The sequence below is a fragment of the Globicephala melas genome, chromosome 17 (genome assembly GCF_963455315.2).
Source record: "Globicephala melas chromosome 17, mGloMel1.2, whole genome shotgun sequence".
Taxonomy (NCBI): Eukaryota; Metazoa; Chordata; class Mammalia; order Artiodactyla; family Delphinidae; genus Globicephala; species Globicephala melas.
Window position 1 is genome coordinate 71,819,440 of NC_083330.1, and position 142,262 is coordinate 71,961,701.

A 142,262-nucleotide genomic window follows, 5' to 3' on the forward strand; every position below is an offset into this window, starting at 1 on the left:
ACAAGGGGCCAGCATTTCGATCGTGATTTGGGGGATCTGTTGCAAGTGCGTCTTGCAATCAGACTTCCTAAAAGCGATCCTGGCATTCTCTGGGCTCAGCTTTACTCTTATTACAGAACATTGAGGGACTTTAGCGGGTGAAGCCGGCTTGGAAGGGCTCAGTCGCTGTCAGGGTTCAAAGACTTTGGTTCCAGCCCCCCTCCTGCCCCTACTTTAGTACATGTCCTGACATCACCTGGCATCTCTGAGTTCCCGCTTCCCCTCCCCCATAACATGGGGCAATAATACCGTCCACCTTGTGGTCATGAGCTATCTCTTAGTACAGGGCCTCTACATACCTGGTGCTCATCAAAGGGTCACTGAACCTGGATTAGCACCTAACACTTTGGGTGATTCCTTTAATGACACTTTTCCGCAGTGCTTGCCTCATGGAATTTGTTTTAAGAGCATCAAGTGAGTTCATGAGAAGAAAATGAGGATTGATGTTTACTGGGCAGTTGCTCTGTAACAGATACCCCACTGCCACTTTACATACATGATTTCTACAAATCCCATATATTCATTAGGATTATAGGAGCAAGTTACTCTTAATCTATGGCTTAAGCAATAAGTCATCAAATTAATTCATGCAGTGGGAAGTGTGAAGGTCCAGGTTTAATTCAGTAACACCTTAAGTTCCAAGGACCCAGGTTCTTTCCCTCCTTCTGCTCTACCATTCTCAGCATGTTGGCTTTTCATCCTCCAGCTTGTGCCTTATATGCACAAGATGACTGCTGCAGCTCCAGCCATCAACTTTGAACTCAAGGAAGAAAGAGAATGCATAGAGAAGTTTATTCTCCTCCTGAGGAATGGAGTCCTTTCTAGGAGCCCCCAGCAGAGTCCTCTTTCTGTCTCATTGGCCAGAATTGGGTGAGAGGCCCACCCCTAAGTCAATGAATGGAGAGATCATCAGAGTCACCTCTTATGGGGGTCGTGTCTATGGTCATAATCTCCCTCCACAGGCACAAGTCTGCTACCACCTCCGAGCAGCCACACATGGTTCAGCATCTGCTTGTATATGTTACAGTAAAAGGGAAGAGATGGCGTAATTGTTATGAAAACCACAGGGAAGAGAGTTCCCACTGAGGTCCAGAGATGAGAATTTGCTGGGGTGTGAGAGGAACAGCAAGGAGTCCACCGAGGCCGAGTGTAGTGCAGGGGAGGGAGAATGGAAGCAGAAGAGATGAGGGAGGCTGCTGGCCTGGAGGCCACGCAAGGGCTGGGAATGCCATGCTAAGTCAATGGGCAGGCTTTGGGAGGCTGGAGCCAGGAGACCGCCATCACCTTGGTTCCATTTGCCAAGGATTGTTCTGGTGGCTCTAAGAAGTGTGGACGGTAATGAACCAGTCAGGAGGCTGTGGCTGAGGTCCACGTGGGGATGAGGGGGCTGGACGAGGGCAAACCAGGCTCCAAAGGAGACCCCTCACCAGTGTGGCAAGTGTCCAGCAAGGGGTGAAGGCCAGGCACCCCAACCCACCAGGGGTAACAGGCGCCCAGACATGGGGAGACAGCTCCAGTACCCAAGGGCTTCAGGCTAAAAGCAGGGGCGGGAACGCCTGTAAATTGGAAACCAGAGCTTTAATTTGTAGAGGAGGTGATGATGGTAACCAGGGCCCCAGCCCTGAGCTCATTTGTGAATTCATACCATTTCATGATCAGTGGACTAAAGCCACCCTCCTTTGCTTGCAGCCAGGGAGAGAGGAGCGAAAGATGACAAATGCAAACCAGAAGTAGGAGCAGCCGGGAGGGAATGGAAGGGAGTTGATTTTCTCCACTGGGAGCGCTTTCAAAGCCCGTGCCAGCGCTGGTCCCTGTAACTGTATCTCCACCTCCGCCTGGTACCCTCCCACCGTCTCCCCCGCCCCACCTTTGAGAAACGCCTAGGCAGGATGACCCCAGCTCCTTCTGTGAGAATTTACCGCCCTGATGTGAAATCATAGCCCTGTAACTTTCCCTTTAAGAGCTGTCAGAGCCGGGGAGGCTGGCCAAGCTTGGGCTGGAGGTGGGGACAGAGGGAAGAAAGAAAAAAAAAAAAAGAGAGAGAGCGAGAGGCAGGAAAAGTTTTTTCAGAGGAAAATGCAGGGCTTGTCCTTAACCCTGACGTCAGATCTTGCTTTAATAAAACCCCCTCAGGGCTGCGGGAAGAGGCATATCTGGCACTCCTGATGGGCCAGGTCAGTCTCGGCCCAGCTCCCCCGAGAGGTGGCCGGATCCTCTGGGCTGCTCCGTAGATGCCTTGGCCACTGACCTCCAGGCATGAGGTGGTTCCTGCCGTGGGCGCTGGTGGCAGTGACAGCAGTAGGAGCAGTGGGCAGCACCCCGGCCATGGTGAGTCCTGCCCGGAGGGGCACGGAGAGGGGTCCCAGCTCCCATCTCCACTGGTCCTGCTGCATGGATGGGCAGGATGAGAAGGACTGGAATGTTAGGGGGCAGGGAGGTGTCCACTGAAGAGCAAGGGCGAGGCCCAGGGTGAGGAGTAGGGCTGCTGGGGACAGCTGATCCCGGCAAGGGGAGGAGCAGAGCCAGCACCTGGGGAAACAAAACGAACAGGACTTCCACGCCTTTTATTCCCACCTGAAATGCAGCAGAAAGGGACACTCGAAGGAACAGAGTCAGGGAGCCTGGACTCCAGACGTAGGAATGCCCAGACTGGCTGTGTGACCTTGGGCTAGTCACTCACCCTCTCTGAGCAGCATAAAGTAAGGAAAACTATTGTTAGACTTCTAGTCTTTGAGTTTGGAAAATGAGTTTCCAAGTGTCGGAGATGCTACAAGGCATGGGGTGGGGGGTGGGGGAGTTAGTAAAGGCCAAGAAAAGTTGGAAGGGATAATATCAGCTCTCAACAAAAGCACTAACTTGCACAAACAGTGCTTGTGCTGATTCTCTAACCCAAATGCGGCCGCCTTGGGCTTGCACAGCCCTCTACAGTTTATGAAGCATGTACATTCGGGTCTGCAGAGGAAGCCCGCTGTTTCAGGGGAACCCTAAGGGTTCTCTCTCTCCCACCTCCATCCCAAGGCACACGGAGGGGAAGGGAGGAAGGTCTGCACCTCCGAGAAGCCAGGGAGTAAGACACGTGGCAGCACAGAGCCAGGCGGCTGGCTCGAGGCTTGGAGCAGGCACGGGGCGGGCAGGAGGTGGGCAGCTGTGAAGAGCTTCTGAATCCAAGATCCCACAGCCCGGGCCAGGGCCTGCTGCCAGTAGTAAGGCCAAGAGAACGAGGGAGGATGGCAAGAGGGAGTTTATTACCCATGGACGGCTTTCTTGGGGACTGATGTGCCCTATTCCTAGATGAGGAAGCTGAGGCTTGGGGGTAAGCTACTTGCCAGTGGGCTCAAAGACGCTGGTTCTGAATCAACCAGATCTGAGGCTGAGAGCTGACGGCTGACCACAGGCCAGTTGCTCATAGGCGCTGGGTGACGGATATTCCTCCAAGCACGGTCGTGTGCATTGATGAGATCAGGGAGGGCGTCTGGGTGACTTGCTGTTAAATCCTCCATAACTTGTGCGGCTTCTGAATGAAGTTGGTGCTGAACCATCCTACCAAAAAAAAAAAAAAATAAGAAGAAGGGACTTCCCTGGCCGTCCATTGGTTAAGACTCTGCCCTCCCAATTCAGGGGCATGGGTTCCATCCCTGGTCAGGGAACTTTTAGGGAGTTTGGAGTTTGGGGTTGACATGTGCACACTGCTGTATTTAAAATGGACGACCAACAAGGACCTACTGTATAGCACAGGGAACTCTGCTCAATATTCTGTAACAAGGTAACTGGGAAAAGGATTTGAAAAAGAATAGATACATTATACGTATAACCGAATCACTTTGTTGTACACCTGAAACTGACACAACATTGTTAATCAAGTATGCTCCAATATAAAATAAAAAGTTTTTTAAAAAAGGATATTAATTCCATTTTACAAATGAAAGAAATGGAGACAGGGCGAATCAGGGACTTGCCCAGGGTCTCACAATTAATAAGTGGGAGGGCTCAAACTCAGATCGTTTCCGCCAAATCCCACTCTCTCTTCCATAGCTTTCCTGAAAACTGGAGCACCCAGAAGATGCCACATCAGCCTTTATTTCAGGGTTGCAATGTCTGGGAGGACAGGGGGTGGATGGTGAAGAGGTGAGAGGGGTAGGGTAGTGAGGTCTGAGTGAGGAGAAGGAGAGAAGTATGTGGGGGGTCCAAGTACACGGGAACCCCAGGTACCTCCTCAGAGCAATCTGCACTAGGGAAGAGGGGGTACAGGCCCTCAGGCTCAGCGGAGGGGACGCACAGCACAGGAGCTGGGAGTCCAGACAGACCCAGGCAGCAGGATGCAGGGAAGGTTTCTGGGAGGAGACAAGTTACCTCTCTTTTGTGCCGCTGTCCAGGGACCTTCTGTGGGGACCCATACTTCCCCCCTACAACACTGTTATCTGATTCAGGAGCTCTCCGGATAGAGCCTTAACCCCCCCGTGAGGGCTGGGAGACAAAGGTCAACCTGTACTTTCCTTCAGAGCCAAGTTCCTTCTGTGGTCATCTTCCCCAAACTCATACATAAAGGGAATGTGAGTCCGTTCAAGGTCCCACTGAGGTTTTAATGGGAAAAAGTGATGATAGATGTGTCCATATGGAAGAAAAGGTTCATGAGAATTGCCAAGAAAACTTCTAGGAAGTCGAATTGTGAGGGGGGACTTGCCCTGTCGGATAGTAAAACATTATCGAAAAGTTCCGTAATTGAAGGAGGAAGAGGCCAACCCAGGAAGAGATAAATCCAGGAGTGGGACAGGGCAGTGAGCTCAGAAACGTAGCCAAGTGTACTCAGGAATGTAACATATGATAAAGGTGAGCTACAGACAGACCTTGTTTTTCCATCTCTTTGTTCTTTTCTTCGTTCTACATGTAGTGAGTACCTCCCTTGTGCTAAGAGAGAGGGTCTACATTTGGGGGGGGGGGTTGCCAAGCACTGTGCCAAAGCCTATACATTTATATACGTAAGACCTTCCTCAGTTCATCCACATGACACTTATGATTATTTATTAAGCATCTCCTAAATTCTCATAGCAATACTATTAAGCAGATGTAATCATCTTCCTTTGGAGATAAAAACTAAAGCTCAGAGAGGTTAAGTAATTTGCCCAAGGTCACACAGCTAGTAATCTGTGGAGCTGACCTTTGAACCTAGGTCAGCTCTCAACAATACAGCCTCTTGCCTCCCTGGTCCACGTACGTGTGCAAATATGAGAAGCACAAAGTCCGTGACCCTGCTGAGCTTACAGGCTGGCGAGGCAGGTGACAGCCACTCATACGTTGGAATGAGAGGAGGCAGGGGTGATGTCATCCAGGAAAGAGAGGCCGGGTGCAAGCTCTGCCACTGGCTGAGGCAGCTCCAGCAGGTCCCCTAACCACTCGGACGTTCCCGTCCTCTCTTGTTAATCGGGGCTGACGACCGAGCCCCGTCAATTCCCCGTTGCCGAGGAGTGAACACAGGGCTGCTTGAGGGAAGCCTCTCAGAAGCACATGACCAGGTACATGAACGCTGTGCAGATAAATTCCGGGGCACACATTAGGTCTCTGGTTGTCTGTGTACAGCTGAGACCCATATACCTTCTCCCACAGAAAAGTGTGTTGGTGTGCACAGGGGTAAAAGCATGCATGTGTAAGTGACTGTGGCTTGTCTGAAGGTATAAAGCCCCATGGTGTGTGTGTGTGTGTGTGTGTGTGTGCTTGAGGATACGTGGGCTGAGTGTGAAATGCAAACCCACTTTCAGCCCCTCAGACCAACTACAGAATCGCGTGGCCCCGGGTAAGTGGCACACCCCTTTTAAAAGATTGCAGGAGCATAAGCGACATGGCTTCTTTACACTTCCTGTGTATAGCTGGGATCTGAGCTAGCATTTCAAACCCCACACCCACCAGCTCCCTGCTCAGAGCCTCTTCCGTCAGATTGGACACTCTGCTCCCAGCTCTGGGCCCCTCCCGCCCACTGCTTGTCCAGAATGCTGGCGAGAGCGCGGCTCGGACTGGCATTTTGCACCTGGGCACGGCCCTTGGTGAGGGCTCACCGTCTGGAATGGGCACGGGAACGGTGCTCCTTGGGAGACCCGATCCTGACCTTGGGCTGGGCAGTACGTCCAGGCTGTCAGCGGCATCACCTCCCCAGGCTTCAGGAAAGGCCCCTGCCCCACGCCTGCAAAGCAGCCAAACTCCAGGAGGCTGTCTTTGTACAAACAGAAACCCTGGAATTCCTCCCAGGAAGCTTTGCCATCTCTCTGAGCGGTGGGAAGGGGCTGCTCCACACACTGTAGGTTACATATGGGAGCAGGGAGGTGAGCCAGCAGTGGTCCAGGGTGGGATCGTGGGAGGAGCTGGGAGGGATGCCAACCACAGCCCAGGAAGTAAAGCCGGGTAGGAAGGCCCACAAGAGAACCGTATAACACTGCAGACGTCTGCGGGCGAGGCTTCAGCACACTGTCCATTCATTCAGCAGCTCCCGTGGAGCACACTCTGTCCCAGTAACACGGATGACGATGAGGGCTAACACTGATCCAGCGCTCACCGTGTCCTGGGCACTGTATCCGCGGCATCTGCGTACATCAGCTCCCTTGAAAACCACACACCTACAAGGCAGACTTATTATAGTCCAGACTAGCACTGCCCAACCAGTAGCCACTTGTTACATGAGGCCGCTGGGCAGCTGAGACGTGGCTGTGTCCCAGCTGAGCCGAAAGGCTAAAATACACACTGGATTTCAAAGACTTAGTGTGAATACAAGACCGTGAAATTCTCATGATAATTTTTTTCTGTTGACTCCATGTTGAAATGATAATACTTTCAAGATATTGGGCTAAACAAAATACATCATGAAAATAAATTTCACCTTTACGCTTTAGTGTGGCTGCTAGAAAATGTAAAATTCCATTCAGAACTCACATTATGTTTTACTAGACAGTGTTGTCCTGGAAAGACACAAGTGTACATAGAACGGTCGTAATAGGTGGGGAAGGGAAAATACTGAGCTCCTCTCCTTGCAAGCTGTGCACCCTCAGACAAGTAACCCAGCCTCTCTGAGCCAGTTTCTTCATCTGTAAAATGACATAATGTTAGTACTCACTTCTTGGGTGCTAATCCTCTTGGGAGGCTTAAAGAATAAAGGGTAAAGACCCCAGGCTCAGTACCAGCTGGGCAAGAGGGGGGGGCAGAGTAATTGGTGGGCTGTGCTGGGCTCAGTGCTGAGTTGGTCTTCAGAAGATCTCGAGGTTTCCACATCCTGGCCAGCTTCCCAGAACATGTAGAGGGAGTCAGTGAACGCTTCTGGATTATCACGTAGGAGAAAGAAATACTGATGATGATGATGGTGGTAATGTTGACGATGATGGTGGTGATGGTGATGGTGGTGATGATGATGCTTGAAGGGGAGACTTGTGTCTTACAACCCTGAGTCAGGTTGACAATGACAGTGATTTTCATGCCCATCCACTCACTTGTTCCATGGATGTTAACAGTGCGGCTATGTGCCCAGCCCCTTCCTATTTCTAGAGATGTGGCGATAGATGGTTAACTCAGTCCCTACCGACAAGGACGGCTCACGTGCTGGAGGTAGATTTTTTCCCTAGCACAGACGAATGTGTTGAAAATCTGACAGGGAAGCTTAGAGGGCTTGCAGAAGAAAAAAACCTAACGTTGGGGCCCTGAGCCTGAATTCCTGGGGAGACCTCCCACCCCCACCCCCAGGCACCTGTACATTAACTGGCACCTTGAAGATTCTTACACACACATGGTTTCCAAAACCATCGAATTAGAGAGACTCTGGTATCTCCTCCAGCCGTGACGTCCTGATAATCTACCAGCTCTCCTACCCTTCTTCCTTCCATCATGGCGGGGGCGGGGAGTGGGGAGAAGAGAGACAGAATCAGAGGAGGAGCTGGGCCTCTCAAATGTGGATAATGGGCATTCCAGGGGATGTGATAAAATCTTCCCATCTCATCCCCCTCATCTGGAAGCAAGTCCAGGCTTGGGGCATGGGCCTGGGCTCTGCTCGGCCTTGGTGGTGGTATAAGGGGGAAGACGGAGGAAAGAGCGCCCAGGCCCAAAGGACAGGAAGGGAGGGGTCCTCCCCTGCCCCTCGCATAATCCCGCGTCGAGTCTTAGAGTGGAGAGAAGGGCCATGTGCCCTGAGCCCGCCCAGGGCTGGAAGGGGCAGGAGGAAGGAAGTGGTCTAAGGGCGGAGGAATGTTCTGAGAGAGCTGGGACTCACATCCTGCTCCTGGGGCAGAATAACGTTGCGGAGAGAGCTAGTCATCACCGTGACATCAGACAAGCCACTTGCCTTCATAGCGCTCATCGGTTAATCTTGAAAATGAGGAGGTTGGACTTGACCCCAAACTTGCTTCCAGCTGGAGGCGTGAGCCACTCCTAGGGGCCACAACTCATTCATCAGGTGGGCCAGTCACAGGGCTCGGGTGCCATGATTCTTGTAAGGGAAAGCATACCGCTGCCTCTTCATTAAGAGTATGGTTGGCCTGACACCCCAAAAGCCCATGCTCTGGAATGGTCCTCTAGATATGCTTCCTCCCTTCAAGGTGTCCCCAGATATTCTCCCTTTTTCCCACGTCTCCCATTTCAACTCTCAGAGCGTACCCCTGGTCTCATAAAACTGGAAAGCATACCACCAGCTTCATCTCCAAGGGTCCCGCCATCTCAGTGGTACCCGGTCAGGCCTGGTCCTTAGGATGCCCGGACGCTGCTGCAAAGACCAGTGGCGGCTCCCCTGGGCCTACTGAGCTGGTTGAGCCGCCATCCAGGACTCCAGAGTTTTGATACTTTCGACCACAGTCAATCCTTGAGGCCTCACACGTTCGAGAAGCATCCTTGTAAATACCATTAAGAGCTTAGTCCCACCTGCCCCCCATCTCCGTGAATAATGCCTCCATCTGCCCCGTGAGAAACCTGCGCCACTATCCACCCTTTTCTCCCTACCCAGGGCCTCCAGCTCCCCGCTCGGACCCGGTCACTAAGAGGACTGATCAGCGAGCCATAGCCACGGGCGTGGTTCCTGAGCACAGAGCAAGGAGTCGCAGACCCCATTCTAGGCTAGGCTTTGGTTTCATCTCTGAGCCTGGATTTCTTCATCTGAAAGTGGAGACGAGAAACCCACTCTGCCCGTGCTCTCGGCAGGATGGAGTGGTGGCCGAGGGGAGATGGCGGTATAGCGCCTGGGGCTGAGAGCCAGCCCCCCACCTCCATACAAGGGACCTAAAAGCCCAACTCACAGAGCCCCAGCGACAGAGGCAGAGAATGCAGGTTGGATGCTGAGCGCGCGTCGAGAAGGAGCTTGGGGGCCGCGATGAGAGAGTGATGATCAGGGTGCTCTGGGGTTGGGGTGCTGTCTTCTAGGCTTTTCTGAGAGCTCCTGGACAGCAGAAGCTGGTGGGTGGGTGCTATGGGGACTGGGGACTGCTGCCGTCTACCTGTCCTCCCTACTGCTGCCCTGGGTGTTCAGATCTGCCCCCCATACACACACACACTCACTCCAGCTGTCTCTGGCCCTATACCCCAAGTAGCCACGTCCTGACAACTGCAAACTTCAGCTCTTAAAGGATCAAAAGCATCAACCCTTGCTGGGACCTCGCTGGGGGCTGAGGACCACACGGAGCTCACTGAGTCTCACTGAGTATCACCCCCACTTTACAGGCTTGGACACTGAGGCACATATTTTGATGACCTCCCTGCGATCCACGCTTCAAGAACACACCCAAGCTCCCCACGCAGGGCTGGCAGGACCCCTTCCCAGGGTGTCCAGTGCCCCAGCCTCTTGTCCACGTTCTGCCCTCCCCACCCGAGACAGGGCCCCATCCAGGAGGAGGGAAGGGGGGGCGGTCGGGGTCCAGGCGGTGGATGGAGGGGAGGCCTTGTCGGAGGCCCAGCTCAGTGAGCTGATGGTCAGAGTCAGACAGCGCCAGAGGGATTGCCTCAGCCCACTTGCCCCTGCCCTGTCAGGGGGGCAAGCAACTCGTCCAAGGCCACAGTCTCAGCATCAGGGCTGCAGCCCAGGGCCTCCCACCTACAGGTCCACCCGTAGGGGCTGAAGACCGTTCCCTCTGTCCTACTGGACGGCTGCTAGCTCTTCCCTTGTATGCAGAACAGGCTTAAGCTCAGAGGGCAGTTTCTTCCCCCTGTGTCTGTACTGGCTCTTGCTCCAGGGCTGGTCCCCTCCCTGGTCAGCCATGGCCACCACCACAGCCAAGCCTGGGATGTGGAAGGCTCTCTGCTCCTTTTCGTGAGTTGAATGAACTGGAAATCAGGCAAGAACAGGGTCTCTTAGAGGTTGCTGGGGGAATACGAGACCCAGAGTCAGAACAGAGTGTATAATTGTCTTGCTGTGTCTCTAACCTCCGTGGGCCTCAGTTTTCCCATCTGTCAAATGGGGACCCGCAGCACTGCCCTTACAGGGGTGTTCTGGTCATTGCCTGGCACAATGGGTTGGCTGACTCAGGAGAGATCCCCGTTTTCCCCCCAGCAGGCGCACACGTCCCAGGCATGGCCCTTAGGTCCTCTGGCCATGAGGCCTGCTTGCCTTCCCCGTGTCCTTGAGCCCTAAGCCCCAGCAACGGTGACCACTGGTCATTCCTGCTCCATGCCACTTTGCAGCACCCGCACATACCTGCTCATGCCGTTCCTCAGCTTGGATGTTCTCTTTGCCATTCTGGTCAATTCTCACTCATCCTTTTAAGATGCAGACCAAATGGCTCCTCCTCCAGGAAGCCCTCCCTGCTTCCACGGCCCCATCCCTTCCCTTCTCACCTTGCTCTCATAGCCCCTAGACTCTGCTGAGACACCCCGCCGTGTGGCCCTTGGGTGTGATGCCTTAAGAGACTGATACTGGTTCAGATCCCAACTCTGCCACTTGTGAACGGTCTTGGGCAAATGATCTGACCTTTCTGTGGCTCGGTTTACTTATCTGTAAACTGGGGGAGATGGTTATAAAAGCAGCCTGCCTCTTAGGGTTCTCACAACGACTAGATGACTTAGCGTGGAGACCAATAAAAGAGGCATAAAAGGCAAAACGCAGACAATGTAGACCTCATTTTGATCTTGATTCATAGAAACCATCTGATTTTTTTTTAAAGCTTTGAGATAATCAGTGAAGTCTGAATACGGACTAAGTATTTGCTATAGGGAAGATTACAAAATTGTAACCAGACTAAGTTAATTGGTGTGAAAATTGTTTGTTTGTTTGTAATTCTCCATACTTCAGAGACACTCTCTGCAGAATTTCAGGTACAATCACATGATGTCTGAGATTTGCTTTGAAATCCTCAAGAATGAAAAAGTATGTGTGTAGGCGGGAGAAATGGAGGAGAGGAGATGGACAGAGGTTGGTTGATAATTATTGAAGTGGGAATAGGTATGTGAGATTCATTATATTATTCTCCCAACAGTGTGAATATTTGAACACGCCCCCAAAAAAGAATGAACACATTTTAAGTCTGATTATACGTAACCCTGGTAGAAACGCCCACCACTGGCTATGCACTCCATCAGGGTTAGCTCTTATTAATAGCGCTGTCACTCTATAACAGAAGTTAGCGATCATTTACTAAAAAAAGACCAGAGAGTAAATATTCTAAGCTTTGTGGACTATAGGCTTTCCATGGAATCTTCTTTTTTGTTTTTTTTACAGCCTTTTAAAAGTGAAGAAACCGTTCTAGTCTGTTACAAAAAATGCTGTGGGCGGGATGTCCCTGGGGGCTGGTTTCTGATCCTTGCTCTATAATGCAATTGCCTTTTTCATACTCCTGTCTCCTGGGGAGGCTGGGTGCTCCCTGAGACTTTATACGGGGAACTTTGTAGATGCTTTATATTCAGTTGATGAATGAACAAATTCATGAGGGCTCGTTATTTGGAAAGAAATCTGGCTTCCTGCCCTTTCTACCTTCTCCATATAAAGTCGACTTTTCCAAACAGACGCTCATAAGGCTGCATGTTTGCAAAACTAATTAGCAGAAAAGCTCTACAAACCTTCCACCTCCCAAGACGTGCAGCCTGGCCAGCGCTGGGCCTCACGTCCCTAGAGATCCTGCCATCGGAACCGGAGTGAGCATGGAAGGCTCTGGGCAGTGCTGGGTCCTCCAAACACTCAGGCCAGGTGCCTTGGTGGGGTTTGAGCTAAGAGTTTTCCAAGACGGTGACCCCACCTGCAGGGCATTCCTACCAAGCCCTGGGTACAGACCCCTAGGGGTATCCTCGGAGGTGGAGATGCTCAGAAAACGTGTCCACCAGGTCACATGGTGGCCGCCTGTTAGTTACACCAGAAAAGTGAGAGCAAACGGTCGGAGAGTGCTGACCACAGGGCATCCCCAGCTCTGGACCCAGGTCTGTGTCCACATTCTCCCACTGCCCACCGAGGCCTCTTTTCAGGGAAGGAGCAAACAGAAACTGCTTCCAGACAAGGCAGCCCTTTCCTAAAACCCCCAGGGCCCAGCTGAGGCTGGCTCAGGCAATTCCTGTCTCAACCCTGCCCCCTGGTGGAGCATCTGGGGGTGGCCGCCCAAACGTGGGCAAGCCCAAGCTCTCTACCATCCCTTCCATTCACGAAGCACTAGCCCACGGTGTGCCAGGCTCAGTGTTGAGCACCTAGGAGTCAAGAAAGGGCAATCTGTCCCTGAAAAGCCCCGCGAGAGGCTCCCATCTCCTCTTCCGGGGACCCCTGGAAGCTTGGGCTCAAATGAATTACAATTGTCACCACCCCGTGTTATAATCTTGTGTGTGTGTCCATACTGTGACTGCCTTCGGGTAAGAACCACACGCCTTGTTCATCTGAGCACCAACCGCGCAGGAGATGCTTAGTACATGTGTGTGATGGGAGGATGGAGGAATGAATGTACGGATATGAATGTGAAGGGATGAAGGAGTAGGGCAGCATGGTGATAAGTCCCTCTGGAGGGACACTCTGGGGACACTCAGAGACCCCTTCTCAGCTGCGAGACTGTGAGCAAGTTACTTAAGCTCTCTGAGCTTCAGTTTCCTCATCCGTAAAATGGAGGTAAGACTATAACTGCTCATTAGGGCTGCTGGAGGATGCTGTCATCATTACTATTTTACAAATGAGGAAACTGAAGCTCAGAGAGGGTGAGCACGGCCCCAGGTCACAGAGCCTTGGGAAATGGGTTCCACTCACTGCAGATGCCCTGCCCTTTCCTCCTGGTCCCAGGGCCCTGCTCATCGATGAACCACACACACTCTCAGAGGATGGTGGGGTCTGGCCCCATCATCGATCAGGATGATTCAGGTCTCAGGGTGGCACCCCACCACTGCCAGCTCCTACTCTCTGCTCCCATGCCTACCACCATTTATTGTTGTAAAAATGTTTTCCTTCTTAATTTTCATCTGCTTAAGTTTGTCCAATAAATATGATTAAATAGACTGATTCTCGGCTTTCAACCTGCCGACTGATTACCCTCCCTGCCAGAGGGTTAAGTGGCAGACACGGTCTTAGCCCCTTTGGGCTTCTTTAGGAAAACACACACCGGGTGGCCACAAACAACAAGTTATTGCTTATAGTTCTGGAGGCTGGAAGTCCACAGTCAAGGCCAGCATGGTCACATTCTACATGAGGACCCTTTTCATAACTGGCATCTTCTCATTGTCTCTTCACATGGTGGAAGGAGCCAGGGAGCTCTCTGCAATCCTTTTTATAAGGGTACTAATCCCATCCGTGAGGGCTCCACCCTTATGACCTCATCACCCCCAAAGACCTCACCTCCTAATACCATGACCTTTAGAGAGGTTAGAACGTCAACATATAAATTTGAGGGGACACATTCATTCAGTACCCAGCTGACACTTAGGGGTCTTATCATGGGGAGCTGCTCCTTTTCTATTTCTTTCATTTTTCAGTCTTTCTCACAAAACAGTAAAAGCAAAGTACATCATTTTCAATTAACTACATGAGGCCTGCTTACCGAAAACGGTGTGTGTTCTGCAGTCTGGCCTGGACTGCTTTGTGGAAGGTTGATCAAGCTGCTGACAGGTTAGGCGTGTAAGTGATGTTCTAGAAAAGTCATGTTAAGACAGGAAAATGGCCTAGAATCTCCCCATCGTACCCTCCCCTGGCCCAGTTCTCTAAGACAACGGTTCCCATTCTCACGAGAATCACCAGGGGTGTAGGTCAACATACACATTCTGGGCCCAGCATAGAAGAGCTGAAGCTGAATATTCCAAGTGGGCTTCAGGCATCTGTATCTTAACCAGGTCCTTAGGCAAGTGGACCCTTGTCACCTTCGGCTGCATTCAGTGCCCAGGATTCTTCCCAGACCACTTCAGTCAGGCTGTCTGCGGACAGTGGCCAGGCATCAGTGTTTATCAAAGCTTCTGGGTGGTTCTAACATGCAGCAAAGTTTGGGAGCCACGGTAGGAAGTGACTGCGTGAGGCACTGCCCTGGGGGCTCTGAGGATGGAGGTGGGCAGTGGGCTCAGCCCGGGAGCTGAGGGGCTGAGCGGGCAGAACCAGGCAGGAGCCTGAGCCCTGGGTGCCCAGCCTGGGAAGCATCAGGGCACAGCCCCACCCTCCTGTCTTTCCTGTAAACACAGTGGTGTCCGCGGGGAGTCCGCATGCAGAAGCACATTGTAAAAGAGGCTCTTATGTGAACAGCTGCAATTTGCAAGTATCCAGGGCTCTTCTTGATTCTCTTTGGCTTTTTCTCCAGACGATAGATATTCTCCTTGCTTTCTGACTGCTTTCCTTCCCTTTGCTCACCCTTAGCTTCTGCTGTTATAAAAGATGATGTAGGCCCAGTGAGTTTGCAATAGTCCCTGTACCGTGACCAAGGGCAGGCGGACGTGCAGTGCCGTCTTGGGTATTCAAGGTGGCTGATGCGCGCGTGCGCGCGTGTGTGTGTGTGTGTGTGTGTGTGTGTGTGTGTGTGTGTGCAGTCACTTTCCCTGGGGCGTGGGTGCTGGACAAGGCAGTCGGGATTCAGAGGGTCATGCACCAAAATGAGGAGTCCTCAGGCCCTGGGGTCTGAAGGTCTTCCCACCCCACAGCTCTCACCCAGGACCTTCTAGGGATGGCAGATTTCTACCACTAGATGGCGCCAACAGCAAGGGCTTGGCTCAGCGGACCCGGGGCCCCTCCCTCCACTGCCCCACGGCGCCATCACCTGCTTCCCTCATCCAAGGCGGGGGGCCTTCTCTGCAGCTCCCCTTGAGGAGCTGAGTGCCCTGGGGCTCCCGGCGTGCACTTGGAAAGGAGGCTTCCTTCTGGGGAGGTTTAACTTGGTGTGGAGACAGCAGGATGGATAGTAACCACGTGGAGGTGGTTACTATCCAGATTCCAGACCATCCCAGCTCAGTTCAAAGTGTCCAGACCCCCAAGTCTTGTGCTGGGCTGTGTGGGTGCGAGGCAGGGCGCACAAGCAAGGGAGCGCAAGGGCGAAGTCGTGCTTTCGAGCGTCTGCCCTTTGCCAGGCCTGCATACACAGTGCTTCTGCATACACAATGCCTCCACCCTCCCAGCAGTTCCCGAGGGGGCATTACTGTGGCCATTTCACAGATGGGGATGTTGAGGCTCAGAAAGGTTGTCCAAGGACACAGAGAACCCACTTCTGACTGTCTCGGGTCCCATGCTGTTTTCTTGACCCTCAAACTTAGAGCAGAGAAAAAAGCTTCCAAGATGGTAGACCCTGAAAAATCAAGAGACACCAAAGCCCCTTAGAGTCAACAATTCCCCATCCATCCATTCCACCAGGTGACACTGACACAGCCCTGCTGTGGGCCGTGAGCCGTGTTTCAGGCCCACAGAGAGAAGTAAGGCAGAGGCTCTGTCCTTTACAAGTTCACATTTTAGTGGGGGAGGCAGCACCTCTAATACAACCTGGGAAAGGCATGGAAGGCTTCCCGGAGGAGAGGGTTTTTTTTTTATTTCCTCTGCCAGGAGTAGGTCTTGAGGGTCTAGAGACTGTCAGAGGTGGTCTGGGGGCTTCATAAAGCTCCAGGCCTCCACTGTCACAGACTGACAAGGAAAAGTCTCTCTGCACAGAGTCAGAAAGATGAGGGTGTGTGTGTGTGTGTGTGTGTGTGTGTGTGTGTGTGTGTGTGTGTGTGTGTGTGTGTGTGTGTGTGTGTGTGTGTGAGCGTGTGGTTTCATTGATTTGGGGGTTTGGGGTTTTGTGTGTCACGTTGTACTTTTCGAGGAAAAGCGAACGAGGGAAGGTAACCTAAATGCTTTCCCGATGAACACAGACCAGCCCTGCCAACCTGCAGAGCAGTCTGCTCCCCACCAGCAAACCTGCCTGAAACCAAGCCTAGAGGCGACGAAAGCCTCAAATCAAGGTTTGCAGTTTTGACTTTCAAAGTCCCTTAATGTGTCAAATCAATATTTACTGCACTTGTTATGTGCCGAGCACAGAACCAAGAGCCCAGCTAATCCAGCACTTCAGCCTGGACCATCTCTCCTGGCCTCTGGTTCTCACAGCCAGGCACTCAAGGATGTCCACCACTCACCTCGGCAGAGAGCTTCCTGCCCTGGTAGTCAGAGAGCTCCCGGGGCTGCCCCGGTGCCCAGCACTCACACACGGCCTCCCATTGTGATAAATCACCTCGAATAACTGTCTCTCCTATGAGCTGCGGCGCCACAAGCACAGGACATTTTTAATAACTTCATCTTCAAATGCCTAAAACTTAAGAGAGACGGTGAGCTAGCTCAGCAAACGTTTGTGGAGTGACTGAAAGAGCCCAGAGGGGGCAGAGGTAAAGGTCCCAGAAATGAGAGCTTGGAGAGTCATTTGTGCCTATGCCCTGACATGGCCCGTGTCATCCTGGAGGTGTCCCTCTGCCTTTTGGATCTCGCTTTCCTCCTCAGGAAAAGAAGGAATCTGTCGGAATATCTCAGCATCTATTGTTCAAAGAATGAAGCGCAGATCTGTAAGCCCACAGAGCAGGCTCTGGTTCAAGACGGAGGAGCTGGCCCGTGGGGCAGCCCGCACAAGCCCGGGTTCCACCTCCGCTAACCTCAGAATTCAGGAGCCCCAGACAGGAGGCTCCCCAGCAGGGACCACCGCCTGGGGGTGGGAAAATGCAGCCTCCACTCTCCATCCTCAGGCAATTCCCTTCCTCCCTGGGCCTAGGTTTCCTCCAGTATAGAGTGAGGGGCCAGGAGGGCCGTTCAGGAAGGCAGCCGGAGGGGCCGGGCGGGGGACTGGATCCCTGAGATACAGGCAGTTGGAAGCTCCTAATACTGGCCGGCATCCCACAGCAGCCTCCCGTTCTATCTGCCTGATCTTCAGCGCAGGGGGGGCCCTTTGGGACTTACGTCTCCTTCCCCGCTGGCCTGTTGTCCTGTCCATCATATTTGCCAACATAAAGATGAATATATGGGCTCGGGGATGGGAATGGGGTTCTGGGGAGGAGTGCAGTTTGGGGAAGCGGAGTGGTGGTCCGTTACCCTTAGCGCAAAATAAGACCCCTCTCTGCATGGTTTGCACCAGCAACAAGAGCATGACTCCCTTCCCTACGGAGGCAGAGCAAGCCAGCTGCAGGAGCCACCCATGCAGCCCTTTCCCGGGGCTCAGAGGGGAAATAAGAAGGAGAAGAAAATTCATAAAAATACCTGCCTGAAACCCGACGTTAAATATGCATATCACTTACATGTGGAATCTGAAAATAAAAAAGATACAAATGAACTTATTTACAAAACAGAAGTAGACCTACAGCCATAGAAAACAAATGTGTGGCTACCAAAGGGAAAGGGGGGTAGAGGGATAAATTAGGAGTTTCGGATTAACAGATACACACTACTATATCTAAAATAGGTAACTAACAAGGACCTGCTGTAGAGCACAGGGAACTATACTCAATATCTCCTAATAACCTATAAGGGGATATAATCTGAAAAAGAATGTACATATATGTGCATGTGTCTATGTATGTATGTGTAACTGAATCACTGTGCTGTACACCTGAAACCTCAGTGGAGAGGGTAGATCTTTAGGACGCAGAGAAAAGAGCAACCGGTGGATGGGGTGTGGGCCGTGCCACACGGCGTGACTCATCAGAAGGCATTTCCTCAAAGCTGTAGCTTCCTCACCTTCAATCGAGGCCAACTCAAGGACCTCCCAGGTTTCGGGATGATCAGAAGGGAAGGAAACACCCATGGGGCTCAGAGATCTGACCTAGAGTCTGCCCCCTGCCCCCTGGCCTACCAGCTGGGGAATTTGGGCGACGGGCTTAAGTCTCTGAACTCCGGCTCCTCCTGTGGTTGCACTGAGGAGAAAGGAGACGTCTGGCTAGTAAAAGCATGGTGGAGAAACATAATTTCGCGTAAACCTTTTGAACACCGTGAAGATGGGAAGGTGACTGCAGACCTTTGGCCTCTGAACCCCTTACCTGGCAGCTCCCTTTATGTCTGCCCTTCCCCTGCAGGCCCTCTCTCCAGCTCCCACGGCCACGATCTTCACCCCGGCTCCCCTGGAGGACACCTCTGCACACCCCCAGTTCTGCAAGTGGCCGTGCGAGTGCCCGTCCTCCCCGCCCCGCTGCCCGCTGGGGGTCAGCCTCATCACAGACGGCTGCGAATGCTGCAAGATGTGTGCTCAGCAGCTCGGGGACAACTGCACGGAGGCTGCTGTCTGTGACCCCCACCGGGGCCTCTACTGTGACTACAGTGGGGACAGCCCGAGGTACGCAGTAGGAGTATGTGCACGTAAGTGACACCCCACACACACCATCCGGCCAGCCCCCAGCATCCCCAGCTCTGGCCCAGGGACCCCCACCCATTGCCCTTCCTCTGGCCTGGCTCCAGTTCTGCAGGAAATACCCCCCGCCCCCTACCCCAGGCCGTGATTAGAGGCCAGAGGCTGGGCTCTTCCTGAGGAGGGAGGGATGCTGCATTCCTCTGGCACCCAGAACCTGGCTGTCTTCTCTGTTCTCCATCCATGGATGAGTCCAGGGAAGAGGCATCCACCAGTCAAGACCTAAGCCTGGTTCTGTTTTCTTAGTGGTAGAACCCTTTGCTGGTTGCCCATGACCTCCCAGGGGCACCAGGACCCTGCAGAGCTCCAGATATTTCAGTAATATTGTAAATTAAAATAACATGGCTTTAAAACATTTAGTAGCCTTGAAAGGATAAAACCCAGCAGCCTGAAACCATCCCTTCCTACCACCCACCCATGTTCCTCTGGTTACTACAGTCACTTTTAGCTTCCAGCCCTTTCTTCTGGTAGTTGCAAATCCTCAATACATGTCTTCAGTTATACATTGATCAGCTTTAAATATCAATTGTGGATAATCTATGAATGATCCCTATATGATAGCTAATGTCTGAGTTCCTTACTACCACCTGACGTCTCCCCCATCTTCCAATATCATTGTCATATTTTTGGTTATAAACCACTATTTACAATATTAGGATTATGTAAATGTTTTTCACTGTGACATGAGACAGTGCACTTGTTTGAATTTCCTTTATTATGAAGGCTTTTGTTTTTCCTGGGGTTTCTATTTGCCTTTGCTTTTTCTTTACTCTTTGTCCTTATAATAGCCCCATGCCAGGGGAGAGGCTGTTTGTTGTTTGTTTGCTCTTCACAGGGTTCTACCATTTCCTTTGTTGTTCTCAGAGACCTCCTTTCTGGGACTTTCTGGTCTCCTGCTTCTATCTGGACTGTTATTCACTTAGCTTGAATCATCTAAGCATTTATTCAAGATACCTGATCCAGCATGATGAAAAGACGTCACTAGGCATCATGACACAGCAGCCTAACTTCTGAAAAGTTACTCAAAGCCTCATAAACCCAAGAACTCCCTTCTTCCCTAATGCTGAATCCAGCTTCCCCGTAACTATGATTCTAACACACACCACTGCATATTCACACACAGCAGACTCCCTCACCCTCAGTTAACCCATTATATTCCCTGAAGTGGGTTGTTGACGAGGGTTATGCACAAAATTCCAAGTCAAAACAATCATGGTTAACTTATGAGCACTTTCTGCTCTTTCGACCTCAGTTCATGCCTCAGCTTTCACACCAAGTCATCTGTCTTTCGCGGTCCAAGTAACCACCATTGATTCTGCCATCTTTCCATTTTCTCCCCCCTTTTACTGAAACTCATTATTAGCCCCCACAAAACTCTGTTCAGTGAAAACTTGCAGATTCCATCCGCATAGAATCATCTGATGTGTTGGTTAAAAATGTTATTCCTGAGCCCCACCCCAGACTTACTCATTCCAGTTCTCTGCAAGTGGAGATGGGAATCTACAACTTTAACAAGCTCCTTGGACCACTCCCGTACTCAGGTCTGAGACTGACTGCTGATGTATATAGTCACTCATATACTCTCTCCCCCTACCCAGGTAAGGAAACCAGGCTGAGCCCTCCCGCAGTAGAATCCCCTCCACGTCTCTGAGACCGTCTCATCATTTCTTTCCCCTTTTACAGCTGTTCTTTAAGGTCATTAAAAGGAAATTCATTGTGACTATATGATTCCCTAAAGTTGCAAAGACATCTCACCACGTGCCAGGCACCACAACTTTATAGACATTCTCTCATGGACCCATAGACGGTACAGACCCCGGGACTGCCTATCCTGCCTGCCTTTACCACCAGGGGCCTGGAAAGCCAGCTTCCCAATCTAGCACCAGCCCTCTCTCTTTAAATGTCAGCTCCTGTCTTCACCTGGCTCCCTCTCGTCATGAGTCTCTATTTCCATTCCTTGTATTTGAAAAGAAGACTGGTTTTCAGGAGACTGTAATGAGTACTACACTTGCCAAGGGTTCTCTGGTCATGTAGGTCTACAGACTTCGGAGTAAATAAGGTTCAATAAGTGAAACAGAACTTTTCAGAGGTTTTAAACGTTCACGTCCATTGTCAAATTCCAAAAAGAGAGCTGTCATGAGAGGACTTTTCTTTTTGAACTTCTTTGCACAGTGAACACGTTTTTCCAGGCAGAATTTTACCCAATGACCCACCTACCCCACCACACACACTCAGATACACACACAGCATGCATACATGTGCGCGCACGCACACACACACAATTCACCAGTGTGCTACTGAACATCTTCCCGGAAATGCTGCCATAGTGTCTGAATTCATGAGACCCTAATGCGAGAAAGAAGAGAGTCCAGGGTCTGAGACGCTAGAGAGGAAGAGGCTTTGGGGCGAGAGGGGAAGAGAAAGAAGTGTTCCTCTACACACACCATCTGTCAGCAAATGGCCGACAGCCAATGGACAATCCCCTGGCCAGGCTAAATCTGTCCTCAGAGATGTGCATGTCATTAAGCCAGGACAAGGAAATAAAATGAGCAGTTGCAACACTGGCACCAATAACTCCAAGAGAGGATCACAGGGATTATGGCAAACTAGTGAATGCAAGCTTTGGCCACTGCGGCCAGGTGGAAAAGTGAGCTTGGTCTGATCCCGTCTGCTCCGTTTTCAAGTGAATCCAGAAAGAAATCCAGATTTGTGTATGATTCGTAAATGTTGGCAACACATGGAAAACTTTTTTTAAAAACACCCCACGGGCCAAACTAAACACCTCTGTGGGCAGCGAGTGACCTCTGGATTAAACTGTTTGGCTATTTTCGTGGACAAACATGACTGCATTCAGTGCAGCTGGGTCAGGATTGAGGGCAGTGTGGTTTGCTGGAAGGATCATGAAATTTACAGGCAGACAGACTTGGGTTTTGCCTCCTGGCTCTGCCACTTACTGGCTACGTGACCTTGGGCACGTCACTTAAGGAGCTTGATCCAACCAGCTTCGCGTGGTGGTTGAGGCTGCTCTTGGTGAGTGTCTCATGTGCTTCAACTTTCCTTTGTAGAAGTTCCCTTAGCCTTGTCCACGGTCATCCTCAGAGTGTGGGGACAGGGCTGGTTCCAAGCTCAGACTCTCCCATCTGAAGAGTGAGGGAGTAGAAAACCCATGCATGGGGTTTGGAGCTAGACAACCTGAGTTCGAAGCCCAGCGCCGTAACTAACTAGTACAATGGTCTTAGGAAAGCTGCTTAACCTTTTTAAGTGTCAGTTTCCTCATCAAGGAAAAATGCAATGAATGAATAACGCCTACCTCTCTGGGTGGTTAGGATGTCGAGTGCCTGATACACAGTAGAAGCCCAATACGGAGTAGGTTTCACCCCATCTGACAGCCATCCATCCGTCCACTGATTCATTCACGCGGTGAACACAGGTTAGTGATAATACAGCAATGGGGTTACAAGGCATGGCCCACTGTCCCTGCTCCCAGGCAGGTGACAGTCCAGCAGGGGTGGGGCAGGGGGAGTAGAGGTCCAGACGGCACAGCAAGGTGACTTGAGTTCCTTGAAGTCCGTCAGTAAAATGAAAGCCCACCCGTTCATGCCTGGGCTTGCACATCTGAATGGGGAAGGAAACTCAGCCAGCTTCCCCATCTAGCCAGGAGCTGGTCCTTCAATTAGTCAGGAAGAAATCGAATAAGGAAGGGGCGCCAGAGTCCGCTGACGAGAAAATCCACAGCCATCACACGTACCAGCCATCGCTTGTCCCTACCCCCTAAACCTCCCAGGAGACTGCGAACAACTTCTAGAGGCAACGGCTCCCAAGCCTGGCTGCAAACTGGATTCACCTGGGAGCTACCAAGGGCAAAACAATAACAAATACTGAAACCCAGGTCCACCCTCATATACTGGAGCACGGTGTGGGCATCAAAATTTTAAAGAGCTCCCCCGGTGGTGCTATCGTGCAGCTGGTGTTGAGAACCACTGTGCTAAGGGCTCCCAGCACAGCGCTGCCCTCTCCACCAGAAGTTCCCACACACGGGCAGAGACGGGCTTCAGCACTCCTTTCTCCCCCTCCACCAATACACACGCGCACGCGCACACGCTCCCTGGAGCAAAAGCGCACCGGCAGGGGTGACTCAGAGGCAAAGATCAGTGATTCACCCAGCGCTTCCTCTGCTTTGTTTTGTTTTCCTATTTCCCCTCCTTTACTGGTGTCTGGTGGAAGGAAATGGATGGTGGAGTCAGAGCCCCCAGGCTTTGGGAGCAGCTCCATCAGTCACCTGTTGGGTGACCTCGAGCACTCACCCCACACCCCCAGTTCCCGTCTCTGCCAAAGGAAGAAAACAAAGCTCTCCTAGGGCAGCCCCTGCGAGGACTGCGTGAGATACCAGATGGTGCCTGGCTCCAGATCAGAGGGGCAGTGAGTGTTAGCGCCTTTCCTTTCTGTACCTTCTCCGGCACCATCACCTCCCAAGGAAACCGGCAGTCACCCCAATATTCCCACAGGCTGCCCTCACTGCTCCGCTGAGCCGAGCTCTGTGATCTTAGGTGCGTGATGCAACATCGCCGAGACTCAGGGTTGCTGTAGGTGAAAATGCAGGTGGTGATGTGGTATCGTTTCCTTATGGGATGAAATCAGCAAAGCAAGGAAGCCTAACACAAAGCAGGTCAGGCAACCAAGAACCCTCACTCCTGTTAGATACAGGGATGATGATGACGATGATGATGACGATGATGACGATGGTGATGATAATGATGACAATGATGGTGATGATGATGATAATGATGACAATGATGATGGTGATGATGACGATGATGATAATGATGATGACGATGATGATGATGACGATGACGATGATGATGATGACGATGATGACGATGATGATGATAATGATGACGATGACGATGATGATGATTCACCTTCGGGTGAATCCAGGAGATAAGCTGGAACTCTTGGCAGACCAGCCCTCCTCGGGTGAACGCCCTTGCCACCCTGGGCTCTCTGCTTGCACTTCCAGACACTGTCCTCAGGGTGGGACCCGGCATCAAGGGTGGGAATGCTGGTGGGGGCCCAGCAGCCCCAGATCTCTCCTGGAACTCCAGGCTTGCAGAACAAGCTCCACACGGCCACTCTGATGTCAACCAGGCATCTCGTGTCTAGTGAGGAACTTGAGTCCACCCACCCCAACCTTGCTCCTCTGAGGACAGAGCATCCCTCTCCTTCCAGGGCTCAGGACCTAGAACTAGGAGTCCTTCTTGGTGCTTCTCCTCTCATCCTTGCATCCTATCTGTCAGCGGGTCCTTCCAAATATACCCAGAAGCTGAGCCCTTCTCCTCCTGGCTGTCCCTCACTGGTCCAATCACCACCACCTCTTATCTGGATTCCTAGTGTGGCCTCCTGACACCACCCATACCCATCAGTCTGTTCTCAACTCAGCACCACGAGTGTTTTTGTGAAACATAATTCATATCATTGATTCAACAGTTACTCATTGAGCACCTACTGTGTGCCAGCCTCAGTTCTAAGCTCTAAGAGCTATTTTCTGCTGAGCCTCCAGGGAAGCCCCCTCTCACCTCATCTCCTGCCTCCTGACTTTCTCTCACCCTTCCCTGCCCTCTCCCACATCCCAGGCTGCTCCCACCTCAGGTCTTCCCGCCTACAGCCCCTCCCGGCCTGGAAGGCTCCTCCCACAAGACCTGGGCAGCTCACCTCCTTCCCATCTTTGCTGAATCATCCTCACCACCGTGAGGCTTTGCTGGTCCACCTTGTTTAAATCTGCAAACCACCCCCCACACACACTCCCATCAACTGCTTTACTGGCCCCATCAACATTCTAGATGGTCCATTGTCTTTCCTCTGTCCCCCATACAATGTAATCTTTTCGAGGGCGTGGTTTTTCTCCTTGCTTCACTACTAAACCCCGGCACCTAGACTACTCTATAAATTTGCATTCAATGAACTGAGTCTTTGTTTCAAAGTGTTCGAATTGGCTTTACTGCCGGGCTCAGAACCGTGACCCTGGAGGCAGAAAATTGTCAGGACCAGGTTTTGTGCCACTTGATGGGACAGGACCAGGGGCTAGCCACCTGGCTCCCCGTCCCGGCCTCCCACCCCGCTCCAGGGTGGCACTGCGTATTTCTCCGCGGGTTAAACGAACTGGCGCTGCCTCTGCTCAGGTGCCACCGAACTCCCCCCACGCCGCCGGCTGGGCCCAGTGGCTTCTCACTGCTCTGCCTTCGCCCCTCCCCTACGACGTGAACGTGGGGGGGCGTGGTCCAGCGGGGGCGGCGCTGCCCTGCGGGGGACACCGGAGCCCACCTGCCTGACCCTCGGCGCCTGTGTCCGCAGAGGTGGTCGGCGTGGGCTGCGTGCTGGACGGCGTGCGCTACAACAACGGCCAGTCCTTCCAGCCCAACTGCAAGTACAACTGCACGTGCGTGGGCGGCGCGGTGGGCTGCACGCCGCTCTGCCTCCGCGCGCGCCCCCCGCGCGTCTGGTGCCGCCACGCCCGGCGGGTGAGCGTGCCCGGGCGCTGCTGCGAGCAGTGGGTGTGCGACGACGACGCCAGGAGGCCACGCAAGACCGCGCCGCGCCACACGGGCGCCTTCGGTGGGTGCTGCGCGCGGGGCGCGGGGCGCAGGGCACGGGGGGGAGGGCAGGCCCTGGGGTCCGGGGGTGTGGGGGCGGACACTCCCAAAGCTCTGACTGTCCACCTGTGATTGACAGGAGCCCCCGGCCCCCAGTCCACCACTCAGGAGCGGTGTGACCTTGGGAAAGTCACATTTCCTCCGGGACCCTATTTCTCCACTGGTAAAATGGAAATAAGACCACCTGTCCACCTGTCTTATGGGATCCTTCATGCGTAAAAGGAGGAAGTGCTTTGTAAAGAAGGAAGCAGAGGCCTGCGGTTCCTTATTCTCCTACTAAGGAGTTTAGGAGGGGAGGGGTGGAGGCTGAGGAAGGACCGGTGTGAGGGTACCCCGGGAGGAGAGGCTTGAGCAGCAGGTGGAAGGGCAGAGAGGGAGTGGATGGCTTCCCGCTCACTCTGGGGGATGGGTGGACAGGTGAGACTTCAGCCAGGTAGGCCAGGCCAGAGGAAGCTCCGGAAATAGAGGACAGGGACAGACCTATTTGTTTCACCCCCAGCTTACATGAGCCTAGCCAATGCCAGACACTTAGCTGGTACCAAATCAGTGTTCGTCATATGGATGGATGAATGGATGGAGGGACGCAGGGATGGAGGGATGCAGGGATGGGTATGTGGGCCGAGGAGACCTGAATTGGGGCAGTGGGAGCAGAGGTATCAAGGAAGGGACAGATGCAAGAGGAATTGAACAAGACTGAAGGGCTCGGCGTCAATACAACGGGTGGGGGGAAGGAGAGAGAGGGGTAACAGAGACTCCCGGGGCTCGTCATTACTTAGGACAGAAAGCAGGGAGTACTTCTGGGGAGGAGAGCGCCCTTGCTGGAGACAGGCTGAGGCTGAGGCTGGGTGCCCTGCCCATGAGATCACCCAGAGGAGCATCCTGTGGGGAAAGCACTGGAAGAGGGAGGTGGGGCGGAGAGAGAGCTCCGGAACTCTCCGGCCCAGAGCTGCTGAGGGCCTAGGGGTAATGTATTGGGGGGGCCTGGGGCAGAGGTCTGGGGGGCTGATGTTTGAGGGAGGACAGAAGAGGAGGCCGAGGGGGAGACAGAGAAGGAGAGCCAAGCATGTAATGGGAAAACCAGGAGCGTCTGATGACGTGGGAGACAGCAGATGAGGACACTTCTAGAAGGAAAGTGTCCACCAGGCAAGTGGACATGAGGGAGTGAAGAAATGGCAATGGAGTTTGGGCGTTCTGAGGGTACTGGTTGTTTTTTTAAAGTTATAAGTGCATGAGAGATTGTGCTCAGAGAGAAGTGCTCAGAGAGACTGCGTAGAGCAGGGTTTCTCGACCTCAGTGCTGACCTCATTTTGGACAGGATCATTCTTCAGAGAGGGGACAGCCCTGGGCTTTGTAGGAGGAGGTTTACACCTGGCCCCCACCTACTAGGTGCCAGTAGCACCTTCCAGCCAAGTAGCGACAACCAAAAATACCTCCAGACACTGCTAGTTGTGACCTGGGGGGACAAAATTGCCTCGATGGAGGACGACTGATGTGGCCCTGCGACACCGCCATGTAAGGTGCGAGAGAGAATGAAGCTGAGGAAGACGAATCCAAGAGGCAGGACGGATACAGGAGAAAGAGGGTTTCAGAAGCCAAGTGAGGGAGGATTTCAGAGAAGAACAAACTGGACAGGAGAGGGGAGGAGAAGGGAGGGGAGGGGGGAGTGTAAAGGCCAGAATAGAGACCTGTCCCCAGGCTGCCTGCCCCCAGGGGTCTGACTGGACCAGGAAGGAGAGTGGTACTGCCACCCCTACAGTTCAGGGATGCACAGCCTCTCTGGGTGGGGCCTGGGGTGCCCCATCCGGGGCTGAGCAGCCCCCTGAAGCAGCAATCCCCTGCCCAAGGAGGAGGTGGCCGGGGAAGTTCTGTCCCCAGCAGGCCTCCCAGGGCAGAGCACAGGAGGGTCACGGGGTGAGGGTGCAGGGCAGCGGCTGTCTGCCCATCATGTCATTGTGTGTGGCCCAGTGACCCCGTTCTGACCGTGCACAAGCAGAGCCCCTGCTGAGTGGCTGACCCAGAAACCAAAGCCCTTTCATCCTTCCAAGCAGATCCCTCCCCCCTGCCCCCTCCATCCGTGCTCGCAGCCCCAGCTTATCCCAGCCCGGACCCTCCTCCCTTCTGTCCTCAGAGGCCTCTTTTTCCTTTCTTCTGTCTTGTCCATCCTCTTCTCTTACTCATGTATTCCCGCGTTCATTCACCCGTCTCCCCTGCACGCCTGCTGTCCCTGCCCGTTCCTCTCTCTGGTTGCCATGTGTGTGTGTGCCAGGTTGGACTGGCTTCCTCTTCCAGCCTTTCTCTCGGGTACCTTGTTCCATCTCTCTGTGAGATCTCTCCTTGGTCTTCCTGGCTTTTTACCTGCCTCCATCTCTAGCTCACTCCAGTTACACATGTAACTGGATGCCAGGATACACACGTTGATAGAACCAGCCAAGAGTTGGGGTTCAGTCCACCTTGACTGAGGGCTCACTAAGGGCCAGGGACAGCTTGAGCGCTGTCACGTGTCTGAACCCATCTTTTCTGTCCCCAGCCTGGGACAGGAGGGAGAGAGGTGCTACTGTCAGCCCCTCTTACAGGTGGGGACACGGAGGTGGGAGCTAGTTTATTGGAAGCTATCCAGCTACTAAGTGGTGGTGCTCAGAGCTGAACCCAGGCCATTTGCCTCTGAAGCCTGTGTGTCCCCTTAACCACGATGCCCGCAGCATCGCAAATGCCCACAGCATCGCAGATGAAATGCTGGTACTACAGTGCGGGCGCTTCCCTTTGACCTTCCCCACATAGCATAATCTCTGCAGGGGCAGGAACAGTGTCTTTTAACCTTTTATTCCCAGCCCCTTGCAGATGCCTGATGTGTACTCAGTCAGTATCTGGACCCTTTTATTGCCGTACTAGCCCTGCAGGGCAGATGTTATTATTCTAGTGAAGAGCCTAAGGCCCAGAGGGACACAGCCTCTAGGTGCTCAAGCGGGAATTGAACTTAGGTCCACCTGTCTCTAAAGATGGTCCTCCCTCCGGAGAGGTGTAAGGAGCTCAGAACAGCCCTCCTCTCCCTGGAAAACTGTGCTGGTTAGAAGCCAGCTTGCCCTCTTGTGCTGAGGGACAGCCCACCTCTGTCCTGCCTGAGGTTCAGGGACCCCAGCCCTTAGGGCGGTGGCGACAGGAGTTGGGGGCTGACAGAGACTGGAAACTGACAGGGCATCTGGTTCCCATCCGCAGCAGCCATGGATGAGGTAGAGCCGTGGCACAGGAACTGCATAGCCTACAGCAGCCCCTGGAGCCCCTGCTCCGCCAGCTGCGGCCTGGGCGTCTCCACCCGCATCTCCAACGTCAATGTCCGGTGCTGGCCTGAGCAGGAGAGTCGCCTCTGCAACCTGCGGCCGTGTGACGTGGGCCTCTGGCCACACGTCAAGGTGGGTCCGCCTCCCAGGGTGGGGCAGGTGTCTCGGGCGTAACAGACAAGCCTGGCTTTGAGCCCGGCTCCTGAGCTTGCTTGTGGGGGGCCGTTTGTATAATAATTAAGCCCACGTTGTAGCAGTTTCTTGGGATAACATGTGTCCCTGGGTTGGTGGGTTGTGAATTTCACTCAGTGGAAGTGGTGACCGTGTTATTACAATCAAGGTGACTCTGGAGAGATCCCAGGGTCCCTCAGAAGTGCTCTCCTGTGGTGATTCCAAGGACCCCTCACCGACTGCTCCTGGGCCAGCCCCCACTCACGTGACAGCCACACGGGGCGGTAGGGGACAACGGGACTCAGGACTGCTGGAGTCAAATGCCCATCTGCTGCTGACTCTGTGTGACCATGGCCAATCTCCTTGCATCTCTGAGCCCCAGTCCCCTCATTGGTAAAACACCAGAAATGATCTCGGACATCCCTTCCAGCTTTGAGAGTCAAAGATAATTAAAATAAAGGATCAAGGGTGTAGTGGCCACAGGAGACTAAGACCCAGTCCTTGGAGTTAGAAACGGATCTGATTTGCTTAACCCAGGACCTCCTTGCTAACGCCTTAGGACTGGTCATCTGCCTTGGTGTCATGTGAAAAATATAGAGAAAGAAAAACTCAGCACTGATTCCATTTGGGGAGCACTGCTGTTTTCTTGGGGATGCTGAGGAGAGGGTTGTCCAGCAGACGAGATAGCCTAGCTTCCCACAGTTCCTCTCCTTGTCTCTTTTCCCTCTCTGAATTTCCCCTGCCCTACTAGCCTTTGTATTCTTGGTGCTTGGTACTCAGCAAACATCTCTTAACCAAAAGCATGGGAGGGAAATTTACCAGCCACAGGACAGAGAGTCCTAAGCTGGGTGAATGCACGGTGCGTGCGAGGTAGGGGTGGGCTTACCACCAAACGAATTCACGTCCCGTGCTGTTGCCTCATGCTTTCCACCCAAGTTCATTTCCATAATTCTGTGCCTAAGAGAGCTCTCAGATCAATCATACAAGCCTCAGACCCACCCCACATCGCCTGGATCTGCTCTACCTCCATTTCTGGCATGGTGCCGGTACATAGTAGACCCCGACGACCATTCATTCAGTGAGTTTAGTAAGTGCCTACTATGCACCAGGCACAGAATTAGACTGCAGGGACACAGAAGGAGCCCCATCTCGAGTGGCCCACAGCCCGGTGGAGAGACAGAGCTCCCTTTAGATAATGGCAATCCAGTTGCATGGATTGTGAATGAATACATTGCATGGAAAGGGTGTGTGGGAGAGTCTGTCAGAGGCAGAGGAGGAGGAGAGTTTAGGGTAAAATGCATCCCCCAGTCAGGGAGGCCATGATGGTTCTGCCCCTAACCAGCGAGGGGTACTTGATGGGCTAAAGCGGCCGCAAAGGCATTCCGTGTTAGTGAAACTGACCAGGGACTGGGCATTGGCAAGGCAGGAACACAGGAGAGAAAGGAAATTGCAGCTTGAGAGGTACCACCACCGCAAGGCAGCCCCCTCCTGTGCTCTTGTTTCCTCCCGCGTAATATGACTGGGTCTTGCTGTATTTGGGGTGGTCCTTCCCAGTTGGAAGATGCCGCAAATCTGAAAGGGAGGCGGAGCACGTGGAGAGTGAAAAGGGAAGAATTGAGGGCTTGGAGGGAAGAAAGTGGCTGTTGATCCTCTGAGCATCTCAACTGAAACCTCCTTTCCTGCAGGAAGGGAAGAAGTGTCTGGCCGTGTACCAGCCAGAAGCGCCCGTGAACTTTACACTGGCCGGCTGCACCAGCACACGTTCGTACCGGCCCAAGTACTGTGGGATCTGCACGGACAACAGGTGCTGCATCCCCTACAAGTCCAAAACCATCGACATCTCCTTCCAGTGTCCCGACGGGCCTGGCTTCTCCCGCCAGGCCCTGTGGATTAATGCTTGCTTCTGCAACCTGAGCTGTCGGAATCCCAATGATATTTTTGCCGACTTGGATTCCTACCCTGACTTCTCAGAAATTGCCAATTAGGCAGGCACAAAACACGAGCTCGAGGCCTGGCCCCATGCTTGTAAAGCAGGCAGCCTTCTGAGGCCCACACTGAGCCTTCTTTTGTCCACCTTAACCCTGATCCGGACCCGTGGCCCCCTTTCCTGTCTCCGACCACCCAAAGCACCCATCGTGGTGCCGCTCAAGCCCAGACAATGGGTCCTTTCCTGGACAATTCCACGCACACTCCAAGGAAAGTGCCTGTCTCCAGCCGTTCTGGTCAGTACCCGAGGCTGGTCCGGCCTGTCCAAGTCACTGGACGTCTGACTGGATCTTGCCCAAGTCTCAAGGAACAGAATCAGCTAGGCATTCAGTGTCACTAATTCCTTCTTTAAATACCAAATCGTAAGGCTCTCTGGGTCCATTCAGAAGGATAGATGGGATTTAGAGCTACTCCGATCGACAGTTGTGACCACCGCACACCAAAGTATCTCTCATTCCAAAGATTTGTGCCTCCCGAGGTCACCCAGCATTTGCCAAGTGAGGTGAATTGCTGTTTGGGTTTGGTTTTTTTAATGAACAGTTGTATCCATTATTCTGGGCATTGTTGAGGTCAGGTTTCTCTTCACCCCTGCCCTGTGAGGGGTGTACGTTGGGTTCATCCCAGTCAGAAATGCGAGACGATAAACTTCCTTCTTGTTCCTGGGAGAAGTCCCCAGTCAATACTCCAGGGTCAGAGCAAGGTCCGCCAACTGTCAGAAGGAGCGATTGACTCCAGCACTGAATCTGCTGCTCGTGGACAGGGCAGGGCGCTGGGCAATCGGCCGGGCTCCTCACTTCTGGATCCTCTCCCTGCACGGGGGCTCATGGGAGTTGCTGGAGTCCCCTGGGGTGATGTCTCTGACCCCTGAGAATGGTGCCCTGTGACATTCCTGCGCTCTTAGGGAGGCTTGGGTCCAGCGTGAGTGTGGGTCAAACCAAGAAGTGGTTTCAGAAACCAAGAAGTGAGTCCAGTCTACACCAGCCTAGGGTGGCAAGGGTCCCTGGGCCCAGGACGTGTCTCTTTCTGCCTCAGTGACCCGTTTCACAGACTGGGGGTCTACTGACCCGTAAAACCCGGTTCTGGTACAAAGACAGAGGTTAACCAGTTGTTTCAAAACAGAAGTATATTTAACAGGGATGAAAAGCTGAAAGGGCTTGAAGCTGTTCAACAAAAGGAAGAGAAAGTTGCTATTAATGGACATGAGGCTATTATTTATTTTATTAGTAAAATATAAATATTTACTGCTATAATTCTTTTATATAGTACCTTCTATGTGTCAGACATTGTTCTCAGTGCTGTACGTAACCGTTAACACTAGCTCATGGAAACTTCGAGGCCGTGTTGAAAAGTGCCCGTTACTATTTCTGTTCTTACACATGTGAAACAGAAGCTCAGAAAGGGAAGGGAGCTTGACTGAAGTCACCCAGATGGCCAGTGGAGGAGTCGGAATGCAAATCCAAGTTGAAGTGACTCTATAACCCATCTTTTCCCTCTGCTTTTAGAGCTTCCAAATGTGTCAGAGCAGGAAAACATGTCAGGACAGGCGATTCTTGCATCATTTTTGCTTCTTATTGGTGTCTCTCTGGCTCTTTTCACAAGAGAAGAGAGTGTCTGACTTTCAGATTATTTACGTGCCTAAGCGTCAAACAGAATCTGGGCTAAACCAAAATCCATGAATCCCCTACAGATCGTTCCCTCCTTCAGATCTGAACCAGCTCTCATATGTGTTTGAAGATGATTTTGTTACCCAGTGCTGCAGACTGAGTGACGGGGCGGTTATTCATGAGGGAATTCTGGGTGGCGAATTGTGGGTGGGATTCCTAGACAGGGAAGAAGGGTTGAGAACGTGCCCTCCTTAACGGTGACCTCCGGAATGCCCGATGCAAGGCATACAGTGGTGCTCAATGTGTATTTGATGAATAAAGGAAATTGTGTACATGTTCCTACTTGTATTCAGAAGATCTCTTTCTTCCAAAGGTACATGACAATCCGATTTTTATCAGCCAAGTCTTAAATGCCGTAGAAAGACATTTACTATTGAAAGAAGTGTACATTTTTATTGGAAAAAAAACAAAACAAAAGAAGAATTCCTGTGTGAAGAGAATTTATCCCATGAATAATCTCTTCTCTGAGTCTTCATGGAACATGTTGGATTTTCGTAGAGTGAAATCACCTGCCACCTACAAGCTACAAGGACTAGATGAGCGCTGACCCCATTTGAAATTCAGCAGACACCCGAGAGCTAGGTTCTTACTGAATTTGCTTCCCAGTTTGGGAAAGTGAGCATGGCTTCCAAGATCCTAGGAAGCCTGCTTGGTGGAATTGGGGGTTTTATTCTGGGAATGGGTGGGATGACGTGGCCGGAATGCTCCGGTTTGAGAAATGGATCTGTCCTATGCAGGCCCCAGAGGGAACGTCTCAGCCCCGTGTTTTGAAGTCATGGGGAAGGAGCTATGGGCCCAGCCGTGGTGTGCCCTGAGTCAGTAAAAGTTAAGAGTAATAATCATAACGAAAAGCTGTCCCTTTATTTAGAGTGCTTGCTTGGTACCAAGCGCTCTTAAGTTTTGAATTATAGTACTAATCATCACAGCGATTTTGAGGAAGCATCTCTTGCCTGTTTTATAAATGGAAAGTCTGGGACTCAAAGAGGCTGGGAAATCTGCCTCCCAAAGTAGCGACCCAAATCCCAGCTTATTCCACTCTTCCTTGCTCTTGGGGAGGCCTCCGGGGAGAGCCTGAATGAGCCCTATCGGAGTGTCACGTTGGCGGGCGGCTCAAATAGAGCAGGAAGCTTGCCACTCTAGTCCTCTGTGACACCATGTTCTGGGGGAAGGGAAAGGTATGCTAAAGATTTGTCAACTTTTGGGGAAGAAATTCATGTAGGTGCTTGGAGTGAACATCTCGTGTGTGTGTGTAGGTGTGTAGGGGAAAGAGGAAACCTGAATTTACTGAACCACCGATGCTTGCTAAACCTTATCATTAGCATCTGTTGAGCACTTACCAGGCCTTATACTGGGTGCTTTACTGCAGTGTCTTACTTAATCCTCAGAGCAAACCTATGAGATATGGCATTATTATCATTTACCCATTTTAGAAATAAGATAGCTGCGGCTATTAGAGGTTAAGTTATTTGCTCAATGTCTTACCAGCTAATGAATTACAGACCAGGATTGCAAACCAAGGTTAGTCTGACGTCCGAGTCAAAAGGCACAAGACGTGCTTTACTGACGATAGCTGCAATTTTAACTTTGAAAGTGATTCAGAGAGTGATCAAAGAAGGTAGATTCAAGTGATATGACTGTCTAGACTCTCACTGACATTGTAAGTACTGTGTATACCTAGAGATCGTGGGGAGGTAATGTAGCCTGTGACTATTATACTGAATCAGGTCACTGATTTTTAAAGACTTACCTTGATCCAAAGTAACTGCAATGATAACCCTGCACAGCTGGGAATCATGAATGGTCAGAATGGCCAGCTGTGCATTTCTGCACATACACATACGTGTTGTATGTATGTGTAAATATATATATATATGTGTGTGTGTGTGTGTGTCTGTTTTCAGACTATGACTTAATATTTAAGTATTCCTACTGCCATTTTGGTGACTACAAAATACATATGAAGAAATGTCTTGGAATTTCCCAATAGAGGAAAAGTAGCACTTGGGCAATCTGTCATGTTTTACAAGTCCTCATTTTTCTCATGATTTGGGTAGCACGGAACGTGTTTATTTAATGTGAAGGGTTTTCATTGCTCACATTCCCTGTTTATAGCTTTTCGCCTTAAAGCAATATATCATCAGCAAAGTGACTTACTGGATTGGGTGAATTTTCTTGTATATTCAGTTATTATGAGGCAATGATGGAACATTGAACACATTCAATAAATGTGCAGATGGTGGAAATTAGGTCCCAGATATTTTATACATGACAATAAAAATAGCTAAAAGTTTGGAAATGCACTGAGAAATATGAATTCTGGCATGTAGAAAACACCAGGGGTACAAATGTGTCCAGGCCGGAAGACATCTCATGTAAATATAAAATGAACATTTGGCATTCATTCACTTACTCATTTATTCCATGCCTTTTTATATCCCCAACTGCCCTGTGGGTACCTGGAGGTCAGAGACCATGACTGCATCCTCTGAGCCTCGTACGTGTCAGGGACTGGGTAGCAGGGTTTGGATGGATGGAGGGATGGGTGCATAGAGATCCATTGCCAGCTGCCTTGGGAACCAAGGGGAGTGAAATGAAGTATAAGGAGGGTTGCAGGACGCAGTGGGACCAGTTCTGACTTCGGGAGGCCGGCGGACCTTTCTTTTATTCTTTACTGGAATTCCTCACTTAACCGATCTGTGCTTCAGCCTCCTCAGCTGTGAAATGCAAAATATGACAGTACCTTCCTCGTGGGGGTGATGATGTGATAACCAAAATGCACGACCAGCTTTAGAATAGTGCTTGGTACGTGGCAAGCACTTAACAAACGCATCTATTATTTAGCTGAGTCTGTTTCCTTATGAACTGGGAAGAACCCGCAAGGCGATGGTAAGAATTGAAGTCAGTGTTTATGTCTGCATATTTTCAGTCCTATCACAAAGGTAAAGGAAACGTGTCACCGATATTCAGTTGAATGCTTTAATATTTCCATCCTATGCTTCTCGATCCCTTAACTTTTTATGTTTTCATTTTATGCTGTAATTTGATTAAGCCCCCGGCTTCTTGAAGGCAGGAAGGGTGCCGTACTTTTCTGCGTCTCCCAAACCCAGTGCTGTGCATAGCACACGCTCAGCTCTTTGAACAGGTGTGCAGATGGCTGAGTAAATGAAGGGAATGATGCACTTGATACCTTCCCGCTAAATCCCCCTCATCAACCCAAAACACGTTATGTTATTATAATAAAGTCTAGGGCAGAATCCATTCCAGGACAAAAATAATTGCCCCATGAATCATTTCCAAGTACACTTGTATCCTGAAACATACTTTTTTCAAAATTGGAATTCAGATCGTGGAGTCCAGTGGATGCCTCCAATTAAGGTGCATGTGTGGACTCTGGGAAAGATTTCAGATGATATCAGGTGGATGAAGTTTTGGGAAAATGGGATTCAGGGAAAATGGCCAGAGCATTTTATTATGAAGGCTAGAAAGCATATAGCAGAGAAGCCACTGTTCTCTCTCACCCTCCAGCGATGAAATGAAGATGCAGAAGCATCCTATGTATTCAGAGGTCCCAGTTCCAGCTGAACCTGGGCTCTTTCCAATGTAGAACTGAGCAAAAATGATTTCTAAGGAGATGAAAAGGCTGGCACCAAACCCAGGTATGGTTTCGTATATTATATGCTGTAAAGAATGTTTCCAGATCTCCATGCTAAATCTTGTTTTTCACACACCACTAGCGAAAGTGGGTTTCTTAGTCCATCCCATAAAGAGGAAAAGGAAGCTGCTAAACCTGGCTTATTGATGGCCATGAGAAAAATGTCAGCCTGCCAGCGAAGGAGGAGACAGAAGAATTAAGAACCAGATGAAAGATACGGTAAAGGCTGGTCACCGCCTGGGTGGGACTACTGAATGGAGGGACAGATGTCCCCATGGGCAGTAAAAGCCGCAAGGTCCTCCAGTTTATTAGTCCCAGGAACTAACCAATGTTCTACAGTCCCAAGACGGCAGTAGGTGGCTGCATTAGTCACGTTCTCAGCCAACTGTTTTCCAGACCAGAGGGACGTAATCCATTTTAGAAATCGTTGCACAAGCCATTTCGTCTCTGTGAGCCTTGGCTTTCTTATCTGTGAAGCAGATAAAGATAAAAAGGGAAAAGAAACTATAATAAACGCTACATATTACTATTATTAGTGATGCATTCTCTGCAGGGTGCCCTTGTCACGAGGTCACATGGTCAGTGCTTCCTGGGGAGGGCGGGGTGTTCAGGAAATTTCTCAGAGCAGGAATGAGGAAGGGCCTTTCCTGCAACAGTGAGTTTGGCTGTCAGTGGGTTTAATGGCAAAGCACATAGCAATTCACCGGCTACAGCTGCATCAACTACTCGGAATCCTGCCGTGTGTATGTGAGGGAGGGGATGGGAGTAGTGTGAACTAACCTCTGATTACAATGTAGCATCTCCTCCGACCTAAAGGTGGGCCACAAACCGTAACGTCACCAGTTGAAATCACATATATTATCACAATGGTGGCAGTTATCTCGAGATGCTCTTATGCTCATAGTTGATTGGACAGCGGCTGGACACTTGAATCAAGCTGGTCCCATTCAATTCTTACCCTTGAAAGACACAAAGACCCATTTAGTTCCAGGTCCAAGAACCAGAAGGTCAAGGATCCCATCGTTTTATGCTTTAGAGATGCAGGGAAATCTGCTTAGAAAGAAGGAGGCTCATCTGCTCACTAGGCCCCCTCCCTAACCCATCTCCAAACCCATAAGGCCAAGCTTCCCCTCTGCCCTTGGATTCCATGTGGAACACAGTTGAAGGGTTTGCATGCAGCCTGAGAAGCCCAAGATGGATTTAAGCTATATCTAGGGACCCATCCAGTGACCGATAGTGAGGTGGTGTCTGAGAAGCGGAATGAGGAAGGTGGCAGATGGGCCTCTGTTGCCCCTATAGAGCCTGCACGTGGTTGGTCTTGGTGCACACTTGTCTCCCAGCTGCTGCTGACACCCAAGGGTCTGGGGATCGAAACCAAAATAAGCAGCTAGGAAAACAGAAATAGATCCCCAGCTGGCAAAACAGCCTCTGGGCAAACCATCTCTAAATAGCATCTGATACATGCAAACACCTGCAACAGTTCATTTCTCTCGATGGAAGCCTGAGCTCCAGGGAGCTGATCGTGGCAGGTCCAGGGGGTCTCTGCGCCACACGTGTACGCACTGCCATGGTGATTCCCTGCTGGCTCTTCTATGCCTGCCTTTCCTTTGCTCCTGACTCTCACACAGGATCCGTCACGGAAAAGGCCCTTATTGTGAATGTAGAATAAGGATGAGCCTGCACGCTCCTCCTCCTGCATCTACAGCAGGGCTCCTTAACCTCGGGTCCTTGGACCAGGGATCCCTGGGTTAAATTCAGGGGTCGTGTGCTTGGATGGGGGGAAACGAATCTTTGTTTTTACTAATCTCTAATTGCAGTGTGGCATTGTGGGCCACAAACCCTAATGTCACCAGCTGAAATCACATGTATTTTTCTTACCACAGTTGTGGCAGTTTTCTCGAACTGCTATGATGCTCATCACTACCTTGAAATTATATTGAGACCTGCCTCCACATCACTATTTAACTTACTAATAAAGAAACGTCACACAATCGGAACATTTGGAGAACTACACTTCACCATCAGTGGTTTCTTTTGCACTGTTATGTGCTGTATTTCATGCGTTAAAACCCTTCCTGACGGGCACACCACACACGGTCATCTCATCCTTCCCTGCCCAGGCACTTGCTGCATGATGGTGCAGGCTGCAACAGTGTTTATAGCTAATTATGCTAAGAAACTCTTCAAGGTACGCGAAGAAAAAAACCAATATAATAAACAGTAAGATAGTTGTTTAAAAAGGAGGGGGATGTTAAGTGTGGGCTGCATTTAGGGACTTGCTTCCAAAGAACAAGTATGGGGCTTCCCTGGTGGCGCAGTGGTTGGGAGTCCGCCTGCCGATGCAGGGGACACGGGTTCGTGCCCCGGTCCGGGAGGATTCCACATGCCATGGGGCCGCTGAGCCTGCGCATCCGGAGCCTATGCTCCGCGGCGGGAGAGGCCACAGCAGTGAGAAGCCCGCATACCGCAAAAAAACCACCACCACCAACAACAAAAAGAACAAGTATGGAAAAGCAGAAAAAGTAACTTAACAGTTGAGACACCTGGCAAACACGACCTCAGCCAGGCGATCAAAGTCAACCTCATCCGTGTTCAATCACGTTGGCCCATCATGCTGACAGAACGCGGTGATGAGAATGGCACTGAGCCTCCAGGGTCTTCATTCCAAAAACTCAGAACCCCAACTGGACCATGAGAAAACCATATACGCAAACCTCAATTGAAGGCCATTCTACAAAATGCCCCACCAGGGCTTCTCAAAACCGTCAAGGTCATCAAAAGCAAGGATAGTCTGAGAATCTCTTACAGGCCAGAGGAAGCAAAGCAGGCATGATGACGAAACGTAACCTGGTATCTGGACGGGATCCTGGGACAGAAAAAGGACAACAGGGAAAAACTAGTGAAATCCCAAGAAAGTAGGGAGCTTAGTTAATAGTAATCTATCAATGTTGATTTCTCAGCTGTGACCACTGCACTGTAGTATCATGAGATGATAACAATAATAGGGGAAACTGGAGGTGGGGTATATGGAAACTCTCTGTACTATCTTTGCAACTGTTTTGAAAATTTTAAACTAATTTTAAATAGAAATGGGAGGTGGTACTGAAACCTGTTGTGTCTACATTTTTTTAAAAAATACAAGGGCCAGAAGCATTACAGGGATTGTCACTGGGTGGTCTTTCCACACGCTTTTCTATAATAAAAATAAAATGTGAAAAAGATGTTTCCTTCTAATTACAGGTTGAAAAGCTTGATCCCCTTGTCACTGTATTATTCAGCTATTGAGCGCTTGAAACAGGGCTGGTCCGAATTGAGATGTGCTGTGATGTAAAACACACCCTGGATTTCTTAGTAGGAAGGAAAGAATGCATGATACCTTAATCATTACATTGATCCTATGTTGAAGTGATAATACTTTGGATATGTTGGGTTAAATTATTAAAGTTAATTTCACTTGTGTCTACCTTTTTTAATGTGGCTACTTGAAAATTTGAAGTTACATCTGTGGTTCGTATTATATTTTTACTGGACAGGGATGCTGTAAAGCAAAGAATTCCAAAGGTGAGGGGCACGTGGTAGGAAGCCCCAGGTAAGAAAGACCCATCCCAATGCACGACCTCTCAGGCGGAGGAAAAGGACACAAGCCACTGCAAAGTTACAAATTTATTGGTCTGGAAATAAATACAAATATCTCATTAAGAAACTCCTCTGGAAAGACTTGTACACAACAGTTTCTTGTTCTGATTCAGCCATTTCTGCCTCCCAGGGGGTAGGTCGCAGGTAAACTGAGTCATTATTCCCCCCAAGCTACCTAGAAGGCTTGACTCTTCCTCCCAGTAACCACTAGGCCCCGGCGGCTGACTCACAATGTTCCCTTCACTCTGATCAAACTTCCTATAAGATCCACGGTTAGCCAAAGTAAAAATCAAAAGGCAGTTAAGTGGTACAGGAACTCGACAGCTACGCTGACGTTGCCCAGAAATGTCAGTGATGCCACCCGGTTCAGCGAGAGGGTAGAGGGGCAGGAAGGCGGGAGAGGGAAGGAAAGCCCATGGAATACACATTCCAGAATCCTTGCATCTTCTGGGCCACCACTCCCCAAGGGAATCCCCACCCCCTACAAGAGCGAACAGTTCTATCTGAAGATCCCGGAAGGTCACCAGGTCAGAAATGTTTGGCAGTCAAGTTCAGATTCAACCCAGGTTGTCCAAGATTGGAAGCTAGATTTAACTCAATCACACATGGTTCCTGGGAACCAGATGGGATCAACTGAAATCACAACTGCACTGGACTCCATCACAACCACGAGGAATCCTTTACATCTAATAACCAAAAATACCAGCCCACCTCAATGCCCCTGCCCCCCTCCCCCGGCCGCTGCCTGGAGACGCAGCACAGCCAGGCACGGCCCTCCATTTCAAAGCAGCAGCTACAAATCTACACGATCTTCCCCATGAATGAAATGATCACTCGTCCATGTATTTGGGGTAGGAAGTAGGTGACGTGGAGGAAGAGGCAGGCAGCAGAATCAAAGCCTCAAACCCCCGATACCAAACGTTTGCCAAGACCGTCTCTTTGAAAAACTGGGAGATTTTGTCACCTGCTTCTGTTGTCCATTAAAAAAATGCCAGAAAAACAGGCTTCTGGCATCGGCACTGAAAAGTGTATATATGCGCAGACGTTAAAAATCTACTTCTTCAAGTTCACGACAGAGATTTGCTCTTCCAAACACTTCGGAGCCGCTGCATAAATTCCACCTCTTTCCCCGCTTCCTGTTTGGCTTTGCTAAAAGAGCTCGCCACCATTCCCCCCTCTCCCCCTCTCCAAATCAGAAGGGGTTTGGTTTCCAGAAACTGGGTCTGTTTTTTCTTTAGTTGGAAAGGAAACAGGAAGTAGGTGGGCTGGGCTTCCAACAAAACGTCCCTTCGCGCCAGGATGCTCAGGTCAGCCTAGCCTTGGATTGATCAAGTGTTTGCTCTGTGTTTCTTGTTTTTGGCAGTTTGGTGTCTCTGAGGGAGGGTAAGACAGTGGCCTCTAGGCCGCTCGCTAGTGGAAACAGGACACTGAGATGCTTCTTTCCCTTTGGTCCACTCCACCCCGCCCTCGCCGGAAGGGGAGCCCTCCACAAACCCAATCTCACTTTGTCCTCACCAGAGCGCACTCGTACAAAATAAGCTTTGGATTAATACCGAGCTACATGTGGTTGGCAGGCAGGGGCGGGGAGGGGCAGCTACAGCGATTGATCCCAGAGTCCAGGGGCGGCCGTCCCCAAGGCCACCTAGCAGGACACCTCCGTGGAGTTGGGCCCTGCGCTGCTCCCGGGGCCGCCGGAGTTGGGGACGATGTCCAGCCGGGCGCCCTCGCTGGTGTGGGAGCGGCTGCGGGCGCCCTCCAGGGACGTGACGCTGGAGCCTGAGGCTGTGCGGGACCTCATCAGGCGCGTCATGCTGGCGGAGGGCACTGCGAGAGAGGAGAGAGACCCGTGAGGGGATGGGCCAGCGCTGGAAGCACCTGCACACCGGGGATGCTGCCTGCTGTGCGCCCCACCCGCCTGGGCACCTTTGCTCCTGTCCATCCTCGCAGCCATCCGGCTGCTGGGCTCCGCATCGTTTCTGTCTCTGCCCACAGAGGTGGAGCGCAAGACCCAGGTGGAGTAAGGACTGGCTGCGATCCCACAGCGGCGTGAACCCACAGCTGGTCTGAATCCCAGCTCTGTCTGCTACCTGCTACTTGAATCCCAGCTCTGGGGCTTTGGGAGTGTCCCTCTCTGAGCCCCCGGCCCCCCCTATAAAATGGGAATACTACCACTGACGCCCTGGTAGCAGCGCCGGGGTGTGTGCCCACCACCCCGTAAGGCCAACAATGACCAGAGCGGGGAGGACGTTCAAGGTTGGCCAGGCTAATCCCCGCACGCCACAGACTGGAAACCAAGGCCACACAGAGTGGTCAGCTGTCGTCTCTCCCTCCAGGAAACCTGCGAGCTCCCAGGTGCTATCAACGGCACTGTCCCTTCCAAAGGATTTAAAATGCCCTTGAACACAGCAGGTGGCTTACAAGGTGGAATGAAGACAAAAAATCGCCCCGCCTGTACTGGGTGGAATGGCATCCCCCCAAACTCACGTCCACCGGCACCTCAGACTGTAACCTTCTTTGGAAATAAGGTCTTTTCAGATCTATTTAGATATGATGAGGTCACCCTGGGTTGGGGTGAACTCTGATGCCATGGCTGGTTTCCTCTTAAGAGGAGGAGACACAGGTGCACACGGGGAGAAGCCATGTGAAGACCGGGCAGAGGTCAGAGTGATGCAGCTAAAAGCCAAGGACTGCTGGCAACCACCAGCAGCTGGGACAAGGCAAGGAAGGATTCTTCTTAGAATCTCTGGAGGGAGCGTGACCCTGCCCACATCTTGATTTTGGACTTCTAGCCTCTAGAACTGTAGCACCGTGAGAGAATAAATTTCTGTTGTTCCAGGCCACCCAGTTTGTGGGGATTTGTTATGGCAGCCCTGGGAAACTACTACACCACCCGACTGAAGCGTCATTGCCAAGGCCATACTGAATAATGGATATCACACGCTGAGGCAGCTGATAAATACAGAGGCATGTAAGGGCTACACTGTTCACTCAGTGGGCACAGGTGTTGGCTTTCTGTGGCAGACACCCACAGACAGAATTCATTCTTGCTGTACCGAATCCTCTTCTTACAGAGCTAGTTGCTGAATCTGGAGAAAAATTGGGATCAGTCCTATATCTGTTGCTCACATATTCTCTCTGAGCCCCTGTTTCTTGACCCCAGATCTGGGGGCTTACTGACCTTGCGGGGCTCTGGTGACCCTAGCATGGTGTCATGGGTGCTGGGGGCTCATCATTCTGCCCACTGCTGTGAGCAGACACTCAGTAAATGAATGACTACTCTGTCTTTAGTTGATGCCTCCAGCTCGCTCTGCTGTCTCTCCCTACGACCTGCAGGATGCTTCAGCTTTCTGGAAATAGAAGCTTATGTGGGGGGGGGAAACAAGGCCTGCCTTTCACTTCCTTTCTCCCCAGAATGCACTTTCAAAGCAGAAATCTAAACCCAGGGCAGGTCCAAGACAAACGAGTTGCAATTCATGGCTGCAAGGTAAATGAAGGCCTTCTCCAGTTACTGCCTTTGCCTGCACATTTCCTTGGAGGGAGAGAGGCTGGAAAGGCAGGAGACCCACGAGCAGATGTTTTCTGTTGGAAGAGGGCACGTTGGGACAGGGATCCTGTCCGAAGCATGTAAATCAGGCTCGTCCACTCTCAGCCACTCCAGAAACTAAGGACGGCTGAGGCCAACCTTAGACTGCATTGCAGTCAGTTGACCAAACATAACATTACTATTTTAAATGAGCAAACGGTTTAAGCCTCAGCAAAAGAAAAGGAGGGGGGAGTGATGAGATGCTCAGACTTCCTTGTGAAGGTGGGCACATGAATTATAATTCCAGGCAGCAGACAAAGAACCCAAAGAACCACACCGGGGCCGGAACCGTGGCCGACACACCAACATATACCAACGGTGGCTGCTGCCCAGCAGTGTGCTTACACTTGGTGTTGTCTGTCCTGGTCATGGGACCGCATTTCTGAAAATGTGTCTGTGAATAAATGTCTGTAAATAAACGATAATCATAACGCGAGAAGCTCCAAGTTCTTTAATTGTGCTTCTACTTATCCTTCAATTCCCACATCTAATGATTTAGCAAAGACATGCTCTGTCTTGAATGTAAGTGGCTTTATCACCCACTTGTTCAGAGCTTTACAGTTTTCAAAGAACTTTCGCAGATCCCCACTCTGCTCCTTACTTAATCTCTCAAAGCCTCAGTTTCGTCATTTGTAAATGAGGATAAGAGTATCTCCTAGGATTACTGTGATGATTAAAGAAGAAAAAAATAAAGGATTTATTAATCTTTCATCACCACCACCACCACCACCACCATCATCATCATCATCATTGCCATTTTACCAGCATCACCATCATCACTGCAAGTCTCTTAGAAAGAATGTAACCAAAATTTAAAAGATTTTCATGGTCTCATTGTTTGTTGTCTTCTTGGTGCTCAAGGGATAATCCTCACCTAAACCTTAAAACATTCCCTGGTGTGAAACAGCTTCTGTTCAACAATGGAGGGAGAATGAGGCACTGTGGTATGAGGAGACACTGGAACCCCTGCCCTGCGGCCCATCCTCCACACACCTAAATACTTCTTCCCTGACCTGCCCAGTTTGCAAAAAGGCTGAAGCTGGCCAAGGTGATACAGAATACTGTACTCATCCCAACCTGGTTCCAGTTCCCACACCTGCCCTTCAACCCACCGCCTGCCAGGAAAGGCCATACTCACTGTATCCCATGCCCTGCACGAAGTACTTGAAGGCCTCGGCAAGCTTGGCCGGCTGCAAGAGAAAAGAGGGGAAGTGCTGTCAGTCACCAGAGGTCCAGATCATGCAGCCGTGCCTGTGGTCACCTTCGTTAAAGAGCTTGGCCCAAGACAGAAGGCCACCTCGGGTGGATAGGACAAAACACGAAAGGAAAGGAAAGACTATGGGATACTTATGGAGACCAAAATTAGCTTTGACCAGAAGTTACATGACCTGTCTGAGCCAGTTTTCTCACCTCTAAAATATGGGCAGAGTGCCACACCTACTCCTGAGGGCTTCTCTAAAGAAGACATCATTGGATAAAGTGATGTGTCCAACTCAGGGTCTAGAATGTAATAGCCACTCACTGTGCTAAGGGCTTTGCAGCATTATCTCATCTTCCCGACAACGGCCTTATGAGGTTAGTACCATCTTCATATATGTTTCACAGCTGAGCAGACTTGGAGAGATAAATAATCCGTCCAAGGTCTTATGATTAATCAGTGGTCTTGTATATTAACCCAGGGCTTTCCAAACCCCATAACAGTTTACTCTCAGCCTCAGTAGCAGGCTGGCTGGCTGGCTGGCTGGATGAAAGGATGGTGGATAAATGGATAGATGAAAACGAAAAAAGATCGATGGAAAGAAGGAAGGAAGGAGGGGAAAAAGGAAGGAAGGATGATGGATAGATTAATGAAAAGAGAGGCTGTATGGATGGAAGGAAAGAAAAAGATGGTCAAAGAAGGAAGAATAGATGAATGGATGAATGGATGGATGGATAGATGGATAGGTGGACAGACAAATCAATCGACTGGGCTACTTTAAGTAAAATGAGTTGGGAATGCTGAGAACACACCCAGTTCTACCAATTACACTCAAAAATTTAATCTAAACGGGCGGTGAAGGCCATATTCGCAGGCTAATTAATTCCAACTCTTTTTTTTTTTTTTTTTTTGTGGTACACAGGCCTCTCACTGTTGTGGCCTCTCCCGTTGCGGAGCACAGGCTCCGGACGCACAGTCTCAGCAGCTATGGCTCACGGGCCCAGCCGCTCCGCGGCATGTGGGATCTTCCCGGACCAGGGCACGAACCGGTGTCCCCTGCATCGGCAGGCGGACTCTCAACCACTGCGCCACCAGGGAAGCCCTAATTCCAACTCTTAAATGCAATGTCCTGGGTCTATTCTCACACCCTCTCATTTCACTGGTGAGCAGTCATCGGGGAGGGAGTGTCCCTGCCCACCTCCACCAGCTCCTGCCGCTGTTCCCAAAGAGCCAAATGACATTTAAAGAAGAGCCTGTGCTGCAATTGGCCTCTGGGGGTCACGTGATGATTGTAAGAAGGGGACGAGAGTTGCAGGGACATCTGTGTTCAACATGGCGGACAGAAACAAGAGGACAGGCTTGGAAAGGAGAATATCTGGGCCCAAACTCGGCTCCCCTGGGTAACCTAGGGCAATCTCTCCCATCTGTTAGCCTCAGTTTCCCTTCTGTGACTGTGATAGAATGCATGCTCTTCCTTCCTCTAAAGACTGTTGCAAGGATTGAATGGAATGAAGGATGGGAACGCCCTTTGTAAAAACACACCCAACTTGCAAGGGCAGGAGGAGGAGTGATTACACAGTTACTGGTCCTCATTGGGCTGCTCTCCTGGGAGCCTGGGCTAGCTCAGCTCCTGCCATGACATATAAAACGTGTTTTCACTAAGCATAGAGTTAGATTTCTCTCATTTCAAGTAGAGAAAGGAATAAAGGGAGGACGGAAGTATAGGTGGAAAGAAAAATGGCGCCCCTTCTCTGCAGCCAACTTTTGCTGCACTGTCTCAGTAGCAGTGTCAAGCGGGCTGGGTGGATGAACTAGTCACTAGTGTGCAGGTATTAATCCTGTTTACATCCAAGCAGGGCTCTACTGGAAAGCCATCTGTTCCCTCTAGAAACTGAGACATCCCATCCTTCTCTGGCTACTCCAGCTATCAACTGGGCAAAACACAACAGCAGATAAAAAGCTGAAAATATTTTGTTCTTTGCCAGTGGGAGCAGAGAGAGACACTGGAAACAGAAGTTAAGAGAGCCACCCGAGGCCACTTGTGCCGCTCACTCTGCAAGGGAGGCTCCCAGGGAGCTCAGCGGGACTTGTCAGGACTGGGGGGGCACCTAGAGCTAGAAAAAGGCACACATCCGATTGAGAAATCGCTGGATTACCGAAGCTCTGAAGTCCCTTTCAGGACTGGAGGGAGAAAGAAGGTTAGGGGACAGTTTGGTGGAAAAGACAACCCAAAATGCACAAAATATTTCATAGTAAGATAGAGTGCAAAACTGTACTGATAGAAAATTATAAGAAGAGATAAAAAATTCATTCACTTGTTAGGTGGGGGGGTGGTATTTATGGGTGGAGACTTGGAGGGGACAGTTATTGTGCTGCAAACACAGTACAATGATTGATATGTTTATACGTGCATACACACATATGCATACATGTATACACACTCACATACACACATATACACATGTGCATGCACACACACAGACACACACACACACACACACACACACACACACACACACAAACACACCCTTTGGTCCATCTCCTCTCTGCGCTCCCTGCTTTGCCCCTGGGCTCCAGGAGCCTGTGGCTCCAGCGGAAGCCTGTGGTCTTTGGGGTCAGACACACCTAGATTCTGATGCACGACTGCCAAGCTGTGTCCACTTGGCAAATCCCTTCACCCCTGTGAACGCCAGCATCAACTACTCCACAGGGGCTTCTGGGGGACGACCAAGCAAGTCCTGACATGCAAGCACCTTTTATAAACGGTAGCAAGTCCAAATGTGTCATCAGATGTAGCAGCAAGGTGGGCGGCCAGCAGGCAGTGAGGGAAAGGGGGGTAACGGGTCCCAGAGGCACATGCCCTCCACCTGGGGAGCGGGGACAGGTGTAACTCACCTGGGAGATCTGTGGGAGGCCGCCACAATCCGCCATCTGGGAGAAAGCAAGCTGGTTAGTGCCAAAGGCCTCACGTGGAGGGGATGCCGGCTCTGTGGACCAGCTCCAAACGGGCACCCACTCTGCCCGCTGCCCTGCCCCGGGCCTGCCTTGCTGAGGGGGGCCTGGACATGTTACAGATGGGGAAACACCCACCTCACCTGGCGCGCCTGCTTTGGTTACCATCCGTCTCGGCGTTAACCATTACTTGCAGCTTACAACAGGCCGGGCGCTGTGCTAGGCCCCGTAGATGATTTCTCTGCTCCCCCAAAACCCTGGAAGGGACGACTGTCCCACTTTAGAGGCAGAAACTGGGCCAGAGAGAACTTGAGGAACTTGCAAAGTTCTGGCCAGGGTCTGTCTGACCGGAAAGCATTCACTGCACGAGGCCCTGGACACACAATCTCTTTAAAGACCCCTCAGAAGGAAACTGCAGGATTCAAGGCTTCAGGCCTGATGGGGCTCCTGGTTGGCCACGCTTGGTAAATGCTATAATTTCCAGAGTTGCTAGTATCACCAAACCCAAAGCCATCATCACTGCTTAAAGCCATTCCAGGCATGTGCGAATACTTATCCAAAGCCCAGGGTTCTGGAGCCCTTGGGCAGCGAGGTGAGGCTGGGGAAATAGGACTGGAAGGTCTCGGCGAGACTGAGTGGGGCTGTGGCCAGCCTACAGCCCAGCGTCTCAAGACTAAATCCCAAGGGCTAGCCTCAAGGGCAGCTAACTTGGGGCAGCCTTCAGCCCAACGGGAATGCAGCGACAGACCTCCAGGGGCCCATTCAGCAGGGCAGGGTGGTGCAGTGGGGACAGTCTGTCTAGAATCAGGCCCCACCCACACAATTCCTATCCATCCCTCTTCAGAGCACCACGGCCGGCAGCCCGTAAACTCCTGGGGTACCAGAGAGGGATCCCCTCATCTTTGCAGCCTTGGGTTACCAGCCAGCACCCAATAGATGTTTGTGAACAGACACATTAATTCACCATTTCTGTGATTTCTGACCACCAGCTTTGCCATAATCAGGCACAACTCAAGTTTGCAGGAAACTTAGGGATTTCTGAGAGAACAAATGTAACCCTCCATCATTTTCCCTGTACCTTGAGAAGAGTGGTCTTCGTTGGGTCCAGTTTCGAGTTGCACTCCACCTAGACAAGAAGAGGGAGAAGAAATTTGCAAATTGTCTACCTGGAGCCAAAGTCATAAATTTTCCCCCTCTCCCTGCCACCCTGCCACCATCACCAGGAGCTCCAGTATTCCTACGGTCATGGAAGAAAGAATGTGGGCTTTGGGATTCAACAGATGTGGCTTTAAATTCCAGCCCTACCATCACTAGCTATGTGACCTTGGACAAGTTACTTAACTTCTTTGAGCCTCAGTTTCCTCATCAATAAAATGGGGATAATATCTTTTTCAAAGGGCTGTTGTGAAGATGAGCTAAAATGTAGAAGGTGCTCCAGAAACGGCTACTAAACGAATGGGCTTGTTTCACCAGCTGCTGCCAGTAATTCTTCAGATTCAACAACCCCAGTCCCAACAACCATTCTTCAAATGAAATCATATCCACCAGGATGGTTTCTTTCTTCAGTTTGTCAATGACCCTCTTAAAAGTGCATCTAGAAGTGGGCAGAATACCCGCCCGTAACGTGTGATGTTCAACATGCCTATGGTAGAATTATCACCTCCCCTAATGTAAAGAATATATCTTTATTGATGCATCTTATGATTATGTCCAGTGGACCAGATAGCAAGTAATTCATGGTTCATTTGGATTCCCCAGGTCTCTACTAAATGAACATTTGCTGACCCTGCTCTAGCCTGCTGCACAAGGCATGTCACTACTCGAGGACTCTGCCCACTAGCCCCCAAGTCTCCCGTGTCTTCGGCTATGGGGGCGTTGGAAAGATGGAGTCCTGTTTTGCCTCCACCACATCACAGGTGGGAATTAAGGGGTGAAATAAGCCAGAAAACCTTTCCTAAGCCCCGCCCCCCAGATGCCTGTCTGCCCCACCAGATGGATCAGGCTCCAACCAGGTCTGAAAGCTCCACCTGATTCCCAAACACGCAGACAGTCTCCTGGCCAGGAAGCCAAGCGGAAACACGCCCGTATAAACAAGCCAATGGGAGGCAGATCGGCAGGTGAGGGGGCCTGGGAGAGGAGACAGAGGCCCCACTGCCAAGCAACTAGGGCTGGCAGTCACCAGGGAAGGAGGCTGGTGGCTGGACCCTCTGACCAAAGGCCAATATGGCAACTAGAAGATGTCACTTGCCCTGATGGGAGCAGAGGAGGGGAAGAGGGTGGGCAGGGAGACTTCATACCGAGGTAACTAAAATTGGACCGTTGAGTTAAGCACAGAAACCAGTGGTTGATTTCTACATACCACAGCGTCCACAGCAGGAGAACTGTCCCCAACCACCAACAAAGCAGGACACCTGGGGGCAGGGAGACAAGGGGGAGTTAACACAAGGTTCACTGAGAGATTCTCATGCTCCCAGCCCTGCCAGGCTGGGGCCAGAATTCTAAAAAAAAAAAAAAAAATTGACTTTGTTTTCCCCAGTACCTTTGGCTCTTTTTACTACCTTCATTCTCTATCCTCTGCTTTATTCTTAGGAAAAAACGGGTTAGTAGTCATTTACACCTTAGTATGAATTTCAGCCAGAGAATTTCTATGCCCTGATGTTTTATTTTCAAGCACCCTCTCCACAAGGAAGGATGAGTAGGACTTTGCCAGCAATCAAAGACAGAGATGAAAACGACATGCCTGACAGAGAAAATGGCATGTGCGAAGTTCAGGTGTCAAATAATACGGTTCACTTAAGGAACTATAAAAAGACATAGTTGTTACTATTGGAATCCAGGTGGCTGCACCCACAACTGTCTTTGCCTTCTAGCTCTATAGCGCACTTCAGGGTGGGTCCTATGTCTTATTCATCTCCAGGCTCTGTGAAGCGAAGCCTCACACAGCATTGGGCATAGCGTAGGTGCTTCATAAATTCTGTCCAGCTGTGGTTATTAGCATTCCTTGTTGGAGGTCCAAGCCTCCCCCCACAGCTCTCAGGGACACCCTACAAACCAAATTCCTGCACAAGGGGAAGACGAGTGAGGCTGGGCTGTGCCCAAGCCCTGGGCAGAATCCACGCAGTTCTCGCTGACTGGGCTGTCCTAGCACAAGGGGGGCAGTCCTGCCAAACTCAGAACTAAGGCGCTGCTGGCAACGGTAAGCACAGCTAAAGAGACGGTGCAGGAGAGAAGGGCAACTCACTGCAGGGTGACCGTGTGGGTTCCGGGCATCGGCCGCTCAATCTCCAGGTCCCGCCGGCTACAGACAAACAACAAACATACCTGTACATCAGCAGACCCTCCCCTGGAGGAAGCCCCTCCCACCGAGCCAATCCCAGGAACTCCTGCACTGGCCGCTCTGGCAAACACCCACCTACATCCCAAGCTGTGTCAGGTCCCACCCCAGCCTCTCTGGGTCCATAGAAGTGGCTTCAGAGACAGCGGGACTCATGGACCCCACCTCATTGTCCCCCAGGTGCTTTTTTCCTTTTATGTACAAATCGCACCCTCCTCTACAGAGGGTCCCTGCTTCCCGTCCCCCCTCGTAGGAGCCTCTACCTCCCAAATGGTGTCCAGGTTCTTCTCTTAGCCTCACTCTCACTCTCGCTCCCAACTCTGAGTCCTCTACATAGTAACCAAACCAACTCTTTAGAACTCAGACCTGATCCTTTCACTCCCTCGTTTTAAACCCTCCCATGGTCTCCCACTGTACCCAGTGCGGCTCCATTACTCTCCCCTGCAGAAGGACACCAGCCTCTCCCTGCCTGGCAGCTCCCACCATGAGAGCCCGGAGCCAGCCCGGCTGCATTCAAGTCACGCTCCTCTGCTTCCTAGCTGTGTGACCTTGGGCAGGATGCCGAACCTCTCTGTGCCTTCACTTCCTCAGCAGGAAATGATGGTGAGAGCACCCTCATCATAGGGTTTTTCAGAGGCACCAGTTCGTCCCTGCAGCATGTGGGGCAGCGAGGGGTTGTTGCTCATCTCCTCTGGGTGCCCACTACCCAGCTGAAAGCCTGCCCTCTCCAGTCCTCACTTAGCGCTTGCTGAATAAATGAGCACTCAGCCTCCGTGTCTTTGGTTACACGCTGGGGCCATTACCAGTCACCCCTGCACTGAGAGGCTGGGTGGAGGGTAAGAGGAAAGGGACACGAATGCCCTTCATGAAGCCAAGTTATTAGCATGTGAGAGACACAGAGCCCAGGAGGCTTATTCCTGCCCCCTCTGTGGGAGCCGCAGGCTGAGTTCCCTGGAGATTCCAGAACCCCTGGCTGCTCCCAGGGGCCCCGAGCTGTCCCCTCCCCTAGCTGAGCCCCAGACCAGCACTCAGGTATCCTTAAGAGGGCTGCGCCCTCACCAAAGACCATGCTTGTGTGTCCTTATCCTTGGAGTGACTCCTTCGCCTCCCAGCAGCCTCCCTGGATTCTTCCCGTCCTCCCCCAGGGCTTTGCTGCCTCCCTCTCAGCTCTCCCCACATCCGGCCCTTCCTTAGGGTCAGCGTTGGCACAGGCGTGGACGCAAACCCTTTGCGATGTGACTGTTCCCACTCGTGCGTGCGCCCCTGGTGGTCTGGAGTAGAAGTTCAGTTTGCTCCTTGCAAAGCACTCAAAACTCCAGGAGGCACCTGACTTCCCAGGGGCCCTTACTGGGCACCCTTGTTCTGTTCATCTATTTGCTCAGGGGCTGCATCTTATATTAATTTTATAATCCCTCCTCTCTTGCCCCATGTTCGTTCCGGAACTACAAAAGGAGCCTGACAAATCGTGTGGCCCAGCGGCATCCTGGTACCTGTTGTAGACATTGATGAACAGGTGCAGGTTGCCGGGGTTCATGTCGTTCACGATGTGCTGGCGGCAGGTGTGGACCACCTCCACGTTATTCTGCATTTCCTCCTGCATTGACAGAGGGGAGAATGTCGTTCGTGGGAACTGCGACCACGGGCCAGTCACTACCCTCACCATTCTTCGGGTTATCCAGCTACGTCGTGAAGGCAGTAATGCCTATGCCACGAGCCTGCTGTGGAGCCTGAGGGAACCTTCAGGAAAGCGGGAGCCGCACCCAGATGCAGACTGATGTCTGGATATCAGCTGGGAGCGGAGGGAACGCAAAGCTGGGGGGGCTAGCACGCCCTGCTGGGCTCAGACTTCAGGAGTTTTGATCTGGAGTCGGTCCTCTCGGCTCCGTCACTGCCCCTTAATTGGGCGAGTGCTTCACCTCTCTGAGCCTCAGCTCCCTTTTAAAAAAAAGAGTGGGGATGACATTACCCGCCTTCATCAAACTGTAGGATTTATCAGAGGTTGGCCACTCTGGAAAGCCCACTGTCAAGAGTAAGCATGGAGGCGACTGTTAGCAATTACTATTATTTTCTTTTTAATGGGGAGAGGTGAAAAGAAGCTTTTCATGTTTGCAAAACAAAACCAACTCATGCAACAGGAAGTTGCCGGAATGAAGGGCAATGTTGATTTCCAGGAGGGCCAACCAGACCTTTGCAGAAGGCTGGCCTCAGCCTTCCCTCTCCCTGGTTCCTTTTTGAATGTGAGTTGGGACAAACAAACAAGTTATGAGCTTGCTCTGTTTCTCATTTGTGCAACAGCGGATGCTACAGTTTTCATGAAAGGGCCTGATGTGATTGACAACAACCAGATCAGGAGCGAGAGGGAGAAAAGGGGGCCCAGTGTCTCCCTGAGCTGTGTCAAGACAGTCCACGGTCACTGAAGCAACAAAGAGACCAGCTTTTCCCCAAAAAACATCAGGAAAAAAATAGTCCGAGGAATTGTGCTGGGGTTACAGATTGAAACACAGCTGCGGCAACTCGGGGGTACCAACATATACCCCAGGTAATTTGGGGTACAGTCAGGCAAAGTTCTTACTCTATACTTGACACCCCTCTTCCAGGAAAACACAGATGCTGGCTCTGATCTTTCCCATATTGCTGTCAGATTCAGATTATACACTCAGGGTGGAGAAAATGTATTGCAAACTGTGAAAGGAAGCATGAGAAAGGAAAGGGGACTCTAGTAGGCTACAAGGTGGCCCCAAGGACATGTTTCACATCAAATTCCTGGACTCTGCGAACGTTATTTGGAAAAACGGTCTTTGCAGACGTAATTTAAGTTAAGGATCCAGAGATGAGGTCATCCTGCCTTATGCCGGTAGGTTCTAAATCCAGTGACAAGTGTCCTTGTAAGACAGAAGGAGATTTGAAACAGACACAGAGAAAGCGCGCAAAGATGGAGGCAGAGACTGGAGTGAGACACCACAAGCCGAGGAAGGCTGAGGCTACCAGAAGCCGGAAGAAGCAAGGAAGGTTCCTCCCCTAGGACCACGGGAGGAGTGCGGCGCGGCCAGCACTCGGTTTCAGATTTCTGCCCCCAGAACTGAGAGAGGATATATTTCGGTTGTTTTAAGCCACCCAGTTTGTGGTCCTTTGTTACAACAGCCACAGGAAACTAATACAAGGACCAAACACAGTGCACACTTCAGCAGCCCAGCAAAACCTCTGCTTCCCTGGGTGTCATATGGTCACACGCCAGACGGTCACTCTTCAGCTAAGGAGCAAACAGTGGTGTGTAGGCCACACACAGTGAACAGACAAGTCACCTCAAGTTGGGCAACTTGAAGGCCACGTCAGACCCCCTGCATCAGGGCAGTACATCCTCCAGCCCAGCAGGAGGTACAAAGCCAGAGTCAGGGGCCACGCTGGCCGGGTGGCAGGGCAGAACCACACACCACTCGCGTGCTGCCAGGGGCTTGGTTCAGCCCATGCTCAGTGGGGATAAGTGCACCACAACCCGCCTGAGAGCCAGGCACCAGCAGAGGCACAGATGGTTACCGGAACCCACACTGGAGCGAGACTCGTAGGTTCCAATCCCAGCCCCTCTCGCTGGCTGTGAGACCTCACACAGCTCACTCAACCTCTCTGGTCTCAGCTTCCCCATGTACAACTGGGGAAAAAAACAGATCCATAACTAGGAATAAAAGGTCCTCCTCATACGGGTCATAGAGTCCTTAGGACCAAGGCCGACGCACAGCAAATTCCATGGATGTGTTTGCTGTAGGCTTTGTTATAGCCCAGAACTGGAAAGAACCCAAATGTCCATCAACAGGTGAACGGAGAAGCAGCCTCTGGTACACCCATACCATAGAACACCACTCAGCACTACAAAGGGACGCACTCTTGATTCGCCCAATGACATGGATGGATCGCAAAATACTTTAACGCTGAGTGAAAGAAGTCAGATTTAAAAATAAAAGAGCACGTACTGATACTGTTTACATAGAAATCTAGGAAATGCAGATGAATCTACAGTGACCCAAAGCAGATCAGAGGTTACCCGAGGAGGAGAGAAGGATTACCAAGCGCCACAGGGCAAGTTCTGGGGGTCACGGTATTTCGTTAGTCATCTGTGATGGCTTCAGTGATGGTTTTAAGAACGTCAAAATTTGTCAAATTTGTCAAATTTCAATACGTGCAGTGTACTGCACTTCAACAAAGCTGTTAAAAAAAGACTTCTGTTACAGGGAGAGCAAGAGAGAAGGAATGGCGTGACGACTGTGAATGAGTAACGACGGGCTATTTCAGGAGGGCCAGACGGAGCGGCCCCTCGCTGTGCCTGGGCCGTCTCTGCGCTCTACATGCCTGGCAGTACACGACTGAACAACACAACGACAGGCCACGCTGCTCACCTTCCCGAAGAGGTGAGACATCACCATGTCTGGAAGGGCTTGGGTCCATCCGGAGATCTGGGAGGACAGAAACAGGGATTAGAAAGCCGGCGTTCTAGTAGCCGGACAAGGTCGGGCCAATCCCACTGCCCTGGGGGCAGAGCAGCAGCGTGGGCTCCCTGGCACTCAGGTCTGAGGACGCCCCTTTGATGGGAAGGCGCTTACCTGTCTCCAGTTACTCACTTACTGAATCTGGGGCCCTGGAAGGCAGGGTCATCGATTCCTTACTCTCAGAGCCCGGGGCACAGGAGATGCGGAGAAAATGCATCTGAACAAAGACCCCACGTACTCCCAGCTCTTGTCAGGCCTCAGTTCACCAAGTCCTCGGTAAAGGACTTCTAAACACACACTGAGCTCCCAGTCTACATGCCAGCATCTGCTTACCTCAAACTATATCACCCTCTAGATTTTCCCTCTTAAGCCAGTTTCCTCTCTCTGAATATACTGACCTTCTCTTCTCTACCTGCTCCTACTGACAATGCTAGGTATACAGCAGGAGCTCCATAAATGCTAGGCATACAGCAGGAGCTCCATAAATGCTAGCTGTGCAGGAGAAGCTCCATAAATGCTAGGTACACAGTGAGAGCTCTGTAAATGCTAGGCATACAGCAGAAGCCCCATAAATGTGTGTTGGCCAACTTCAGCGTCAGGCAGGAACCCATAGGCGAGAGAAGCTCTAGACCTGGGGGACCTAGGCTGACCCATCTGCCACCTCCTAGCTGTGTGGCCCTGGAAGGGTAGCGGAGCCACTGGACCTCAGACCTCTCATCTGTAACCAGGATGCCAGGAGCTTCAGAGTCACAAGGCCAAGGTGAGGGTTACACATGGCAACTACACATGTCACAGGATAAGACCCCAGTGCCTGACACACACTAGATCCCCAAGAGAGGTCTTCCTCTTCCAGGGCTGGGGCTGGAAAGGAAGGATACGGTGCAAATACTAAAAACCCCCAAACAGCCCTCGGGTTCCACTTTAGCCAGTGGTCAACATCCCAGCCCCCACGTTTGGCTCAGAACAGCTACCAAGAAGCCAAACTGGCCAACTGCAGTGCCATTGCCTTTGCTGGAAAAAAAAAAACAACCAGGGAGTGTGTTCCGCTTCTGAATATCACGCCGGTGGGAGGAAAGGGCTCCTTCATCCTGGCGGAACGTTCCAGGAAGGAATGAAATATCACAGTGGCCAGGATGGGGTGGGAAGCAGGGGGAGGGAGACCCCTTCAAACCCCCTGTCCCCAAGAGCCGTCCCAAACTTGGCAAAAACACACTTTCAAAATGAGAAGCCAGGATCACCCCGGCTTGAAAGTCTGTCCTGTTAGAGTTGGAATGGTTTCCCCCTCTCCTTGGCAAATACTGGGGCCTTTATGAAAAAAAACAATCATCTTTTTAAAAGATAAACAAGGAACCCAGCCAGAGCACAGCTTCCTGAGACAGCTCGGGCCCTTTCCCCAGCCAGGGATGTGTCCTGCTAGCTCTGCATTCCCAGACCTGCAGTGCTTGGGTCTCGGCGGGCATCTGACACCTGCTGATGGAGAGACGGGGCCGGCGGTGAGCCCAGCTCAGAGGTGATTCCAAGCACCACAGAGTCCAAGGGATCTTGTTTGGCCCCAGTTCTCCCCCTGCCTGGCTCTGTGCGACCCTAGACAGCTTCCTAACCCCTGCGACCCTCAGTCTCCTCCTCTGTAAAATGGTTTTAACGATCCCCACTCCTGGAGTGATTGAGGATTGAATGAGGTCATGAAGGTATAGCCACGGAGAGTAGAAAGAGAACTCGATAAACATTCAACACTTGTTAGCTAATTATTATTATCGTAAAGTTAAGTGGCATAGAATCAGTACCAGATACGTTATTTCTTTTTCATTAATAATATGTAGGTGACTGGGGTGACAGGCATCTGTCTTGTTCATCTTTTTATTCTCAGCATCTTGATCTAAGCCCAACATATGCTAAGTCCCCAGGCTGTCCTTATCAAAGCTGGCTCGGGACCCATGTCCCACTGGTATTGCTGGCTTGGACAGCAGTGTCCTATCGAAATCTGAACGGCACATGGCTGAGGTCATGTTCACTACTCAAAGCCAAGCGGAGGAAAGCTGCCTTCTTTGCTGGGGGTGGTGAAGGGGTGGGGCTAGGAGAGGTCTCTTGCATTTTGTGCTCCAGGCAGAGTCAGGCACACCTGCCCCTCTGCAGACTGGGACACCCCTTGCCCGACCCAGGCCCCCAGCCTCACCTTGGAGGCGGCCCAGTCCATCCAGCCTTCCGCACAAGGGTTCACGTTAATGAGGACGAGGCCCTCCACCATCTCGGGGTTGTTCAGCTGCAATTGGAGACACGAAGTGAGAGAGACAACCTAGCCATCTGAGAGACTGTGAACTTTAAAGTCAAACCAAAGACTGAGAAAAGTACCAGAAGAGGACCCGTGTAGACCCCCAGAGCAGGCTGCTGCTCTCGACACTGCCCCCCTTCCAAAACTGAGGTTCCAGCTTAGTAGACACTAAATGGGGTTCCTGAGAGAAGGGAAAGAGGAAACCATAGGAGAAGTAGGAGCACATGTGCTTGGCAGACCTACGTGGGACAAGTCACTTCACGCTGCTGCCCCTCAGCTTCCCTAGCTGTGAAATGGGTACAACATACCATGGCCCTCATAAATCAGACAAGCTAATCAGCTCTTCAGTAATCAGTAAGAATTCTATTACTTCTCAGAGATATGGAGACAGAGACCTAAGATACAGTTGAGACCTTATTTTATCTGCTCAGAGCCTAGACAGCCAGACCATTTTGTATTCGTGCCAGCATGCCTAACCTCTAGCAAAGTCCAGCAAATAATAGCCCATCAGATTACATACGGTTGAAAAAAATGAGCATCACTGCATTTTGAAACAACTGTTTGGTAAGGCTCCAAAGGACCCAGCAGCACCTGACCGGGACCCCTAGCAATGTAAGTGGCATCTGTCATGTGAGCACATACATCTCTGATTAGCTTAGACTTAGTCAGGGTCCAAGAGTTCCCTGACTACAAAACCTGTGCAGCTGTCACAGAAGTAGCCCAGTAGAGTACTCAGTGACATGAGGACCCGGCCACAATCACCGCGAACCGAGCGAAGATGATGATAAAAGCACATGTCTCGTGCGGCATTTCAGCGAAGGGGAAGAGCTGCTGGTGTGTACATGAGTGCACACCCACACGCCCCATGTGCATATGTAACTCTGGAGCACACACCCCGAAGAGCACTGTGGCTCTCCTCTGGGAAATGGAATTATGGCTCATTTCTTTTTCCCTTTGGGGAGTTTTTTTTTGGTGCTTTTCTAATTTTCTTCCTTAATCTTGAATTAATTTTCTTTAAAACATATATATATATTGTGCATATATACAGAGAGAGAGAGTTGTTTTTTTTTTTTTTAATGAAAGAACTCACAGCAAATCGAGTGAGGATGTAGGCACCCGCTCCGGTTCCCATGCCAATGATGCTTTTCAGTCTGGAAGGAGAAATAAAAGTTCATGTCCCAGAAGGAGTGAGCGATGGGAAGCGCCCTTTGAAAACCTTCCCCGCCCCTTGCCCTGAGGAACCTCATCTCCCCAAGGGTGTGCTGTGGGCATCGCTGAGGGTGGCTGGCAGGCTAGACAAAGTGGGACCGCGCTGCCATACGTGCCCTGCAGGACCTGCAATGCATCATGCTTTATGTCTGGACAGAAGACCATGACCTTGGAAAGACTCATGCCTTTCCCTCACTCCTCGCCCGACCGCGGCCGGGCTCTGACAGCCCCGCTGTCATTTCCGGGAAGGCCTATTTACCAAACTGCTTCTTCCCGCTCTCCAGCTTTATTTTGGATTCTAAAACTTGGAATGAAAATGAATTGGGCAAGAACATGGAGGTGTTCTCATCGTACAAAAGGCTCCATTAAGAGGTTTCCTTGAGCCCTGAAGAAATAAAGGCCTGGAGGGAGACGTTAAGGGTTCAGGCAACCCTATTCCAGAATGTTCCATGGGAAAGAGAAAGCAATAAAAGAAGAGAGGCTAGGAAAGGATGGGTGGAGTGGCTGTCATCGGGTGATGGATTTTGACTCAAGGAGAAAAGCCCAACTTGCAAGAGGCAGATGGGAGTAAAGAGACTGCATGAAAAACAGTGTCTGCAGAGTATAACAAGCTGATTTCTTCCCTGATCTTTAAGCATTAACCTAGATTTCAGTGCTGGGGCCAGATCAAGACCCCAGGAGAGGCAGAAGCTAGAGATCACCCTTCTCTGCAGGCTGGTGGGGGAGTGGATCCCTCACTCTTACCCAAACTGGTGAAGGACTCCGGGCAGCATTTCCGCCAGCTGGTCCATGGAGGGGTACACGTACCTTGGGAGAGGCCATGCAGAGGCAGTTAACAAAAGCCGGGACCTCAGCGGAAATGAACAGTGCAAACGAAAACACACTTGATAGGCGGAGACCGTGCAACAAACCGCCCCGTGCACCCAGACTCCCCAGTCTAGTCCCCGCCCGTGGCCCCCATTCCGAGCACCCCACCGCGTACACAGCCTGCTCCTCTGAGCAAGGATGCTCTCCAGGCCAATTCCCCCACCTTTTACTTTGTAAAGTGACCCTTTACAAACCACTTCCTATGTTCCAGGTCCCACAACAAGCGTTTGATGAGCATTGTAAGCTCATTTAATCTTTACAACTAGTCTGTGAGGTTGCTATGATTTCCCTCATATAAAGATTGTGAATATCATTAAGGCTAAGAGATAAGTGACTTGGCTTCGCAGACAAGCAGGGATTTGGAGCTCTCAGGATTTCAAGGCCCATGTACTCACTTACCTTCCCAAAGGAGGCCTCCTGGCAGCCCTCCCGTGAAGCCCTCCTGACCTTGGGGAAGCCCCTCCCTCTCATCTCCTCTCCCCAAGAGATGCTTGAGAAGAAGCCTGGGAGACAAGGCAGAGAAGGCAAGCCACCCTGATTGGCTGGACACAGTGGCTTCGGGAAACGGATACCCAGGGCGATTTTAAGGCACAGGGATGCCTCGACTCGCACATCTTCCGGGACCCCTCCTCCTGTTAACAGAGGGCTGGGGGAGCTCCTCTCTGTTCAAAACTGGCCCATGACAGCAGGTAGGGAGGAGGGTGCCAGTGGGGAGGACTCACACTGGGTGACCAGGGAGCCTGCAGGCTGCCTGGGTCTGTACATTAAGGCGAGGGCTTCCCCTTGGCAGGAAGCAAGTTTCCCATCATCCCCTCCTTAGCAGGGCCTGGAAAGGGTCTCCTGTTCCCACTGTGCCCACCTTTCCAATGGGGCCAGCAGAGGCCGCCTCCCAGGCTGGATCCTTCTCGGCCAGCAGGTGCTCCTTCCAGATTACCTACCATTTCTAGACTGGCTCTCCTCTTAGCCTTTGCACATGCTGTGCCCTCTGCCTCCCCAGAAGCAAGTGTATGCTCACCTCCCTCGAATTTCCAGAAGGAAGCCCTAGAGCCTTTGCCCGGCCAGGTGCCTACAACCCTAGCCAGAGTTCCCACACATTTTCTTTCCCATCTTCCTGGAAGGAACTTGAAGATTTGTCTTTTTCACCAAGGTCTTGGCTGTCATCAGGGAGTCTGGCCCGTTTTATGGAAAGCGAGTCCACACGGCACGCTGTGTTAGGAGCCAGCTCCTCCGAATGTCCCGTGATCCTGGAGGCAGGTCCCTGGGGGAACCGTCAAGATGCCCCACAAGACCCACTCGGTCTAGGTGCTGGGGGGAGGGGGGTTGACGCCCACTAGAAGGCATTCCACAACGCCGACTTCGGGGCTCAGGCAGGCAGGAGGGAGTCCCTTCAACAGAGGAGCTGTTGGGCCTTTCTCATGCCAGGCTCCTGGCGAGGCAACGGGAACCCACGTGAGCAGAGCAGACACGGTCCCGTGCAGGAGCCGGGGGGCAAGTCAGCAGAAACAAATACGCGTAACTCATGACGGTGGCGACCACCGGGGAGGGGAAGGTGCTGAGAGCGGGAGGCTGAAGCAGCGAGATCTGTTCTGCCCAAGTGGAGGGCTTCTTGGAAGACGTGCCATTGAAGGGGACGTGGGCTGGGGAGAGCTTGAGGACTGAAGAGTGTAGGGAACGTTCTAGGCTGGGGGACCAGCATGTGCAAAAGGGAGAGAGCCAGGAAGGCCCCGGTTGGCGGGGCTACGCATCGACGAAGCCGTTGTCTTTCTGAAATGGCCACGGCTCGGTTTGGAGCCAGCAGCCCCCAAACGGTGAGAGTTGGGGAGACACCTAACTCCACAGCTTCTTTCCTCACTGTTCTTGAGGGGTGGGTACACAGCCAGCAGGCAACAGGGTTCTACCCACGAGGCCCCATGTGTAGAAAGCTGACTCCAGAGCCGGGAGTGACCCGGCCAGGGGCCCCATCCCTGCTTTGCCGTCTCAGCCTCAGGATGGGGGCGTGCACCCTGGAGGGCCCAGGAGACCCCTGACCACGCCGGGCCCCGCTCAGACAGTGGGTCCCACCAGCCACACGCTGGAATCGCCTGGTAACTTAGGGGAACAAATAGCCTGCGCCTTGGCCTCCGGGTCAAGGGAATGAAAATTTCCGCGAGCAGGACCCAGGTTTCAGAATAGTTTTAAAATCTCCCCGTGGAGAGCTGAGAGTCACTGGGTCACCCCAAGTCTTTCAAACATTTGTCCAAACAAAGATGGATATACTGACAGACGCTTAATCTGCTGCTGTATTAAGAAGCTTTGAACTCTTTTAACGTGTGTCTGGGCATCCCTTCCCTTCCTCTCTGATAAAGATTAATGATTAAGGATGATTCAGAACACTAACAAAAAAGATCTCTTTGTGCTACCGAGAAGGCCTCTTTGACAGACTTTAAACCCAAGAACCTGGTCCCACCTTGGTTGGATCACAGCACGGTGAGGGGCCTCCGAGAGGTCTGCCACCCCCATGTGACCCTGACTGTCCAGTGCCCTCGGTAAGCTTGCCCCCAGCCTCACAACGAGAGCTGAAAGTCCACATCAGCCACGCACTGGGGAGGAGCAGGCAGTGTAGACACCCGGGACCAAGGCAGCCTGATGTTCCAAAGAGAGTTGGAGTCTTAGAGCCAGCAGACTGGGCTCAAACCCGACACCCGCCCCCGCAATGAAACCAGCTGCGCGAGCTTGAGCAAAGCAGTTAACCCCTCCATGCCTCAGTTTTTCCATCTAGAGAATGGAGCTACCAGCACCAGCCATGTAAGGATTAAACACAAATGACATTTGTAAATAAAGATGATTAAGTCTGGCCCACAGGACGTACTTCATCAATATCATTTCCAATTATGGTCTCTATTTTTCTTCCCAACCTTCTAGATCTTTCTCCTAACTATTTCTTCTTGTCAAGACCCTCTTCCACTTTAGTCCTGTCCGGGCCATGTACCCCTAGTAAAAAGCCCGACTAGCTGGGCTGCTGTGGTGGGGTGGGGACAGGGTGTCTGGAGGGGTGAAGGTCGGGGAGCTATTGATTGATGGTTATGGGGGTTCCGTTTAGGCTAATTAAAAGGTCCTGGAGATAATGGTGGTGATGGCTACAACACAGTGTGAATGTATTTAATGTCAGTGAACCATACACTTACAAATGGTTAAAAACAGTAAAATTTAGCTTATATATATTGTATTACAATTAAAAAAGAAACCTTAAAAGCCTGACTAATGCCTCCTCCCACCATCTGTTCCCACCCTGCAGGGCTCTCCTTTCCCTGTCCTGGGGCCCGAGGCTCCCTCCTCTTACCCCGTGGGAAAGGATGCCGCACTGTCCTGCTGGCCGGGGGCGTCCACGTGGCAGACAGCAAAGTGCTGGGTGATCTCCTGCATGTCCTCGGAGTTGAAGAGGGGGTTATAGCAGGTTTTGTCTGGAGAACAGGCACGGGAGAGAGAAGAGGAAGAAGTTAGGAGAGAATAAAGTCTGTATTCATTCTGTTGGTTTCATGCCTCCACAGCAGGGGGAAGGAACTTTCAAGAAAGAATGGCTACATTTTCTTTCCCACTTTCCTCTGGTGATAAAAGGCAAGAATAAGTCATGAGGCAAGGGAGTGGGTGTGGAAGTGGAGACGGTCAGTAAACTCTCCTGCCTATGCTGGTGGATGACATAAACTTCCAGGCAGCGCTGGGAGGGGATCCCATTCCAGCTCCTGCTTCTTCCCCCAACAGTCGTGGCCGTGACAGTCCTCGTATGAGGTGGGGTTGCCCCACTGACACTCTCTTTCTCTCTAGGTGTTCTAAATCCTCACCTCAGGGATACTGGCCAGGGCACACAGGATGTTCAAACAAGGAGGACCACTCTTACGTGGGCTTGGACGAGCCTCCTAATCGCTGAGGCAAAGATGGCCAGCTGCTCACCGAAACACTTCCCTTTTCTTCCAGGACACACTTCTGGACTACATTTCCCAGCCTCCCTTGCAATCAGAGGCAGTCGTGTGATCAGATTCTAGCCAATAGCATGTGAGGCTCCCCATTTCCTCATAACACCTGCCACCCAATCCTCTAGGTTTCTCTCCTCTTTCTTTCGTGACTGCCAGGTGTGGAGGAGCCAACAGAAGCCTCAGAGGCTCCAGGGGACGGTGGAGTCACAGCTAGAAAGAGCCTGGGTCCCTGAATCACCACATGGAAGGTGTCCCACAGAATGTCCACTGAGTTGTTACAGGAGTGAGAACTAAACATGTATCACGTTAAGCCACAGAGGCCTTGGGTCTGTTGTTACAGCGCTCACTGTACCCTAACAATGGAGGAGTAACACCACCGAATGCAATTCCGTATCCTCATCAGAGTCGGTGGAATAAGGTGGTATATATCAAAGTACCCAGCATCGGATTTGGTACATGATGGTTACAAGGGGGCATATGGGGGGAAAGGAGAGAGAAAAGAGAAGTGAGAGTGAAGGAGAAAAATGGTTTTCAGTGACTGACATCCTTCGTAGCCTCGAGGTATTAATAAGCTGTTGGAAAAACAACGTCATTCAGTCCATCTGTTAATCAAAAATCGAGCAAGCATCCAGCTCGTAATACGCGCTGGACCAGGAAGGGCCACAAGCGCCTCTGAATCATCACAGAAGCGTTTCTGTTCTGTGTAACTGCAATACTAAGTAGATCTTGTTCCAGCCCCATTTGTGAAAAGCCCACATTTGGGAACACTTCCTGGTCATCTTAAGAATTCGCGATCTAAACATCCATAGCAGCGGTATTCAGAAGAGTCGAGAGGTGGGAAATCCAAATGCCCATTAAACGAGGACAGACACACAGAACGCGGTGTATCCGTACAATGGAGCATCAGTCAGCAAAAGAGGATAAAGTACTGATACGTGGCACAATGCGGACGTACCTTGCAAACATGACGAAAGAAGCCAGTCACGAAAGACCACACGTTGTGTGATTCCATTCACAAAATATGCCCAGAATGGGCAGATCTTAGAGACAGAAAGTAGACTAGTGGTGGCCCGGGGCTGGGGGGTATGGGAGACTGGGGGGCGATAGATAAGAGGACAGAACTTCTTTTCAGAATAATAAAAATGTTCTAAAATGGATCGTGCTGAAGCTTGCACAATCCTGTGAAAACACTAAAAACCACCGTAGACCTTCATTAAAGGCAGTCACTGTCATACAGACTGATGGTGGAGGCCTCCTGAGTCCCCAGCATCTCCCAGCGCCCAGGCAGTGCATTCCGGGCTCGTCCAGTCTGTGGCAAGAGTTCTCCCCAGAACAGCTCCAGGAAGTCCCGGCAAAAGAGGATGAGGCAGACTCCCTGCCAGCCGCCCTTCCTAGCTGTCCTCTCCTCCAACCCTGGCAGACACCCGCTCGCCCAGGACACGCGGCTCCTCGGAACTTACGGTTCATGCCAATGTCGTGGTAGGTGAGGATGACGGGTCGGTTCCCCTTGGGGGTCCCACACAGTGTGACGTGAATGGAGCCATGCAAAGTCTCGATGTCCTGCTCCTGGGGAGAGACAGACAGATGAGCCTGTCATGTGGGACCCGCAGTCACGGTGTGGCTGGAATTACAGCCTGCAGACACCCAGCGCGCGTCTCACTGCGGTTGGGGGAAAGCTCCTAGTTTGGTCGTGGGAGCACTGGGCTTCGGGTGGCAGCTCTCTCTGGCCAGAGAAGCCACTCTGAGAAGCAGAGACAAAAGGGGAAAGGGGGACCAAGGAAGCACCCCGCCATCCGTTGAGGTCAATGGTTGCCAATCTGAAGAACTCGGCTCAAAAATAAATACACCCCAATTCTCAGGTTCCGCCTTGAGAGCAGGAAAACTCAGTATCTGAGCTTTGAACAAAACCCCTCTCCCTTCTCCATCCCAGCTGAGAGATGCTGGGGCTTCCAGGCATCCGCTCTGAAGACCCCTGAAGCATCTCCCAGGTGGCCGTCGTGCTTCTGTGAAATGGGAAGAACAATGGAACCTCAGGGGGAAGGGTGAGTGCTCAGTGCCCAGGCCCATCCCCAGCACAGGGGTCCTCCTGGGCTACCTGCCTTATCCCCCCAACCAAAGCACAGAGGCCCCCATCTCCCCAGCCCTCTCTCTTCCTCCGAGTGCCTGCTCACTCCTGCCTATACAAACGCTGGAAAAATCCGCAAACGGTGGGGCAATGGTCCAGCCCCCAGGGGGGACCACAGATCATCTGCTGGGCGGAGCCCTGGCCCTGAAGCCACCGTGGGAACAATGGTTCACTGTGGGGACCGCATTCTCTATTGTCTCCTCAGCTGACCCACAAGGCGCCCTCTAAAAATAGGCCAGGCTGGGCAATGTCCCCACCAGCCTGGGGCATCAGGGTTCAAATCCAGGCTCTGCCTTCCCCAAGCCCTCTGAGCCCCCGGAGCCCCATCTGTAAGACGGGAGGGAGCTGACCACCCCGGGTTCCTCAGCAGAGGAGATAAGCCTGGTGAGGGATACAGCCACTGGCGAGATGGGGCTGCTCGGGACACGGGGGCAGGGGGTTAATGATGCGTCTGAGCCCCACCTTGGGGGCAAGTGTGGGACGTCCGGCCCTGGCTGGCACCCAGGATGTGTCCTGTTTACTATGACATCCTCGGGCCCTGGCACAGCTCAGGATCTGCTGGATAAAGACCTGACACTCGCATGATCATGGTAAACATAGCTTCTCTAGGGAGTCCATAAATCTATTTTGGGTTCAGGCTCCACTCTGTCCCCTAATTGGCTGTGAGGGTGTCGGCAAGCTCTCTCCCCACAGAATTCCCAGGACTGGTGTGAAGTCTCCCAGGGTTGGCACAAGCCCCCCGGAGCACTAATGCTTCACCCCCACGAGGCACCACAGAAGTGCTGTGACCATGGCCCGCGGCCTCACACCACTGCAGACTTCAGCCTGGGCCTCAGAAGAGGCATCAGCTGTGGTTATCCTTATCTGGAAGGATAAAGAACCCAGTCTCAGAAGCTAGAAGTGGCCTGGTGTAGGTGTACAGGTGTGGCAAGGTCGCCGAGATACAGGGATAATATTCGCTAAGTGCCCACCAAGAGTCAGGTGAGCTGAGCGAACCCATTTTCCAGATGAAGAATTCGAGGTGACCCAGCCCCCGGCCAAGAGCACACAGCTTGTAGTGTGAACCAGGATTACAACCCACGTCTGCTGGGCCCTCATGTGGGTGTTGGCCCCCATCAGCCGTCCTCTGAGTTCTGTGTCCACCTGCCCACACGGGGAAGAGGAGGGAAGTCAAGTGTGACCTTCCCCATGCCTGAGACCCACTCCTTAAGTCACCCGCGCACACGCACAAGGCCTCAGCTGGCCCTGGGCCTCTCTCTCCACTGGCCCAAACCAAGAAGGCTGGGTCTGAGACTGGATGGAGGAATTAAAGCTCTCACAGACACATCCCTTTGTCCTCTGCAGTCCCAAAGGAACATTCTGCCCTTCTGTCTCCGTGGGGATGAATCACCCAGTGTCCTGGAGGGAGGAACCCACCCGTGTCCCCCGCGTTCTCCCAAAGAGAGGGCACCCAGGGACCCAGAACTGCATGGTCCACTCCCTGTGCTGATAGGGGAAAGCCTGTCTCAGGGCTCCTCAGGGGTCCCCCGTCTGGCTAGAACAGTGGCTGGAAACACTCACAGAACCCGTCCACCACCCAGACCGCCATCCTCAGCTCTTCCAAGTTCAGAGCCAGATCTCAGGAGTCCGGGCTCACAGGGGTCTGATCCAGCCAGGGGCATGCAAGAAAGAGAAGGCCAGGCGGCCTGGGTTTTCCTCTCACCTCCTCTGGAAGAGTCTAGAAAGCCACTCTCTCAGGGTGCAGAGGGAAGGGCAGTGTGACGGCAATTATCATTGTATCCGGCCCTGCTCTGAGGATTTCACATCCACTCTCCCGTTGAACCCACACAACAACCCCACTGGGTAACACCTGTCCGCACTTCAGATGAGGAAACTGAGGGGAATTTGCTCAAGGTCACACAGCTGGAGCAGTGCGGCAGGATCTGAACCCGAGGCCGTCCAAGTCCAAAGCCTGTGCTCTTTGCTGTCTCCGTTTTAACACTCTGTGCCAGGTGCCCCGTGAAGAAAGAAAACTTTTAACATGCAACGTGCACAGTGACTCTCTAAAGAGGGACGCAGGAAGTCAGGTCCCCATTGACGTGCTATAGATTGTTTTTTATCTCCCCAGCATCTCCAAAACCCAGTAATCCACGGGGCAGGTGCTGGGATACGCTGGTACATAGAACAGAGAAATAACACCTGCTCCTCCCACACTCGCCAAATACACATCTGCCCCCAAACTGCAGGCATGTACAGTAGGCGTGTCTGACTTGGAACAGCCTCGGCACAAACGTCACTTCCTCGGGGTGGCCCCTCCTGCCACCCACTGTACACAGGACACGTGGCTCTTGTCCTCTTCCTTGTAGCATTTACCACAATGGCACGTATCTGGTTCTTAGCCGTCTCCCCAGCCTGACTGCAGATTCCCAGGGAGAAAGGCTTGCTCTGCCCTGGAGAAGGTGGTTAGAGATTTACACAGTCTACGCCACCTGTAAGCTGGTAAGCTGTGAAACGGCACCGACGCCTACTGTCTACACTGCCTGTAAGCTGGCAGGTGGTGAAAACAGAACCTACCACCAAGTGGTCCTCAAAGATTTCAGCTCTTTGGCTGCCAATTCTGGCTTGAGAGCTTTGTGAGCTATGGCAGACTATGTCGCTGGGCCTCCCAGACATTCGTTGTCCTCTTCTTTACGACAAAATTCCCAGCAATGTGCCTGATGAAATTCTCTCCTTCCACATCTCCCTTGTAGCCAAGGATGGTCAGAAGATTCAGTTCGGGCCAATGAGATGTCAGCAGAATTTGCTGCAGCTCTGAGGAGAATTCTTTTAAAGACTCAAACTTGGCCTTTTAATTTTTCTTTTTCACCCTTCCACCTGCTTACTACCTGGAACATGGATGAGATGCCCAGGGATTCAGCAGCCATCTTATGAGCATGAGGACAAAAGCTACACGCCCAGGGTGGCAGAGCAGGAAGCTGAAAGGAGTCTGAGACTGGGTGATATTCACAGCCTGCTGTACCAGGCCTTCTGGGTCAGCGAAAATATCAACCATTTCCTTGTTTAGGGCACTGTTTGTTGGGTGATATTAATTCTAACGATACACCCACCATGGGACCTTGGCCAAGTTACCGGACTTCTCTGAGAATTCCTCCCCTCAGCTGTAAAATGAGGTCAGTAACAAAGCCTTCTGCTTGTGGAGATGCTCCCAAGACTTTTAGTAGGGACTGGAAAGTGTTTTGGAAATTGCAGCGTTTCCCTCCATGCTGGCTGTTACAGATGCCGACCCCAGAGACGATTACTGTGAAGCCACAGGGACTAGTCCCCAGGGTTTAAGGCAGCTGGTTGGATGATCTAGGAGAGCTCTGAGACCAGCTGCTGCACCTCCCTCCATAATCCGCCTGCCCAGCAGGCCCCAGGGAGACGCTGAACGCTTTGGACTCTAAGAGGATGACACACTTACCCAGGCTCTAAGTCAGCTGGCGCGCTGGGCCGCCCCTCCCCTCGGTCTAGCAAGCCTTGGTCAAGCCACAGCCTGAGGGCAGAGGGCGCCCTTTGCAACAGCAGGCAAAGAAAGCTGATTTAGGCTCATCAGACGTAGCATTAAGGCAAGGCTTGCTGAGGCAAGCAAGGCAAAGCATGAGAACAGAGGCTCCAGAGAAAAGGCCAGGGGCTTGCCCCACCACCAGCTTTATGTGCAATAACCCCTCCCCCCATCTTCCTGGTCCATCTCCCATGCCCGCAGTGGGGGAGGGGAGGCCTGGCTGAGCCACTGGTCTCGTCCTGACCATTCAGTAAGGAGCACATGGATTATGAAGACTGACAGGGGACGGTACGTGTGCGCACAATCGTATTTGCACAGAAGGGCAGCCATCCCCTTACCGGACAAACACCATAAAGCCAGGTCTGGCCCCGGTGCTCTCAGGACAGACATTTCACAGATGGCAAAAGTCAGCCTCCGGGGCTGAAGCCTAGCCCCCAAAGCTACACAGCTGCAGGAAACAGAGTTAAGATTCTGGACCGGCCCTCGGGCCTCTGAGTCCTGATACCCGGCCCACTGGGACACCTAGAAGAGAAGAAGATCTCAAAGGGGCCAAGCTCCCTCCGTTTCTCAGCTTTCTTTAACGCTGCCATCACATGGAGAAACAGAAGAGTTATAGTCAGGAAATGATCTGTCGCGGGGGAAAGGGTACCAGCCTGGGAATACAGCGGGAAGCTGGAACCCACGTGACGACGGCGGTTCTCCAAGCAAGAAAGAATCAGGAGGAAAGTCTCTCTTGGATTAGGGAAAAGCGGAAGAGTGGAAGCAGGGCCATCCCCGGAGCAGAGGGAGGCAAAGGACGCCTGTGTGCTGAGTCTGATGCTGTGTTTACATCACAATCGTGACACCCTGGGGACAGTGCTACTACCCCCATTTTTACAGGGTAGAAGACCAAGCCCCCAGGAAGTCAGGTGACTACCCAAGAACGCAGGGCTAGCAGCGGGAAAGCTGACCTGAACCCGCTTCTGTCCACTGTATCTATTTTGCAGCACCAGGAGATGTGTGTCTACTCTAGGTCAGCCTGATGGCCTGGGCTGGACCGACCTGGGAAGCCCATCGGAGCCCCATCACGGGGACGCTGTCGGGCGAGGTGCTCTGTCCCCTCCACCAGGAGGGCATTCCCAGGAAGCCCACAGAGGAGGGCAGAAGAGGCAAAGCCTCCCTTGGCACTGACCCAGATGCGTGCCGCTGCCATCTGTCGCTCGGAGTTTGCTCTAAGTCCCAACGGCTTTCTCAGAAGAGAGGCTGGGGGCAGGCGGGGGTGGGAAACGGTGGGTTGAGGACTTCCAAGCCTCCGAGGTCTTCCCACCTTCAGTCAGGGGGCAGGAGGACAAGAAGCAATCGTGTGCCAAGAAAGAAATGCGCAAAAGTCAGCACCCACACAATGGGGATCAGACGTCCCCCCGGGCCCAGCTCCACCAGACTGGGAGCTCCAGAGCAGGAGCCAGACCCCAGGAGACCCTCCGGCCCACTGCCCCTCCTGCCCCGGCCCCCTCTGTCCCCTCCACCCAGAGGGCCTGTGGGTAACATCAGCTCATTGCCCAGAGATCCCTGGTGAGCACACAAACACAGATTCCCATGGAAACTGAATCAAATCAAACCATCCAAATAACTAAAGATCCAGGTGGAAGGAATTAGAAATAGCACAAGGAGAGGAGATTTGGGGCCAAAGGAAGTTACCCAGCCCCTGAGCGGGGAGTGACGAGCAGTGGACTCAACTCTGCTGTCCCCACGCCGCCCTCCCCCCCACCCCAGTTATATGGCCTTTGGCTCCGCAATGAGTCAAGCGTTGCCATCTATCTCATCACCGTGTGACACTGGGCAAGTCCCTTAAACCCCCGTCTCTTCAGCGCGGTTGGCAACAAAACCTCTTTTAAAGGGTTGTTTTGAGAATTAAATGAGATGATGCAGGAAGAGAGGGCAGCACAGTTTCTGACAAACAGCTGACGCTCAAGATACACCAGCTCTTACGACTCCCACGGTTTAGTATGTATCTAACAGTCAGATGGACCAAACTTAGGACTATCTCAATAGTATCCTTTGACGAGTTTCTTAACATCTCCAAACTGGTCTCTCATCTGCTAAGGAGAGTATCATTTCCCACCTTGGCAGGGAAGCCCTGAGACAACGGGTGGGCACGCAAATACCCATTTGTTCCCTTCCCACCTCTTCCCTCCCCTCAGTGGCCTTCCACCAAGTGGCTCCCCACCTGGAGCAGAAGGGGTAGGGCTGGATAATAAAGCATCTGCCAGCTCTGATATTCTTGGATTCTAGAATTCTAGCCAAAGAAAATAAACCAGAACCCAAAATACTCTCACTTTCCCCACTCATCAGATTTGCAAACACAACTGCCTAGTCTGATGCCAGAACCTTCTCTGCAGAGTCAGATCAAACCACTTCCTTCCTGCAGCCCCAGCACCTCAGGCCAGCCGCCCACCCAGCTCTGTGCTCTGAGGGCTCCAGAGCCTCTCCAAGGGGGGACAAAGTAGGGTCTCTGGAGCTGCCCATCCTAAGGTGACGTCAGGCCAGAAGAGATAAGGCCGAGATGCCATCTGCTCTGGCAGCTAAGCTGTCTCCTAAGACAGCAGCTCTGGAGCTGCTTCTCACTGAGGACCTCTGGGCTAACAATGTGTATTTTGATTCATGCAAAAAAAAAAAAAAATTCTCGACCACTTTGGGAAAGGAAACGAGTCTGCCCGATTTAGTCAAAATGCTGAAGTACCAAATACTCCTCGAAAAATAACATTGGCTGCTTTTGGACACACACAGTGAGGCAGCTCAGCCTCCTTAAACTCAACCCCCAAAGCGCTGCCCGGACAGGGCCCTGATTCCATGAGCCGTAAGGACCAACTAAATGAACAGATGAAAGTGGGCTGCCGTTGAGGATGTCAGTTCTCGGGTCCTTACAGCAGCTCCCCCTCAAGGGCTTGAACATAAACCCACCATAGCACTGGTCAGATTATCTACCTGGCCAGATCCTTTTTGACGGAAATTGCAAAGGTGACCTAGAATCTAGTACTGCAGTACACGTCGTGGTTGAGAGAGCTGATCTGGGGCAGAGTTGGGTTCGATGCGGCCCCTGCACAGTCGCTGGCCATGGGAAAGCCTCAGTTTCCTCATCTGTCAAGAAGGCATGAGGGTACAAAGTCCCAAAAGATTCAACAAAAGCCCCTGGGGAAAGCCTGGGCCCCCGCCTGGCTCCTCAGAGAAGCTGAAGCCCACAGCAGGCAGGAGACTGTCGTTTTGCAGGAGCTCCCGCGTGAATCCAAGGTTAGGGTGGGTGGGAGAGTCTCCGCGCTGGTACGCTCTGCAGCCACCACTGACCAAGGTGCTGTCCGTCTCTGCTCCCGGCCCCGTGACCCAGAGAACGTCAGCCAGCACGGTCCACGGCATCCTCTGAAGGACATCCTTCAGCGACCCACGCCCACGATTTTAGAGACTGCTGGAAATCTGGGAAACCTTCACAGATATCATGAGTCAACAAGATCTAGTAGCCAAATCTAAATGAATATAGTTTTATCCAAAGATCTTTTTGGAAACGACCTTGACAAAGTGTCGCTCGGCACGCGGATGCAGCTCAAATATTGTGATTCATTTGTAAGATAACAGCTTCCAGGAAGAATACACTTCGCCCTTGGAGGACTCAGAATCCAAGCCAGAGGGACCTCTGCATGTGCCAATGCCTCTGCATGGGTGATCGGTCCCTAATCTTCTCCTGTCATATGACTTCACAAATCACTCAGGTCTCAGTCCAATGTCACCTCCTCCAAAAGCCTTTCCCGACCCCTTAACCTGCCCCATCTCATCAACCTGCACCATCGTCTTCCAAGCCCGTACAGTAGCTGGGGTTGTCATTTTGCTGAATCCTTCATGTGTGTTGCCTCCCCCTTCTAGGGAGTCAGGAGGCTGGGTGCAATCCTAGCCCTACCCCTCTCCCACCCTGTGACCTCAGGCAAGCGACTGAACCTCTCTGCGCTCAGGCTCTCCATCTGTCAGATGAAGACAGTTCGTTGTGAGCAGTGGGAAAGCAAAACCGGGCAACACACGGGGAATGGTGCTGAGCTATTCGCTTAGAACTGAAGCCCCTGGAAAGAGGGCTCACTGCCTGTCAGGCTCACTCCAGTGTTCCCAGCACCTAAGACAATGCCAGACACAGAGCAGGCATTTGTTCTAGGAACAAAGGAATGCACAATTGGGAAAATGCATCCACCTCCCAGGACAGCTCTGGGACTCACTGGCTCAGCCCAGGCTGGGGCACGATGTTGATGAGCCGTCTCCTGCCTCCCCAGCCCCTCGCCGAGGCTAACCTCTGTGGTCTTCAGGTTGCCACTCTGCTGACGTTGAGGACGTGGCAGCCCGCCCACTCCAGCCTTAGCCACCTTCAAGTTCGCCTGCGCAGGGCCCAAACTCCTGTCCCCTGCTCTTGCTACTACCTGTGCCCGGAGAAGGGAGCGCATAACAGTGCTTGGCAAACCGTCAAGAGTGACACAGAAGCGAGGAATTATCTTCACAGAGAAGAGATAAACTACGTTTTCCAGGTTTCTTGAATGACCAAAATTTTAGCAATCTACAATAACCATAGGACCCAACAATTCCACTTTGGGTACACACCCAAAAGGACTAAAAGCAGAGTCTTGGACAGGTGTTGCACACCCATGATCACAGCAGTGCTATTCATAGCAGCAGAAGGGTGGAAGCAACCCAAGTGTCCACTGGTAGATGAAAGGATAATTAAAATTCGGTCTAGACATATAGAGGAGTATTATTCAGCCTTCAAAAGGAAAGACATTCTGACACAGGCTACAGCCTGGATGAAACTTCTCTCACGTGACATTAGGTGAAAGAAGCCAATCACAAAAGGACGAACACTGTGTGATGCCACTTACGTGAGCTACTTAGAGTAATTAAATTCTTAGAAACGGAAAGTAGAATGATGGTTGCCAGAGGCTGGGTGGAGGGGAATGGGGAATTAGTGTTTCATGGGGACAGAGTTACAGTTTTGCCAGATGGAAAGAGTTCTGGAGGTTGCCAATGGGAAGGGGGTGGGGGAGGGATGGACTGGGAGTTTGGGGTTAGTAGATATAAACTATTACATATAGAATCGATAAACACCAAGGTCCTACTGTAGGGCACAGGGAACTCTATTCAATATCCCGGGATAAACCATAATGGAAAAGAATATAATAAAGGAGTGTATAAACTTGTGTAACTGAGTCTCTTTGCTGTGCAGCAGAAATTAATGCAATTTTGTAAATCAACTATACTTCAATAAAAAAATTAATTTAAAAAATTTTTTTAGAAAAGAAAGAGTGCTGAGATGGATGGAAGGAATGGTTGCACTGTATTATGAATGTACTTCATGCCACTGGAGTGTGGACACTTAAAAATGGTTAGGATGGTCAATTTTATGTTGTATGTGTTTCACCACACACACAAAAATAAAAATTGGAAGAACTTCATGATACAGTTGGTAGAGCAGGTGTGTTATTGGACCAATACTGATTGGGAAACATCACATCAGGGCTCCCCTCTGTCACTGTCCTCTCTACACAAGGCTGGAGCGAATTTCCCCATTTCACAGATGAGGAAACTGAGGCTGAAGGGAGGTGAAGCATCTTGCTCTGGGTCAAACAGCCAAGAAAGGGCAAACCCGGCTCTCGAGTCTGGTTGAATCTGTGGCCTTGACCTTGGGGAGGAGGGACATCAAAAGGCTGCTGCAGGAAGACGAAACCACAGAGGGGATGGCTGCTTCGGTGGCGGGAGCGGGACCGAGAGCTGACATTTCAGTGACAGAGAAAGTACGTTAGTCTCCCTGCCCGGAGCCCCGCCCAGCCCAGCCCCGAATGATCAGCCAGCCCCTGGGGCTGCCATTCAAGCTTCACAGCCCCCAGAGCCCATCGAACAGCCAGGGCCGCGGCTGCCACGGCTGCTGCATCTTTGCAGCTCTACTGCCCTGTCACTCGTCTCTCCCTGTTCTCAGGAGGGTGGGAAACAACCAGACAGAGGATCAGATGTCATCACCCTCAGCTGCCCGCACCTCACAAGCCTGGACAAACGATTCCCCTCTTTCTCTGTCCTTCAGTTTCCCCAGGTGTAAACTGAGGGGCTGGGTGAGCCAAACCTGGGACCCCTGGAGACAACCTATTCACCTCCCACTTTCCCAGAGCACCCCCATGTACCCAGTGTCCTGTGAGACAAGAGACCAGCGGGGGAGCTCTGGCCCGGGGATGGGAGAGGCAGAGACCTCGGCCCGTGAACGGCACAGTAAGAGCACGGGCTTCCTTCCCGCTCCGACAGACCTGCGTGGGATACCCAGTCCCAGCCTCCGGCCTCAGTTTCCCCATCTGAACGATGAAGATAACGGTATCTCTGCTTATGCTGTTGTTGAGGAGTTAAATGAGATATTGGCCGGGAAGCCCTTAGCACACGGCCTGGCTCGCAGGAAGCACCATTAAACCAGCCTCATCAGGCGTGGGCAGAACGAGAAGCTCTCAGGGCTGGAAGAGGCAAGGCCCGGGGTCTGGTGCCACCTTCCTGTCACTGCAGGGGACCTCAGGCAAGTGGCTTCCGAACCCTGACTCTCTTCTTCTTAAACAAGTATAACAGAGTAGAACCAGAGGCCATGTCCCATGAGACCAAGCGCTCCTTGAAGACTGAGGTCTGTATTCTGGGTGCCGATACAGCCAGTGAAGTGATGGGTTCGGGTCCCCCAACCTTTGATGGCCTAGAAGGTGCAGGGAGCTGACAGTCTGAGTCACAGTGGGACGAACAAACCAGACATGGTCGGTCGGCGATGGGTGGGGCTGAGTGACTAGCCATTGTCCTGGGCCTGAGCTACTCATAGCCCTGCCTCCTCTCAGTCTTGGACCCAGGGAGCTGCCCTAGTCCTACCCATCCCAGGTCCCTCTCTGTTCTTCTGCACAAAGGTGGGCTGAGCCCACCGGGTGGCCTGGCTTCCAGCTCTAGTAGGGCTGCAGGCTCAGTCAACACCACCCCGCTGAGCCCCCACCAGCAGTGACCCCAGAGGAGAAAGTGTGCCTGGAGGTCTGACCACGTTTCCTCCCACCCCCGGGGACATGTGCAGGGGGGAGCTGGTGGCTCAGGGGATTCCCAGACCCCGGAGTCTAAGGGTCGCTTCCACATGTCCATCCATGCCTATGACCTGCCTTCTTGCAGAGAGTGTGGCCTCTGCTTTCTAAGCAGTAAGCGCCGCTGTGAACGGCACTGGTGTCTGAGTTACAGCCAGGAGAGATGGGGAGGGGCCCGGAAGTCGGGGGGGGGCCTCCCTGTCTGCATGACCTGGGGGCACCACTCACCTGCAATAAGGCGATACCAGAACCCACGCCCAGGGCTCTCGCAAAGAGTAAATGCGTGCACTTAATTAAATTAAATTAAAGCAAAGGCGGCCTGCCTAGAACAGCGCCTGGCACACAGTAAGCGCTCCAAATCAGTCGTTCTTACTGTTTTATTAAATTTACAGATGGAGGGTAAGGGAGGCTCAGAAGAGCTGAGTAACTTGTTCAAGGGCACACACCTTGAAAGGGTCCGCTAGAATTAAATCCCGTTGGCCTGACTCAAAAAAGGGGGGAAAAAAGATGCTTTTGTCCAAGATGCCATGACATCTCAGCTGTGGCCTGACTGTGGCAAGTTCCACCGTCTGGGTGGCTCAGTTTCCTCATTCATAAAATGGGGAGATGCCAGCCCTGATCTGAGTTCATCCACTGCAGATGCACCGAGAGGCTGGGACAGCAGTGATGCTATAAACCCAGGGCTGATGAGTCAGAGAGCTGCTCCCGGGGGGTGAGAGGGCATCTCCAGGCTCAGCTGCTTTTAATCACAAACCCCTGGGGTGGAAATGACCTGTCCCAGCCTGAGCTGTCCCTGCAGACTGCCCCAGACGCCCACTGACAGTGAGGGAGGCGAGAGGGCCCCAGGCTGGAAGGACCTCCCTCGGGCAGGCGGCAACCCTGCCAGCTCACGGAGTCGCCTTCAAGCCAAGCCAGCACCGCTCTTAAGTAAAGGGCACGTGACGGCTGCTAACCCTTGCTCAGGCTGCCTGCTCTTGGCCCTGACACAGACGCTGCTAGGGGGCTGTAAAAGCAGGTTTCATGGTCAAATCACACCGGGCACTGTCTAGCCGTGCAACTGAGGGCCAGGCACGCTTAACCTCTGAGCCTGTTTCCCCAGCTTTAAGAATGGAGACAGCAATCCCGACTGCATAGCGCTGCTGGGGTTCAGTGGGGCATCCCCTGCAGAGTTCAGGTGTCACATGTCTGGATGTCCAGGGCCTGGTGCACAATGGTGGTGTAATAAGTGTGCTCTAAACAAGTCAGTGTTACACAGTAGGATGTGTTGGCCTCAGAGAACAAACGGCCGCACAGAAACCAACACCTCGGACACACCCTGTGGGTTCCACGGGCGCGGGTCAGGGGGGTCTCCAGGTATAGCCAGGATGACGCATAAGTGCACTAAGGCCCACACACCTTGAGTGTGATCTTCGCACATTCACCTCCCTGATTTCACCCCAGCCGACGTTTCCAACCCCTCTCCCTCTTTCCCCTTCCTTCCAAAGACAACGCCAAGATTCCCAGCCTCTGGTGGATGGTGGGCCGATCGTTGAAATACGAGATTCAGGAGGATGAGTGAGCTATTTGGGGGGGAAGGGGGTGAAAGGTATGATGGAGACGCAGGGCTCAGAATGGGCCAGAAGCCCGGGCACCTGTGTGATGTGCAGGCAGAGGTCCAGGTGAGCGTGACGGCCTGCATCTGGTCTCTCTCCGGTCCTGTCTTCTCCGGGAAGCCCACAAGACCCGGATGTGCTCAGGCTTCCGGCTCTACCCCCAGCACCTGGCACGGCATGGGGCCCATGCAGCTTTGGGATAATGAGTCCAGGATTTACAGTTCCTGAGGTTCTGACCCACCCCTGGGCCATGAGAGGCCAACCCACTCTCCCCAAAACTTGTTCTTGGACAGACCTTCAGATGCACCTCCCACCTAGCTCTCATGTCAACCTGGAGCAGAGATGGAGCCAGAAAACCACAGAGAAGGCTGGTTTCACTTTCCCAGGCACAGCCAAGAACGTCAAGCCTCTGCTTCCTCCATTCCCTCCCATCGCAGGGTCCCAAGCCCACTCAGTGTCTTGCCATTCCCTCCACACACGCCCCACAGCTCGGCCCCGCTCTGCAGGGTTGAAGGGGGCTGGATATCTGTCCTGCTTTCACAGGGGGTAACTGGCTCCTACGCCCTTGGCCAGAACTCAAACACGCTTCTCTCCGGGGAGAGAAGCTGAGTGTGGGGAATCAGCTGAGGCCACTTCCTTCTCTCCCCTTACCCCTAACATCTGAACACTGATCTAACCAATGGAAGAAAGAGGAAAAGAGAGAAGACAGAGTAGGAAAGGGGGAAGGGAAGCCACGTCTTCTACTTGCCTGAACATCAAACTCTTGCAGGAGGCCAGTGATGGTCTGTGGAAAGACAAGAGACATGGTCAGTTTCATCAGTTTCCCAGAGCAGAGAAATAATGTCAGAACACACGGACCTCTCCATGCCCTGAGTCTGTTATATCTACCCTATGTCCTCTGTGGGGCCTCTCTAATGCCTTACAGAGACAGACTTTTCATCTCAAAGAATAGCAGTCCAGCAGAAAAGTAGACACAGTAGATGGATTCCTTTTTGACTGCAGCCTTAGCGAAAAAAGATCTGAAGGTCTAAGCTGACCACAAGCTTGAGAGATACAGGACTGTAATTGCCTATTAACTGATCTCTGTCTCCACCTATGTGCTATACTTTTAAAGCTCAAACCTGACCATGTTACTGCCTTTAAATTTCTTCCACGACAGCCTATCGTCTAGATTAAAGTCCAATCTCTCATGGGTGGAAGAGGAGAACAGAGCATTTCCCTCAATCCAACAATTCTGAGTGTCCAGCCCAAACTCCATCTTTTACCAGAGCTGACACTGGCAGGCCAAGCCCAGGAAGACAGGAAAGGGGCCCTTGTCCCCTGGGTAGCAGTGAAAGTACAGCTCAGAGTTGAAGCTGGAGCCACCCTGGGCCAAAGTTTCCAAGAGATGTTACTGGCATGCTTTCCTCTCAGCTCAGAGATGGAGTTCAAACACCCCCTGAAAGCGGAGGCCCAGCTAGACCCACCACTACCCACCATGAAAGAAAACCGCTCAGCAGAGCAAAAGGCAAAAGAGGTGATGGAAGGGGAAGGAGGACCCCTTGGGACAGCCAGGGGTTGGAAGATAAGATTGTAACAGCCGCCTGCTGAGAGAGATTAAACTAGCTTCACACCCCCTGGGGCTGGGGTTAAGAACATTAGGGAGTTTGATAAATTCAGGTGGAAGCAAATGTGGCCAAAAATACTTCGTGTGTGTGTGTGTGTGTGTGTGTTGCTAGGAGGGAGTAGAAAAGCTATTCTGAACAACCCTAACCTTCAATATGCTAACAAGAGTGCAGAGGTCATCGAGATTGAGGACAGACATCGGGAAGAACTTCCCGATAGCAAACCTAATTAAAAACGCTTTGCTGAGTCAATCTAAGGAACTGGAAGGTTTACTTCCATCTAAACCTTGAAAGAAAGGGTCAATATCTACTTAGAGACAGGCTGACATGTAACCTGGGGTTGACAACCTTTTAGACGTTTGTTTGAGAAGTAAAATTTTCCAAGGGTAGCGCTGTGCTGCCTAAAATATATAAATGCTGTGTTTAAAAATGCATTTACCCTTGCACTCAGCGATGCCACTTGGGGAGTTTACCTTAGAGCTGCACCTGCATGTGTATGAAATGAGGTACATGTAAGATCCAACGAGTGTATGAACATCCTGCCGCACTGTTGGTAATGGCAATGTGGACCCAAGTGTCCACATACAGGGCACTGGTCAAATAAATGTGGTGGAACACTGTGACACTGGAAAGACAGAAGCAAGTGCTCTATGGACTGACGTTGGAAAGGTCTCCATCGTAAGTGGTTAAGTAAATAAAGGAAAGCATGGTATACTATTTCATGTGGTTTTTCAAAAGGGATAAGAATATGTTGATACGTATTTGTATCGCCTAGGGGTTGTTTTTTTTCTTGTATGTTTGTTTGCTTTTCAATACTGTGTCAAAGATTCAGACAGAAGAGGAAATGGATTTGCAGCATGAATAGTGAATAGTAGTATAGTTGGCAAACTACGGCCCTCCCCATTCCTCCACCTTTTTTTTGTAAATAAAGTTTTATTGGAACACAGCAAGCCCATTTGCTTACATATTGTCTAGGGCTGCTTTCATGCCGTAACTCTAAAACTGAGTAGTTACAACAGAGACCATGTGGTCCTCAAAGCCTAAGATATTACCATCTGGCCCTTTATAGCAGATGTTTGCAGACCCCTAGCATGGGAATGATCTCAAGCATTCTGCAGCTTCGCCTGGCCTGGCTTCTAATACTAGCTGTGTCACCTATATCCAAATGAACTTGGGCAATTCCCTTCCCAACAAGACCAGTTTCCTCATCTATATAATGGGAAATAGAAAGTTGCCTCCCACTTTCATAATGAAAAGTCCATGAACTAATGGACCTAAAACAGAGCAGCCACTAGCAGAGTCATAAGCCCATTCCAGCGGCAGCTGGCCTGAGCTTGGCTCCAAGCCCCACATTTTGTAACCATGTGACCGACCCAAGAGGACAAATTAACCTCCTGGAGACTCAGCTTCCTCTTCTGTAAAATGGGAACAATCAATGAACCTAGTTTCTAATCAACCACAGCCTTATCCTTCCGTTTAGCAGGAGAAAATCCATGAAGTGTGACTGGCCCAGAGACAGGCACACAGGACGTGGCTCAGGCATGCTAATTATTACTTTCAAAAGCACTGAGTTGACCTCAGAGTAACTGCACTTTTGAAGCTGAGCTTTACATTTTAAAAAAAGGTGTCTCATCACCGGCCGTTGTGAGGCTCCGTGAGAACTGGGACACGAACATAGTTTAAAAATACAGCGTCAACTATGTAAATGAAAAGCCTTTTCACATCCATCCACAGCCGGTCCAGGATGGATCATGCCAGGCTGGGCTGTAGGGCAGGGGCTTCTGTTTCCAACAGGGAGGCCTTGTCGACCTGAAAGGTTTGCCCAAAAAGATGGTAATAATTGTAGCAACAAGAGCTCATGAGCAAAGCTGGTCCCCTTCAGGGCGGACAGGGTTCTAACGGCTCCACATGAATTAACCCACTCTATCCTCACCCTGGTCCCATGCCATAAGTCCTAGTGTCACTGTTTTTTAAAGTTGGGGGCCTGGAGCACAAAGAGGTTGAAGGATTTGCCGGTGGTCACAAAGCTGCAGGGTGTCACAGGCAGGATCTGAACGTAGAGAGTCTGGTCCCAGTGTATGTGGCCTTAACCTCTAAGCTATGGGGCAGACAGAGTCGATGGACAACGGGCTTCATGCTGCAGGTTTTAGAACCACAGGATGCCAGAGGTGGAGGTGACAACTCTGGTTCAATGTCCTTACTTCACAAATGAGATCAGTGAGGAGAGGGCAGAAAAGCCAGCGGTGGGTGAGAGGCCTGGCCACAGTGCCTTAGCACTCGGGAGCCAAGCTGGGACTTGAACTGGTACTTCTTGTCCCTTTCCATCCCTGGAAAAGGTGACCTGTGGAAACCAGGAAGCAGTGGGCATGTGCGTGTGTGTGCATGTATACACACGTGGCAGTGTACATGCACGCGTGTTCCCATTGTGCACACACGTATGCCTGTGTACGAGTGGGCATGGGATGGGGTTAGCCAGGGGCATCTCCACTCACCTCTCCTTTCTCCACCAAAGGCTTCACCTCAGCGAGGTCCACGTCCTGCAGCTCCCGAGACATGTCCCTGCTGTCACCTGCCTACAAAGGGACAGAGACCAGGAGGTTAGCGCTTCCTGCTGGGACATGTTTTCAGAAAGGAGCAAATCTGAGGCCAGGGAGCAAGCCTTCACTTGCACAGCCCAGCAGCTCCTACGTCCTACCCACCACCCCATCCCATCCCACTCTTGGGGACCCAGGGGAGGGGAGTAGATTTCCTAGGATGGGAAACTGAGGCTTACGGACGCATCTACACTCAAAACCAGGCCCTCACACCCAGTCCAAGACCACCCACCACACCGAAGACGTTTCTCCCTGCATTTTAGAAGGAGACCCACATCTCCAAGCCCAAAGTCAGGCAGCCCCAGCTTGACGACCGAAAGGGGGCAGAAGGTCGCAGAGGCCCGCCACAGGCAGGCGTGGCACTAGCTTCCTCCTTCTTCCTCCTCAAACGAGAGGGGCCCCAACAGAGGGGCGGCCACGCAGACGCCCCCGTGTCCAGCTCTGTCCAGGGCACTCTGCTCCATGCTGTGGGGGAGAGGGGCAGGAGGCAGGGAACACCTCACGCCAAGGGGTCTGACACTGACCACTCAGGAGGATTTTGAAAGAAAAAGGACTTTCGAGGCAAAAAGCACTGCATGAACCAGAGCAGGGGTGGGAGAGCAGGGGTGGGGAGGGTCGGGGTGCGGGCAGAGATCGGGGTGCGGCAGAAGAGGTCCTCCTTGGCTCTGACGCCCAGGCAAGTGCAGAAGAACCAAAGGAGCTAAGCTGAGCAGAGCTCGGGCGGCGGAAATGCCACCATAATCGACTCCCTGGGGAGCGAGGCTTGGGCGGTGACAGTTACTGAGCGCACACCTGGTTGCCTAATCAAGGACCTGGTGGCATAAACGTTTCTTGTTACGGATGAATAGTCAAACTGGGAGAACGAAGCGCCCACCAGTACCGGGGTGAGGCACAGAGAGTCCAGAATGAGGGTTCCGTGCTGCAGGCAGAGGCCGACGAGACAGGGTGAAGAAGTAAGTGACAGGAGGAGGCCAGGGACCCTCAGGTCACAGACCCAGACCTTCCGCGTCGGGTACTTGGTGAAAAGCCGCCTGACCTCGGCCCTCACGCTGCTCCTTTCCAGGATGGGGACCTCGCCCCAAGCTCCCCGCAGACGTTAACAGCCAGAGAGAGAATGCAAGTCTCTGAACTTCCAGCCCAGGGCTCCTCTGAAGATCCAGCTCCCCGAACCCAGAAGAGCCCTCTTTATGACACACCTCTCGGAGGTCAGCGGGCGACAGAGCAGGGGCCACCCGGTCCCCAGCCCTGCGCCGCCGTACATGGCATTCCGTGGGCAGATCCCCTGGGACGCTCGGGTCTGGGGCCCCGGCACGATTTTCCCCAGCAGATAACCAGCCCCACAAGAATGCCTTTATGCAGCCTTTGGAGTCCAGGCTCCAGAACATTCTGAAAACAAAGTCGGTTTTATATTTGTGAACATTGCTGGGCAGCTGCCAGCTTGGAAGCAGGAGGCATGAAAAGCCAAGGTCTGTCGGCCTTGCTAACTCAGCGTGTTCGTGGTCCCGAGACCCTGGCCGTGGGACACCTCGCCTACACAGCGCAGGGAGACTTCCAGAAGCCCGGGGCTCTGGCAACGCCACCGTTCGTGCTCAGAGGGCAAGGACTTTCCATTTCACAGGGGCTCCTTCAGAAGCCAGGGATGAAGTTGGGGTCTCCCGCTACCCCCTGCGCGGGCCCGGGCAGGCCTCCTTCAGCCCCCTGTGGACAGGTAGCCTACCCGGCCCCTTCCCTTCCCTACCTGTAGCTCCCAGCATCACAGCCAGGTACAAAGTCGGGCCTCAACTCGCTTGTTGAATAGACAGATGAACGGCTTTCGTGCAGCTTCAGAGCAATGTTTGTACGTAAATTCACTCTTACATGATCACCAGACCACAAGAGTGAAACACTGTGAAAACAGGTCTACATTTATAAGGGCTCATCCCAGACTGCAGTTCAGCCCGGTGTGCTCAGGTCTCCTTGGCTGCCAGGTGCCATGATCCCACTAGACTGTTGGCCTCTACCTGCCCCCTCATTCTCTTTCAGAACAAGAAATAGTTCAAGTCCAACCTTCCTGGCTTCCCGAACATGCTCCCAGAGACATCTCTTTACTCCACGCCTTCTTTTCCTTCCGACAACCCAGCTTCCCAGACCCCAAGAGACAGTGGGTTGAAAACTGGCACGAATCCCTTGAACATCAGCATTTGAGAATCGCTGCTTTGGGCGGGTTGGGTGAGGGCGCCGCCCTCCATGTGCTCAGGGCCTTGGGGAGGCTCAGGGCGGAGCCCACGGAGAGCTCTCCCGGTGTTTGTCTAAACGAGGGTGATTCTTCCCCCCCTCCATTTGGCGCTGTCTGGAGACATTCTTTTTTTTTTTTTTTTTTTTTTATGGAGACGTTCTTGATCATCGTGACTGGGCGATGCTACTGGCATCTAGTGGGTGGAGGCCAGGGCAGCTGTTAATCATCCCACAGCGCACAAGATGCTCCCGCAGCAGAATTATCTGGTCCCAGTAGGGAAGAGGCTGAGACACCCTGGCCTAGACCAAGAAGCAGCTAGTGAGGTCCCCAGGACGCCGAGGTCTGCAGGGAGACCAGATAAAGCAGAGGGACGCTCCAGTTCTTCTTGTCCGGGGCAGGGGGGTGCCTGCAGGCCCGGGGCAGCCTGTAGCTGATAGCCGTAACTGCAAATGTCCCAACAGGAAGAGTTGGCCGTGGCCTCCATCTAGGTCACTGCCCGCAATAACCGAGGCTGCCCAAATGGGCTGCAGAAGGTGCACCTTGAACCTTCCCCCTCCCCATGCCCCCCACCGCCCTCCCTGCGCTACTGGAGGAGCAAGAAGACAGCCTGCTTGGCACCCAGCTCCGCCGACTTAGGCCACTTGAGGCCAGCCCTCACCCTGTCTCTGTCGCCTCAATCCAAAAACTTCGCAAACTTTTGGTTCAGAAGCTGTTTGCCTAAAGGAAACCTTACAAGGAAGTTCAGTACATAAAAATTGATTGTCTTTAAGAAGAAAGCTGACGTGCTTTGGGTGAAGCCAGGGACATCTCCCAGCAGCCCCTCGGGCCCCCCCTTCCTATCATCTGCCACCACCCCCCGGCAAGACTAGCCCTCAAAGACCATCTGAGTTCCAACAAGCGTGGACTGTACGGTGATTTACTCGGAGATGGCTTTCCCGTACAGTAGGTTCTCATGCAGGCACTGAGCAGAGAGAGAAAGGACCCCTGATAGCTCCGTTGACAACTCTATGTGACAAGTCAGGGACCGATGGGAGGGGACCTGATTTGGGTGCTCTGGCTGGTGCCCCCGCCCCCACCAGGTGCCACTCGGAGGGTCACACCAGGGTCACTCCCCACAGCCGACCTGAGGCCCAACTTGGCTCAGCAAGCTCTCTCCCTGCACCTGAGGCCGAGCGTTGGATGCCCGTCCCTGCCCTTCTCCACGGCCTCCTGAAAAGTCCCAGCGCAGTGTCGGACTGAAAAGGGCTGAGGCAATCATGCAATGGACAGGGGGTGACAGGGCCAGGCCGCGCAGGGCACAGGGGTGGGAGCCCAGGAGTCCGATTCCCAGCCACCCTGCAGCATGGGGTTGGGGCCATACCTGCCAACTGTGTCTCAGCACAGAAGGAAGCGGCTCCAGACAGGAAATGAGGTTGGGACAGGCCTCCTTCTGCTAAAACCCCATTCCGTGCCCAAAACGGGGCTCCAGGTCACAAGGCCAGCTGCCAGACTGGTTTATACCACATTTTCCTCTCCCACCTACTTGCCCAGAAGGAATTCTGAGAAAACCAACATCGCAGAAGTGAAAGGTAGCCACGAGCTAGGCAGGGAGACTTGAGGGTCAGACCTGGGCATCACCATTGATTGGCTCTGTGATCTAAACTCTGAGCCTCAGTCTGCTCATCTATAAAATGGGCATAACAACTCCTGTTCCCAGTGAGTAGCAGCGGGGCTTAAATGAAACTATGGCACACAGAATGTGGCAAATAGCTGCTTAATTAATCAGTGCACTTTTCTGGTTGCCTCAGAGACCGTGGACATCTGTGGGGACACAAGACTATGTTTTATACATTCTTAGTCCCCGAGTGGCCCAGCAAGCAGGGGACACAGAGAAGAGCTTCAGCAGGTGCCACATGGGTTTCCAGCAATCAGACCCAATGCACCATCACACAGGTCAATGAGTAACAAAGGCCCAAGGGGTGCGGGCAAATACCTTTCCAGTTCAACAGACCCAGGAGTCAGTCAGCAATTAGCTGGACTTCATGGGTTCCAGGGAAGCCAAGACTGAGATTTGTCCAGAGGAGGGACATAGGTGACCTCGGGGACTGGGAAGGCAGCGGGCAGAGGCATTTCAGGCAATGAGGCCACGTGAGAGCTGTTAACCTGTCACCGGGAGAGCGAGGGGACACAGAGCCTGGGATTCTCAAAAACCCTGGTAGAGCAGCAGGAACACCGCTTAGGAGTCGGGGCATGGAAACCCGCCACGTGACTTTCCCCAAGTCATTCATCCCCTCCCTGGGCCTTGGCTTCCCATCTACTAAACACGTGGCGTGTGTTCTATGGACAGCACATGGTCCCCAAAGCTCAGGATGGATGGGAGCCTAGGGGAGGGTGCTGCACGCAGACAAAAGGGCCGTGCGCCCTGGGGTCCTACCAGGGCCCCATGCAGCTTGGCTCTGCCTGGATCCATCTGCCCTGGGAACCTGGAAGAACCTCTCCTCCCGGCATCGACCCCTCCCTGTCCATTAAACAGGGTCTCCCTCCAGCTCTGGCACTCTTCTAGCAAGCCACACAGGGGGACCTATCTGCAAGCTCTGCTGGGCCCCTAGAACTCCCCCGAGGCAGGGCGGGGGTGTCCAGCAGACAAACATCCAGGATGTGCTCTGGGAGTCCCAAGATGCACCCATCTCAGCAGGAGAGGCCAAAACCCTGCACACGCACAGCAGGACCGCAGCAGCAAGAACTTCTGTGCACCTCCCGGGCTCCAAACTCTGTCCCTCCTTTGAGCTTTCCAGCAACCCCAGAAGGTGGACCTTAGCGTGAACAATCTGACAGGGAAACGGAGGCACAGAGAGATTATGAAATGTACCCCAAGTCGCCAAGCATCAAGATGACACAGCTTAAAGCAACCTTAAAGGGGACAGTTGACCACAACACCAGCTTGCTCTAAATGGACATACATACCGTGCACCCAGCCCCAGGGTGAGGATGTGCTGAGGACGGGCTATATGTGTGCCCAGGAGGCTTCCCCTGTGTGGATCAGCTGGGGGAGTCATGTGTTTCTCCCTCTACCATGGGCAGCCCCCCAGAGCCACCACGAGAGGCCCCCTTCCCTGCAATACCACCCGGGATCTTCCTGTAGGTTCTCAGCCCCCCTGAGCCACCATGAGAGGCCCAGCCCATGTCTTAGACTTTTCTGTTCTCCCTTCACAATACCCAGAAGGACTTGTGTGTTTAGCTTTTCCCCAGAGTGCCTTCCTGACATGGCAAATGCAATACTTTGAAAAAGGGTTCACTGCATTGTTCTATCTGTTCCTCAAGGAGGTCCCTGGAAGAATGTGGATCTGATCATCCCAGCTTACAGATGGGTCACCTGAGGCTCAAACGCCAAGGCCCATGTGACTCCCTTAAGGCCTAGACTCCATCCTTCGACGTGGGTGCAGGTGTGCAGGGCAGGCGCAGGCAGACCACAGCCTCCTGGAGTCCTTCAGTGAAGCAGAGAGAGAGGGCCCAGGAGCGATTGTTGATAAGTTTGCATTGATTGTGACGGTCAGCCAGTGGTCCAGATCTTGTCTGCTCCAGAACACGCCTGGTTTCCAAGCCACATGAAAGCGGTGTTTTTTCCAGCACACTGGGCTCTTTATAGAACAGAATTTAAAAGGGGGGCGGGGGGATCAATGGGTGCTGCTGTCGCCACAACATCTTCCCCGAATACAGGAACCCCCGGAAGGTTCCAGAGAACAGACCCCTGTCTGCGTTAACCTCAAGGAAAGTAGCCTTGGGGTATGCCTTGCCTCTTTCTGCCTTGCCTCTTTCTGCCTTGCTGTGAATGCGTTCTTTGGTCCTTTCTTTGCCAAAGAGATTTTGATGCCAAGCTACCAGGCAGTTGGTGGGTTCTCTTGATGTTTTCTGGACCTTTCGAAACCCAAGGCTCTGGGGAGGGTGAGGAACTTGGTGGCCTTAACTCTCAATGTTTTTCTTAAGTAATAAACCTAGGAAAAAATATGGCTGGACTCACTGGACCTTCAAGAAAGTTCCCCAGTTGAGGGGAAGGGAAGTCAAAAATAGGGCTTTCAAAAGTCAATAAAACAGTGACAACGCAATTGCGGAAAAGCAGATCAGACGATCAGAATTCCTCGAGGCCCCTGCTGCTCTGCATGGAGGTTAAACCTCGGCAGCATTCAAGCAACTGACTGATATTGAAAGAATGAAAAAAAAAAAAAAAGAAAAAGGAATCGCTAAAGAGAAGACACACCCAGCTGCATGCATTCCCCAGGTACAAGTCTAGAGCTGAAACGGAACTTGTCTGTGTTCGGCCAGCACAGAACCAGCAAGAAGGTCAGGGAGTGTGTCTGGGACACAATAGCAGGAAGAGGGAGGGGCCAGCACTTGGTCCTCGCCCACCCCCTTCCCTGCAACACCACCCAGGATCTTCCTGTAGGTTCTCAGCGGAGTTTTGGCAGCCCAGCTACGTGTTTGGCAGAGAGAAGATCAGACCGTCTGCAGGGACGAGCAGAATGATGGAAGGCCAAAGGAGGATGCTGGGGGGGTCAGAGGATTTTTCTGAGAATCTGCGGGACAAGCATAGGTGGCACTGGATGGTCTGTGGGATAATTTGTGGAAAGCACACAGACGGAGCCAGTGTTCGCATTGGATGTGGATGTAGTTTCTTCCTACAAAACCCTTTGTCCCCGAGATGGGATGAGCGCCACGCTGACGGGATCCTTCCCCGAAACGGTCTTGCTGCTTCTACCCTCTGGATGGCCTTCCGACCTTTCCTACACAAGAGGGCCCAAGTTATTTCCTTAATAAGTGGAGGTTTCCTTTGGACCAACATTAATTGAGCGCCTACTAAGTGCCAGGCTCTCAGGTCTACGGGGAAAAGGGTGACTGAGACAGCCCAGAATGATCCAAGAAGGGTACCTAACCCAGCCTGCCTTCCCGGAGGGGAAGGCCAGGGAGGGCTTTCTGGAGAAAAGAGACAAGTTCAATGATTAATAAGGAGAGGGAAAAGGAGGTGAAGGCTTCCAGCTAAGACAGTCCTCAGAATTACCTGCCTCGTAAGAATGCCTCTCACACCCACATTCAGAGAGGGCTGCCCAGAACCTTCTCAAAGCCAACAGGGTGGAGTCGGGGGTCAAGATGGGGGAACAGGATGGAACCCTGGTCCCCATCCACCTCTTTAAGCAGAGCTGCACATGGGCGTAAAATTTATATGTACAGAGGTTTCCACAGGTTTAAGGAGGAAAAAAAATCTATAAAAGATAAGGCCCCCAGACTGCTAACGAGCCCCATTTCCTACCACCTGTTGGAGGGACAGCCCTGCCGGAATGGAAACGCCTGGAGCTGGAGCCCGGGTGAGCAGGGGTTGGCAGGTCTTCAGTAAATGGAATCAAAGATTGGGTCAAAGAGAGACCTCTGTGTGGACCCGAATTCTGTAATCTGGTCTGTCCTGTGGTGCCAAGTCAGATTCCCAGGATTACCCAGGTCTCTTCTCACAAGGCGCCCACCCTGGAGAGCTGGGCTCCATGCACACCTGATAAGAGTCCCCCACCCCTCCTGCCCACCCCGCTCCAACAAGCCTGGGCTGGCACAGCAGGGGGCCAAGTGAGTGTCCAGGGAATTTAACCTCCTCAGGTTCTGCAGCAGAAATGGCCAACCCGCCTGTCTCTGTCTCCAAACATAAAGAGAGAGAGCAAGCAGAAGGGCAGGGCTGGAACCAGACTGAGATCAGGGAGGCAGGAAGGGCTGCCCGAAATGAATCCAAGAAACAAAGTTCAAGTTCTAAAGACAGGTCCAGAAGGATGTGGGCGGGGAAAGGTCCAGGGCGGCTCACGTGGAACAGAACCCCATCACTTGATTCTGGACAAGCAAGTGACCTGCGCAAGCCTCGGTTTTCTGACCTGAGAAATGGCAAGGATGTCTCCTATCTCAACTGAACCAGGCGATGCCCTGAAATCACAAGTCACGTTAGCCAGATAAGAGCTACGTACTGAGTACTGTGTCCCCAGACCCTGGAGGCATGAGAAATGTGGCCACCCCTTTCTTTTCCTCTCCCCCTACCCATTATTCTGGAGCAGGTATCCTCAACTCTGGCCGCCTTCAGTACACCCTACCCCCAGCCCAGCCCAGGGAGCTTTGAAACAATGCAGATTCCTGGCATATCCCAGACCTACAAGGCCTGGAAATCTGCATTTCAGACCAGGTTCCCATTACATTTTTATGCATTCAGCATAAGCCTAGCTTTTTTTTTTTTAAATAAGTGTATTTATTTTATTTATTTATTTTTGGCTGCGTTGGGTCTTTGTTGCTGTGTGCGGGCTTTCTCTAGCTGCAACGAGCAGTGGTCACTCTCTGTTGCGGTGCACAGGCTTCTCACTGCAGTGGCTTCTCTTGTTGCGGAGCATGGGCTCTAGGCGCGCAGGCTTCAGTAGTTGTGGCACACGAGCTCAGTAGTTGTGGCTCGCGGGCTCCAGAGCTCAGGCTCAGTAGTTGTGGCGCACAGGCTTAGTTGCTCCGCGGCAATGTGGGATCTTCCCGGACCAGAGCTTGAACCCGTGTCGCCTGCATTGGCAGGCGGATTCTTAACCACTGCGCCGCCAGGGAAGCCCAAGCCTAGCTTTTTGGAAAAACTTCAAGAAGCAAGACATGAGTCCAGCATTGCAGGTGCTCCCACTGGTCTGGGTAAGTTTAGAACAAAGGTTCCTGCCGCTGATTGCCAAGGAAATGCCTTGTCATTTGTGGAACTGATTGACAGCAAAGTCCCTCACGGTGTCCTCACAGGCGAGTACTGTTCTCAGTTCCTTCCACGGATGTTCTCAGTTCCTTCCACGGATTAACTCAATTAATATTTACACGTCCCAGTGAGACAGTGCTGTCTGTTATTCCCATTTTTCAGGGGAGGAAACTGAGGCCCAGAGCTCCTGATTGCCTCTCTGTACTTTTCATTCAAGCCCTTATGCAATCACCCCAACACGCTATCATGAAAAAGAACAAAGGCTTTCAAGTCTGACTCCCTGGGTTCTAAGTCTGGCTCTCCCACGTTCAGTCACGTGGCCCACAAGCAAGTCCCTTCAACATTCTTGGCCTTGGTTTTCTCATCCATTCAATGGAGCCAAGACAGCCCAAGCAGAGCTCTTGCAAAGATGAGAGGGGATGCGAGGATACAGCCACTGATCTGAAGAGAGAAAGGTCTTGTCCCTCCCCGGCCCCCTCCGCCTGAGTCAGGCCCCCTCCTTGCTAGAATCTCAGATGCTGAGTCATCACCTTGGCTTCCTTTCTGAAGCACAGGGCCTTCTGAGTCACGCCTTGGATGGGATTCTCTGGAGTTGGGTCCCAAGGAAGAACTGCAGCTTCAGGCCATCAGAAAAACACAATGCGATCTTTCTTCCCCTTCCTTGCTGAGGCAGCCCAGGCCAGATTTCAATGCACTGAGGGGAGGGAAAGGCGGGTCCAGCTCTGTTTAGATCTGGGGTCCAAGCTGGAGGAGGCAGCCCAAATCCCATCAACCACCGCTTAGCGGGGCTGCAGCCCTTTCTCACTAGACTGAGTCTGCTAATCTCTCAAGAACACACAATTCACACTGAAAATCAATCAACCACCCACATTCTGTCTGGAAAGTTTCCTCACCAGAAACTCAGTGAAGATCCAATTTATTTTTGCCCCTCTGACAGCAGAAAATAAATCTCTCAAGACTGAGACCCCCTTTCACCACCTTCAATCCCAGCCAGGAGACCCCTGGAAAGGGTCATGGAGAGCCGATTCCCGGTTTCGGCTCACCCTTGGTAAGTCGTTCCCTGTCTCAGTTTCCATCTGTAAAATGGGTAGAAGTCGGACCAGTAAGTTGTGTGAGTTTTCAATTCCAGTCCAAATTATCAAACCAATGGATAGTAATCCTGGATTTGATTCTCAGGAGAGGAGACCCTAAGAGCTGCTCCAAGGTCTGCTTGGAAAGCCCAGGCACATGCTACCACCGAAAGGTCTACTGCCTCCTCGGGATGCTGGCTACCTGCGGGATCATCGGGGAGTGGGGCACAAGGGAAGGAGCCATTCAATTCATTCAGCGTCTGTATTTGATCCCTGCCCAAGGACCTGGCCCTGGGCCAGGTGCCAAGTGATGGGGCGAGGCAGGCAACACCTTCCTTCTCACTCTCTAATGAGACACAAGGTCCTGCAAAGCTACGAAGGGACATCCCAGGCTTCGATCCTTACACCAGAGCACTGTCCCTTTGGAGGTTTCCCAGCACTTCCAGACCACCCCTACCTCCCCCCCTCCCCTGACTCCCACCCTGTGCCGCTCCATTCCAGCAGTTACCACCACAGAGGGCTGGGGGCTGCACCCGCACCTGCATTCCTCCCCTACTTGGTGAGCCCCTTGAAGGCAGGTGCCGGGGCCGGCACTCTCTGTACCTTGCTTATTTCAGTTCACGTTTGTGAAACTCAGTAACGATTCCAGAATTTCTATAAAGGAGGAGGCTGTGCTGGAAGGTTTGCCTTGAAACTGCATTTTTCATAGCAAGAACACGGTTTGTGTTTATTTTGTTCTTTAGGAGAAGGTGAAGTATGGCTAATGGCCATTAGGAGGAGGCTAAAGCCCTCCTGCGTGGCCACTGGCTGAACTCTCTTCGAATCTTTAATCTTTCCCAGTAGCTCAAAGGAACCAAACAAACTTCAAACTGAAGCGCCCAGGACATCTGCGAAGAAGAGCTGGTCTCGGGCACAAGACAACCGGGCCCTCCGCCCCCAGATTACCCTCCCCCACCAGCTGCCAGGCACCTCCCCCTTCCAAGCCACAAATCCGTGCTGCCCCAGACCCACAGGGACGTCTGACAGCAGAGGCGACAGACGGGCGAGTGGGACTGGTGGGCTGGGGTGGGGGGGAGGGGTAAGGAAAAGAGCCACTAAATCCCAGCGTCAGCCACTAACGTGACCCAAGCGGTGACCGCGCGTTTGCCCCGGAGCGCACCGCTTTGCACCACACGCCCTGCCCACGGCTGAACCAGAGACCGCGGCGGATGGCCCAAGAACTTCCGAGCAACTCCAGAGGCTCTCCTCCTGCAGGGCAGGAGAGGCGGGCCCGGGAGGCAGGGGAGAGAGGCGAAGCGGGGGAGGCTGGGCGGAGGCGAAAGTGACGCCACTCGAAGCCCCCTCCGGCCCAGGCCACCTCTTCCGCGACGCCACAGTGCCCACCCCAGGCCACCTTGGGGGCCGCACCCTGCCACCCTCGCTCCCGCGCGTGTCACACGCGCTGTGACACGCCTCGGACCCACCCCACCACGAACACACACACACGCAAGCGCGCCCCACCCCTGCTTCCAGGCTGAATGGGCCCCCGCCCCTCGGACGCACCCTGACTCTGGGCACAGTCTGGGAAGCAGGCACACCCACGCCCCCTTCTCCCGCCTCATCCCCATCGCCGCTCACCCCTACCCACCGCCTTTCTACACACGCGCACTCAACCCCTCCTTCCCCAGACACCCCACTGCAGGGACAAACGCCACCCCGCCCCCGACACACGCACTCTTGGTCCCTCCCCCTGCTCCCAGCTCCAGCTCGCCCCCCGGCCCGCGGCGCCAGCTGTGATCTGGGAGGGCCCCGGGAGCGCGGTCAAGGTGTGCCCCGAGCCTCTCCACCCACGACCCCGACCCCGACCCCCAGGATCCCACTTCCTCAGCTAGGGGAAAGGTGAACGTGGACCTTTTTTTCCTCTTGTAGCCGAATCGAAACCCCTCACTCCGGCAGTGCCCGCGCCCCCAAAGCCCCTGCTCGCTCTCGCCCTCGCGCCACGGGGAAGCCGAGCACTTGCAGCTCCGCGGGGCCACAAAGGGCGGTCCAGGAGCTGCAGCAGCACCCACGGGCGACCGATCCTTCCCCGCCCGGCGGGAAGAGGGCGTCAGGCTTACCTGAGGTTGAGAGAGAAAAGCAGAAAGAGCCGGAGCTAGGTTGGCGGCGCCCAGAGGGAGCAAGGAGAGCGGCGAAGAGAGGCGTGCGCTCCCGAGCCTGAGCTGGGAGCCAGGGGAGGTTTGTTTATGCCCAGGAGGAGGGCGACTTTATAGGCGCTGGGGCCCCGCCCCCCGTGCCTCGCCCCGCCCCCGCCCTCCCGGGCCCGGCTCGCAGCGGGGACACACCCCTCGCCGCTCCCTCCTCGCGGGCGCTCCTCCCGCTCCCTTGGGCGCCACTGGCCGTGCTGGGGCAGCGCGCGGCGGGCGCCCGCCGGAGCCGCCGCCTGTTGCGCAAGCCCGAGTAGGGGCGCGGCGGGGAGGGGCCTCCGGTCCCGGCGGCCGTTAGGCTCTGCTGTCCCTTCCTTCGCCCGGAAGGCCGGGGCTTCGGCGTGTGCAGCGGGCGTGTGTGCACCGGGGATGCGTTTGTGCGCGGGTGCGTGTGCCTGTGCGCGCTCGTGCGTGTGCATGGGGACTTCCGTGTGTCTCTGTGTGACCATCTCCATCTCAGAGTTTCTTCTTCCGAGTCCCGTCGCGCCACGCCCTGACATCCCTTACGGGCGATTCCCTACTTCCTCCAGGTTTTAGCTCCCGAGCCCCATTTAGCTGCCTCCTTTGCTTCCCGGAGACCCGCTCCCTGCGACTCTCACCCCATGCCCCTGCCTTGTTGCATCAGCTCTCCGCTGAAATGCACGCTCCCATTTAATCACGTCCGTCTTGCTCAGCCCATCCTACAGCCTGGACACCGCCCCGTCCCCACCCCCCGCACCGCTTCCTACCCGCCTCCAGAGTTCTGAGCCCACCCGCCCTTTCCCGCCCTGGGGTCCTTCTCCCCGCCCCCAGGACCCTGGCTGGAAGGGAAGATTCTCACTCTTTCCTCTTCTGGATCCCAGAACTTGTACTGAGCGCCCTTTCGACGCTTAGCTTCCTTGTCTGCTGTCTGGTTTTTGACTCCGTGTTCTTAAGCCGCTCTGCGGGTCAGAATGCCCGGCGGAACTCTTTTTTATAAGGTACGTGCCAGGGCTCCACCCCAGGACAGTTTGGTTAGAATCTCAAGGATGGCAGACCAGACGTCTTTTAAGAGCGTCCCAGATGGTTCTAATGTGCAGCCCCGGTGAGAATCACTGCACTGCGACAGCATCATTTTATGGGTGAAGAAAAGACCCTGTCGTTGTCCCCAGGCCCCTTGCCCAGACTTGTGTTTGCAGGGACCTGCGCCCCTCCCCCTCCATCTGCCTGCCAGTGGTAAACCTCTTCCCTCCACCATCCCAGGCTTTGCTCAAGGCAGTGGCCTGCCTCTCCTCTGTGTGTCCCATTTGCCTGCATGGGCTCTGATATTTACCTATTCTGTCATTCCACAAATATTTATTGAGCCACTGCTGTGAGCCAGGTCCTGTGCTCAGATTCTGGGAAAAGGAGTGAAAAGGCAAGGTCCTTTCCCTGGGGTTCATAGCACAGGAGCCCCAAGGCTCATTTTCTCCATCTGCACAAGAAGGTTAAGCTGAGCTCATTCACTGGGTAACTGGATTGAGCACCTTTTCTGTCCAGGCTCTGTTCTAGACTCTGGGGACATGGTAATGAACAAAAAGTCTACCTTTTCCAGATCCACCCTGTTGTAGGAACACCCTCCCCGGTCTAGCAGTCTGCAGGCCAGCTTTCTTTTACCCCACCCACATACATCCATTTTCCCTTACCTCCCCCATTTTGACTTTGAACACACATTTCTTGAGCCCCTATGGTTTATTACCTGGCAAAAATATAGAAGGTCCAGTTCGAAAGTGGAGTAGGCTGCCTACTCCTTCATTAACAAGTGGAAGCTTTGAGGAAGACTTGGGGGTGGGGCACACAGAGGAGCCCAGACCTGCAGCCAGATTTGCCCAATGGGAGGCTAGACTTCTGCTTAGGAAACCAGCCTTGTGGAACACAACGAGCAGAGAACAAGTGAGAGGGCAGAGGAGACAAGGCACCAGAGGCAAAGAGAGGAGAGAAGAAGAATTCTACAGGGGAGGAGAACGTTCTGAGAGGGGTGGCGTTCTTCAACCAGGGTGAAAGGAGATCGTTGCAGAGTCCACATCAGCTTGGAAGAGTTCTGATGAACGTGTCGTTTGGGTCCCAGACTCCCTCTCATGGGTCCAACACAGCCACGTTTTCCTTCAGTGCTGCAATGCATTGTTGTTTCTGCGGTGCACTGAGTACCAGATGAAGCCGTTTTCTTGCGTTTCGCTGTAGGAAGGACTGACTTGGGGGCAGCCCCGGCTGCACACACACGGGTAGAAAATGCTCATCCTGTGGAGCAGCCCCAGGGAACTGAGAGCTTCCTGCACCTCCGCATCCCCCAGCCCAGGCCAGCTGAGACAGCAGAAGCTCTCCGAGCCAAACGTGGGTGCAATTGTACTGAACTGTTTAAATTATTTCTCTTTCTCGCTGGTCAGCAGTAGAATTAGGTTTGCTTAGTCAATGCACGTGTGCTGCAAAGCCATCACAGAATGAGACTGGATTTTCTGGACTAATGTCCCTGGAAATTTCTAGTTAGCAACACCAAAATTCTTTTCATAGGCTGTTCTAACTAAAACGACCATAGGCATCATTCTTCCCGGCCTTCTTTCTTGGAGTTCATGGGTACTCAGGCTTGAGAGAGACCCAAGAGAAAGCTGGAGTTCAGGGGAAGAATGCCTGATTTCAACACCCAGGAGCTGTGGTACCTTGGGCAGTTACCCTGCCTCTCTCTGCGTCTCCTCGGGGCAAGAGGAGCCGTCAGACCTAATGACCACATTTTATGAGCCCACTGCTGCAGTTCCTATTTTCCCCTCCCGTTAAGATGAGAAAGTGTCCCTGAAAACCCAGCATCCCACACTCTAGTATTGGGCTCCGCCCCCCATCTTCGAGCTTCTCCAGAATCCATGTCTCCCTCTCTTGTGAGTTGTTCTAATCAACAAGTACATGTTCACGGCAGTCACTGACCCATTCTAACAACCTCCCCTTCCTTTAACTTTTCAGTGTTTAATTTATCAAGTTGCTGGCAGGTCAGTCCTGGCTTAATAATTCTACAAAGCTTGTTAGGAAAAACAATAGCCTTCGCGCCTCCACACCCCACCCCCCAACTTTCTTACTTCCCGCGCCTCCTTGGAAGCCAATTACTTTCATCTCTTTGCAGATCATCTGTATCTCATCTCTGCCACTCACCGGCTTTCTACCCCTGGGCAAGTTCTGTAATTTCCTGCCTCAGCCTCCTCGTGGAGAAGGTGTACTCATAATGACAGAGTTAACTTCTAGGGTTGTCGTAAGAAATATGAGTTACTACATGTAAAGGACCTGTGAAAAGTCCTAGAACGGTGCCTGGCGCGTAGAAAGCCCTCGAGAGAATGTTAGTCACCACCATCATCATCATCATCACCATCATCATCTCATCCCACCTCTCCTGACATCTTGCAAAGTACCTGATTCATACAGAAATCCAGTAAATACTGGTCGAATAAGTGAGTGAATGCAAACGTTTATTCCTGAACTCTCCTTACTTTATGCAGCCTTGCTTGGAAACTTTGTTGGGAGGGGAAGGGATCTCTCTACTTGCTTCAGGAGCCCAAGTGGAAGGATCTCTCTCTGTGGACCTGTGTACATTCTCCCAGTCCTCTGAGGGCATCCTTGACATATAATGTCCAGTTGTGAGCGATGGGGAAAATCCGCAAAAGCAAAACAATTCCAGAGGAGGGCAGGTGTTAGCGTATGTTCAGGGTCTGTAATGAATCTTTTACTTTGAACAGAAATGAAGAGGTGTACAACGTTTGGCCCATAAAAATCAGGGTCTCTTTGCTCCTGGTTTGTAGTAGTTTGTCAGGGATGCTGTAACAAACTACCACAAACTGGGTGGCTCAAAATAAGAGAAATGTATTGTTTCACAGTTTTGGAAGCCAGAGGTCCAAAGTCACAGCGTCAGCAGGGCCCTTGCTGCCTCTGCAGCCTGCAGGGTAGAATCCTTCCCCGCCTCTTCCAGCTCCCGGCGCTTGCAGGCAATCTTTGGTGTTCCCTGGCCCGTAGCTGCATCTCTCTGATCTCTGCCTCTGTCATCGCATGGGCTTCTTCCCTTGTGTCTCTGTCTCTGTACCTCTCCTCTTCTTATGAGGACACGAGTCATATTGGCTGAAGGGCCCACCCTAATGCAATATGACCTCGTCTGAACCTAACTGATTACCTCTGCAAAGACCGTATTTCCAAATGAGGTCACATTCTGAGGGGTGAAAATGAATTTGTTGGGGGGAGGGGGGGCAGTGGTGACAGGATTCAACCCAGTACATAGTTAATATGTATTTAACAAATATTTGCAGAGAGACCTACTAACCTGCCGGCTCAGGGCAGCCCTGATGAAGCTACTCTGGGATATGATCCCGCAGTAGTTCTTGACGAGCTTCCCACCGGCCGCCCCACTTCTGTCATCTACCCTCTCCATTCCCTTCATCCATGCTTGGCTGGCATCTTGAATAACCTAAATCATAGGTCCTGCCTAATTAAACTTTCTATTGCTCTCGCTGCCTGCCAAGTTCACCACCCCTCCCCCGTGTGTCAACGGAGATGTCCCTCGACATGTCCGCATTTTTCTCTCCGTCCTTCAGTCACTGGGTTACTCACCACTTTCCCTTGAGTAGACCCTCACGTCTTCACCTCTGAACCTTTGGCCAAGCTTTTTTCTCCTTCTAGAAAGCCCTCCTACATCCCCTTCTCTGGAATTGTCACTCATCTGGGGAAAACACTGATTTAATCTAGAAAGGACCTGCCTGAGAACAAAGCTGGTGTGGAGCACACTGATCTAGGAGATGCTGAGAGCTGAGATGCCACCAGATTGGTCACCCCTATTTCAGCTCTTCCACCGTCCCTGAAATCAGGCACATGGGTATGATTTTCACTGCCAGTGAACGGGGAGTGGAAGTGATTTGTGTCCCTTCCAGATGGGGACTTTAACAGCCAGCCTATAATTCACCTCCTGTCCTGACCATTCTTAGCCCAGCCACACTGACGACTCCAGATGGTAGAAACTCCATCCCCTGGGCCCTGGAAGGAGGAAACTCAGAGCAGAGTCCCCAGCTGACCAAAGTGGACGCGTGACAAGGAGAAGAGATAAACCCTGTTGCCACGTGCCACTAGCATTCTGAGGGTGTGTGTCACTGCAGCCCAACACAGCCCATCCTGACTGGGTCACCATCTTCCAAGGCTACGGCAAATGTCAGCTCCTCCAGTAAGCCTCTCTTGTTCTTCTCCAACTAGATTCACTTTTTAAAAAAATTCAATACGTAGTTGGTCTAGCATTTAAAATCCATCAGGCACCATGTGAAGTGCTAGCAATAAAGAGATGAAAACGGCATGATTCTATAATTGGCATTGTTACACGTTGTTAAGAACACAGAGTCTTAGAAGACCGTATGACCCGAGATCTCACCTACTCTCAAGGTTTTAGAAAAACCCTCCTGAAAAGGGGGTACTTGAAGCCGGCAGCCGTTAGACCAGGCACGGATAAGCATGCTCTCACCACCTTCTGCCCCCAGAGCATTGTGCGTTTTCCTTTCTTGTCATTAGTTAGAACTCATTAGTGTGTAGGTGGCATAAACATAATTTCAAATGGCTTAAGCAATAAAAGGGGGACATACTTAGGGGCTCATGTAGCAGTAATAGCCAGAGAAGTGCTGGCTTCAGGCATGGCTGGATCCAGGGCCTGGTGTCACCAGATCTCTGTCTCTCTAGCTCTCAGTATCTCCCAGATCAGTTTTACTCCATGTTGGCTTTGTTCTCGGATGGGTCCTTTCCAGAGTAAATCAGAAGGCTGTCAGTTAATTTTAGGTCAGTTCTTTAGAGAACTCCTAAACTCTGAGGAGGACAGAACCCTGGGAAACTTCCCCTGGTTTCTCTGAGAGGTCATGGGAGCTTCGAGGAGCCTGAATGTACGTTTGGCAGCCGCTCATCCTGAAGTTGCTGACCCTTCACTCTCCACCCACCTTCCTGGCTTGACCTCCTGTCTCCACCACCACCTGCAACTGCACTTTCCAGCCTAACCTGCCTGCCTGCCTGGCCCAGCCGTTCTAGCTCCTTCATCCTCTCTGCTTTGCTTGTACCTCTGTAGGCAGAGCTCCCTGCAAAAAGGAGTAGCAGCTTCTCTGTCTTGGGACCACACTACTTTGCACAGGACAGGCAAAACTTAAATAATATTTGCTAATTGAACAGAAGGAAGGAGGAGAGGAGGAAGAAGATGTGAACTTATGTACGGACAGTCGACTTAAAACTACTGTAACCAAGCAGGACACCGTGGGGCCTTCCCAGGACAGACACCTGCCACCCATGTCCTCCACCTGCCTCTTGTCTGTAGGAAAATTTTAGCCAAAGAATAAATTTAATCAGAGAAACAAGAAAAAGCCAAGGAAAGCAATCAAACAACACCCAATAGTAATAGTTTACCCATTAAACAAAGTCAAGGACTTTTAGTTCCTCCTCAAGGGCTATAGATAATATTCTGAGCCATATCCTTTGAGCTGTTTTGCAGATACTGAAACCCCCGCCAGGTGGGAGAAGTTAACCGTATGCTGCCCACAAGCACATAGACCCACACAGTTCGGAACCAGAAGGTTGGTGATGCTGACTCCCACTTACCTCCCCACCAACCCATCAGAAGAGTGTCCCCGAGCTGATCACATACCCTACAACCTCTCCTTAGCATGTAGCCCTTTTACTCTTTTCCCTGTATAATCTCTGAGCAAAACCTGGGAAGCGGGGAGTTGGTTTTAGGGGGACATGAGTCCACCTTCTCCCCAGAATTGCAGGCTTCCTCAATAAAGCAATCTTTTCTTTTACTCAACACTTACCTCTCAGTTTTGGATTCCTGAGCCACGAGCAGCTGAACCTGAGTACAGTAACACAAGCACTAATCCTCCAGCTTTAGGAGATAGGATGGTTCTTCGGCATTTCCTAAACTTTAATCTGCTCTTTTTGCCTCCGAGTCTGCATTTACCTTATCTCTGCAGGTGCTCGCTGATGTTCTGGGCACAACTTTAGATTGTCTTAGTTGGTAGGAAGTTAGACCAGAGTCTGATAGGTGTCCCTGGGGGCTCCTGGCTGACAGCTCCCCATCCACCATCACCTGGGACCGGGTCAAGAAATGCAAAAGGATTTTTTTGGTAGCAACCATGAATTTTACTTCCCGGCCAGATTAGAGAAGGAGTATCACGTGACTTTGCATTCCTTGTGTTAAACCTCAGCCGCCACCACCCCTTTCCTGGACCTAGCGGCAAATTCCATCTTGGTCAATAAATTATCCTGCCAGGCCCAGTGTTATTACGATTAGGAAAGGGAGCTTACTCCCTTCTTCCCCCCTCACAGTGCTTTCTGAAGTTAAACCTGAGTGATTCTCAGCCTCACCGCTTGCTGGGAGCGTCCAAAAGCACAGCTCAGCGCAGCCCTGATTCTGCAGGGGCCTGTGGCTCCCTCTTTCTGGACAGAGACCGAAATTTCCACCCCACCCAAGCATTCAAGCAACGTGTGCCCTTGGCCACCATCGGGATCACGTGCAAGAGGAGGGGACTCTGCAGTGCACCCGGAGGAACAAGGTGCAAACATGCCCCCTGCAAGCTGCAAGGAGCCAGATGACAGACGTGGGCATGGACAGGGCAGAGCGGGCTGGAGCAGAAGTTAGGTCATTTTCAATGTACAAGGCAGACGAGGCATAGCTGCCCTGTTCCTAAGCAAAGAACAGAGGGATGTGGCGGGAAGATAAACAAGTCTTTACTTAAAACTCAACCAGGTTAGGGGCTTCCCTGGTGGCGCAGTGGTTAAGAATCCGCCTGCCAATGCAGGGACACGGGTTCGAGCCCTGGTCCGGGAAGATCCCACATGCTGCGGAGCAACTAAGCCCGTGCGCCACAACTACTGAGCCTGCGCTCTAGAGCCCACGAGCCACAACTACTGAGCCTGCGGAAACACAGCTACTGAAGCCCGCGCGCCTAGAGCCCATGCTCCCCAGCAAGAGAAGCCACCGCAATGAGAAGCCCGTGCACCTCAACGAAGAGTAGCCCCTGCTCGCCGCAACTAGAGAAAGCCCGTGCACAGCAACAAAGACCCAACAAGCCAAAATTAATTAATTAATTAATTAATTAATTTTAAAAAACCCAACCAGGTTCACCTGAGCAGGTGGACAGGTTTGTACCTAGTATTCTTTCTACAAGTGCAGAGCACAGACTTATCAGAGGGAAGTGCCACTTGTTCTGTGGGCAGTGTGGGTACTTTTAGCCCCATTTCACAGATGAGGAAGTTGAGTCCCAGACTGGGCTGATAGCACAAAGCAATCCAACTCTTGGCCTAGGCCTGGGAACGTGGCCCTGGTGACCCGCAGGCTGCATGGTTGCTGGACAGGGAGCCGGTGACCTGAGCAGTTTGTCTCCGAGGAGGAAGCCAGCCGGGGAGTGTATGGAGAGGAGAAAAAGTGGCTGCCACAGTCCCCCAGCCTTCCAGGGAAGCAGGGGACAGAGCCCCCAGAGCCATGTCGGGGCGGGGGCGGGGAATGCAGCCTGAGTGGCCCAGTGCACCCACAACAGACAAACAAGCCCTTGTTTATATCAAGTCCAAATGCATGTTTGTCCAGGCAGATGCTGACTTAAACTTCGGCATGTGAACAGCAGCGGCAGTGGACCGTGGCTTAATCCTGAGCCTGTTATGAACCGGGGAATGCTATAGAATGGGTGTTACTCCATAATAAGAAACAAAAAAACGTTTCAGAAACTAACGCCCCCTGTAGAACTATTAGAAAATTCAGAGGAGCGCTAAATACATATATATACATACAACCAAAAAAAATGTACAGGAAATTCAGCAAACAAACCACCCCCCAGAAATAATCTCTCTGAATATTTTAGTGCTTTCGTCCTTCCAGATATTTTCCTATGGGCTTGTGTGGGTAAAGGTATATTTACAATCGTATGATAACATTTAATTGCAAATAGATATTTTGATGACAGCATTATCATATAATCGTATGATAACATTTAATTGCAAATAGATATTTTGATGACAGCATTTAAAAATGCTATCATACTATATTTTTATATGTTTTATATATAAAGATACATATACGTTTATAACCTGCTTTTTTCTAACAAAGCCATACATGATAGACACCTTTGCATTTTAAAAAAATCTGTCCATACATTTTTTACTTTCTTCTTATAAAATGCAACAGCATAAAACAGAAAATGCATCAAATGTAAGTGTACAGTAGACTAGAATAATTATAAAGTGAACGCCCATGAGAATGACAGCCGCCTGGCGTAAGACAGGGACCGTGGCCACCCCCTGGATGGTTTCCCCACTACCACCACCGCCATCCACGAGGCTATAAGATCCTCCCTAGTGACACATAATATTTATTCCATTACATGGATGGACCACACTTCATTAAACATGTCCCAGATTGATGGATATTTTGGGTGTTTCCAGTTTTCTGCGGGGATGACTATCCCTGTATATGCTTCCCCAAACCCATCATTGTATAAAGCTATAGAGCAAAATCTCTGGGCCAACGGGTATATATATACATATATATGTGTGTGTATGTGTGTGTATAATTATATATATTTATATATTATATAAATAATTATAATATATATAAAATATGTATTTTATATATTTTTTCAAGGTGTTGCAAACCACCTTCCGATAGGCAGCGTGAGGCGGGGTCCCAGCAGGTGTGCGTGGGCACGCCTCCGCCCCTGGGACTGTTTGCCCATCTGATAGGTGAAAGCTGGCACCTGGCACCTCATTTTCTCAATGCATTTGCACACCTTTGTTTGCTGATGAGGCTGAATGATGTCATTTATTTTATGTATTTATACTTGGCCTCCCAGGATTAGAAGTGAGAGGTCCTATTATTAAGACGTCATCTCAAGAGTTTGTCCCATCTCTGTGTTCATCCCTAAGAAATAAAAATCCCATCTCACCCCTCCTCTCTCTTACCCCACGTCCGGAGCCAGTTTTCAGCTCCCAGGCTTGAAGCCGAACTCTGTATGATTACTTTAGACAAAGTCCTTGGCTCTAACAAAGAGCTTCGGGAACAGGGCTGCCACCCGCCTCTCTGAGCCTCATGATCCTGGGCAGACAGGAGGAGAGAACAATCAAAGTGGAAAAGAATTTGAACTCTATTTTTTTTTTTTTAGAGACTACTTATTGAACACCTATTATACACCAGGCACTGCATTAGACAGTACACATTTTATTTCTAGTTTTTACAGCAACCTGCAAAGCAAGTATTATAATCCCCATTTTACACTCGAGGAAATTGAGGCTCAGAGAGGGGAGGTGGCTTGCTCAAGGACACACAGCTAGGAAGACTAACCAGTGTGGCTGATTCCCAAGAACCTGCTGTCTCTGGAGGGCCTGGCACCATCAGCAGCTCTTTCCAGTATACGGAATGACCATCACTATTTAATGGCATCTGGGAAATATGTCTCAATCTGGGAATTTTCTTGGAGGATGTCACTCTTCTCCTGCGGTGGTACCATTGCTGCTTGCTGCCACATCCAGACTGATGGAGAGACTGCTTCATACCTGTCCAGAAGGCTCTCCCTGATGGAAACTCAGAAGGTCTAACCTGATGATTCTTAGAAGGAAAAAAATGAGGGGAAGGGGCTTTCAGTGACTAAATGTCAATTCTAAACCAGGGTCTTTGCATACATCATCTCCTACAATTAGCAGTCTAACCTCCAAGTAGGGGTTGTCTCCATTTTGCAGATGGAGAAGCTGAGCCAGATAAAATCCTGGGCCAAGGATTCATGGCTAAGGCGAATAGCTGATACCTATTAAGCGCAAGGGACTGGGGACTGTTATACATCATCTGCATGCGATACTCATAGTCTTCGCCACGTCTCTAAGGCGTGGGTACCATTTTCTCTACTTCATAAATGGAAACACCAAGGCAGAGAACATTAAGTAATTTGCCGAAGACGGCCCAGCTAGTACATAGTAGAGCTGGGATTCAAACCCAGGCGGTCTGGCTCCCAAATTTGTCCCTAACCACTGTGTCTGGAGGGTCCCCGAACCCACATTCTTTCTCCTAAACCACCCAGTGCCTTCTAAATGCAAGAGGCTCTACAAACACTCTCGTATGTAATGTTGGTGGGGAGATGCTTGGAGCCAACGCTTTCTCTCTGCAGGTGGAGGACCTGACAGTCAGAGAGAGTACCTCGGGCCCCAGGCCCCCAGCCCTGTGACTCTGGATCCAGTCTTCCCACAATCCCAGCCAGCACCATCTCTTCTCAAAGGGAGGGAGGGTTTTCCGGTGATGTCATTCCTGCCTGCTCTAGGGCAGTAGGGCTGCACTCTGGGGAGGGGTGACAGTGTGTTTAATCATTAAGTGCATAACCGTGGGTGGCTTCCTGTGGCTGATTATTAATAGAAGCTGGGGAAGGTGGACACACTCACCGACGGGCCAGAGGTTTCTGGCATCACCTGGGTGATTCAGATTTTAGGCCGTCTCCCTTGACACGCCCCCTGGCTGCGGGCTGGGCCTCTCACCCCTGGGACACCGCATTCCCAAGGCAAGCTGCTGTCTCACCTTCCTCCTTGTTCCTCGCCTACATCATCTGTTCCCAGGCTGGCTGCAGGAACTGAAGCTTCTAGTCCATGAGACCTGGGTTTAGATCCTGGGAGACCTTGGCTAAATCGTCTGACCTCTTGAAACTTCAGTTTCCTCATCTTTGAAATGGGCAGGACGACATCTAAGTCGCGAGGATTGGTGGGAATAATCACATGGCAGACATTCAGTGAGCCACCACCATTCAGATGAACTACCTGAGGCTGCCCCACTGGAATCCGGTTGCTGTGGAGCTTAATGGCCTCTGTCCCTTTGCACGTGCTATTCCCTGTTCTGTGAACGTCTTTTCCTGGCCTCTCGCTTTCTTCTCCTTGTGGGGCATCACAGTTTTATGAAGAAGTGTAATTAATCGCAATATTAAACAGTGGGGTTCTTTTAAAGTTTTTTCAGTAGGGTTCTAGGGGAAAAAACCTGGCCATTTTGAGCCTTTTTTTTTTTTTTTTTTTTTTTTTTTTTTGCGGTACGCGGGCCTCTCACTATAGTGGCCTCTCCCGTTGCGGAGCACCGGCTCCGGACGCGCAGGCTCAGTGGCCATGGCTCGCGGGCCCAGCCGCTCCGGGGCATGTGGGATCTTCCTGGACCGGGGCACAAACCCGCGTCCTCTGCATCGGGAAGCGTACTCCCAACCACTGCACCACCAGGGAAGCCTCCATTTTGAGCCTTCTTGACCCTTCTTGACCCAGAGTTGGGCTTACTGGGCTCAAAGCAAGACACAGCCCCTGCTGGGTTTTGTTTTGGGAAAGGCTGAAGCAAGTAAAATTTTGATTCTGGCCAAGAATTCCAGAAGGGAAGGAGAGAAGCTAGAAGGCAGAGGGGGAGATCTCTCTGTCTGGGGTGCGGGCAGAGTCTAGGGTTCTATTAGCAGCCGGGACCTTTGACCCCATGTCTTAAGGAGGGGGAGGGGCGGCAGTATCCTCAGCCCACCCTCTCCAGAGGGTCCTGGTGCCCAGGAGGCATCAGCTTGGGTTACCCAGTGTTTGGCTGCTCCGTAACCCAGCCCTGGAACCTTGCTGTGACACCGGTGTGGGAGAGCTGGGTGCCCGCTCAGGACTGAGACTGAACTTCCCCCAGAGCTGGCAAAAAGGGAAGTGCCAGTCAGGTTTTATCTGACTTAAAGAAAATAAGGAAATGGACGTTTCCTGTGCGCCTGAGCGTGCGGCCAGAGGTGTCAACACCACACCTGCAGCAGGGTGCCCGCATCCCTGCAGGAGACAGAGCGCCAGGGCATGAAGCGCTCCTGGAGAGAGGCTGCCTTAGGAAACAGGGTGGATGCAGGTCTGATGAGGCAGCTTCCTTGATGCCCAGCCCTGCGCTTTCTAATATAATAGCCAGTAGCCACGTGTGGCTATTTTAAAATTAATTCCAATGAAATGAAGTGAAAGATTAGCTACATTTCAAGGGCTTATGATAGCCCCACGTGACCCAGTGGCTACTGCACCAGACAGCAAGTACTTCCATCATAACAGGAGGTTCTACTGGAGGCCGCTGATCTGGACAATTCTCTGGGAAACAACTTTCTCTACTCTGCCTGACAGCAAGTGAAGACCTCCGCCCTTTCCAGGGACAGTTTTAATAATTTCCAACTATCAACATGGAAGAAGAGGCTTAGAAAAAGCATGGGAGACAATTAAAATTTACACGGAGGAAGTGTTCATACAAACAGTGTCTACCTGGCCTGCGAAGGTATTTGTGGTCATTTTGTTCTCTGAGACACATCTGTGGGTTCCTCCTCCTCAGACCTTCCAGGATGCCATCCGGAAGGTCACCATTGCCGTTTCCCCCCATGGCGCCCCTAAAGGAGGTTTTCTGTGATGGCAACATTGCAATGAAGCCTGAATGTTTTGTTTGCAGGGCTGTCTCTTCTTTTGTGGGGCTAGCTCTTTGAGAAAACTCTCCTGGTGACCAGTGTGTGTCCACCATCCAGAGCCTGGCTGGCACAGAGAAGACGCTTAATAAACGTTGATGAAAGGATGCATACGTTGCCGGATGGCAGGCTGGCTTTAATGTCTGATATAATTGTATTTAAACCTTATTATCTCCAGGAAATTTCTGCCAACTACAGCCTCCAACTCTGGGCAGAATCATAGGTATTTAAGGGCCAGAATTGCTCTCTGCAGGGATCCAAGATTTCCCCATTGCTTTCTTAGGTTCACAGAACTGGCTTTGGGATTACAGGTAAAAGGGCAGAGAGATCAGTGACCAGAAAATGGGGAGGGCCGGGGTGTGGGGGTGTGGCATCGAAACTCAATATGCAAAAAAGGAGAAAGATGGATGTAGGCGGGGCATTTGGAGTGGACAGGCCCTTGTGTCTGCCCAGGGCAGGTGCCGGCCGCTATGCTAACAGGCAGCCCAGCTGGAAGGGCGTGTCGCCTGTTTCTCTGACACCCTCACCCTGCTTGCGTGCTTGGTCATGTCCTGCTCGTCGGCCACATCCCCCACGCACGCTGCGTCAGCCTCACAAGATGCAGGTAAGCCTCTGGCCCAGGCCCAGGTATGTCTGGTAAAGGTCACCTGCTGGGCAGTGGTGACTGAGTGTCACTGCCTCTCCTTTCCCCCAAATACAGAAATCCCCCATTTTGACACTTGGGCACTGACTTTGTTTTTAAGCATTTCCATCTAGATATTAGAGAGAGAACAACTGAAAACAATTTTAGTCCTGCCTTCTTCCAGGAACCATTTGAAAGGGCATTCATTCATTCACCCATTTGTCCAACGCTATTCCCTTCTAGGAGCAGTGTTCTATATTCCACTGAGGGCTAGACATTGGGAAATGGGTTGGGAATCTCTGCCCTTGAAATCTGGTGGGGCAGGGGGACAGGTAATCATCGTCATAATTATTCATTTACTGACTGAGGCCCTGTTCTAAATATATGCTGTGTTTAAAGCCTCAAAACATTCTTATGAGGGAGATCCTATTGTAACCCCAATTTTATAAATGAGGGAAATGGACACAGAACTTATGTGAAAAGATGTCACACAGCTTGTATTTGTTTGCTAGGGCTGCCATGGCAAAGGAACACAGACTGGGCCGCCTAAGCAGCAGAAGTGTATTTCCTCAGTCCTGGAGGTTGAAAGTCCAAGATCAAGGTGTGGCGGGATTGATTTCTTAAGTCTTCTCTCCTTGGCTTAGAGATGGCGGTCTTCTCCCTGTGTCCTCACATGGTCTTCCATTTGTGTATCTGCTTGTCCTAATCTCCTCTTCTTTTTCTTTTTTTTATCTTATTCATTTTTATTTTTTTATTTTGCATTGAAGTGTAGCCAATAGACAATGTTGTGACAGTTTCAAGTGCACAGCAAAGGGACTCAGCCGTACATATACATGTCTCTTCTTTTAAGGACAACGGTCGTATTGGATTAGGATCCACCCTAATAACCTCATTTGAACTTAATTACCTCTTTAAAGACCCTGTCTCCAAATACAGTCCCATGTTGAAGTCCTGGAGGCTAGGACTTCACCACATGAATTTTGGGGGCCACAGTGGCAGAGTCAGGATTTGAACCTAGGCCGGCAGTTCCAGAATCCATGTACTTGGACCAAGTACTGCCCCTTACAGAGAATTGCCACTGTGGATGACAGAGCCACAGAGGTCCCGTAACCTGAGGTTGGAGGAGTCCCAGAGTAGGGGGCACCAGGAGGCAGTGAGAGGGACTGATGGCTGGTGTCCTGCAAGCCCCCTCACCACAGCTCTCCAAACCCTGGTACCCCACGTTCCCTGGGAGTTCTCAGCCTCCCAAAGGACCTCCTTACAAGGGCAGGGACTCTCTCTTCCCCTGCAGCAGAGTGACAGACATGTAAACAGAAGAAAAGTCCCTGCTCTCCACCAGGCACCCTGCTGGGTGCTTCCCCTCAGGACTCATTCAGCTCAAACAATAACCCTGCAAGTGGGTGATTGGTATCCCGGAGAGGAGAAGATGGAAGCCGGGTTCTTTGTGGTCCTCCCTTTTCCCACATCTCAGAGACATCACGTCAGAAAATATTCTAACTGGGAGGTTTATATGAGCTACAGGATTCAAGAATTCTATAGCTGAGGATCCACTGAGGATCAGAGAAGGCATGTGGTTTACTGAAGCCATAACACTCGCTCAAAAGTCATAGCTAGGACACCCAACTGGACTTTGAGCCTATAAGGGCAGGGATGGGGTCTGCCTTAGTCACCCTGAATCCCCTGCATGGAAAACCAAATGAGAAGAAAGTAAGCCTTTTGTACATATTTGTGCATATTTGTTTGAAGAATGAATGAACAGTGAATAAATTAATTCCTAGACCAAGCTTGTTTGCTTGTTTTTGCCCCATTCCACTCCAGAAAGAATGGGTTCTATTAGTTCTCTTCATCTTTCTCCATCATAGAACACCAGTTTTTAACACAAAACCAGCCAAAATAAATATGATATTTCCATCTCTCTTGTATGTGACTAAGTTTGGAGCAATACTAAGTTTTAAGTAGAAGTAGTTGAAATCTAAGAAATATGTTTAAAGGGAGAAAGCATGCACAAATTAATTTGCTTCCTCCTTAATGATGGCAAGAATGAAATGCAATGGCTGGAGCTCCAGCAGCCATGGTGGACCGTAAAGTAACCTTAGGAATGAGATGTAGCATAGAACATGAGAGAAGGAACCTGGGTTATTGATATCATGGGGCACCATACGAGCCCTGAACAGCTCCTCTGGACACCTTGGACATGAGAGAGAATTAAATTTCTATATTGCTTAAACTACTGTTATTTGGGTTTCTTTTTTCTATTACTCAGAATTAGACAAAACTATTTCAAGTCTCTAGTAGAGAAACCTGTTTAGCAGAGAGGAATTAGTCAAAAGCTAAGGCTATAGATTTAGATGTACTTTCTAAAGGATCATCTTGTACAAGTTACTCTACCTTCTAGAATCTCAGCTCAGGGTTAGTAATAACTTCTACCCTGTAAGGTGGGTGTGCAGATTAAGTGAGATATATCATATAAAGTACTTAGCACACAGCTCACTGTGAGGTCCAGGCAGTGGAATATTCCCGTAGAGATCCTGCCCTGAGCGCCCAGGCCCCATCATGGACACAGGGTCCGCTTTTGTCAGATCATGATGGTAATGACGATGCTTTCCTTTCTGTCACGGGTGACCGTGAGTCAGCCTGGACTTGACCATGGGGCAGCCCAGGACTCTTGACGGAGCCTTCGTCAAAGGGGGCAGAGGGCTGCCAGGCAGGAAAAGGCACCTGGGGAACTCCCTTGACTTTGCAGCTTTTTCCAGCTCAGAGAATTCTCTGGAAATGTGAGTGGGCCTAGGGGGAACTGGGCTGACTGTTCCACCACACCGCAGGAATCAGAACACCACAACCTCTAACCATGAAACCGTGTGCCTTCAAATCAAAAATTTTGACCACTCTATGCCCCCAGACTGCCCAATACTTTAAGTTATAGGGACAAAAAGAAGTCTGGCTCAGACAGTTTTGGTTTGGAAGGGTTTGTCCTGTCTCGTGTCTGTTGTTTAAACAGGCAGGAAATTCGTTCACTTGGTTTACCTGCCCTGGAACCTTGGGGAAGAAGCCATTTTAACTCGTTGAGCCTTAATTTTGTCACGTGTACAATGGGGATAGTAATACCAACCTCAAAATGTTGCTAAGATATAAAATACAATTTTCTGACAAACAGTAGGTACTTAATAAATATTCTCTGTTCCTTCCCTTACCCACCCCAGCCCCCAGGGCCACAATAGCGGGCCCCTAGAGGACACAGAATTTATCTCAAGAGCGCAAGTGGAGAAGGATGTGTATTTGTCCTACGTGATCTCCTGACCACAGGTGAGCCAGACAGGGGCAGAGCCCAGGCCAAGTGACACATGTCCAGGTGCAGCAGTGCCTTGCAGGAAAACTCTGCTCCCTGGCCTGGTCCACATCACACCAAAGAGAAACGTTTCAATGTGAATTAAATGTTAAGTAATTTGGAAGTGGCAATATCTTTTAATTTTTTAATTAAATATTTAAATTATTTTATATTTTAATTTTTGATAGAATCTGAGATATCAGAGATAGCAAGATTGTAATGGGACTTTGGAGATCTGTCTAGAATGGATAAATGGATTTCACCTCTCCTGCATGGCGGTGGATGAGAAACGGCTGCCTGGAGTGCACTGTGTTAAGAATTCTCTCGTCATAGCAACTAGTGATGTCTGCCCTTCATGTCAACTAGTGATGTCTGCTCTGGGCACAGGGCAGAAGTGTGACCATATACACATGTTGGGGTATTTTCCATCCCTGGGTTAGTCCCTTCCTATCATCTGGTTAAACCTCATGAGGCTAGGTAATAGCTAGGTAGTAGCTCAGAGACCTTCCCTTGGTGAAGGTCTTCTCCAGGCAGAGCTGGAAGTGAAAGATCCATGGATCCTGTGTTCAGTTATCTATCCAGAGCTGAGCCCAGAAGACCAAGCATTTCACACACATTGCTTCTGATCCCCCCAACAGCTCTGCAGCGAGACAAGAGGTACCCATTTTACAAATTAGGAAATTGAGTTTCTGAGAGTTTAAGTGACTGGCCAGAAGTGTAATGAACTGTTAAGTGGCAGAGCTAGAATCTTCCATTCAGCCACACCGTGTTCCCATGGGGCAAAGGAGTGGACCCTCCAACTAGCCCATTACAGAAGCTCTCTTTTCCTTGGGCCTCACAGAGTTACCCAGGCAACCTCTTTGGTCTCCATTTGGCTTTGACTCTGGGACACAGCCTTGGCTTTCACCAGACAGTGGGGTGGTTCTCCCAGGGGTTGGGAAATGCCTGTGTTTTGTCCCAGACGGTTCCGCTTGTGCCAGAAGCACGTTCTCCATGGACTCACCTTTGAAAGTCATTTTCTCTGCATGCAGAGGCAGAGCCAGGTGCTGACTCAGGGCTGCCCGGATGGTGCGGGTTGCTTATTCCAGCAGAACTGGGAGTGTTAATACCTGTGTTCTCTCCACCAGCTTCTCGCCTGTGGGCCAAGGATCTAGGGGGCCAAAGCAAGCTCTTCGTGGTAGCCTAGGAGACTTCGTTCCCCCTCACCTGCATCCCTTCTTCTTTGTATTGCCTTTGCGCTAATTTTGCAAATGTTTTCATGTTAAGTAACTTTGAATAGGGAATACATTTTAATAGCTTAACAAAATAAGCAACATAAAAAGGTACAGATGAAAATGTCTTATTCCCGCTCCTGTCCCAACCATTGAGTTCCCTCCCCTCCACCGTAACAACCAGTTTTGTTACCTTTGTGCAAGTCTTTCCTAGTTTCCTAGAGAAAACAATCTCATATCTGAACATATATGTCTATCACCCCACTTCTACTGGGCAGAAGTTAGCATAGTGTATATATCACCTTAGACCTTGTTTATTTCAAGTAACAATATATCCTGAAGCTCTTTCCTTATAAAACAAAAAAAAAAAGTCCTTGTTCTTTCTGACCGTTGCATAAATTCTATCGAATGGATAACTAGAGTATTTGATTAGTCTTCACTTGGTAGATATCAGGTACATTTCCAAATTTTTACTGTAAATAATGCTGCAGTAATACATGTCACATAGTAACTGAGTGAGTTTGTCAGTTGGATGAATTCTCGGAAGTGGGATCGTTGGTTCAAAGGGTACATGCTTTTATAACTTTGCTAGTATTGCCAAATTGCCCTTCATAAAGTTTTTGCCAATTTACACACTCACCAGCAATGAACCAGTTTCCATCCAATCCAATCTCATTAATAGAATGTATTATAAATATTTAAATTTTTAAGTAAATCTGATAGGTGAAAATGGTGTCTCAGTTATATTACTTTAATTATCTCTTATTTTGTGTCAAGCTCTACATCTTTTTAATATTTTTAAAAGCCATTTAGGGGGCTTCCCTGGTGGCGCAGTGGTTGAGAGTCCGCCTGCCGATGCAGGGGACACGGGTTCGTGCCCCGGTCCGGGATAGATCCCACATGCCGCGGAGCGGCTGGGCCCGTGAGCCATGGCCGCTGAGCCTGCGCGTCCGGAGCCTGTGCTCCGCAAAGGGAGAGGCCACAACAGTGAGAGGCCCGTGTACCGCAAAAAATAAAAATAAAAATAAAAGTTTTGCATTGACATCTATTAGTGAGACTTGTCTCTTTGTGTGCACCTGTGCCTTCAGGAGCACGTGGACAGCAAGCTTGCCATGGCAGGAAGAAAGGGAGGAGGTGTGATGACCTGCAACTGACACAAGTCACTTTTGCTCATCGTCCGTTGACCAGAAACAGGTATAGGGTCGCAAAGTAAGTAGAAAGGATCAGGTAGATATGGGGTGAGCATTAATGTCTTCTGCCACGGGTGTTATCATTAGTGTCTGTGTGTTATAATGGTATCACTAATAACAGTGGGAATGTAAAATGCTTTCTGCTTTGGGGGCGGATAACAAGAATTGTTTTGTGAAACACGTGTGTTAACTTTCCTACTCCTTGCTGAAGCCCTGTGAGGTGGTCAGAGCATGGTCCCCATGTACAGCTGACTCAACCAGGGAGAATGAAGTTAAATAACTTTCTCTCCATGGCTGGCTAGGAGAGGAACAGGCAGCCTGCCGTTAGCGCTCACTGGACCACTTCATCTGACAGCTCATGGGAATGGAAGCGTGTTAACTGCAGGTGAGTTGGTAATAAGACGTTATTCTACTGCACACCTGCATCTTGGAAGAAGAGAAAGGGGTATAGTGACAGCTTCTTTGATAAGACTTGGGCAGAACTGAGATTCCCTCTCAGGAGCAAGTCACGGTTGTCGTCACCTCTCTGGTGGGTTTCAGTGGAGAAACATGAACGATCTAAACCGTCCATCATTCAAGGAAGAGAACAGTGTTGGAAGACAGTTGCTTCATACAGAGCGCTGAGTATGTGCCAGGCTCAGACATCTGTGTCATTTAATTGTCACAACCCGCCTGTGAGTAGGCATTTTCACCCCATTCTCCGGATGGGAGCTGAGGCTCATGGAGGTGAAGTGGCTAGACCAAGGTCATAAATGGAGCAGGGTCCGGACTCAAATCAAGTCCTGTGTTGTCAAAACCCACGCTCTTGGCTACACCCATAGTCCATCCCCAGCTAAGATGCCAAATGGTCTTGGAACATGCTTGGAGCAGGAGGGAACAGCCTGGAACTGGAATCAGAAGACCTGGATTGGATTCCTGATAACTGTGTCCTGGAGCAAGGGACCTAAACCCTCTGTGCCTCTGTGTCTTTAAGCACATAGTAGACTTACTGTAAGGTACAGAATGTGAAAGCACTTTGCAAACAGTAAAATCTGGGAAAAATATACAAGCCGCTGCTTCCTCCCCTGTCCTCCCTCTCCTGTGCCTGCTTCCCAGTCTTAACCTCTAGGGAATATTTAAGTCCCCTTCCTGAGCCCTGGACCAACAGGCTGCCCTCCTAAGATGAGGCAGAACAAGGTTCAAGCTTGCGCCTTCGGTGAATAAGAAACAATCCCATTTGTGCTTATAAATGTTCCCATTTTGGGAGGAAATTCCAGGGTCTCAAAATGTAGGAAAGACTTAGCATAGGGAGGGGTGGCTGCTTCATGCCATCCTGCCTTCTAATTGCACAGCAATCCAGGGGCGTGACAGTGATGGGCACACCCTGGCCACCGCATTTCCCAGTGAGGTACACCGAGGTCAGAGGAGCCCGCACTTTCCGGAAGGGCTCGCGGCAGAGAGGTGATGGGAGCTGGGCTGTCTGATTCCACACTCCCTCCTGCCTCACCTGTCCTGTCTCCCCATTCCCTTTCCCAGCTGATGACTTCACTCTCCACTCTGGGCTCGTGGGTGTTGCCCTCTGGCTGAAATTAGGCAAATCCCAGATCTTAGCTAAAGAAATAATGGGCCCCCAAGAAGTCAGAATTAGGTTCACGAAACATCATGGGGATTACCCAGGGGGATTTATTAAGTCGGAAAGCTAAGCTAGAAAGCATCTCTTCTTGCAGGGCTGCTTCTCACAGGCACAGATAAAGCAGGCCCGCTCTGCTGCTCAAGGACGTGGTAGAGTCTGCAGAGCTTTTCTGAAAGCGGTTCCTCAACTTTCATGGGAAGAAGATGAGTCAAGCTTGGGGAATCTACTTTGAGAAGGGGTCCAGGTGGCACCCCCAGGGGCCTCCCCGCCTGGCTGCCATCATCGTGCACATGTGGGTGCCCCCCTGCTCCTACGAAAGTCCCTTCGCACCACCCAGGGCTGGGGAAGGGAAGCAGGAGGACCACTCCAGAAAGCTGGGTTGGTTCAGAATCCAATCCCAGTGGAGTTGATCTGCGGCAGCCACGGGCACCCATCTTTAAAAGGCCCTTGCAGGGCTTGTACAGAGATTAAATGCATGGATTCATTTATTTTTCAATTATTACTTCATCCATTTTGCCCATTGCATTGAGGCCGACCATTTGTCAGGCACGAAGACTCCAACGGAGCCACGGAAAACATGTGCTCGCCCTGGTGGAGCTTACCAGCGGGAGGAGACGGGTGGTATCATAAGATGACCTGGAGAGCCAGGTGAGCTAAAAGGTAACCAGAGTGAGAGGGGCTGGTTGGGAGCACCATCCAGGAGATGCTGAGAAGACCTGAAAGACAAGAAATGTCCCCTGCAGATGGGGTGGAGCAAAGGAAGGTTCTGGTAAAGGAGAGAAAGGAAGGCAGTGGGCAGGCTGGAGTGCAGGAAGGCGGGGCTGAGTGGATTGAGAGGGAGGTTCCCCAAGCTGGTGGGTGCGCCCAGGAGCTCAGGTTCCCTTCCAGGGTGATGGGAGGCCTGAGGTCCTCGGCAGGGGAGCCAGGAGATGATTTGACTGCTGGGTGCAGGTGTGGGACAAGGTTGGAAATGCAGCGATCAGGAGGAAACTACTGCAGCTGTCCTGGTGAGAGGTGACAGTGCCAGGTCCCAGCCTAGGGGGGGCAGGTCACGTGGAGGGAAGGGACAGAGCCGAGGTGCGTTTTGGAGGTGTTACTGGTATGCTATCCAGCCCAGACCCTGGCGCGTAACAGGTGCTCAGTAAACATTAGCTCCCTCTGCTGTGGGCTCTGAGCGTGATTAATTTCCACACTCTCCCTGCCTAGCTTGGCCCTTGTAAACAGTAGATGCTCATGGGCATTTGCTGTGCTGAACTAAACACCTTTTACCTGTGTGACCTCAAGGAAGTTCAGTAACACCTCCATGTCTCAGATTGCGCATCTGTAAAATGGGCGTGATACCGGGACCAACCTCACAGAGTTGTTGTGAGGTTTCAGTGAGTTTAGAACAGGCCCCGACACCTAATAAAAATTATCAAGTGGTCATGATTAGCTTTATTATCATTATTTACGTCTCCCCTTCACTCTCACTCCTGCATACATCATGATCTGGCTGATGCGAGTCACCTAGAAATGCTATCATCCCCTGCACGGTTTATTGTGCAACAAAGATTACCCCACTTAAAGCTCTCCCACTAGACATCCACACAAGTAAAACAGCCTTTCATAATGGTCTGAGCCCGGAACCCATTTCTCTTTTGCGTAAACACTTGAAGGGGTTTTTGCACGGAGTTAATATTCCCTGAATTTTCTAGGTTGTAGCTACCATGTAAATTGAGGGAAATTTGTGCTTTGTTGGCTCTGGGGTCTTTTCAAGAGTTGTTCACTGTTTTGGAAAATCACATCACTCCCAGAAGTGCTTTTCGTCACCAACAGAGCACACCCAGGTTGGTCTGTATCTGTAACTATTCATGGTGATTTTTTTAGTTATAGGTGTAGGCAATCTGACTGCTTTGTTATGTGTTCCAGTACAGTCTTGCCCGAGTGTTTACATATCAAAATACGTATCAGTGTATTGCAAAACAGTTTCCTCTTATTCCTCCTTTGTATTAAAGTTACATCATCATATATATTTTCTGAAAATCATACATCAACTATGCTCCAATATAAAATAAAAATTTTTTAAAAGAAAAAATATCATACGTAAAGGCAGCTTATACTACGATTTTGATTTCGAGATAGCACGGGATTACTTTTAAAGGGGGGCATGGAGTCGCTGATTTTTACTAGGAGATAAGTAGGTCAGGAAGAGGAAGCGCCTTGGTAGAGGGTCATGGTGGAATCTGAGGCATGTAAACGTCACTTAGGGAAGTTACTTGATGCTCCTCCAGTAATTCCTCCCCGGCCTCTAGGCTGCACTTTCTTCTGGTCTTTAAGACACCAGCAATATCCATGTGTCTTTGCCCTTAACTGGCTTTAGAAATAATTAAGGGTTTTTGCTCTTCAGGATATGGGTTGCATGTATTTGTCTTTTACAGGGCAAGGGGCCCGGCTGGAAGGCAGAACTCCTCAGTTTGAGTTCCCTTGTGCGGCTAACCTGGGGACCCTGTACTTCTCTGAGCTTCTGTTTCCCCAACTGTAAAAGCAAGAATGATAGTCCCATCTCCGAGGGGGCAGTGTTTGGGGATCTGTAAAGGGTCCCATGAGCACAAGGCAGCTTGCCCTGGAGGCTGGGGCCCCAGGCACTGAGGGGAGTAAGTCAGGACGCCCTGGAGAGTGAGGCATGCTGAGAAGGCCTCCAGATCCGCTCTGTCCACCCCTCCCCCTCCCCCCTCCCGCCCCCGTCGGCACTGCCACCCCAGGTCTGCAAGGCTTACCTTCAGTCTCCCCACCCGCAAAGCAGGCACAGAACCCACTCACCAGACGTGTCCTAAGGCCCATTTGCCCACGAAAGTCCCATGAGATTAATTTAAGGTTAAACTTCTTCACGGAAAGGGGACATACATTTACTCAGAAAAAATAGTCTCTATTCTAATAATGCAAAGAAGCTAATCCCCAAACGTTCCACATGTCTGGAAATAGCCTCAGGAGGAAAAATGACTCCCAGGGAGGAGGGTGATGACGGTCACGTCCACGTGCTGTGCCAGCTCCCAGGCAGGGCTCCGGTGTCTGAGCTGTGAGCAGAAGGCTTTCCCTCCTCGGACACCGGGTCAGCCCAGGACCATCGATCTTTCATTTGATGAGCACCTTCCCCCAGCCAGGCCCCTCCGGTTGCTCCAGGGCAGTGAGGAGATGGGTACAGAGAAAACCAAGCACAGGCTTGTGTGCCCACCGGACGACTGAGGTAGGCTCCAAAGTGACGTGAGCACGGGGCGGGCAGGTGTTAGGGAAGGTGCTCGAGAAGCACCACAGGAGATGACATTTTTAGACAAAGAGAAGGATTAGAAGGCATGGCAGTTCCAGGCGGTGGGAACAGCAAAGGCATGGAGGCATGAGAAAATGTGGCGTGTTTAAGACGGATTAGTAATGGATGTATTGGGCATAATATGGGGTTTGGAAAATCTAGAATCGAGTTGAATTGGGTAGATGGGGGCCAGCCAGGAAGGCCCTTGTAGACTCTCATAAGGATTTTTTTTTTTTTTTTTTGGCCACGCCTGGCAGCATAGGGAATCTTAGTTCCCGACCAGGGATTGAACCTGCTCCCCCTGCACTGGGAGCACAGAATCTTAACCACTAGACCGCCAGGGAAGTTCCTCATAAGGAATTTTGACTGCCCTTTGGGCACTTGGGAACCATTGAAGTTCTGCAAGCAGGAGAGGGCATAGATTTGTGTTTTCAAAGGGCTTGATGGGGCTTCCCTGGTGGCGCAGTGGTTGAGAGTCCGCCTGCTGATGCAGGGGACACGGGTTCGTGCCCCGGTCCGGGAGGATCCCACATGCCGCGGAGCGGCTGGGCCCGTGAGCCATGGCCGCTGAGCCTGCGCGTCCGGAGCCTGTGCTCCGCAACGGGAGAGGCCACAGCAGTGAGAGGCCCGTGTACCGCAAAAAAAAAAAAAGAGCTTGATGTCTTCTATTGTGTAGTGGAAGCACAGAGCAGGGAGAGAGTGGATGATGGTTATAAAGGGAGAGACCATGGAAACTGAACTGAGGCTGTGGCCATGGGAATCATTAAGAGGAGGTGGGGCTGAAAGATGCTAAAGAGAACAGAGCGATCAGAGTGCAGCCTGAGTGGCTATCACCAGCAGGTCCCCGGGCAGAGAAAATTTGCCCAGAGGTGTAAAGGATATAGCTAAGGATCTGAGATACAAGATGATGGGCAGTTTTATATGGGTTGCACCTGACGTGGGACAACGTCACACGAATCTTTGGACCAATCCTGAGAGTTGGTTGGTCTTGGGATATTTGTTCTTCAGAGAGAGAAAATGACTTGCTCAAGGTCACACCTCCAGGAACCAAGCCATGATGACATCTGCTTATTAACTGGGATCCTGAAGGACAGAATTTTGAAAGGCCCTCCCGGAACCCTTGGTTGTCTGCCGCTGTGACACTGAAATGTGTTTCAGCATCTGAGGAAGGGTGTGGGCTGTCCTCATGGGAACGCTGCCTGGATGTCATGGCATTGTGAGCCTCCCGAGCTATCCTGGGAGAGAAGATACAAAGCCATCACTCTGAGCAGAAGGGTCTTTGGTTACCATGGTGACTGGGGATGGTGAGAGAAGCTTCTTGTTCTCGTTGTTAAAAACAAACAAAAACAAAACAAAACAAAGTGAGGCGTGGTTCCTTCTGTGATAAGTTATAAAATGCCTGACATGTTCTCCCAATCTGGATGCCTCTCCTCTCTTCTCTCTTCCCTTTGACTTGTGAATTTCTCATTACTGCTAAATAGGTCAGTTGAACTGGAAACATTAATAGTTTGTGCTCTTGGATGCCAAGGTTCCTGCCTGGCCTTCCTCACCCGGCTCACACTTCAGAGCCCGACTCAGATGTCCCCTTCTCCTTGAAGCGCCCCACCCCCTGCTTGCCGGCTCCATGGCCCCTACAACATGCCCTTGGCTGATTGAGGAGGTCACTGTCTCTGGAGCCCTCCTGCAGCACCGATGTGACCCCTCCTGGCACCCATTCCTGAGGCGTCTCCCCTACCTAGACTCTGAGTGTTCTCTCCTTTGTATCTTCCCACCTGGGATGTGACTGCCACCAAATTGTTGAATGAATCAATGAACAAAGGGATCAAACCATGCGTGAATTTAAAGGACAATAGTAAGATACTGTAATGAAAACACTGTCTTTGATACATTTTACATATTTTATTACAATATTTTTATAAAACACACATACTGAATCCAAAAAAATCCCGTAGTGCCTGTTTCAGTTCGTTCAGGCTACTGGAACAAAAATACCATAGACAACAACAAACACCTGTTTCTTACACTTCTGGAGGCTGTGGAGTCCAAGATCAAGGCCCTGGCAGGTTAAAGCTCACTTCCTTGTTGGTAGACGGCCAACTTCTCACTGTGTCTTCTGTGGTGGAAGAGGGTGAGGAAGCCCTCTGGGGTCTTTTTTTTTTTTTTTTTTTTGCGGTACGCGGGCCTCTCACTGCTGTGGCCTCTCCCGTTGCGGAGCACAGGCTCCGGACGCGCAGGCTCAGCGGCCATGGCTCACGGGCCCAGCCGCTCCGAGGCATGTGGGATCTTCCCGGACCGGGGCACGAACCCGTGTCCCCTGCATCGGCAGGCGGACTCCCAACCACTGCGCCACCAGGGAAGCCCTGGGGTCTTTTTTATACCGGGCACTAATCTCATTCGCCAGGGCTTCACCTCATGACCTAATCATCTCCCAAAGACCCCACCTCCTAATACCATCACTTTGAGGGTTAGGATTTCAATATATGAATTTGCGGGAGGACGCAAACGTTCAGTCCATACAGTGCCCAAGGGTGTCAAATGAAAAGTGAGTCTTTTTTCCACCTCCTAAGACCACTCCCCAGGTGTTCCAACCCACAAAACGGTTTTTTATATTTTTAGAAATTTCCCCTTTATATGTGTTACATAACTGAGGACATGTTATACAAGTTGTTCAATTAGAAGAAATAAATAAAACAAAATAAAATCTTTTTTATTTCTTATAAATCTTTATTTAGAGCTATATAGAGTTCCATTGGACAGATACGTAATAATTTATTTAACCGAGTTTCTCTCAGAAGATGAGGGTGATATGCCAATTCACGTGCTCACGACTGGGGCCTGTTTTCCTTCATCTTCAGTAGCACTAGGTACTATTTAACTCATCTTCGGACCTCACTGGTCAACTTCTGGATGAAAGAGGTGGGGTCGTCGATGTATACTTACCCATGCAATTTACACTGTGTTATGCTTAACAATTAATATGTCTGTGCGTTTTCCCCGAAGACTGTGAAACTGCTTTGAAGGCAGGGGCTGTATCTTGCATAATTGCTCTTCCCCATGTTCACTCAATAGGTTTGTGGAATGAATGAGTAATCGAATGTCTGAATGGTCAGGTCTGGATGACGTGAGGTAGGAAAGGTTGGCAAATATTTTCTGACGCCAGGTCAGTGGCGTAAACACCAAATTCGTTAAGATATTTACTGCATTGTGTTCCACTAAATCAATGCAACTATTTATTTGGTCCGTGATTAATGGATAGTCAACTTCCTTTCAATCTTTTACTATCTAAACAACACTGTATGCTTTTCTGAGTACTTCCTTACCAAAAAGTTCTGGGAAATCCTAAATGTGGAACTGCTGAATCAAAAGTTTCATTATTTTTAAAGATTTTTGTTCCATCTCATCAAAATTTCCCACTGGGAAATTTACAGAAGATTTTTATTCCAGCAATGGTCTATGAGTCTTGGCAACACTCTCTTCCATTCTTGGGTGGGGAAAAATTAGGTGAAGTTTAAATGTGTATTTCTTCAATGATGTTGGGTTGAATATATTTTTATACATGTGTTGGCAATTGGTATTTCTTATATGAATTATTTGTTCTCATCCATTGTCAGTTTTTCTGTTGGGATTTTGTTTAATTTCTCATTGTGGCCGAAGGTTTCTTTGGTGTTTCCAATAAGCCACGTCTCCTGGTATTCATGCCTTTGCTCCCTTCCCCCTTGAACCTGGGCTCCTCTGGTGACCTGCTTCCACTGATAGAATGAGGCAGAAGTAACACTGGGACAGTTTCAGGACTCAGCCTTCACAGACCGTAGCAGCTTCTGCTTTGGCTCTCTCGGAAGCCAGTTGCCAACCATCTAATCCTACCACCATGATGCCACCGTACTGTCAGATGCCCGGTCTAGCCATATGGACAAGCCCCGAGGTAGAAAGCTGAGGCTCCAGCCAACAGCTCTGGCTTGGCTCCTGGCAGCCAGCCACGTGAGTGGCCACCTTGGGAGTGGGTCCTGCAGCCCATTCCACCCACAGCTCGCTGATGAGCAGACACGCAGAGCTGAGAGGAATTGGCCGTACCAAGCCCTGTCCAGTTGCAGGATCAATAGGAAAATTGATCAAACAAATCAAATTGGTGTTTCAAGCCACTAGTTTGCAGTCATTCGTTATACCCCAGTAGCTAACCAAAACGTCTACTATTTATACAAATGCTACAGATTAAAGTTTGTATGTGGACAAGATTAAATGTCCGAAGTTAACCATCAGTGGTTCATTTTATTTTCTCCAGGATTTATTTGGGTCTTCATTACAGCTGATTGATTTAATCAGATCGATTCCTTGTTCTCTGCACGGCTCCAGCTTTTGAGGTCATGCTTGAAGCTCCCACTCGACTCAGTAAAGTAGCTAATACTCCCCTATATTTCTGCTATTGTATTATTTATTTGTTTGTTTATGTTTATTTATTTACTTTTATATGTTATATTGAATGTTTTCATTAATCTAGAATTCACACCGAACCAGGGCAGAGGTAGAGGAGAAGTCGGTGGGTGCCCAGGGCTTTCTCTGGACCTCAGGTGAGAAGATAGAGGAGGTGGGGTGGGAAGGGGCCAGCTATCTGAGACAACACAGTCGGCTGGAGGAGGGCTGGCAGGTGACATGGGGGGCAAGGGTCAGGAATAATCCAGGTGCCCTCACCAGCCCGGGGCCTCTGGGCTCCCTCTGATGTGACAGTGGTGCCTTGTCCCCAGAGCCCGTCTTCTGTTCAGGCCCCCCTGGGTCCCCATGGCATGTGCCACCCCTTTATTGCTGAGAAGGTCACCAAGAGTCCCTTTCCTAACACCACCAGTTCTGAAAATAGCCACGTTCAAGCCCATCTGGGAACGAGTTGTAGGTGGAAGAGGGGAGGGTGAACAATACCAGGGAGTGGGGCGTCCTTCACGATGTCTGGCCTGCCCTTGACCAGCAGCCAATGTCAGGGAAAAAAGACTGAACAAAAAAGGGGCAGGCAGGAGGCACACGTCTAGGTTAAAAGAGACTTAAAACACGTCATACATGATGCACTGTGCAGACGTTGATCAAATCCTGATTTGAAAGAAAGAAAAGAAACATAAAAGTTATTTGGGAGACAGTTCTGTGCATTGGACTATGGGCTGGGTATTAAATGATATTAGGAATTTATCATTAATGATCTCAGGTGAGGTGATGGAGTGTGGTTATATGAGACAAGGCCCTTAGTTTTAGAAGATATTTGTTGAAGTGTTTAGGGATAAGTGATCATGATGCCTGCATCTTATTTTCCAACGTTCCAGCAAATAAAAAAACAAAATAAAAAGAAGATGCGAATCCTGTTGAATCTTAAGAAGTAGTTGTAAGAATGATCATTGTGTTGTTTTCAAAAAGGAAAGATAAAAGGCAGGCACGATGCCAGGGAAAATGAGACACAATCTCTTTGGGTCCTCTCTCAGTATTTTATCAAGACCCTCAAGAAAATGCCGGTCTGCCTCAGTGGTACTCCAGGGCTCAGGCCCCTCCCTCCCGGGGCTGACTCTCTAAGTGCCCATCATCAGGGTCTGGGCATGGCAGAGGGAGTGTCCTCCCTCATGGAGCTGAACTTTAGGTCTTATGGATCCTAGAAACTCATCCAGGGCAGCCCTCAGCAATTTAAGGAACCTCTCTGAGGACTGGACCCAGCCTGGGAGGGGGGCCCAGCAAGCCCACCACCGGGGTGAGCTGAATGAAAGGGTATAGATGTGTGTGATATTCCTTCGCCCACCATAGGAGGCGTGTTGAGATCCAGGGCCTGGCCCACACGACCTCTCTGGCCTCCTTCCTCTGCCCTGCCAGGCTGTGCAGTCCGCCGATCCCTGTGTCATGCATTTAAGCCTGGCAATCGTCCTCTAGGGCGAAACTTAGAAAGTGGGACACAGATCACTATTGATTGCTGGATACCACGAGCATTTCCCCACGGGGCTGGAAAGGTCATTGGCAGTTCATTTATTCACTCATTCAAGAACCTGGCTCTGCTCAAGTGCTGTTGACCTAGGGACTGGCGGATAAATGAGGCACAAACGGTGATTAAGTCCATCACGGGCTATGCCTTTAGAGTCAGCATGGCACAGCGGAATAAAGAGGAGGGGCTTACCAGCCCAGGGTGAGGAAGGGAAGGGGTGGGGCAGGGAGAACAGTGAGTGGGGCCAAGGGGCTTAGGCTGGTCTCATGAACAGTGATGTTGATCTTTACTGAGGTCCTTGCTCGTGTCAATGCGGCAGGCATCGTCGTCTTCCACCCTCCCAACCATCCTAAGAAGACCTGATTCTCATCCCCCATCTCATCCCCAGACGGGACATCACGGTTGAGAGAGGTTAGGTAAGTTTCCCTAAAGGCTAGTGATGCGGAGAAGACCTGAGCCCACCCATGAGGCTGCCCACTCACAATGGTGCTGCTACCATTGGGCATCACTGCTTCTTCAAGGAACGGGCAGGAACACAAAAGCCTAGAAGGGGAGAGCTGCCCATATGAAGGGCAATGAGTTTGGCAGGGCAGGACAAAGGGTGTAAGGGGAAGGGTTGAGACCTCACGGGGCTCAAGCCACAAACCCTTTATTAGCTCATCTTGCCCGAGTGGAGCCTATGCTCAGGGAGGTTAAGGGAATTGCCCAAGATGCACAGCCCCAGTGGCTGAGCAAGAATTCAGTCCCATACTCTCCGCGTGAGGACCTGTGGCTCTGAGCACTGCGGGGCTGGCCTGACAAGTGCTGGTTGACCTTAGTCTTGAGCGGAGCCAAGGTCAGCTGGGTCTTGGAGATGGGGTGGGAGATGTGAGCAGGGGGCAGGGAGCAGGGAGCTATTTTTTTTCTTTTCTAGTTAAATAAAAACCTGGATAGCAAAAATGCTGCCTCAGCACTCAGCCCACATGCACGAGGACGTGGACAAATGCATTGACTGGGCTGACTGACTGAACTCCTCTGAGATGGGGCCAAAGAAGGCAAATATTTAACCAGGGAAGGGACAGGTATGTCCTGTGCTTCCCAGAGCCTACAGGACTCAGCCCCAGCGCTGACCCCGTGAGGGCCCTGCCTGGGGATGCCTTCCCCTCCCCCCTCTCGCCTCCCCTGGGGGTGCTTCCCGGCAGCTCCAAGCCTATAGGGTGCAGGCTCCATCCTTTTCTGGGTCCTCAGTGCTGGTCAGCTAAGGTGCAGGCATCTCCTATAATCAGGTCAGAAACCCTTAGCTATAGAGGTTTCGGGGGATTAGGACTTCCGCTTTACAGACGGGGAAACTGAGGCCCAGAGAAGGGAACCCCTTGCCTAGAGTCACACTAGCAGACGAGGGATACAAACTCAGTCTCCTGACACCCATCCTTCTTGTCTTCGTCTGCTCAGGCTGCTGTAACAAAAGACCATAGACCAGGCGGCTTAAACAACAAATATTGATTTCTCACACTTCTGCAGGCTGAGAAGTCCAGGATCAAGGCAGATTTGGCTCCTGGCGAGAGCTCTCTTCCTGGTTTGCAGATGGCCACCTTCCTGCCGTGTCCTCACAAGGTGGAGAGAGAGCTCTCCTGTCTCTTGTACTTTTCACGAGGGCGTTAATCCATCATGAGAGCTCCACCCTCAAGGCCTCACTAACCCCATTCAACATATGAAAACAGTGAGCTTCAGAATGAGAAAAAGAATCACATAGCAGGCAAGTAGGAACAGAATTCTGCTGGGTCCCAAACCCATGAGACTGACTGAGATCAATCTCTGTGGGCAGGTTCCTACACGTGGGAGAACAGGGATGGGCAGAGAGGCCAGAACAGGAAGTCCAGGGAAGGTAAGAAAGGAATCGGGGAAGCTGGGGCCTCCCCGCTAAGTCTGACCTACTTCTCCACTTTGCTGAGGGCAGCGCTCAACATGGGCACCATCCGGCCTGGACGGGTCCTCCCCCGGCTGGCTCTGAGCCCCGGGGTCCTGCCCCTCTGAGAGGCAGCAGTGGGTCAGGCCAGAGCTGTGCCAAGTCCCCCCACCAACCTGCCCTGGCAAAGGTGGTGCTGATGTGGGGAGTGGGGAAGAGGGGAGGGGTCGGAAAGTGTCTATGGGGTCCCAGGCTCCCTCTGCACCAGACCTTGGGGCAAGGCCATGCCCACAGGGCAGTGGTATACCAAGGGTCTCTCTCTACTCCTTTTCTCCACTTAGTACCAGAAAATGTTTCAGGAGGCTGGCAACGTCTGCCCTGGGATCCTGGGATCTGGGATGGCTTACCTGAGTGGAGCAGCTCATGAAGAATAAAGGGACGCTACGTCTGTTTGTCATTGCAAGGGTCAAGTACAGCCATCAGAGGAAATTCACAACAGCCAGAAAAGGTGAAAAGGAAAATAAGTTGCCTACGATCCCACTGGCCAGAGACCACCACTGTTAACAGGTTGATGCATTTTCCTCCCACACCTTTTCTTGGTCCAGCAAGGGAGAGTGGAAGTAATTCACTCACTCACTCATTCATGCATTCATTTTGCTGGGTGCCAGGGGCTCTTCTAGGCTCGGGGAATGTATAGTCTCATGGTCTCTTCCCTGGCAAATTTGGATTCAACTTTTGCTCAGCCTCCCAGTGGCCCAGTGACTTTGGGCAGTGACTCCATGTTTCTGGAGTCTGTTGCAGAGTCTGTTAAATCAGAATCAGGAGGCACAGCTCAGTGCATTGCCAGCGGCCTGGGAGGCAAGCGTCTTGCCCATTGCTCTCAGGGTAATGGCGGCGATCATCAGTACACTGTCCCCAGGCTGCGCATCGGTCCCGGAACCCGTGATAGGGATGGTCCAGCCCCTGTGGGTGGCTGGCCATTGTGCCTCACTGAGCGGGTCCATTCCAGCCGACACCCAGAGGCTCCGTTACACCCCGGGCTGCTCCCTGGAAAATGTCCGGCCTTATGCCTCAGTCTTACGTCTTTGGGTCACAAGAGCCAGTCCGCACCTGTTCCAATCCGTGGCAGGACCCCATGGAGTTGGAGTTTGATTGAACCCAGCCCCGGCTCCTAGAGACGCTGATCCTGGCTGACACATCACCCTCTCTGCGTCTTGCTTTCCTCAGATCTAAAATAACGACAATAATGATTACCTGCCGTGGAGGGTAAATGAGATAACACCTACAAAATGGTTAGCACGGTTGCCCGGCACGTGGTAAACACCCGATAAAGGTTAGAGATATTATTACCTCAATTCCATGTGTGAGAGCAAGATGTAAGTTACCGAAAGTCTGCCTGGGAGGCTTCTCATAAGCTTCAGGGTGGGGAAAGTGGATTTAGTGGATCTCACGGTTTTATTTTACGGTCGCCTCCAGTTAAAGCCCTGGATGGCTGTATAATGGGCTGTGGTCATTATCATTATTAAGTCACTGGTCTCTTCTCCAGACTGAGTACACTCTTCACGTGACCAGTGTCCCAGGGGGCCGTGCCACAGTCTGTTACTAAAGGCCCCTCCCAGGACCCCTCCCCAGGGTTTGAGGACTCTATGGTCCCTCCCACAGCCGTCAGAACTACTTCCTCCCGACAAGAGCACTTCCTGCCGCCAGGACAGACTTGCTGGGAACAGGCTCTGCTCAGCCCACAGGGCTCTGCTCATGGAGATGGGGTTGGGGGCTGCCAACATCATTTTCTGAGGCACAGTTTCAAGGCATTAAATAAAATCACAGAGGACGAAAATTATTCCCAAGTTAATTCCTTAAATCCTCCCTGTTACACCCAGAGCAAGTCTCAGTTTGCTACTGGCATTGACGTTTCTCTAACACTTATTCTCCTTTCCTCGTAACAAGGAGAAAAGCAGTCTCTGTGCTCAGAAGCTCCCCGGGCAGCTGTACGTAGCTCGAATTTAATACCTCTTTTGCCTTTGATGGTGTTTATTTCTACCAGTGATTTCAATTTATGACCAGCAAAAGGGCTTCTCCACTTAGAACAGTGATGCAATGTTTTCCTTAATTTTTTATGTTTCAGTTTATATAAAGGAATCCATTAAATTTTTTAAATGTGAAGTAATAAATTTTACCAAATGTGCTTGGGTGATGGCAAAAATCATAAACGTAATATTCCAAAGACTGCCGTTTGGGAAACATTACTCAGACACAAACCTGAATCCAGGCAGGGAAAATGAGGCCCCAGAAGGGGACGCCAGGCAACCAGTATGTGGAGGAGATGGGACCACCCAGGGAGTCACATTTATTATGTACCTGCTTTCCCTAGGTTACTCTTGCCACCAGCCTGCAAGATGCCATTTTCCCTGTTGCGGTTGTGAAAACTGGATTTCAGAGACGTTCAGTGACTTTCCCGAAGTCACACAGCCAATTGAGGTGGAGACAGGACCAGAGGTCTTGTCCCCTGGGTCAGTGCCCTTTCCACCCTGGCGTGAAGCTTCCCTGCTCAAGGTCCCTTCTCCCCTCCACTGCACATTTAGGGGGCTGAGTTTGCAAGCTCTGAGCTGTCTTTTCTGGGCACACCTCTGTCCTCAGTACTAACTCTAGTCCTGGTTATACTGGCTCCATATAGGGGGTGGGATTCCTCATTGTGCTGACCCTCCATGAAGCTCTGATCCTTCTCCTAAAACTGCACCAGACCCTCTCTATTTTCTCTTGCAAGAAGCCATGCCCGGCCATCTAGAATTCTTGCACCAAGGAGCACCCTCTCGGACCTGGGGCCTTATTTATATTAACTTGACCTTGCGCACAGCCTTGTGTGTTACCCCACTTTCAACCTGAGTACACTGAGGACCAGAGTGGTTCCGTCACTTACCCGCTCACCCAGCAGAGAAGGGGAAACACCAGCGTTCCAGCTTGGTCCCCCTGCCCTTGACCTCTAATTTCAGAGAAGCCTCCATCTCCCTGACCCTAGTATCTCAGTAATAGCCTGAGTCCCTTACCTCTGGTCTCTCTCCTGCAGCTGGAAGCATCGACCACTTGATTCTAGGCCATCAGTTGTCACAACAGGTTCCTGGGAAGAGGTGGTACTGGGGTATGGAGGGGAGGCAGGAGCACCTGTTTCCTCTCCTGGAGACCCCGCCCCTGGGCGTGCAGACCCTTGGCTGCAAGGGCAGAACGGAGAGAAGAGTCTGGGCTGGGAAATCGGAAACCTCCGTCCCCGATCACTCACTCACTCGTAGGGACGGACCTTGGGCAACTGTAGCCCCTCAGTTTATTCATCTGTAAAATGGGCAGGAGCTTCAGGAATTGTGAACTCAAGGGCCTTATGTGGCCCACAAACACTCTTCTGTTCCTTTCTTTCTTTGTGTTCCCACCCTCCTGCCAACAGCAATTTAAAAAATCAAAACATTTCAAATAAAAATCTAACTGTCCAGATTTTTACTTGAAAAGGACAAAACTGGCATCACTGGCCTCATTTCCTGCAGGACAGAGGTGGCTGGAGTACAGTTCTGGCCAGTCTGGGGTATGGGACACCAGCTCTCCAGACCTCCCCATCCCTCCTAAGCCCTAGGGTGTCCCCAGGTCAAGGGTCAGCTGCCTTTAGCAGTGCGTTTCTTCTGGTGGTTTATTATAAGGGAGGAATAATTCTCAGTATCTGTGTCTTTCTAAAGTGAGAGAGGAAAAAAGCTGAATAGAGAGTTTATCTAGGAAAGGAAAATTTTCCCTTTCTTTCTTTCTTTTACAATTTTTTGGTTTTTTGTTTGGTTTGGGGCGTGTGCACACACACGCACGCGAACACGCTCACTTATGCACACACACACGCACACGTGCATAGAAACGACAGATCTTCGTATTTAATATGCAAAGTGGGTCTCTCATTTCCGTGGTCGGCTGTCTGCCCCTGGAGGCCCTGGAGAAGGCTGTGGCCCAGGGCTGGGAGAGCTGGAGCCTCCTTCCAGGGAGACAGGCTCTGCAGCAGCTGGCTGACCACATGGCAGCCCAGAGGGTCAGCCGCCTGGAGGTTGAGTCCAGAAAGCACTGTTTTGCTGTGTAATTAACACACAGTGTTCATTTTTCGGGCCTGACTTGGGAACGAGAGCCAAGAGCATTCCGAAGGGGTCAGGAGGGAGCCTGTTTACCGTCAGGCTGGAGAAGCCACTTCCTCCAACGAGCCCTTGGGGCCATGCTTTCAAGATCCCGGACTCAGCAGATTCTCATCAGGCACCTACTGCATGCAGGCTGTGGACCAGGCCTGGAGAGGAGTTCCATCAGTTAGATGCCGGCCCTGTCCTTAGGGAGCTCCAGGGCTGTGCGAGAGGCTGCCCTGTAAAGGGAAACCCCAGGGGCGTTAAGAACAGTGACAGTGATAAGCCCAGGGAACTGTGGGGAGGAGGGTAGTGGGCAGGGAGGCTGGCAGCCTGGGGCGATGAATCCAGGGAAGGCAGTGGAAGGATGAGTTTACCTCTCCTAGAAGGCCATTTGCAAGTGCCTTCTTTTGGAATCAATGATTTCTTTTCCTGACTGCAAGTGTGTCATTTGTTCTTTTTCCCCAAAATGTTAAATGCTATGAAATGTGTGATTTCAACCATACATGTTCATCGGAGATAATCTATGACCAATGTCGGCTGTGTACGTTTCTCCAGGATTTTCTTCCAGGCTTCAGCATAACCAAGACCCCTGGGGTCTCACTTTGCTCCAGGCCTGAAAGCATCACGTGGTTTCACTTATTTAATCTTCACAACAGCTCCATGAGGAAAGTACTATGTGCACACCCGTTCCTACATGGGGTAACTGAGGCACAGCGAGAGTGAGTCACCCGGTTGGGTAACACACAGGAAGGAAGGGGCAGAACCAGGACACCTGGCTCCAGGTCTGAGCCCTTAACCCTGAGACACAGGAAGTCAAGATCCTCACCCACACTCTCCCAGCTGGTCTTATTCTAGAACACTTGGACTTAACCCCGCTTTCTGCCACCTTCAACATAATGGTTAAATACATACACCTACATGAAAATGTTATTTGTCCCAATGGTCTCCTGGTGTACTAAGTATCCTGCATTTCAGGTAGATCTTGTGCTCCTTTCACTGTGACTACAAGCAAATCTACCTCCTTCATTTCAAAATCTGGTACTCCAAATTCGAACATCCCGTCATCGATCTGACCCATCTCTTCTTTACGGTTTTTTGGGTGGTTTCCAGTTTTCTGCTCTTACACACAATGCTCCCACGGGAACCGTGGCAAAGGCTGATGAGCATTTCAGCTGGACTGGTTCCTAGAAGAGGGGCTGCCAGGTCAGTGGTGTGGACATGCAGCCCAGACGGGCTTGCCAGGCCGCCCAGGAAAAACTGCTCAAGGGCTCACTTCCGTTTGCTGGAGCAGGAACGTCTGAGCTGGGTGGTGTTTAAATGCCTTTTCCCAGCCTCCATGCACTTTGTGTTTTCATCTGTGCTCTTAGATGGCTTTGAGAAGGTCATTTAAAAAACAAACAAACAATCGTGCAATTAACAAAAGCCGCGATGTGGTCAGCAGCTACAGTTCCCAGGGGGACAGGTTGGTTTGGTGGTCCTGGTGAGTAAGTCACACGGAGATGCCCCTTCCTCCCGGCAGTGGCAGCCCCCAGCCAGCATACACAGCCCAGAGAGCAGAATTCAAGCTGGACTTCAGCCTCCACGTGTGCCCTTGCGCAGGGTACAGCCTGACCAACCTCGCGTGTCATTCTAGTTGGGGCAGTGAGCTGGATCCCGGCTGCCTGGATTCAAATCCCACCTTTAAGTACTATGAATCATGTGCTCTTGGACAAGCCACTTAAACTCGACGTGTCGATTTCCTGGTGTGAAATCGATGCCGGTCATAATACTGTCCCTCTGCCTAGGCAGCAGCTGTGACAATTAAGTTGAAGTATCGAAAGCCTTTAGAGGTGTACACGGTAAAGATTAAATAGATGATTTCTATCAGGCAGTTAATCATCCCGCTGGGCAGTTCTTAAGGCCTGACCATCCCTCCCGGAGGCTTTGTTTTTCTCCAGCAAAAAGGCTTCCTTTGGCCTTCAAGGCTGCGTGTTTTAATGGAAAGATGCTCAATTTGGGAACCAGAGAGAAAGGAGCTGGGATCCCGACTCTCCCCTCCAATCCATGTGACTTCAAGCGACTCCCTTTTCTGGTCTGATCTTTACATCTCAGACTTTTGTGTATATATTCGAGACCTATCATTGTACCTAGCCAAGAGGGGCCCCATGAATGCTGGCTTCTCTATCAATTCAAAGAAACCAGTAGAGGGTGGGAGGTGGGGAGCTGGGGACCAGGGGGGAGGAGAGGTGTGTGGAAGGATCCAGAAAGGAGCCCATATTTTTGGCTTCCAGGGCAACCTTCCCAAAGCCATCCATGGTGGCCAGATCCTGCCTTGCCAGCCTCCCCAGGCCCACCACAGAGCCATCCCGAGGCCAAGGCACCAGCAGGCTCAACACCTCAGGGCCCAGCACACTCCCTCCTCCAACCCCACTCATCCTTCAAGACCCAACCTCGTGCCACCTCCTCCTGGAACTTGGACATTTTCTCCAAACTGGAATTGTCCCCTCGTGGGATCTCCCCCGGCTCTTCTCTTGTACCTTTTTGCAGGGGCTTTGATTCCACCTGGATTTCAGTCCCTGTGAGCTGCTCTGTTCTCCCTGGGAGATGGAAGATTCCAGAGGGCAGAGGCTGGTGTAAAGCGAGGCAGGTGGGGGGCTGGGGGCTCGTAGTCATGAGGTTACCATCAGGCGGTTCCTGGGGCGAGGCACTTAACCTCTCTGCCTTAGCATGAGTCGGGGCGACACTGGTCACCCTTTGCGAGCACCCACTCCACCCTGCTCTGTAGCTGGAGGGCTGCGTGCATTCTGCGGATTCTTAGAGAAGATGGGTTCTTCTCCTTCTTCCGCTTTTGTAGGGAAGGAAGCAGTGGAGACTCAGGAGATAGCAAGAGATTTGCCCCAAGGACACGCAGGCTGTAAGGGGCAGAGCTAGGATTTGAACTCAAGTTTTCGAGTACATGCTCCCAAGTGCCACCTCCTTCACAGCCCTGCAGGTGGGAGAATCAGGGGAGAAGTTGACGGGGGAGAGTTCTGTATCCTATAAAACACGGCACATGGATTTCCGATAAGGAATTTGACCCGGCGACAGCACGCAGATGTCGATTGCCTCGAGCCATCATGATTCGGGTTTTCGAGTCCAGGTGGAGCAAATGATACCAAACCCCCAACCAATCCCTTGCCAAGCCGGGAGACCCACCCTGCAAGAGAAAAAGAGCTGCGGCCCCAAGTCAGGAGATGTGTGTTTACCTCCCAGCTCTACCCTGACACTGCCGTTCTCCCCTGAGCCTTGGGAACCTGTTTTGCTGCGAGGATTTGGAAGCAGCATGTGTGAAAGCCCTGGCACCGTCATGACCATCATCACAGACGAGGAAACTGAAGTTTAGAAAAGTGAAAGAGCCCCTGGCCTTCTAATTCAGGTGAGCCAGCGGCATATTTAAACACCAGACTTGACTGTGTGCGTTCATCTGCCCTGCAAGATGCCTGCACATGGGGTGTTTATATGAGACCTGCAGACCCGGGGGCTGGCATGGCCTGGGTCTATGTCTTTCTCCACGCTGCCTGCCCCCAGCTGTTTATAACGCTATTGGAGTTTATTTCTGCGAGGCAGGCAGCAGCCTGCCCACTCGCACTTCACTTGTTTTACGACTTCCACGTATAAAATGAGCTGAAACCCAGCCAGATAAGGCCTGACCCAGTAAAGAGCCTGTGGAGTGACAAACGTTTCAGCTTGTCCCTGCAGTGGCCACACCCAGTGCCTCCTGTTAGCTGAAACTGCTGGAGATGTGGTGTCCCCGCCCCCAAAGAGGTGGCACCTTTTATTTTTTTTGAAAATTGTGCGAAGATGGGTGGAAGAGGTCTATTCCTGCAAATCGCTGGTTTCTCACCCCACTGGCTCCTTCCTCTAACTGGACTGGTGTAAGGGAAGAGCATTCTAATCACAGGTTCCTGGGCCAATATTAAAGCACCGGCTGTGTGACCTTAGAGCAAGTTACTAAACATCTCTGAGCACTGCTGTCTTCAGCTGGGACAATTCCACATATCTACCACCCGGGCAGGGAGAAATAATAAGACAGAAAAAGCAAAAACAGTGCTGGCAGATGGATGATGCTTGGTTTATGTTAATTTTTTTTCTTTGCCTTACCGTTAGAAAGAGATAATTTTATCAGTTCTTTTTTCAGAAATGCGTTTTGGTCTGCAGAGACGTGTTCGTAAGATGTCGCTCCTGGGAACGTGATAAAAATCACTCGGCCGCATTGCTTGCTGGTTTGTGAGTCTGTATCTAGGAGCTGACTAGATGGCAGCCTGTTGCATTCGTTAAGCTACCAGCATTTATTGTGCACCACTGTAGACCCAGACTGGAGCGAGGAGCCTGGGGGTTGAAGAAACCCAGGTCCAGTCTGCAGGAGCTCGCAATCCAGTGGAAGAGGAGAGACAGCTCCAGCCAGAATGGACAAGCACGCCGGGGGACACCGCCAGGGAGTTATTGCTTCAGACTGTGGGGCTCTGGGGGTGCATCCTGGAAGGGCTGGCATTTTAAGTACCTTAGAATATGAGCAAGCCTCCTGTAGGCAGAGCTGGGAAGAAAAGTTATCCAGGCGTAGGGAACAGTCATGGAATGACTACGGTGTCAAATTTGTTAAACTATAGTGTAGATAAGGGCTTCTGGAATGCTAGTTGGCACCAGAATCACCTGGAGGGTGTGTGAAAAAACAGATCACACAACCGAGATGTCCTGCAGTAGGTGAGTGGGTAAACTGTGGTCCATCCAGACAGTGGAATACTATTCAGCCCTGAAAAGAAGTGAGCTATCAAGCTGTGAAAAGCATGGAGGAAACTTGAATGCATACGACTAAGTGGAAAAAGTCAAACTGTACCGTTTACATACTGTGTGATTCCAACTCTATGACACTGTGGAAAAGGAAAAGCTATGGAGACAATAAAAAGATCAGGGGTTGCCTGGAGCTAGGGAGGAGCGGGGGATGAAGAGACAGAGCACAGAGGGTCTTTAGGGCCGTGGCAGCTACTCTGTGTGATATTATACTGATGGATACAGATCACATACATTTGTCAGAGAGAATGTCCAACACCAAGAGTGAACCGTAATGGAAACTATGGGCTTTGGGTGATTATAATGTATCAATGCAGGTTCATCAGTTGTAACCAATGTATCACCCTGGTGGGAGACGTTGATAATGGGGGAGACTATGAAAGGCTCAGATTCTGTGTCCCCTACTCCTCATTCACACACCGTCAATCTGTCCTCAAACATTTAATGAGTGCCCTGTGCCTAGGCCTAGGTCTGGATCTGAATCCTGGCTCTGTCTCTCACTAGCTGTGCAACCTGGGGCACCCAGCTTGTCTCTGTGCCTCAGTTTTCTCATCTATAAAGGGGGGATGGTAACCTCTATTTGCAGAGTTACTGGAAAGTGCCCAGCCTACTGCAAGCACTCCATAAATGGTAGCTGTCATCAGTCCTTAAGACGTGAAGAGTTCTGCAGGCTCTGGGAAGTCCTGAAGACGCCAGGGTGTCCCTGCTGCTGTCCCAGCAACCTTGGACACCCTGCCAGTGGGACTTGCTCTTGTGCAAGGAGACAGCAAGTCCCAGTGGAAATGCAGGTTCCCTGAGAGCAGTGGAGCTCCCGGAAGCAGCAAACCTGCAGGAGTGCATGCCCCACCTCCCCCAAACTCCAGCATCAACCTTGAGCATAGCTAATGTTCTCCCCGATTTTCCAAACACGCAGAGAGATAAAGTAGCACGTCCAGGTCAACCGGTTAGTCTGGAGCCGCGCAGACCATGATCCAAGCACCCCTGTTCCACAAGCACGTCTGTCCACTCCACGCTCCTGGGATACACATAACACCCAAGTCACCTCTGCCCTGCTGCTCCCTGAGCCGGGAACACCCCTCCTGCCTTCCAGGCTCTTCCAGTTCCAGAATCTTCTGCAAACCCTAGTTCACAAAGCCCCTCCTCCTGGAAGCTTCTCTGTGGGCTCTGGACAAAGGTTTTGGTTTCTCCTCACCTCCCACAGTCCTTTGCCCAAGGCTCTATTACAGCCTTATCTCCACCACCTTAATTACCTGTTTGTCTCCTTCCCAGTGAACTGGAGCCACCCAAGGACCAAGACCTTAACTGAGAAGTAGGTCTATTATCTCCAGGACCTTATCATTCCCCTCCCTGGATTATAGTTATTTAGGTTCCTACCTCCTCTCCCCACCGTGGCTGGCTGAGCTCTGGAATGATTTTAAAACCATGTCACTGTTTGTTAGCCAGTGCTTTCCCAGCAACAACTAGGCTGAGGCCCCTGACAGTTTTCAAATCACAGGTTGGGGACACATGTAGGAGGGAGAGGCTCTGGGAGAGGTGGGGAGAGAGAGAGAGAAAGAGAAGAGAGAAAGAGAGAGAGAGAGAGAAGGCTCGAAATGCTTAAAATGCCCAATGAAGGAACTTCCTGGCAGTCCAGTGGTTAAGACTCAGTGCTTCCACTGCAGGCGGCAGAGGTTCGAGCCCTGGTCAGGGAACTAAGATCCCGCATGCCTCGCGGTGCGGCCAAAAATAAACTCATTAATTAAATAAAACAAAATGCCCAGTGAAGACAGAGTTTACCCTGGTTCAGATGCGTCCCCCAGGGCAGCACCTTTCTCCAGCTCAGCCCTGGACCTGGTCCTGGCTTCCAGCCACCCATGTGGTTGCTGCAGAAGCTGCTTCCTGGTGGAGACCCCAGGACCTCGCCCGCCAGTGTCTGGCTCCGTACTACAGAGGGCAAGCCCAGCCACGAGGCCAGACCGGATCCTGAAGCCGGCTTCGGCACCAACAAGCTGTGTAACTGTGAGCACGTTACTAGGTCCATCTGAGTCTCAGTTTCCTCCACCTTGAAATGGGACTAGGACACCTCAGGCACAGGGACCCTGGGAGGGTTCAGTGAGATGATGGAGCCAGAGCCTGGGGCACAAGGTGGGAACTCTCTTCCTGCTGAAACTGAGCAGGACACTGTGGGGCTCCTGCGCACGGGAGCCTTTCAAACATCTGCTAATCAGGGAAGGAAGGGGATGCAGAGACAAGGGAGGAACAGTCAAGAAACAATAGTACAGCCTTGAGGCAGGTCCCGGTGCTACCTTGAGGGATACACGTAAGAATATCTCTGAGCTCTTCTGCAGAACTAAAACCCGCACCAAATGGAAGATGTTCCAGAGAGAAGGTCACAGTTTGATAGCCTTGAGAAGCTCATCAAAAGATTACCTGAGACCAGATTAAAGGAGTGCAGGCCCTGAACACACCCTGATCCTTATCGAGAGCCCTGCCCTTGAACCATAGCTATAAAACTCCTCACCAACTCCTCCAGGTTGGGACACAGTTTTTCAGGGCACCATCCCACTGTGTCTCCCTTTGCCTGGCAAAGTAATAAAGCTCTTCTTTTCTACTTCATCCAAAACTCTGTCTCCAAGATTTGATTTGGCATTGGCGCACAGAGGCTGAGTTTTTGGCATCAGAACCAGAGACTAAATAAATGAAGTCCAGGACCTCCTGCTTCTCCCACTGTGACTTGTGTAACTGATGGGGTAGCATCATCGCACATACACTTGGGATGAGTGCACTCTGCTCACTTTTCTCTAGTTAAGTAAGTTCTCAATTAAACAACAACAGCAAACATTCATGGCAGCAAAAATCCACTATTTGGGCCCAACCAGCTGTCTTCTCTATTAGATAATAACACTCATTCAACTGACTACTTGTTGCATCTTCAACTACCCATTGTACAGATGAGGAAACTGAGGCCCACGTGGTCAGGCACGGAGCAAGGGTTGAGCAGTTGGGCCAGATCCAAGCCGGTCTGCCCACCAACTGCTCTGGAATCACCAGGGTTCGTGGGGCAACAGGCACCTCCTTTCAGCAGGCCCTCTGCCATTCACTGCCTTTTGTTCATTCAACAAACATTTCTGAGGGCTTATTAAGCACAGGATTTGAGGACACTGTGGAAAGCAAAGCCAGGAAGGCTCCTGCACACACGGGGCTGAGTCTAGAGGGCAAGACACACAAAAACCAAGTAAACAAGGTGACTCTGACTGACAGTGACAAGCATTGTGCCAAGTAAAACCAAGTAAAAAAGAGCCAATGAGGTCCCCTGGGTGGTCAGGAAACACCCACCCACCTCTCACCCATCATCTCGTTTCCTCTTGAGGACACACTTTGCTGTAGGAAGAAGATGGAATGTGCCCATTCGACAGAGAGGCAAACTAAGGGAGGTGGGGTGTATAGGTAAGACCCCAAGCCCTCCACCCTCCAAAAGCTTCCAAAAGGCCAATCTGGGCATAGCCGCCCAGCAAGAATCTGGGTCCCTTCTTTCCTGAGGCTCCCCTGCAGCACCCCTAGCTCCACCAGCCTCTCCATCTGACTTCAGGGAGGCCTTCGGGCAGTCTGTGCTCCACTTGTTTTTAGCAGCCTAGAAGACAGGGCGGAGCAGTGTTATTTATGGCCATTTTGCAGATGTGCCAACTTGCAGCTCAGAAAGCAAAGAGCTGGGCCCAGGGTCACTGCCACTGGATGGCCAGGCCTGGCACCTAAAGTCCCTGTGCCTTGGGATAAAATGATAGGTCTATCTCGCGCGGAGCCGTGGGCTCCAGGAGCAGTAGGCAAGGTCTGGGTGCCTGAACCCCAAGAGGGCTTTTAGCTGGTGCCCAGACAGCCGGGTCTTTTTCTGGTTGGGACTGCCCATCAGCAGAGAGGAGCTGGTGCCGAAAGCCACCCTCCATCTCCCCCTCCTGCCCGCCCCGATCCGGGATCCGGGACGGGACGTGCTGTGCCTCATGCTCCTCCCAGGAATCCCTCAAGGCTGAGAGGTGACTCAGCGCCCGTGGGTGTGGGCCGGTAGGCGGGGCGACCCCTCCCCCACCCACCAGCACCTGCCCTGCCAGCCTGCGTTTTTTTCATCCCCCGCCGCTCCCTCCAGTTTCCTTCCACTTTCCTAGGAGGGACCTCACACATCTGTCATGTCCTCCATATTACCGTCCTCACTCCCTGGGCGCAGTGCTGAGGGCTCCAGGGACGTTCCCTCCTGCCATCCTGTCTTCAATCCTGCCAGGCCGGCATGGGGAAACTGAGCCTCAGAGAGGGACGGTGACTTGGGTAAGGAGCTGAGATTCAAAGCTAGCTCAGCCTGACCCCAAGACCAGGAGCTTTCCCCATGGCAGTCACGCTGAGTGGGGTGGTGGGTCCTTTGGGGGCTATTGACAGCCAACCCCCTTTTGCCCATTTTACAGAGAGGAAGACTGAGGTACGAGGAAGGGAAGTGGCTGGTGGGGGAGAGACAGGTCACCGTGACATTGTCCTAGGACAGGACAATAATTCCCTCTCTGCTCCTTTTCGGGGCGGGCTCTGTGGCTGACAGGCGCAGGGGTCCACCCAGAGGAGGGGTGGTGAATGAATGAATGAGTGAATGAATGAATGAGGAGTTGGGACTGTACTGCCCATGTGACAGTTTACATGTGGTTTTAGAACGCTTGAGTTGTGACCAGAGCAGCCAAAGAACTGAGTTTTTCATTGGATTTCATTTTAATTTGTTAAAATAAAAAGTTAAAAGCTGATAGTCAATGCAGATACTGGAAAAGTTTGAAGTGTGTTTGGAATGGGTTGAGTACGTGAACCTACTTTTTCCAACTGCAAATTTTATGAAATCTAAATACAGATCAAGTACTTCAGATGAAAATTTAGCATCTGAATAAAGATGTACTCTATGTAGTGTGAAATACACACCAGATGTCAAAGACTTGAAAAACAGAATATAAAATATCTCATTATTTTTTTTATCGATTACATGTTGAAATCATGTTGGGGATATTGGGTTAAATAAAAATATAAAATTTGAGTTCAGTTCATTTGCTTCTTTTAACTTTTGAAAACATGGTTACTAGAATGTTTTATGTATTAAATTACATATGTGGCTGGCATTATAGTTTTATTGGATAGCATTGTGTTGGGCAGTGGCTCGGTCAGGATAATTGCACACCTTTTCCAAAGAACTTTGCATCCTCAAGTTCAGAGGGGCCAAGGGACTTGCCCAAGTTCACACAGGCAGGAAGTGGCAGAACCAGGAGAAGAGAATATGCCTATCCTGACTGTCTGCCAGTTTCCTTCCCGCTTTGGGCTTTAATCATAGCTTACTGGCAGGCCCACCTCTAAGTGCTGCACCTGCGTTATCTCACTTAATCCATCCACCTCCCTAAGAGGGACTTGCATTACTCCAGTCCTAAGACAAGCAAACAGAAAAGTTTCATTCCTTGCCCAATACTATATGGTTAGAAATCTGCAGAGTTGGGATTTGAACCCCAGGCACTCTGGATTCTGAGGCCTAAATACTATGTGAACAACGTGGAAGTGAATGGTGCATGGGGCCTGTGGATTGGGCGGCACTCCTGTCACTGAGGCCTTTGGGTGATACCTGGGCCTCTGGGCACTAGGAAGCCCTGGAAGGGGGCGGTGGTGAGCTTGGGGCATGCATGTCAGACGGGAGCTTTAGGAGACGGCTTTCGCTAAGACATGGGGAGGGACTTCAGGGAATGAGTTTGGGTTCCAGATTCCAGGTGCGAGATTGCTAAAGAGCCAGGTGAGAGATGACTCAGGCTCTGAAGGTGATGCAGAGAAGAAAGGACACGGAAGCAGATACGGAGCTTGGTTGCAAAGCCAGCTTGTCAGACGCGCACTGGGCAAAAGCCTGGGGAGTGGCTGAACCAAGAATCTCAGGTGGCAGCCTCACCTGCACAGAGTGTGGCTGGTGGCAAAGACACCCTGGGGGAGAGCTGCGCAGGGAGCCCACCCACCGCCCAGTAGGGCCCTCCTAGGGCCTGGGCCCTACTGGGGACAGCTGGACAGAAACTCGAGGGCATGGGGTTTACCTTCAGACAAATCAGGATTTCAACAGGACCTTGCTGCTCCGTGGCTTCAGGACCTTGTGCTCACGGTTTAACTCTTCAAAGTTGCAGTTGCAGCCTCCCGACCAACCCAGGACGCCAAACACACCAAGTCATGGCATTTCAACCAGACACGGTGCCAGGGAAGATGCCTTCACCCAGCGTCTTCCAAGGGCTCCCTAAACACTAGCTTTAAGATCGGGACAGGAATCCTGGAGGCGAGCGAGCAGGGAGTAAGATGATTGCGTTTGTAAAAGATAGACATATGATTAACTTGGACGAATGCTTAAAAATAGGTTTATTGAGTAGTAATAAAATGTTTGCTTACTTAAAGGAATTACATATTTAAAATTGCAAACACCCACACTCCTCATGCCCAGTTCTTCTTTCCCAATTGTTTCTTTCT

At 51.4% G+C, this 142,262-nt stretch overlaps 2 protein-coding genes across 4 annotated transcripts; one reads left to right on the forward strand and one right to left on the reverse strand.

Moving 5' to 3' along the window:
* The first annotated feature begins 2,207 nt into the window (after positions 1–2,207).
* CCN4 (cellular communication network factor 4) lies at positions 2,208–32,769 on the forward strand. Of its 2 annotated transcripts, XM_030875858.3 has the most exons (5): positions 2,208–2,367; positions 18,442–18,721; positions 25,119–25,379; positions 28,631–28,824; positions 30,549–32,769. In XM_030875858.3, the coding sequence occupies exons 1-5, from the start codon at positions 2,296–2,298 to the stop codon at positions 30,846–30,848; spliced, it is 1,107 nt and encodes a 368-aa protein (XP_030731718.1). In that variant the 5' UTR covers positions 2,208–2,295; the 3' UTR covers positions 30,849–32,769. The 2 variants fall into 2 exon arrangements, with proteins under 2 accessions (XP_030731718.1, XP_060143483.1); XM_060287500.2 differs by lacking the exon at positions 25,119–25,379.
* Positions 32,770–39,813: 7,044 nt separating this feature from the next.
* Positions 39,814–94,416, reverse strand: NDRG1 (N-myc downstream regulated 1). 2 transcript variants are annotated; one of them, XM_030875867.3, is made up of 16 exons: positions 94,258–94,416; positions 82,060–82,140; positions 78,712–78,747; positions 65,102–65,207; positions 63,011–63,131; positions 59,569–59,631; positions 58,706–58,766; positions 57,520–57,606; positions 55,257–55,313; positions 52,359–52,462; positions 50,776–50,832; positions 49,894–49,945; positions 48,613–48,660; positions 47,478–47,513; positions 44,523–44,574; positions 39,814–41,625 (listed from the first exon to the last, which is right to left on the reverse strand). In XM_030875867.3, exons 2-16 carry the CDS (start codon positions 82,120–82,122, stop codon positions 41,444–41,446), a joined length of 1,125 nt encoding a protein of 374 aa, XP_030731727.1. In that variant the 5' UTR covers positions 82,123–82,140; positions 94,258–94,416; the 3' UTR covers positions 39,814–41,443. The 2 variants fall into 2 exon arrangements, with proteins under 2 accessions (XP_030731727.1, XP_060143662.1); XM_060287679.2 differs by lacking the exons at positions 78,712–78,747; positions 82,060–82,140; positions 94,258–94,416 and adding an exon at positions 65,741–65,800.
* Between the last annotated feature and the right edge of the window lie 47,846 nt (positions 94,417–142,262).

Excerpts from the sequence above, each read along its gene's own strand:
- CCN4 (XM_030875858.3), top strand. The coding sequence starts at position 2,296 with ATGAGGTGGTTCCTGCCGTGGGCGCTGGTGGCAGTGACAGCAGTAGGA. Across the intron at positions 2,368-18,441 it reads TGGGCAGCACCCCGGCCATG|GCCCTCTCTCCAGCTCCCAC; the intron begins GTGAGTCCTGCC and ends CTTCCCCTGCAG. Across the intron at positions 25,380-28,630 it reads GCGCCACACGGGCGCCTTCG|CAGCCATGGATGAGGTAGAG; the intron begins GTGGGTGCTGCG and ends TCCCATCCGCAG.
- NDRG1 (XM_030875867.3), bottom strand. The coding sequence starts at position 82,122 with ATGTCTCGGGAGCTGCAGGACGTGGACCTCGCTGAGGTGAAGCCTTTG. Across the intron at positions 57,607-58,705 it reads ACATCCTCACTCGATTTGCT|CTGAACAACCCCGAGATGGT; the intron begins GTGAGTTCTTTC and ends CTCCAATTGCAG. Across the intron at positions 50,833-52,358 it reads TTCATCAATGTCTACAACAG|CCGGCGGGACCTGGAGATTG; the intron begins GTACCAGGATGC and ends GTTTGTCTGTAG.